This window comes from Podarcis filfolensis (genome assembly GCF_964270895.1).
Source record: "Podarcis filfolensis genome assembly, chromosome: 3".
Taxonomy (NCBI): Eukaryota; Metazoa; Chordata; class Lepidosauria; order Squamata; family Lacertidae; genus Podarcis; species Podarcis filfolensis.
In genome coordinates, this window is record NC_139606.1 from 81389118 (window position 1) to 81533296 (window position 144179).

The 144179-nt window shown below is 41.7% G+C and overlaps 1 long non-coding RNA gene across 1 annotated transcript; it reads left to right on the forward strand.

Moving 5' to 3' along the window:
* Positions 1-17581: 17581 nt before the first annotated feature.
* On the forward strand, positions 17582-110785 carry LOC310758300. Its single transcript, XR_014545685.1, has 2 exons — positions 17582-17927; positions 110523-110785. It is a non-coding gene; the product is annotated as an uncharacterized lncRNA (long non-coding RNA).
* Positions 110786-144179: the final 33394 nt, after the last annotated feature.

Consider the following 144179-nt stretch of genomic DNA (forward strand, 5'->3'; position numbering starts at 1 on the left):
TGCTGCAATCAAGCACTTAGTATTTCTGCCAGACAGAATATGTGAATGGTGAAAAGTCTGATGAGTAGTTAGAAAGGAAAGTGATAGGGGAATTATAGCTTTAAAAGCTTTTCATTATTAACTTTAGCAACCATTCCCACTCCACTGCTATAAGGCATGCATCGCTGTTACTGTTAAATCAATAGAAATAACTGGTTGAAACCAAGCAGCAATTACCAGAGTAATGGCCGTGGTGAGGAATCTCCCATGTGGCTAATTGGGCCCAGCAAGGGTCCCAGTTAGCCCTGTGTAGCTGTTTTCCCCAAACTGCACTTACCTCCTCCACACCTGATGCCATCTGTGATATCGGATGTGGGGTAGATGAAGATGTAGTCATAGAATCTGAAATATACTCGGAGTCGAGTGTGGATTTCATGCCCCAAAACGTCTAGCTATATATACATTATTTACACAATGGGCCTCGCATGATTGGCTAATTCCAGGCTACTCCTGTAGGCCAGTCAGGTTGCTGATTCACTTCATCCAGGAGCCTGATTGGCTGCTCCTGCAGGTCAATCAGGTCGCTGATTCACTTCTACCTGGAGATGGATTGGGTGGCTCCTCCAGACCAATCAGACTGCTGCATTCTGGATCCTATTGTTCTAGGATCCAGCTCAGTACATAACAGAATCAGAGAGTTGGAAGAGGCCCTGCGGGTCATATAGCTCTCCCCGCTGCCACCACAATGCAGGAATGTGCAGCTGTCCCTTAAGGCGACCAAACCTGCAATCTTAGCATTCTCATAGGTGACTGAGATAAATGTCTGTTTGCAGATGCAACTTGAATCCAAACCAGGAAAAATCTATGGCATAGCTGTCAACATCTTCCCTTTTTTGAAGGAAATTCCCTTATTCCGAATAGGATTCCTCGCAAGAAAAGGGAAAAGTTGACAGCTATGATCTATGGGGATCCAGGGCCAATGGGGGGGGGGGAGGCAAGATGGTAATTTGGCCTGGGGCCAAAGCTCAAAGGGAGCCTCAAATTTTTGAGATAATTCATTCTCACATGCTTAGCTCTAGTTAAAGCACCAAGAACATAGTGAAAGTTTTTTTCCTAGACTTAGCTAGGCCACAGTCCCTCACATTAGAAGGAAGGAAGTCAAGTTTCCTTGTTTCTTTTTTTTCCCTCTTTCCCATTTCCATCATGTAACTGACCAGGAAAGATGTCTGTGCTGGTGGCTCTGATCCCCAATAGCCGCATGGCTTTAGAAAAGCCATATTTGGTTCGGGGGGCGGAGTGACTTTGCAAATCTTCAGTTGTGGGTTTTCCCCATGCTTGTTAATTTGGAAATAATGAATGGAAGCCTAAGTACTTCCTGAAAGAGCTGTAAGGCCACAGTTTTTATAACAAAATAACATAGCATAGATAAAGCAGAAGAAAGCTGTTATAAAGTTATAATCACGGCATACAGATTTTTCCTGAGGGATATAAATGGACTGTGTAAGTAATTCTTCAAGTTCTTTACTACTGAAAGCCTCAGTTGAGCAACATTCTGGGTGGCCTACAAATCAAAATTTGCATGGAGTTTGCCAAAGTGCCAGGTCAAGTGTTTTTGAATCTCCTTTCAAGCCGCATTTCCACCAATGTGGTTTCCAGATCCTTTCCGTGAAGCAGTCATTGTCATATTTTAATCCACACATTTTTCTTCTCTGATGACTGATGTTCTGTGGAAGCAAAAAAGAAATATTTCATATCCACAGCAAAATACCTTTTCTACCGTTCTAGCAAAACAAGCCCAAACAAAGCAACACCAAGCAAAAATAAAATTTAAAAAACCTTATGGTTCAGAGCTAAATGTGCTTTCTTGGATATAGCTAGCTTCATTTCCCCTTTCCCTCCCCCTTCCAAATAAACTAAGATTAATTGCTGAAGTGTTTGTGCTTTGATTAAAAAGCTCAGTATTTTCAGAGCAGCTGCCGGCGCAAAACAGGAAAGTTCAAGGAAAGAGGGTTACATGATGTCATTGATGAGCTCTTATCAAATTCTATTGTGAATAGCATTGAATGACTAAGGAAGAAAGCTTTTTTTTTTTGTCTCCATGTGTTAGCAGCTTTAATACATGGTTAGTCTTTTCCCCCCTTTTCCTTTTTTGAAGAAAATGTAAGGTGGAGATACAGACAATGGACATGGAAACAAAAATTTGTTCTATGACTGAAGGGAAATTCAATGCCCATTTACCTGAAAACTTAACTCCCCAGTTTCTGATCCTGTAGTTATTTCCTAGTGTGTGAAACATGTATGGAATGGGGGAGAAATTAGATTCACTTTCCACAAAATGGTGAACCTACCTAACTTGTACTTTCCAAGACAATACAAGAACTGAAAGACAGCCATCCTTCAAAATTCTCACTCTTCCAAATTTAGTGATGCAGCTCTCTAACCAAACAATGTTTACAAAAATACGTATAATGCAGGGCTTGCGGAGCCTCTCCTGACTCAGCTGGAATGGAGATCTAGAGGTGGGGATCATCAGCATAGTGATCACATCTTGCTGCAGAACTTCTAGTGACAATTCTCAACATGGCTGGCATCTGTCTGCCTTGGGAGACCATTGAAGAGTGCGCCTTTGGGGATTAGGTCAAGCTGTTGAAGGTTGCAGCACCTGCTGTGGCTGTAGAGACCGATGCGGGAGAGACATGTTTTTGTGCAGGTGAAGCCATGCAGTTCTGCTGCTGCAGATGCATCATGGCGTTTTTCCTCCCTGTGCTCCTCCCAGCAGTCATTCCTCCTCTGGTCACTGCTATGGATACATAATTTGACTGCCTGTCTCCAGGCACTGTGGTTGTCTGCAAGGTATTCCCACATGGTGGGGTTGATGTTGCCAGCCTTCATGTCACATTTTCAGAGCTGGTCTGCCAATGGGTCTGGTGCCAGAAGCCAGGCTGCCCATAGAACATGTCCTTGGGGATCCTGCCATCTTCCATTCTGTGGACAAGACCAAGCCAGCATAGACATGGCTGAGGCAGGAGTGCAAACATGCTGGGAATGTGGGCTTGAGAGAGCACATCTTTGTTTGGAACATCTTTGTCCTGCCATTGGATACCCAAAATCCTCCTGATTCAGCACATGTGGAAGGCATTGAGGCATCGCTCCTGATGGTTGTAAGTTGCCCATGACCCACTCCCAAGTCATTGATGTTGCTTCCTTGCCAATATGCTTGCCCTGCTCAGCACTGATGGAAAGATCGCTGGTTATAGTGGAACCCAGATAGACAAAATTGTCTACCACCTCAGGCATGTGGTCACCATTGCTGATGCATGGTGTACTGGTGACATAGTGCCCCAGGATGTTGGTGTTTGACAGGCTGACGGTAAGGCCAGACTCCCTGCAGGCTTGGGCAAAATGGCTGAATAGTGTGTGCAGAGCTTCCTTGGAGTGTGCTGTCAAGACTACATCATCTGCAAACAACATCTCTCAGATAAGCATCCACCACACTTTTGTCAGGTTGAAGCCATAGGACAGCAACAAGGAGAGGAATAAGTCAAGCAGAGTAGGGGGTGAGAGTACAGCTACATGCTTTTGGTACAAGGAGGTGGACACTTGCCTAAGCAGGTGCAAGCAAGACATCTCAGTTTGCTTTTTGTGTGCTGTTTCATTCCCCATTCATACAGGAAATATTTTTTTATGGGGGGTTAGACTTCATTGAGTAAAGGCATTTGCATAACTTGAATTACCTTTTGGATGCAATAAAAGCAGTACAATGGCCACAAAACAATTTTGCTTTTATGCACATATTAAAAGTTAACCCTGCAGCCTTTTCCACTTCACTGGAGGTCCAACAAGCACAGTCTACAACTTTCCATTTGCCTTGAGCTTTATGATGGTGTTAATTTAACATTTAATACTTGCCTTTTGTTAGGCAATTCTCATTCACACTGGTTAAAGAGTGCTCTCAAATGGCTAATCACTTTCCAAGTTCTTGTATCATGGAAACTAGGTAACAGTTTCTTGCAAACAGCTTTCTTACAGACGAGGAAGGGTTCAGAAGGGAACGGGGCCTCAACACTGAAAGAGCTATGAAAGCTCAGTCCAGATAAGACTCAGGAATTGTCAGCAAATAGTTTCCTAGCTCAGATGGATGATAGATTGCCTGCTCTTGATGGGGTTACTCTCCCTCTGAAGGAGTCTGGGGGTACTTCTGCTTCCATTGCCGTCACTTGAGGCTCAAGGAGCCTCAGTGGCTCAGAGTGCCTTCCATCATCTTCAGCTGGTATCCCAGCTTCACTCAGCATCATGCAAAGCCATGCTTACTGACTGGCCAGCTGCAACGGGAGAAGGTTGCTGTCATCAGCAAAAGTGGCTGACCAACCAGAATTGTGGTCATCTGTGGTAGATGTCTGAGGTGACTCTGTTTCCAATATCTGCCAACAGTTACTGGCAAAAGCTGGAATTCTACTTGTTTGCAAGTGGTTCCCATCAGTGACCTGCTTCTCCAGCATTTGCTCCCTTAAAGACAACTTTACATAATCAAGTCACAAAGGAAGGCAGTCATGCTTTCAGACACATAATAATAATATTATAATAATTTATTATTTATACCCCGCCCATCTGGCTGAGTTTCCCCAGCCACTCTGAGCGGCTTCCAATAGAGTGTTAAAAACAATACAGCATTAAATATTAAAAACTTCCCTAAACAGGGCTGTGCCTTCAGATGTCTTTTAAAGATAAGATAGCTACTTATTTCCTTCACATCTGGAGGGAGGGTGTTCCACAGGGCGGGCACCACTACCAAGAAGGCCCTCTGTCTGGTTCCTTGTAACCTCACTTCTCGCAGTGAGGGAACGACCAGAAGGCCCTCGGTGCTGGATCTCAGTGTTCAGGCTGAACGCTGGGGTTGGAGACACTCCTTCAGGTATACAGGACTGAGGCCGTTTAGACATAACTGGCAACTGACCTAAGGGTAGGTCAAATTACCCTCCCCCCCCCCCCAGTTTCATCAAAATATTCTTCCCCTGAACTGCTGGGGTGAATCTCCATTCGAAGACTTTCTTGCTCCCATAGAAGCTATGCAAGCCTTGATGTGGGCAGCTTGTTACCACATCTTTCCTTGATGTGACATAATTTAAACGGGATTGTTTTTTGGTCCCTTCTTTATTGTTCATGCAGGTGAGAACAATGTCACTATTCTTTTATCTAGCTTTACATTACTCTAAATTGTTACCTCTTATGTCAGGGTAGCTCATTTCCCCAAGAAGTAGAAGTGGGTGTGACAAATCGGTGAGCAAAAGGCCACATTTTCTTAAGCTGTCTTTCCTTCTTTTCTTCCGCACAGACTTCAACACCCACACTTGGTTTCATTAATATCAGTGTTTGAGGGGGAGCGTGAGGAAGACAAACATTGTACTAAACCTAAAACTACAACTGAAAAAGGCAAGCTAATAAATAACTCAAACTTCAGAGAACTATTGAAAAGTGTATGTCTGAGATGTTACAAACTAACCACAGTTTCAGTGGAAGGGAGGCCAGAGAGTTTGGAGCATAGGCACCAGTTCCTGGGGGCTGAGGTACTTCCCCCTCCCATGTTTTCTTTTTTTAGGGAGCTGGGCCCTCTCAATGTTCAGAGGGTGTTCGTCTCCTTGTGATGTAGCGTGTGCAACTTCAGGACATCGCGTGATGTCAGGACATTGCGTCAGGCCCCTCAATCATCTTAAGGAGATGGCACCTCTGGTTTAGAGGTTCACAGTTGTTGCATCCACTTAACTGAAGAAGTGTCCACTGACTCAGAGCTTGGGTCAGATCCTCCTCTGGAGTCCCATGATTGAGGTGTGGCAAGGTACGCACGCATGTGCATCTGGGAGGAGGGATGTGTTTGTGAAAGTGTGAGGTCCCCTGGTGTTTGGAGGTGTGGCTTCTGCTTGAGGAAGTATGAAGATTAGCAGAAAATGAATGTAAAAGAAGAAGAGACTGTGAATAATTCTTTCTGAAATTAAGTGCATCAAGTTATTGATAGCAAAATATATTTTGCTCATATATATTGTGCTCATCTCTGTAGCCATCGCACTGATTTCTATGGGACTTACATTTGAATAATGGTCACCAAGCACATACATATTTTCTCACAATGAATTTGCAAAAAGGCAAAAAAGCAGTTCCAGGACAAACACTGTGAAATTAAAGGGGAAATGTTCATACACACAAAAAACACATAAAATGTCTTTGTATGTCCAAGTTCAAATTGCAATACATGTTTCCTGAACTCTTGTTTTACTTTCCTTTATAGGATTTGTGCTGCATTTATGAAAAAGGGACTAGAAAGAAATGGTGTTTTCCTTCTTCTTACACTATTACCTAAAGCAGAATACCTGTGCATCTCTTCTTAACTAGATTACGGACTAATAGGCAATATGATCATTATTACTCCAATCCACATTTTTTTAGATTAAAAAAAATAAATCATTTAGCTGCACAGAGGATTGATTGCTACAATTTCCTTACCATTTGAAATAGGACTGTTCAATGATTGTCTCACAGCTTGATGTAAGACTATCTTGAAGCAAAATAGTGCTGAAATCTCAATTAGTTCTCCTGAAAATAGGCTGTATATCAGCAGCATTTAGAAAAGAACTTGAAAGTTGGGCACAGAGATTAAATCACAGTGCCATTTGGGAATCCCAGTTATTTTACTTGCAGATGCATTTTGCTTGTAATAATTAGGCCTTCTCACAAGTACCATCTGCTCAAGATTAAAGGCCTTGCTGTTGGTAGACCACTGTATCCTTTGAGTGGAATCCAGTCAGTGTCCTGCATATTTGGATCCAGTAGCTCCACTAACAGAAGACACAATTTATTGCTCATACCCTAGGAGCTCCCACAGTTTCTGAAAATCATATCTAGAGAGTTGGGGCCCCTCCAGAGCAGGGTAGAAGGTGGTGTTGGAAGGCTGCAAGGAAAAGGGAAAATTGATGAGAGTTGGCTCCAAAATTTCTCCGATGAACATAGGGATATCATACTTAATTATTATTATTGTTACGGTATTTATATCCCACCCATCTGACTGGGTTACCCCACCCACTTTGGGTGGCTTCTGACATATATAAAACCCAGCCACATGGGCAGGGCATAAGTAATAAAATTATTATTATTATTATTATTATTATTATTATTATTACTACTACTACTACTACTACTACTACTACTATTACTATTACTATACATTTTTAAAACTTCCCTATACAGGGCTGTCTTCAGATAGGGTTGCCATATTTCAAAAAATAAAACCAGAACACTCCAAAAGTTGCTGTTTTTTAGGAAGACCCCACAATTGTTGATCTTTTCTTGACAAAAACGCCAAAGAAATGCAGTTTGACTTTTCCCTAATATCCAGGACAAAGCGCCGCCTTTCAGAATTTCCCGTGGAATTCAATTCCACCTTTGGTATCCTAGTAATGTCTGGGAAAATCCAGCCTTATGGCAGCCCTATTTCAGATGGCTTCCAAACTTGCCTATATCCTTGGTTCGGGGATCACATAACTCCATACCCTCCAACATTTCTCTGATGGAAATAGGGATGTCCTAAGGAAAAGTGGGAAATTCAGGATCAAATCAGAAAACTGGGACAAGACTATCCCTGGAAAATAGGGACACTTGGAGGGTCTGTGCTTCCCATCTCTTCTGTTAGCAGAACCTCTTCTGGATCAAAAGAGCACTGTAGGGGCAAATTGCAGGCGAGTGTTGCATCATTAGGAGCTAGTGTGATGTCATCAATATTTCAGGAAAAAGCCCAAAACAGCCTAGACTGAGCATTGCATATGAATCTATATATTCACTAGTTATGTTTTCTTTTCTTTTCTATTTTTTAAAAAGAATAGAATGTCACTTCACTGGTGACGTATGAGAAACAATATATTAACTCGGAGGATCAAAGGCTGAAACTAGCTGACGGTTTATCTTTCACAGATAAGCCGAAGGTTTGGCTTGTAGTATTGCTTTGAATTCAAAGCCATGAGAATATCCACACTAGATGCCCTCTTGTCCCAGGAATGCAGAAGCAACATTACAGCCAGTGACGTATAGGCCAGATGGGTGTGAGTAATGCACAAATCAGCCTTGTCAGCATAGTGCAGGGGTGCCCAAACTTTTTTTCATAAAGGGCCAGATTTGATGAAATGAATATGCATAAGGGCCGACCAAAGTCGTTGACCTTTTTTTAAGGATTGAAGTTGTTCAGCTTTTTTAAAGAAATAAACTACCACAGGGGCCAGATTAAACCAGCCAGCGGACCAGATTAGGCCCCCAAAACGGACATTGGACATGCCTGGCATAGTGCTACACTATAAGAGGGAGCCAGGAATCTAGAAGCAGAACACCTCCGCCCAGCTCAGACTCTGACACCCAGATGAGGAACTGAGAGGCAAGTCCCAGAGCTGGCAGCAATGGCAGAGGAAGAGGAGTGCGGGGGCAGCACATTGCCCCCAGCAGCATGATCCCTGTGGGGTGCCATCGCAGCTGCCCTTCCACCCGTACTGGCGCCACACCCCTGCAGGCGGCGTGCCACGCCCCCAGGATGCATGCCAGCCCTGATCCCGCCTGCTCTCCACCATTGGCTGGCAGAGATGTTGCACCCTGTCCATGAGGGACCATGTCCATTGCTTCACGAGAGTCTGAATAACCTTGTGGTTTGGCGTACCTCACAGCAAGTGTCACAACCCAATGTGGTTGTGGTTGTAGCCTCCACCTGGCCCTGCAGTATTCAGGGGTACCCCCTTAAGAGGATCCAGCGAGAGTTACTTCTGTCCAGAAGCCCAGGCAGGGGCTACGGCCATAGCACTCCTCAAGGTGGCAAGCCCACAAGTGGTTCCTACCTGATGTGTGACATAGGACCTCTTCGCCTCGGGGTGACCCCTGACAGGTATGTCCCAGCAGAAGAAGAGGAAAAAGAAGAAAAGGAGGAGTTTGGATTTGATATCCCGCTTTATCACTACCCGAAGGAGTCCCATAGTGCCTAACATTCTCCTTTCCCTTCCTCCCCCACAACAAACACTCTGTGAGCTGAGTGAGGCTGAGAGACTTCAGAGAAGTGTGACTAGCCCAAGGTCACCCAGCAGCTGCATGTGGAGGAGCGGAGACGCGAACCCAGTTCCCCAGATTACGAGTCTACCGCTCTTAACCACTACACCACACTGACTCTCCAGCAGGTGGGCTGGAGGTTCAGTGGTTATACCCAATGGCTTTGCCAAACCTCTACATCTGTAATTGATAAAGTTGTGGCCTGATTTGACCCAAAGCAATATTGTCCTGTGTGTTTATTTGGCAGTCGGGCCTGGTGGGGAGGGGGCGCTTGTGTCACACAAGCAGCAGGGTAGTGCCTGATAGACTTATGTTTGGCTGTGGAGCTAAATTGTGCGCAGTGTCTTGTAAACCAATCTGGAAGAATGTATTCTTCATTGCCTGAAGTGAAATGAATGTTTATATAGCAGTAATAACTTATTTTCCATAAAAGTTTATGAAAATAGCAACAAGAATTCAATTTTTATCACACGTCATTTGATTTAGGAAAATATTTTGGCTCCTGACTAATAGGGGGAAAATACAACTTTTTGCCTCTCTTATCAGCACTCAAGCCAACCTCTATTGCCAGCTGTACAAAAATATATCCAGTGCTTTATGAACCCTGAAAGAATTAAATTATCATAAATAATGAGAAAAATTGAGCCTTTACTAATTACTACCATGAAAATCTCTGGAGGAACACCCATGTAAAGAATCATGTACCTGATATTTGCTATTCGTTAATTAATATTTATTATTCACTCTTGAGTCCTCATTTATTCATGCATTTAGCAGGAGGGGAGAATGAATTAATTGTTTTTCTACAAGGTTTGGCTAGCAGGACCTCCACAGTGAGCTCCTCCTCCCAGTGTGTATGTGAGAACATTTGATGGAATCCAATCTGCTAATGGTGTACTTATACTCTTGAGTATGAATCAAGAGGTTTCTGCAGTCTTGGGGAAAGTACAAAAACCTTTAGTGGGGAAACTAAAGCTGCAATGCTAGTCAACTTTATCAAGAAAAATGTCCTGTTAAATTCAGTGGTGACAGGATCATTGGGATATCCTGAAATAAACCATGACTGTAACCCTGTCAGGAACACTCCACGTTGCAGTGTTTTGCTGTAGGCCCTGCTAGTGGGTTTCTGAATTTGAAATTAATTTCAAGCATTTGATTTGGAAAGGTACATTTCATTCTACTTAAATAGTGTTTGCTGCTAGTGGCTGGTAGGGTTGCCCAAATACAAGAGATAGAGAAATTCTGCCCCAGCTTGATTTTTGACCTCCTGTTCAGCTAGTGGACTGTGAGGGCTATTTATATTAAATTACTTATATATTGCATTTATATCCCACCCTTCCTCCTAAAGGAACCCAGAGTGGCTGGAGAAGTTGTTGAGCTCAGCCTAAGCTGCCCACTTCATATGGACAAGAAACTACAGAGGGCATAGGTGTACATCTCCTAAAACTTGAGCAAGCATGTGCGGATTGCTCTCATATAGCCACTTTACCCCACACAAGAACATGAAAATGGGCTTTGCCTACTGGATCTGCCAGCACTAACCACAAGAACAGACTTTTGCTATTGGACCCACTACAACGGGCAATAGTGAGAGAGAGAGCCAGTGTGGTGTAGTGGTTAAGAGCGGTAGACTCGTAATCTGGTGAAGTGGGTTTGTGTCTCCGCTCTTCCACATGCAGCTGCTGGGTGACCTTGGGCCAGTCACACTTCTCTGAAGTCTCTCAGCCCCACTCACCTCACAGAGTGTTTGTTGTGGGGGAGGAAGGGAAAGGAGATTGTTAGCTGCTTTGAGACTCCTTTGGGTAGTGATAAAGCGGGATATTAAATCCAAAGTCTTCTTCCTCCTGCTCTTCTTCTTCTTCTTGTGGCTGGTGGTGCGGGTGTAGCGGCAGAGCCAATCCAACACAATGGCCATACCACACTGAGCTCCCGCTGCCTTCCCGTTGCCCTCTCCCTCTCAGTAAGAGACAGTGATCTGCAGCATTGGGAAGACAGAAGAGCAATGCAGCCCTGAGCAGCCCTGTCAGCCACTACTGCAGTTGGAATCTTACGGTACACAAATCAGTTCTCTCTTGATTTTTTGCACTTCTCTGAATTTCTTGGCTCAAAAAACGTACCAGCAGGATGTGTAAAAAAAAAAGTGCATTCTGTGCACTTAATGCAATTAAGAGAAAACACATTTTATAGAAACATTATGCAATGGAATTATTGATGAGCACATGCTCAAAACTGACTAATCCGCCCCTCACTTTTTTTTTTCATTCTATATCACTTCTTATTAATAGCTCTTTTTACAGGGCACACAAAATTATGCAAAAGTCCCTTCCTTGTTCATGATGAAACTAGTTTTGTAGACAGCATTGGAAGAGGATGTAATGTGGACCCTTTTCTTTATTCAGCAACTAACCTGTGTTTTCACAGAACACGCGCTCATTTTCAGGATAGCATTCAAAGCAGAGAGGCAGCTAGCTAAGATGCTTAATTTTGCTAAATTATTGGATCCTTTCAGTGTTTGGCTGCTGGCACTTCCATCTTATTCTTTATCGCTTTCATCATCTTTCATAATGACACATTGTATAGTTGGAGGGTTTTTGTTTTTGTTTGCAAGCAGACGCTCCGCAGTAGATTGTGCCAGCTCATTTGTTGCCATGAATGCCTGTTATTTGGCCTCTCCCTTGAAAACGACTTCTTGCTCTTGAACTGCATTTTAAAATATTCAGTATTAAAATATTCTCTCCCAGTCAGGCAAATTATTTCAGACATTCAATAATCTGCTCGGTTAGCAAAGTCTTCTTCCATTTCATTTCTTATATGCGAGCTTGACCCAAGGGATAAATATTCCTAGTAGTCAGATTCTTTGTAGAGAGAGATGTTTGTTGCCGCCCCTCCTCTCTTTTTCAGTGCCACCATTTTCTCTTAAGAAAAATAGTAGAAACATCTGAAAGTGTGTTTTACTAGGAAACAAACAGGCAAATTCAGTTTCCAGGAAACTTGTCTGGATCAGTTCACAGCAATAAACTAGAGCATAGACTTAGAGAGAAATCAGAGACAACACTAGCTCACTTGTGTATGATACATTAACTTTTTACAGTTTAGATGTATGTGTCATGGACCAGGAGTCAGCTTCACCGGCTGAGCAGCAGCCTGAAGGAGCAGAAAGAGACCACCTGACTTCTCCATCCCTCCATATTTTATTTGAACAGCTGGATGCTTTAAACCAGGCTTCCCCAACCTGGTGTCCTCCTGATGTTTGTGATGTTTTTGACAGCCACAAAGCCCACCAGGTGACTTTGAGCCAGTCACAAGTATCCATAACTGCCCAAGGGGAGACTGAGGGTTGGCTGAAGATACAGGCTTGAGGGAAGCTTGTATCAGGATGGCAGCATCACAGGCCCATCCCATGACATTTGCTTCCTCTGCCCATGTTTGCTCCTTCTGTTTGTGTACAGGTCTTCCTTCCCCTTTCGTGTACACCTAAAATATACTGTGCGGCTTGGCCCTTTTTGCGTCCATCCACTCAGTATCAAGCAAAGTGAATTAGGCAATGAGAAGGTAGTTTGCTGAATGACCAAAAGTCTGGCCAATGAACTGTGCCCTTGTCGGCAACAGTTTACAGATCAGAGACACAGATCGGCTGATTAACAGTCATCACAACATGCCATGGAAACAATTGTTCACAGTAACACATTCTTGACTATGGTATCCTCCTGGAGTGGCTCTCTGGGTCAGGAGGCATAGTGATACAGTGGTTCACTCCTACCTGCCGGACCATTTCCAAAGAGTAGCATTGGGAGACTTCTACTTGGCCCCATGTTAGTCATATTGTAGGGTTCCGCAGAGTCCCATTCAATCTCCCACTCAGCAGGGGATGTATCATGAATGCCCAGGAATTGAGGGAAAGGCTGTCACTATTATTTCCACCTTGCTCTTCTGTGCATTTATCAGCGAATTTCTAAAATAAAAAGTTGGACTCTATACCTGCCTGGATATGACTCCACATCCCTTCCCATTCCTGGAAGGTTTTCTCCCAGATCAGCAGTGATTGATTATGGTTAGTTTGGTGTGATGAACTCTGTACATGAGCAGAGATTATTTGCATTTTCAGGACTGAGCCATGCATTGCAAATATGTTTTGATGTGCTCTGACTCAAATGAACATTAATTTATTGTCTGCTGGTTGGAATGTAAGTGCTATATAAGTTGTGTTGTGATGAAAACAGCAAGATTAAAAACTGCAGACCAACTAAGTCAAACACTAAACTGATCTGTAGAAAATGCAACTTGAAAAAAGAGACAAGAGCACATATTTTTGAAATCTAAGAAATCTTTAATAAAACTTAAAAAAACAAAACAAAAACCAAAGTCAAACACTGTTACCAGTCACTACTGGTCTAGAACCTAACAAGAGAATTATGCTCATTGTATCTTCTATTGTCTCAGAAACATTGTTATTTAGAAACCTTAAGAGGGTAATATATGAAGCTCCCCTAAAAAACAGAACAAAACAAAAAAGCTCAAGTGTGTGGGGTAGAGAGGTTTTTAACTATCCAGAAAATTCGTTCACAAAAGATTTATGGCTACATTAAGAATACAAAATAACTTACGGGAGAATTTGGAAACTGTTACCTCCCCTCCCACTTTATTTTAATATCACAAAGACATGTATTTCTTTGTTGATTTCAAAATCAGCTGATTAGCATTTCTAGCTAGCTGGTAATGTGAGTTCTTCAAAAACATGGTGGCATAGCACTGACAACTCTAATGAGGCAAAATAAAATTTTAAAGCGCCTGAATGCTGGGGTGGAATACTAAGCCGTATGAATGGGGGGGAAATAGCAAGAACAGAACTGCGACTTCTGAAAAGTTGCACTGTGCTTGGGAAGGGAAAAATAAATATATTAATGTGCTAACAAAGAACAAGGGATAATGCAACTGGTGACCTTAGACCTTTAGAGCATCAGAAGGGCAATAGCGGGAATAAGCAATTAAGCTACTCCCTGGAAGTGGAGGAGAAGAAATGATGTTTCCTGATTTAATCAAGATTGAGTACATCCATTATATCTGTATTTCAGTTCTGCTGACTCTTTGACTCTACTCTCTGTTTGACTGAACTTTTTAAGGATATATTACTGTACTTGTTGACAGTGTTTGGTGTATCTAGCAGAAAGGCTATGGAAATCTGACTGCTGGTTTTGGAATAGCCACCTTTGTCCATTGTGTTTATTACTGCAGATATACTCTGTTTACACAGAATGAAGTCCCACTTTTCTCCTTGGACAAGTAAGTGTGCAGAGAATGGCAGATCTTAGTGTCATTCCGGTGCTTAACCTTTAATGGTTTTATTCCATGCCTCAATAAAATATGTAGATAAAGAAAATAAACATGGAATGCTATTTTAAGAACTTACAACCGAGTTTAGACCTGGTTCACCACTTCCAGTTGTAGGGGGTGATCTCATGAATGAACAACAATGATCTTCTTCCTGTGATTCTCCTGCGCTGCTCAGGTGACCAGGAACAGCTGAGCATGGGGAAAAAGAGGCTGGACTGCGCCCCATTTTTCCTGCTGCTTGGCTGGACAGTGGGAGAGTATGTTGTGTACTGGGGAAGATTAGGCAGTGTGTCCAAAGCTGCCGAGGGGTACAGACTGCACACTTCTGAACAAGAGATTAGGAGATGTTTCTCAGTGACTATACATGCTGACTCAAAAATGTGCAAATTCCCAAGATCACCTTCAATCATTTACTATTGAATATGTTAAAGACTTATAACTAAGGGTGCAAGTCCTGAGTCCAGATCCACCAGGCTGAGTGAACAAGGATGGGGTGGAAAGAGCTCCCTGGAGCGACCTCAATGGGAGATGCCCCAGCTGAAATACCACTTCCCAGCTCAGCCAGCTAGCTCTTAGGCCAGTGTAGGCTTTGGAAAGGGGGCATTCTGGAGGATTGGTGCGAGTGGGAGTAGAGGGAAGGATAATGCTAGATCCTAAGCCCATTCCACTTGGTTGGGTGATCTGAAAATATGGCATAAGCACATTCAAGCACCACCTGCAACACCTTCTTGTGGGGGGGGGGGCTGTTACATGCTGCCCCGTGTGATGCTAGCAGCAGGAACAGGATTCCAGGACCCTGAACATGCATTCAATGGCAGTGCATGTTGAGGGGTGCGCCTGGTTGTAGCAACTGGTTGTGGCAGGTCCACTAGTTATGATGTCATTGGGCAGGGCCTCAGCAGGTATCTAGTCAACTGCAGGAGGGTTAGGAGAGCAGCAGTAGAGAGGAACAGCAAGAGTGAGCCATTGCCCTCATGGCCTGTTTTTGGGCTTCCCATATACCGTACATTTGACTGGCCACTGTGGTAAATGGATGCTGAATCAGATACACCTTTCCTCTGATCCAGCAGGGCTTCTCTTCTGTTCATATGACTGCTTGGCACGAAGTATTACATTTCCCTTTTCAGAAAGCTAACTAAATCTAGAGCCTGAAACAAAACTTTATGTTTTTAATGGCTAACAGTAAGCAATGAGTTATTTTAGCAGTGTTTCTTTGTTGTACTACTTTATATTTTAATAAGGGAAGAGACACATTGCATACCAAAGAGGACAGGGAATAAAATTTAAATCAATCCTTCAGTAAACCAATCAATCAAAATCTTCTTTGCAATGATAAATTGCTTCTACGCTACTTGTATTTTTAAGTAATCAACGCAGCACAAAGCAGACTGGCCTTGTAAATTGAATTTGCACTTGACATGTTATTCAGATCCTTATTGTATACATACCATAGGAAATAAGCACAAATGTCAATGCATGGTTTTACTGTTTATGGTGCCATGAAGGTAGACAGTCCGGAAAATGCCATGAAGGCATTTAAATATACCATTGTTTCAAAAAATTCATCAGTTCATATTAGCAGATATTTTGGATCTGATCACTAGTTTCTAAGTATTACATGCTCACTGCAATCATAAATGTCTCAGGTCATACTCTAAGAAGTAGTCTTTTTGCTAAACATTGTTGTATTATTTCTCCCATTGTTCCTGACCATTGGCCATACTGATGAGATTTGGAGGTCATCAGCATCAGGAAGGCTCCTGCTTCCTTGCCTCTCTGTATTTTGGTGGTTTATTTCCACTTCCCTGGGCTTGGTCTGGCTCTGCCAACATTTCTTCCTTCCTGACCTCCCTAAATTAGCTCTGGATATGGTGGCCTTTATTTTGTCTTAATTTAAACTGGCATAATTTAGTACCTAGAATAGCCTAGTAAGTGAGCAGAAGATTGCAGCCTAAGTTTCACTGAACACAAGGAGTATTATTATTCATTGATTCCTTTTCTATGCTGCCCTCCTTCCCATAGCAGCTTGGGACAGTGACCAACATAACAATGTAATCCACAAAATGAGAACAGTTAAAAGATACATTTATAAACCCAGAAAATACCAAGTAATATCAGATGCTGAGATATCAGTAGACACTCCTGTCTCAAAGACCTGGGTAAGCCTGCAAAATCACATGCCTTAATTTTCTTAGCAGAGAATATGCATTTGCTTTACTTTATATTCAAATATTGCCACTTTATCCCTCTACCTGTTCCAGATTTCTCTGCCTGAATTTTGATTAGCTTTATTTCATTAGTAGTCAGGTCCTACTTACTCACCTCCTGAACCAACTGAGTCGAAGGAGGAAGTCTGCAAGCTGGGCTGTTTTAACTCCAGTCTGTAAAACAGAGTTGACAACTCGTCTTTCAAATTACTTGTGGTGTATATTAAGGATCACATTCTGCTCCGTTTATTCTATTGGGATTAGTGAGCTATAAAATGAGAGTGGAATGTGACCCTGAGAATAGAAAAGGAGGTTGCCAGCTATGTTTTGGAGTCCATCCTGGCTCTGTTGTCAAGGAACAGTTCCACAACCATTCCTCTGGTGTCAGCTCATGGCAGATTAGCTCATTTGCAAAGAGTCTAGCCTTGGCCTCTGCCTGTGAGATAGTCATTAAATATAGAGTAAATACAATGTGAAATGGCTGAAGCCAGTCAAGGTATATAACAATTGCTGGCCTGAGTATTCAAAAACAGAGGTACCTACTACACAGCTGTGCTCCGAATATTGGCAGAGTTTTCAAAGAACCATCCTTCATTTGTTTTTCGTTTTTCTTTTCTTTTTTGCTTCTTATGCAAAAAAAGAAAAAGAAAAGAAGTGATATAAAAAAGAAATGAAAAGGAAAGGAAAGGAAACAAACAAACAAACAAACAATGAAATGACACAGGGAGAGGGACAACATAGCAAAACCTCTATAATACCATAAATAAATTAAAATGAAAAAGGTCATCATATATTTTCTCATGAAAGGAATGTAAAAACAAGGCCAACCTCTCAATGAATTTCTTTTCTTTATTATTAAGTATTGCATTTATCTTCCATTGACAGTTTGCAAAGTTTTCTTTAAGGACTCTCCTCCCTGCAAGAGAGGGGAGTGGTTGTGGGCGGGAGCCGAGCACCGCCCCTAGCAGGGGGCATTAGCCCCCTGCCTCCACCTCACCTGGCTGGCGCCCACGCCCCCTCGGCAGGCATCCAACCAGGTGCCTGGGAGGGGGCGTGCTTAGCAGCCTTTTGCTGCGGTGCCAGCCTCTCCCCGGCCTCATTCTTCGTCGTCTCACCGCGAGTCACCCACCCTCCACTCCCTTGAGTTAGGGCTTAGGTCATTGGCCTTGCTATGGACCTTAGGTTGGTCGCCCTGGTTGTCTAGGGGGCCTGGTAGGAGTTTTTCCATTTGGCATTAGGCTTTTTGGTTTCTTCACTTACCTCGTAGCAATCGTCACAACTTTTGTGGTATTGGTGGGTAGGTTAGGCATTGGAATAATGTGTTGTGGTGTGTCGAAGAGCTAGGTGTGGCCATCGCCTATGCCTTCAATTTAGGGGTATTCCGTTAAAGGAATCTGGCGGTCGTGTATTTCTGTCCGATGCCTGCTTGGCGGGAGGCCATGGCACGACCCCCGGTGACATCAGGGGAGAGCCTATAGTTGGATTAGCATCAACAGGCTCCACCTACTGGTGAATAAACCCATTTGCTTGAGAGATCCAATGCCTAAGCCAATACCTTTTCACTGCTGTAATCAATAAAGTTGTGGCCTTTCCTTGCCCATTAACCTTATATAACGTGTCCTTGTGTATTTCTTTCCACACTGCGGGGTCGGGTCCTCGAACCACAACCAATCAGTTATGAGAGAGGGATCATTATTTTCCCCATTTTTGTGCAGTACACAGTTTTGCCGTTGTTGGCAGTGTAGTAAACAGTCGGAACCTTCAAGGTGGGGTTCTGCAGGGCTCGGTCCTATCCCCTACATTATTTAACATCTACATGAAACCACTGACTGGGGTTATCCAGGGGTTTGGAGTCCATAGTCAGCAGTATGCTGATGACACTCAGCTCTATTTCTCCTTTACATCTGTAGGTGTGTCAGTGGAAGTGCTGAACCAGTGTCTTGCCTTGACAATGGACTGGATGAGAGCCAACAAACTGAAACTTAATCCAGATAAGACTGAGACACTGTTAGTGAGTGGTTCCCTAGACCGGATGGGTGGGAGATTGCCTGCTCTTGATGGGGTTACACTTCCTCTGAAGGATCAGGTCCGTAGCTTTGGGTTACTCCTGGCTCCTTTGCTGTCACTCCAAGGCTCAGGTAGCCTCAGTGGCCCGGAGTGCCTTCCATCAGCTTCAGCTGGTGGCCCAGATACACCTTTATCTGGACAGGGATAGCCTAACTACAGTTGTCTGTGCCCTGTAACCTCAAGCTTAGATTACTGCAATGTGTTATATGCAGAGCTGTCTCTGAAGATGGTTTGGAAACTTCAGCTGGTGCAGAATTCAGCGGCCAGGTTGCTCACTGGGACAAGACGGTTTGAGCATATTACACTGATCCTGGTCCAACTGCACTGGCTACCAATTAGTTTCTGTGCCCAATTCAAAATGCTTGTTTTGACCCATAAAGCCTTAAATGGCTTGGGACCGCAGTACCTCAAGGACCGCCTCTTTCCATATGAACCTACCCAGGCCCTGAGATCATCTTCTGAGGCCCTTCTACATGTGCCTTCTCCTCGAGAGGACTGGAGGGTGGCAGCATGAGAAAGGGTCTTCTCTGCAGTGGTTCCCCATCTGTGGAATTGTCTCCCCAGGGAAGTTCACCTGGCACCTTCATTATACACCTTTAGGCACCAGGCTTCCTAGCTCATGCAGAGGGCACACCTGAACTTTATGCTCATTGCATGTCAGCAGTTACTGAGCTAATATTTGGGGGCAGGTGTTAACTATAGGAGGTTGCCATAATGGACAACAAATGTTTTAGTTTAAAGGGATATGGCCAAGAGAGGTAAGTATGGTTTGAGGAAAGGGAAGGACTAAAGGGCCCACTTATATCCTGTGGTACAGAAACCTGGACCCAGCCCTGTTTTTATTCAAAGTAGAGTCTCCGTATAAAAACACTGCCCCCAGATTTAGTAGGAACCCATACTTCCTCATTCTCCCCCCCCCCCCCTAAAAAAGAGATGCTCTCAAACATCCATGATCAACATGATTGGGAGACATACTTTGGGAATTTCATTCACATCAAGGCAACCTTCAGTCTTGCTATAGCCTAACATTTCTGGGCAAAATATTGCTTCATGCTAAAGCTTTTAGGCAATTAACATTTTAAGGAAAGCAATCTTCCAGGAAGAGAAGTTAGGTAAATCATTCATGGGCAGTTATAAAAAAGAAATGCAAACAGATGTGATTTTATAGAAAGATGGAACTGAGAGAAATTCAGAACAGAAAATGGTGCTGCCACATTTTTGTGAAAAATAGGCCTTTCTAAAAAGAATGTGACTGAAGAATGCCTTTCGCTTGCACTTTATTGTGACCATATTATCAGCTTTTTACTACATATTTCTGAAACAATCAAGTAAAAATGCTTGGCATATTTCTTAAAAAATGTCAAGCATTTAAAGTAAATAAGGACTTTTCCCATGATGATTTTTAAGGGGGTTGTGTGTTCTGAACCCTACTGTTTTCAAATTGACTGTTTTATGGATTGCATATTTTATTGTGTTTACAATCCAACTGAAACCCAATAAAGCACACAATCACCATAAAAGAGTCAATATGAAAACAGCAGGATTCAAAAGTCCGTTTATACTGTTCATTTTGGATATATTGGGCTTTTAAGCTTTAAAAAATGTGACTATATTATTTGGCTTATTGAGGCTACAATCTTAAAAATGTTACCAATAGAATATGAAAAAAACCCCATCTTCTAAATTATTTGAAAAAAGACATCTTTGACATTTTTAAAGATTAAAAACAGAATGGGGTAGTCAACATGGCATCTTTCAGATATTATTTGTCGCTGGTGCCCATCATCCATGATCACTGGCCATACAGGCTATTTCTGATGGGATTAAGGGTCCAGAAACAACTGGATGGTAGCACATTGGTCATTGATGTAACTGAAGGTTCAAAAAGGTTTTCATTCTGGCACATTGACTAGGAGATCAATATTCTGAAATATTCATTTCGATATAGAAAAAATCAAAAGGTCAAATAGGACAGATTTACAGTTCTCTGTTTAATTGTGACCCTCTGCTTCTCACTTGAGAAGTGGGAGGTACCTCATGTTCTCCCCCCAAAAAAATAAATAAATAAATTATGTCCTTTGAGCATTTCATTGGATCATAAGAAGAACCCGATTCACTCTTTCGCCCAAATCTTTGGGATAGGTTCTGATAGCATGCACTGAGACCCACCCAATATACTTCTTACTTACATGCCTCCTTCCTTTAAACAGAGGCTGGATGGCCATCTGACATGGATACTTTAGTTGAGATTTCTGCATTGCAGGGGGTTGGACTAGATGACCATTGGGCCCCTTCCAACTCTGATTCTATGATACTTTCTTACTCATTTTCTCCCAATGTTTATTCTTTTTAATTCAATAAACTATTGGGGGGATACATATGTTTTCTTTTTTGTTATATTTATATGGTTTCTCACATTAGAGAATTGCAAACCTTAGGACTTCTAATAATTATTATTTTACAGCATTCATAGGATATCTTGCACATCATACACAAACACATTTTTGCCTTGATTTCATCCACCTTTCTCCCACCTGGGATATTCAATTCAGATCCTACCTATTTCTTCCTGACGAGATGAGTTACAGAGGCCCAAATATATTCTACTGATAATCTCAGCTGGTTTACCTGCTTCATCAATGTGATGAAGCCAGCTAAACAATGATAGAGTTCAAAGCCGAAATATATTTCCCCGTCTCTAAGTGGAATTGCTTTTCAACGAAACCCCCCATGAGACTATAGTTTCAACTGAGATGTAAATGAAAACACATTGGAAGTCTAATTACCTGGTTGGTAGGGTGGTAGTGAATGATACAAGAAAGATAATGGGGCCAATCTCTGATGGCAAAACCTCCGCAAATGAATGTCAGTCCAGTGTACGAAGCTCATCTTTACCCCATTAGTCTAAGCATAACATCAGAGTCAATAAACCTTATTCAATGAAATCTTTCCAGAAATGTTAACTCAAAGAATGAATATTCTTACCAATACGACCTGACCACATGCACTGACATATTATTAGTATGTATACTGCAGAAATTAAATGACTCAGGACTGCAATACCTCAGGGGCCATCTCTCCACATATGAACCAACCTGGACCCTGCAATCAACATCAGAGACCATTCTTTGTGTGCCCCTTCCATGAGAGGTCCAGAGGGTGGCAATATAAGAATGGGCTTTCTCTGTGGTGGCTCCCCACTTGTGGAGTGTTCTTCCCAGGTAAGCTCGCCTAGTGCCTTCATTACGTATCTTTAGGCACCAGGGTGAAAATATTTCTCTACAGTCAGGCCTTTGGCTGATTAAACATTCTGTGGCCTTTTAAATGTGTTTGTGGCAGGGGGTTCTTGGTTTGTTTTTCTTTTAGCATATATTTTGTGTTCTCATTTTGTATTTTTTATGTTGTGAACTGCCCTGTGATCTTCTAATGAAGGGCGCTATATGAATTTAACAACAACAACAACAACAACAACACAGAGTTAGTGATGGTCCAAGAACATGGCTGTTGATTTTGCAAACATATCGTCTGTAAAATGTTGTGGTTATTTTTGTTGTTGTTGTTTTTCACATCCCCTTGGTACAACACACTCCACAAATTGCAAAAAAGCACAGACCCCATCCTACCCTCTCCAATTGCTGAGACAACCAGGCTGATGTATTCTTAAACCCTAGTCCAGCGTCACATATATAAAGCGTGGCCAAATGTAGATAGGCATATGCACTTGGAGAGGTATGTCAGTAAAATGTAATGCTTCCAATGGAATGTGCATTTAGACCAGGGTACCCAACGTGGTACCTTCCCCATTTCATTGGACTTCAACCTCTATTAGCCCCAGCCAGAAAGCCCAATGGCCAGGGATGATGGGAACTGTAGGCCAACAACATCTGAAACCCATATTGGAAATTGATTTGCAGCTTTGCTTGCCCCCGGAGCCCACACGCTTCCTCTGCGCGTCTCTACTCCCTCTGGGCAGCTTCCAGCCTCAACTTAGCAGAGCGTAGCACAGCGATAGAAGCAGAAGCGATAAGCCGTGTGTACGTAATAAATCAGGCCGGACGCTCGGTGTCCTCCTTATCTTACAAATAGCTTTATTCCCGTAGAAAAACAACAGATCGTAACTTTCCCGGTGACACAGCACCCATTTCGATCCTCTCCCGGACCGGGCTAAGCTCACTCTGTGTAACAGAGTAGAACACTCCCTCTTAGTGTTCTTTGCCACGCCTCAAAGAATGTGAGACGTCACTCAGAACTTCTTAACCCTGTAAGTTCTGACTCTCTCCATAACCCATTATGCTGAGATTTGCACACACTCATACACAAGCTGTTTCAACCTGTCCACTAGAATTTGATGGCAGCAAAAGTCCTGTAATGTAGTGCTGATGAACAAGGGTGCCAAGACAGGAAGGACTGTTCTGATTGCCTCAGCAATGAGGATGCATTCCTTCACTCCTCCCATCCAGAACAAGGACAATGAAAGGGCTGTCCTTGCCCTCAGTAGTGATGTCACGTAGCCAAATCTGATTGGCTGTGTGACACTAGGAAGTCATTACTCTCACTATATGATTCTGGATGAGCTGGCAGGAGAAAAAGAAGAGTGGTGTAAGAAAAAAGGAGGAAAAGAGGAGAAGCAGAGCCTCCAGCTAGTGATGAAGAGCAGTAATTTGTTCTTAAACGTAAATTGCCCAACATGTTTTGATAACAATCTTCCTCGGAGGCACTGTGAATGAATAGCATATATAAAGGAAACATTGAGTCAAATATAATAAGCATCTACCATCAAATGGAAGATATACATGAGATGGTATTACATGAACAATTCAGAATGCATAATAAATCAACAGTCTTATATTGCCATATGCCTTGTAACATCCCTGTTTCAGAAACATGAAAGGATAAACAGAGGTAAAAAGTGAATAAAGATTTTTTAAAATAGAGATATGTCATTGCTTCCCTTTCCTACAAATGTAATGGCTTTCAAAAACAAAGTATCACAGCGGCAACAACTATAAATGCCATTGTTATTAAAAGGCCAATAGCAGAGAGAGAGAGAGAGAGAGAGAGAGAGCGCGCAAAACATTCTGAAACAGCTTAATATAAGACTTAAATGAGAAATGGGACCCTAAACAAACAGTGGTGTGATAGGCTGGCACAAAGAATCAATCAAGCATTCTGTATTCTCTCATAGATATAGGCTACATTCAGATAGCACATGATTCTGTTTTCCCCATGTTTCCTTACCAGATAATTTCCATGTTTTATGTGATTTTTTTCACCAGCGTAAAAGCCACGTCTGGAAAACTAGTGGAATCTAGCAGAAATTTAGTGCTCATTTGCATATTATTTGCTTTTTTAGCCAGGAAAATTCTGTAAGTTCTGCACTGTAATTCCTTGTAATAAAATTTTGGGCAGTATTCAGACAAACAGCAGCTCCTATAATTCTTTAGGAGGAAGCTGTGATTGTTTAAAGTAGTATCATAGTGCTTTAAATGTCATCCAGTTTATTCCATCAGCTGTTTTTCTAAAAAGCTAGCAAAGACCAGAGTAACACCAAGTCAGTGTAGTCCAATCTGAAGTGGACTAGTTGCAGGTAATGTTTACCCAGTGTGTGGAATTAACTAGTTCATTTGAACAAAGTCTCTGAACTACCCCTGAAAATATTACCCATAGTTTCAGGGTGAACTAAAGGTGAGTTAAGTTAATTTGAGGATAAAACTTGGAATGTTTTCTGCTTCCCTCTCCCCTGACCCCCAGCAGGAGGCTCAGACTCTGGTTTACCTTTAAAAACAAAAATGGAAGCTAAATCTGACATCAGTAAAGAAAGTTAGAAAGCAAAATATGGAGGCAGTTTTCTAGGACTTATTAGGCACATATGGATAGGCTGCTATTGCTGAGGACATGTGAGACATTCTTGTATCTTCCTTGCTGAAGAGCTTTATTCTCTTCAAATATGAGTAACTTGCAGGAAGATATAGCCACTGCTACTAGTGGTCACTTTGGTGCAGTTATTTTCACCAGTTTGCCATGGTTTGGGAAGGGAAGACAGGATGGGGTAGGTTCTTGCCTACTTCACACTGTTTTTTTGTGGACAGTGGTTTGTTAAACAGAATAATTGGTTCAATTAATTTGGTCATCTCACGCTAAGATTGAGAAGGGAACGGCAGAATCCGAGACCAGGGAAAAGAGACGGCGGAAGAAGATTGGAAGAAATTTAAGGACTATCTTAGGAAACATTGTAAAATTATTGAAGGTTAGAACGATGTTGATTCAGAAATTAAGTGGTTATAAGCTGTAATGATTATGTGATCAAGAAAAGAAAGGTTAAAAATTATATAGAAATTAGGGGAAGGATTTGCTGAATTGAATTAATTAGAGATTGGAATACAGAAAGGGGAGGTATGAGGAGGTCGGGAAAGTAAGTTTTATGAATATAAGGGATTGAAATTATACTTGTTGTATGTGTTTTGTATGTATTTTTACTGTTTCTGTTTTTTGTTTTTTCTATTTTATATAAACTTTTAAAACTTTAATAAATATCTTATAAAAAAAAAAAGATTGAGAAGGGAAAACAGGAAAACGGCTTGGTGATTCCCCTTAGGCAACTTTGGAGGTGGTGGGTAGCTTCTAAGGCTCACAGCTCAGGGCTAAAGGGTGCAGTGGTGTCCAAACTTTTTCAAAGAGGGTCAGATTTGATGAAGTGAAGGGCTGTGGGGGCCGACCAAAGGGCCAACCAACGTTGTTGCGCTTTTTCATGATTTTACCCCAAAGTTGTTGAGCTTTTTTTTAGGGTTGAAGTTGTATAGCTTCTTAGGATTGAGGTTTTTTTAGGATTTTACCCTATATGCTGCCACAGGGGCCGAATTAAACTGACCGGTGGGCCGGATTAGGCCTCTGAAATGGACTTTGGACATGCCTGGCCTAGAGGCAGCATACAGACCTCCTTTGGAGCCAACTTGCCTCATTCACTCTTGATTTTAGGGTCCCACGGAGGTCATGATATTTATACATCTTGGCTGGGGTAAGGGCAGGCATTATTGCTGCTCCTTCCTCCAGCAGGGGCTCACTAGTCAAAGAGTCCCAGGCATTGCCTGAGGTATAGTAGTTAACTCCTGCACTGATAGCTTTCGCTCTGAAGATTAAATATACAAGTTTCATGAAGTGGCCCTTAGTTTAAATTTATTTCTGTCCTTGTCTTCATTTCAGCCCTCAGCAACAAAGCAAATGATGCCTCGTGTTAACAGCTGCATAACTGGCACAAATGAAACAGTGTTAGCCTTCTCTAGTATGGAAATGCAATTACGGGGAAAGCTTCACCTGTTGACATCCTGCCTGTTAGACATTTGTGTGGTCCCTGATTTATGTTTGGACCCTATGCTGCAGCACAGCAGCTTGCAACATTTTAAATGCTTTTCAAGCACTGGGTTTCCCATTTCACTATGATGAAATGGAGCCTCCAACCACAAATACATTACAATGTAGTGAATATGAAGCCTAGCTAAATTAAACCTACATTTGCATTGCAAAACACAGACCCATAAAATCCATTCACAACAGTAAACAGTATAAGCATATGTTGTGCATTAATAAATTCAGAAAAATTAATGGCAAACCATGGGGAGCATTTTTCGATGCTATTCTGAAAAGATCAGTAAACAACACTTAAGACATTGATGCTACAAAATATTGCTACAAATAATTCCACAAACCACCACACAGCTGTTAATCTGCTCAATTTTGTGCCATCAAAACACCAGCAGAATTCGGTACATCTGTTCAGAGGATTCCACATGCCCCTTGAAAGAGTGACAATGCATTTGAACCACTCCATTAAACAATATTTGCCCCTTTAAAATGAGCCATAAGATCTTTAATCAATTTTTGCACAGATGTTTGATTGCAACTTCCTCATGTAACTAGTATGATTATTATTTTGGGGAGATTTTTTTTTTAAATTTCAGAGGAAAATATTATCGGTATCATTGAATGTGGATTACTCTGAGTGTATGAGGAGACAGGGAGGGTGTGAGCCTTCCTTGGTATTCTGAAGAACTTTTGATATTCCTTTCCCCCGAAGCAGTCATTGCTGCATTTGGGACAGATAAGTTGGCCAGTCTTCAGACTTCTTAATCTCATTTTTTCCCCCAGGAGTTCCTAACATTGTTCTGTTTAATAAGTAATTTGAAGTGGTGTCCTGGGCTCCTTTGGGAGGAAGGATACCATGTACATTTAATAAACAAACAAAAACTATGCATAATAGGCTAAAAATTAGCTATTGCTTCCCCCTCCGGGTTTCTCATGGTGCCAATATCATCAGAACATATTAGCCTTCATTGTGCCTTCCAGATCCCAACATCCTTTGAAATGAACTTAGCTGCAGGTATCACAAGGCAAGGTTGCTTTGAGGATTTAAGCGAGGGATATAGTTCAGAAAAAGTCAAACTCCGAATGCTCCTCTAAGCTTAGCATGAGCCATGAAACCATTGAAAGTCCATCCGGCATTAAGGCAGGAATGAATCTTCATCCAAGGTAACAATTGTGATGCCACTGAATGATGGCACACTAAAAAATTAAAGACTCTGACAACACCTGTGAATTTCTTCCTCTTCTTTGCCTAAGCATTGTTATCCTTTTAATGTTTGTGTTTTATGATAGCGGCGCATGCCTCGACGGGATCACGGTCAAACAGATGATTTGGAGAGATGCTCTCTAAGGGAGTGAGAAAACCACAGATGACATTCTGCGGGTGGAAAGTAAATTAGAAAGATTGGTTTCATTAAAAGCCTCATATGCTTTTGTGATCCATCTGTTTGCAGCCGCTCCTTCTTCCTAAGGAGACTTAACTGATCAGAGCATCACTTAAATGAATTCACAGGCAAGAAACATTTAAAATGTGTAGCAGAGCAAGAGAGCAAAACTATGGAGGGGGGAGAACTCATGGGAGGCCAAAGTTAGGCAGGGAACTAAAATGGCATCTCTTCTGCTTCTGTGCATCTTAGAGGAGAGAGCGAGAGAATTCTTCATCGCTTGCAGAACAAATGATGTATGTGTTGCAGTTTTAATTCTCTGGTGGTGTAAGTTCGGTGGAGTGATCCATGCAATGTGGGCTGCTTTTAAAACAGTGAATATAAAGAATTGATGATTCCCCAGCATTCATCAAGAGCACATTTGCCCTATCCTTTTTCCTAGACAATGCAATGGGAGTCTGTCTGCAGGTGCTGGGATGTGAGGGGTTGCTCATCCATGGGAAGAAGGCAGTGTGAGGTTTCTCTGTCACTCACTGCTGGAGCTGAGTGGGAATTTAGAGGACAATTCTCAGAACATAAGAGGAGCACACTAGATCAGGCCAAGCAGCTTCTCCAATCTTTCTCTTAGGAGCCAGCCCATCCACAGCCAATAATGATGGGGAGCAGTGGCGTAGCGTGGGGGGTGCAGGGGGGGCCGGCCGCACCGGGCGCAACATCTGGGGGTTAGGGGGCGCAAATCCACGGGTTAGGGGTGCAAATTACTTGCCTTGCCCCGGGTTCTGACAACCCACGCTATGCCACTGATGGGGAGTTCCCTTGCCCCCTCACACTCCAAAGGAGAGACCCTAAAAAAGCAACTTCCCTTGGGAGTCTCCCTCTCCCATGGGAATAATATGGACTTTAAAAGGAAATGCAAAAATTAAGCTAAATAAAGGTTTCCACTTCTTTTAAAAGGCCTTTTGTTGTTGATGAAAATGCATGTTACTACAGCTGTTGGTTGCACCTAGCGCCATTAGCCTGGCGTTTTTTGAAAGAGGGTGGCATAAAGAAAGCAAGGGTCTCATTCTAAAGTCCACAGATTTCAGTTTCCTTTTTTGAAGCTTGCCAATTTTATATCCCAACAGCTTCTGCACCCTCTTGTAATGTTCAGGCTTTGGCTTGAAAATGAGGCCCATACTGAGCAAGAGCATATCTGAATGCTTTTAGCTTTGTGGCTGGTACCACCATAATGATACATTCTCACTATTTCCTCTCAAATGGACATCATAAATGCATTATCAACTTGGTGTGCTGTTTTAAGAGCTGCCGTGTGGTAGGCAAAATAATAATAATAATTTTTTGAGCTATTTCTCCAATGGTGTCAGAACATAGGTGATACAGTAAACTGTGGTGCATTAAAATAATCAGATTTTCTTTCTTTTCTCTGAACGAGACCGAGCAGCTTCTTCCCCCCTCCCACCAGATGCACAGTGTAAATCTTCTTTTCTTCAGTGATGAGCTCCAAATTACTTCCTAGAGTCTTCAATCAAAGATGAGTCACTCAAAATGTAAATCCTCTTGAGACACTTTCCACTGCGAGAGGGGAATGACGGAGCCCAGTCCAAAGCTCGCTTCTAAAGTCTAAGGGCTTGCTGCTTCTTCTTCCCCTGCTTTCAAACTTCCATGAAAATGAGCAACAGCTCTGACAAGCCAGCAACAAACCGTTTGGAGGGAGACACAATATGCTCCAGGGATGCAATTATTTTCAAAGTTGTGACTTCTGTTCCAATAGGCACAGCATTAGCATTCACATTAACACTGTTATCACAAGACCGCCACAACTGAATGTATAGGCAAAAATGCTATGAAAATATTTTACACAGCTGGGCTTTTCCCATCACCCCCACTAAGGTGTTTTCTAATCAAAAGTTTAATTGTGTGACAAGCAGAAACTTGGAAAATAGATGATAAACCTAATTGACTGCTGTGCTGTTGGCTTTCTATTGTAATAATTCACGAAAAACAAATTTTCATTGCTACTTTGTATGGCAGGCCTCGCACCAGCAGGCAAGATCACAGAATCATCAGGCAAGATTACAGAGTCTTAGAGGGCCGACTGCAACTGAAGCTGGAACCCCGGTAGTGTTGGCGTGAGTTGTTACATTACTCAGATCCTGTGAGGACTGTGCTTGTTGCCTGTTGGGATGCGGGTGGCACTGTGGTCTAAACCACTGAGCCTCTTGGGCTTGCCAATTGGAAGGCTGGTGATTCGAATCTGCGCAACAGTGGTGAGTTCCCGTTGCTCTGTCCCAGCTACTGCCAACCTAGAAGTTCAAAAGCACACCAGTGCAAGTAGATAAATAGGTACCGCTGTGGTGAGAAGGTAAACAGCATTTCCATGCACTCTGACTTCCGTCATGGTGTTCCATTGCACCAGAAGTGGTTTAGTCATGCTGGCCACATGACTCGGAAAGCTGCCCATGGACAAACGCCGGCTGCCTCGGCCTGAAAGCAAGCTGAACGCCACAACCTTTGACTGGACCTAACCGTCCAGGGGTCCTTTACCTTATGAGGTGTATGTCTCAACCCACATACTTCCCCACCATGTATATGAACCCCAATGTCCACCCCAAGAGGAATGGAACCTTTTGTCAGGATGTGTGTTCATTTAAACTGCATGTTTGTCTTCAACCCTCGTACCAAATAAAGAACTTGTTTTATATTGTTGTTTTTGTGGTTCTAGTGTGGATTTTTGGATCTTAACATATTGTTAAATACTGTCCTGGCAACATCCAGTTTGAAGGAGAGATGATGGTTGCCACGATTTCCCAATCCTATTCTGTTCTGAGCTGCAAAATGATACAATGACCATTTCAGATCTTACACTACCATTGCAGAAAGCAATCAAAAGGCAAAATATGGTTGCATTTCATTTCCTGTGTATGTGGAATTCTTTCTGACATTACTGCTGTGCTCTGCACATCATCATGTTCAAACTGGTAGGCAGGAACTGAACCTGAAATACGATACCTTTAGACTTCAGCATTTTATTGCTTGAGTAATCACTGAATAAACCCATCAAGAGAACAGCATTCCGTGGCAGTTCATTTGACCTCTGATTACATGAAACAGAATGAACACAGCCAAAGAAAATTAATGTTTGCATCCATTTGAATACATTCTGTATAGAAAATGTTTCCATATCCAACTGACGTCAACTCCTATTTATTTTAATGGCATGGGATCAACACCTTTTAACGCTTCCTGCATAGAAGTGCTATTCATGCACACGTAAGTTCATCACTGACAGCTGGTGTGTCACAGTGGCTTAGAGAATGTATTGTAAAGCAAAAGATTGCCCGTTTCAATCTCAGCCACCATTGCATTAAGCAATCCACTATCTTTCAAACAATAACGGGGCACATGATCTCGTGGAGCCATGGCAAAATCCTCCTGACATCAGTATCACTGCCACTTACCTGGACAGGGTCAAGGCCATACAGGTGCACCACCAGAAGTACCAGTTTGTCTCTCCCCAGTGTGCCCACACAGCTCTTGCCTCACCTCTGTCCAGGTAAGCAGCAGTGATGCTGAAGTCAGGAGGTTGGATCTGCCCCACCACATCCAACACTACTGGTTTCAAACTCACCCTCTCCATCTGCAATATGGGGATAATTCTACCTGCCAAGCTTGTAGATAGTAGCATTTCTCTAACCCTTTATCTGAGTTGGTTTGTTTTTTTTTTTTATTTTCTTGGGTAAGGATTGAACAGTGGTACCTTGGGTTACATACACTTCAGGTTACATACGCTTCAGGTTACAGACTCCTCTAACCCAGAAATAGTACCTCGGGTTAAGAACTTTGCTTCAGGATGAGAACAGAAATCGTGCTCCGGGGGCACAGCAGCAGCAGGAGGCTCCATTAGCTAAAGTGGTGCTTCAGGTTAAGAACAATTTCAGGTTAAGAACGGACCTCCGGAGCGAATTAAGTACTTAACCCGAGGTACCCCTGTAGTTTGAGGAAAGTCTGATGTCAATTGTTTACATCTTCTTTATTTACTGGAACAAAGGGAGATGGCAGTGTGAAACTATTAAATTACATTCAGCAAGGAATTCAGTGCTATCACTTGTGGATTAAATTGGTGTAATGGATTTTTATCATGCTACATGTGCTAATTGGCTTATCAGTGCCACGATGGCTGCATTATCAACCCAACTGTTTTTATGAATGACCATTGTTAATAATGTAATTATCACCAACTGTAGTTTTCTGCATTAATTTCCTTCTGACCTCACTTATTATAATCTCCACATGTACACACCATGTTGTCTATATACGGCTCAGGATAACACTTTGTTCATCTGATGAAATGGATTATATTCCACAAAAGCTTCTCTCATAATAAATTTGCTTGGCTGTCAGATGCCACAAGTCTCTTTATTTTTACTGCCAAAGATTAACATGCCTACCCCTCTGGAAAGTGTTTCAGTTAGATTGACATTTTGTTTCAAAATTAGCATTTTGAAAAATATTATGGGATTTCAACAATACATTTTTCAAGACTGAACTCAGTAAGGTATAGACTCAGAGTATCGACCCTTGTCCCTAACATTCCCATTACTCCAGTAGGAAGTGACCTCCGTACAGAAGTCAAATATTGGGGCATAATTATCTAATGTTCTACCAGTGTTGCTGTCAGTACTGTGTGCAGGATAACACTGCTGTTAATGAACTGCCTGTGAATTATTTGTCCCTCAATATTGTCTGCACACCGTAACTTTAGCAATTAGATTGCTTAAGCTCATATTGAAGGTATTAATAAATCACACGTGTTTTTTAGTTAAGGATAAACCTGGATATACATTTCATTAATGAAAAGTGAGCATGCTTTTTTGGGGTTCAGAGATGTATCCTCTACATAATCAGGATCATCATGTGGATTGGGCTTCGTGGGGAAGTTGGTTAGGCCCCTGGGAGACCATCAAGATCTCATCATGCATCATAAATTCTCTCTGTGGCTCTGTGGTTAAGATGCTAACCTTAACCATTTACTTTTCTGTATCTAAAATTATTGTTGCCAGCAGCACACCCAAAATGTAGTCATTGCTTTGTAATGGCCGCATTCATACCGTATTTATTTGAGTATAATGCACCATCGAATCTAATGTGGACCTTGATTTTCGCAACATAATTTGGCCAAAAATGGTAAGCATTAGATTCAAGTAAATATGGCATTTCACTGGCATGAGATCCAGAGCCACAGCTCCTGTTGTTTCTTGCATTGTTGCTCTACGTGGCCAAGATACCTTGCTGTTGATATGCTATTGTACCATGTCTTCTTCCTTCTGTGAATATGATCCCTTTTTTCTCCCTTGAGGCCAGCTCCAAATCTTGGGGCGAGTTGCCCTTGGTTCACTTCATTGCTGACTAATCCCCAGCACTTGTTACCACTTGGGCCAACTGGAACTAGTGCTGCTGCCACCTGAATGAGGAGCTGGCGGACTTACCAGGTAGGAGCAGCACTGCAATTGGCTGGGAGCTGAGTGGCTGTTCTGCTATGAAAGTACCAGGCGGCTGCAACTGAATCTCCTAGACCATTAAAGTGTTATCACCACTGAGGGGGGGGGGTTACTACCCAGAGGGAAGTGGCTTACTCATGACAGCAGTGTCATGAGTCCTCAAGTAACTTCATTTTCAAGGCTGAGATGAATCCACATCCTGGTCCACCCTGAAGCCCATCTCCTCTGAGCATCAATATCAGCAAACTCTGATGGCTGGTCCACAGACTCCCCACGGGAATCAAGAAAGCCCTGAGTCATCCCCACAGTTGGAAACTCCATTAGCTTGAAGGAGCCAATGGCTGCAGAAAAAGGCGCCAACTTTTTAACTGGCCTGGAGTTTTAACTGGACTGGAGGTGGGTGAAACCTCCAGTCATTGACGACCTAGTCTTGCTATGAAACTCATACAGTAGTTCCAGGACCTTGCTAGGGCATCTTTAATGTTTGGTCTCAGCTTTAGGAGCACTAGATGTGGTCCTGAACCCACAGCTTTATCTCTTTCCAAGGTGCTGACTTGTTTTGCCCTGCCTCACAACCTGCCTGCTTGGCGAGCCGGCAACTTCCGACCTCTCCTTGTTTGGGCCATCCCCCCGTGCTTTGTGGTGGGCAGCCCATGGATCAATGCTGATAGGGACAGCAGCAGCTAAGCTGAAGGTCCCAGGCTACAGCTGAGTGCCAGGGGAATGGTATTTCCTGAGATGAAGGAGCAGGTGTGCATCTATGTTTGGATACAATTGCATGCCATTTTTAATCAAGATGGTGGACTCTACCTTTCAAAACTACTATGATTTCAAAATTGAACTGTTTTCTTTTTTCAGAATTCCTTAACAATGGTGGGTATCAGATTGCTAATATAATTTATAAATGCATAGTTTGTGAGCAAAAATACATTCAAAAGCATATTAAATATGATTTGTGGGGCATATTTTGATTTTTTTTAAATGCAGATGAATGTGGAAATAGAATGGAACAGACTTAAATATTAACACATTTGAAAAAGCACAAACTGAAAACAGACTGATCCATCAACATCTGCATAAAGCACATGCAGTTGCTGCCACAACCTCCTGGAGAGGCTGTTATCTATAGCTGGGCTATATGGATAGTTCTGCATTACCATACCATCTGACTTCAGTTCAAAGTAGTTGTGCAATGATTTAATTAAAGCTATATCATTTCAGCCATCATGTGATAGGTGTTTAAGTGGCCATGGCATGGTTAATAATTGCCTGTTCCCACTCTCTCACTGATGGAGACGTGGTGGCGGGGGGGACAGGACTGAAATATATTCTACATTGCATAGACCTATAGTTATTTAGTCATTGATTTTATTCTTATGGTGGGCAGCTGATATTAACAGATGCCTCCTGGCACTCTTGAGCAAAGGGTCTCTCAACGCTGTGATAAACTGCTTAGCTGAAATGAAATCCACAGGGTGCCCTTAACACAAACAGAAACCAATAAAATTACCATGGCCAACATCCGAATAGGCCCACAACCGCAGCATAGTAGTCAGAATTTATGGGAGCAAATGTTTTGACTTACAGTAAGATAGGTCTGCTCACATTGCCTTCTTCAAGGAAGCACCATAAAAGTCAGCATTTTATTTACATCTATATGAAAGTAATGTCATTTAAGGAGCAGTTTGTTAAATAGCCACAAATGGCATTTTTATTAGCCTATTTCCATTGCTCTACATCATGTAATTTTACTACTTGTTAGAGGCTCCATATTATCCTGACCCCTACGTCTCCTCTACGGTGACAGGTTTCTTTATGAAATTTCCAATCTAACTTTGATTTCTCCTGCAAATAATACCAATGCTGGCACACCTTCTGCTTTCACCTGTATATCATTCATTTCTCAGTCATTTTGTCATCTAGCTAGACCTGAAAATTGCTTTCCTGTTGAGCAATTTTTCTCTTCCTTTCTTCCTTTCTTCCCTCTTTTTTCTTTGCTTCCAAAGCTTTCACTGTTTTGGAGTCTCAACCTAGAGATTAAACATAATTTAAGTCACTGGACTCATAAACACTTTATTCTGGGATTTGTGGCTTTTTCTCATTTCTCACAGTAAGCCTTGAATCTTACTTTTTCACATTTATGTGGTCTACCATCATATATATTTCATTCCCCATTATAAATTTTATCATCTCTGCCTCCTATTTCTCCCTCTGTAACATTCCCCCCTTTCCAATTTTTTGCTTCCCTTCTTTAATATTATTTAGTATATAGCATAATAGAAACAACAGAAGTCAGAGCATTTTCATTCTGTATATGAAGACTACAGAAACACCTTAAATCTGAATTCTCTGCTGCAGGGTCTTTAAACCTGGGATGTTGTTGTTGTTGTTGTTGATGATGATGATGATGATGATGAGTCATTGCATTTATATCCCACCTTTTTCCTCCAAGGAGCTCAAGGCAGCATACATGGTTCTCCTCCTATTCGTTTAATCCCCACAACAACCCTATGAACTAGGTTTGGATTAGAGAGCCAGTGACTGGCCCAAAGTCAGCCAGTGAGCTTCATGGCAGAGTATGGATTTGAACTCTGGTCACCTAGGTCCTAATCCAACACTCCAACTACTAACCCACACTCGCTGTTCTGGGATGAAAGCCAAGCCAGCAATCACAAACTTATATGAGTTAATAAGATGGAGAGTCTGAGATGCCTGGCCCACTGTCTATTTTTGTTTGTTTGACAGATTTTGCATACCGCTTAATTGCAAATAATACCTCTAAGCAAGGGATGCGGGTGGCGCTGTGGGTTAAACCACAGAGCCTAGGACTTGCTGATCAGAAGGTCAGTGGTTCGAATCCCGGCAACGGGATGAGCTCCCATTGCTCGGTCCCTGCTCCTGCCCACCTAGCAGTTCAAAAGCACATCAAAGTGCAAGTAGATGAATAGGTATCACTCCGGCAGGAAGGTAAACGGCGTTTCCGTGCGCTGCTCTGGTTCGCCAGAAGCGGCTTAGTCATGCTGGCCACATGACCCGGAAGCTGTACGCCGGCTCCCTCGGCCAATAAAGCGAGATGAGCGCCAAAACCCCAGAGTTGGCCACGACTGGACCTAATGGTCAGGGGTCCCTTTACCTTTACCTCTAAGCAGCGTACAGATAATTGCATCCTTATTGTTCATTATGTTGGTGCAAGGTGAACCCATGGGTGTTTATGGGCTGAGTGCAGCTAAAAAGTTTCCATTGGTCTTTCTACATGAGAGAGGAGACCAGCATGATATTAGAAGGTGTAAATATGCACATTTGATTATATCTCATCAGAGGGGTGAAAGAGAGGGAGGAAGGAACTAATGTTTAAAGAAAGTGTGAACATAAAATAAATTCAGCTAGCTTGTGGAATCAGGAGCAGTAGCTGTAAGAAGAGGTAATAGCCTTATCTTTCATGAATTTCTTTCATTCAGCCATCCTCTTTTAAAGTCATCCAAGCTGGTGGCCATCACTACATCTCAGGGCAGCCAGTTTCATAATATCTAAGATAAAATATGATAGGAAAGTGGTGATTGGTAAACTTTCCATGGCTCATGTTGGATTAAACCTGCACCCACCCAGTCCACAAAGTGGCCATTTTTAACCAGGGATTGTAAAGGATTGCATGATTCCACAATGGGCCTTACTTCTGAGCAATATTTTAAGCACATGAGCTTCAAGCTGTTCCCTGTATTCATATAGTGCACCATTTCGTAAAGCAATTGTTTCAATAATTAACTCACGAAACTATGTTTTAGTTCTGTTTACATGACACTTGCCTTGGAACTTTCTCAAGATTACCTCATTTTAGGGGAGTTCAACACCACTGTGGAATTTTGAAGGAAAAAAATATTTCTGTTGATGAAACATGGCACAGGAGTGACAACTGAAACATCCATTTGTGAATATAGTTACAGCCACACATCAGAGATTGCTTTTGCTGGGAGGTTAAATGTCATCTTTTCAAATACTGGGATGTAGCCTTATTGGTTTCGATGAAGAAAACCTATTTCTTGTAAAACCATATCCAGTAAATAAGACAGTAACAGGAAATTGAAGGTGTGCATTTCTCTTAAATGTTTGTCTATGTCTTACTGAACACCTGGGATCACTTTTCACTCGCATCTAGCTTCCACTGAGTGTGACTCTTTGTCTGCCAAACATCTCTATTTGATTGAACAAATAAGCAGATTCCCTGGTAACAATCTGCATCCTCCCATTACCTCAGAGGACTTCTTTACATTGGCAAGGCAAGTCTTGAGTCCATTTCCTTTTATTCCCGTCTGCCTGTTTTTAGAGGGAGCCTAATGAAACTGTCCAATTTAACATAGTTAGGCAATACTTCAATCCTAGGTCCTCTCTACTAATTAAGAGTAACGTATATTAATAAACACTTTTGGCAGCTGACAGACAGGAGTCAATTAGATTATCGCAACCAACTTCAGTTGCTGCTTGGCTCATTATGTATAATGTACTTGGAACAAATCTTCCATTGGGCTCCTAGTATTGAAGCTGCTCTGTGAAGACCTGAAACAGAAGGAAGAAAATGGCGCAGATCTTTTAGGAGCAGGGTTACCTGTGGGCAGCAGGTTGCCCCACAAGAACCTTCCTTTGCTGCTAGAGTCCATGGAGTTTTTCAAAGAGCAAGAATGCTATGAGTTTTTTTACATGCAGGCTACCAATGGACAGCGCTCCCTCAAATGGCCATTGGACTATGTGATGGCCATTCAAGGAAGTGCTGCCTTGTTCAGGACCTATGAAGAGAGAGCCCTGTGCCCCTGTGAGCACGTGCAGGACTCTTGAAAGGTTTAAAGCAGGGGCCGGGAGCCATTTCTACAGCCTGAGAGCCACACTCTCTTCAGGGAAAGCTTTCAGAGAAACAACATTTACCTTTGTGCCATAGGCTAATTTCCACATATGTCCACTGTCTATCGTCCACCCAGCAGCAAGAGTAATTATCAGAGTTCAAAGATACGTTCAAGACAGAGATGGAGCAAGTTTGCTCATCCATTTCCGCCGTCCTCGCTAGTTTGCTGGACACTAAAAGTCAATGTCTGTGTAGGACCTGAGTTTAATCAGGTTTAAGTTGTAATCTGATTGGCAGTTTCTTGGGAGTAAGCCCCATTTATCAAATTTATTTTTGAGTCAGCACATAATCTAAGACTGTGCTGTTAGTCAAACACCACACTGCAAACTCAAAATATTTACGTGAAAGAAACACCATTAATTTCAACAAAGGTCATTTCCATTTGGCCTAAACGGCCCAAAATTTAATTTGTATTTCATTCTGTATTGAGCTATCTTCCTCTGGTATTTGCATTCTCCAAACTAAACCCCTTTAAAAGCTGCATCTTGAGTCTTAAATCAGTCATACACACTCATACCATCTGTTCCTTTTTACCAACAGGAGAAGCAGATGTGAAGCAAGCCCTATTTTGAACGTGTCACAAGTCATTTATATTCATCATCAAAGACTGAACACCTACTGAAGGTATAGGAAAATTGCCTTCCCAGGGCATGTCTTCTCTGAGTAAGTTTTCTTCCACATTTTAGCAAATTGGAGCGTTGTAAGAAGAAATTAGTGGGCTAATTAAACCTACTGAAATATTGTTTGATGAGCAATCTAATAGACGAAATGTGAGTGTTGGATATTTGATTAGGATTCATTCATGTGCGATGCTGCTTTGTTGTGTTTTCGTTGCTTTGAGGGTTCCTGAAACAAAGCCCATTTAGGACTATACAAAGAACAGCATAGTTTATTGGTGCTGTGATCATGCCATTAATTTTTCACATAAGTACTGAATATTGGATAAAAAGAAGGTGATTGAAATGGGAGGGATAGGAATGTGGCGCAAAGGATGGCAGACGTACAAAAAACAGTCAGACACACACACACTGCTGATCTAAGGATCAGACACTGCTGCAGATACCGGGGCCCTGAGCTATTTAGAGATTTATTACCAACGAGGGATGGGGGAGAAATTCAAATTACTTTGTATTTCTAGGTTTTACGCACTTTCCAAAACAATACACAAAATGAGACACAGCCATCCATCAAAATTCTCAACTCAGTTCTTCAGCCAATTAAGGAGTGCAGGAATTCATATACGGGGGCAAAGTATGCAAGTATGCATAAAGATGCGTATATTGCTATAAACTGCACACAAAATACTATAAATAACACGCAGAAATTGTATTAGGGAAAATATAAATATTAGGGAAAACATACTTTGGAAAACTGTGTATTAGGAGAAGCTTCACTCAAAAATGCTTATATTAGGAAAAACTGCTGCTGAATTTTCCTGACGACTTTTTAAACAAACAAACAAACAAACAAACAAACAAACAAACAAATGCAAGCTAATGTAGGAATGTGAAAAAGTGAACTTAAGACTGGGAACATGTCCCGGTCAGAGAAGAATGGCAAACCAAGTTGATGAGCTATGCCAAAATGGCAAAATTAACTGGGAAGCTGAGGAATCAAGATGACAAGAAATCTAAAAAAGAATGGGAAATGTTCATAATGTATAAACAAAATCATTGTAAATAGGTCAAAACATTAGCAGGATTTTAAATACACTTGTAATCAAACAAAGCAAATTATGAAGGTGAAAAAATGGAGAATTACTGATGCTCAGTTGAAAATACAATAAAAAAGGACCCATGGAGGGGATAAGGGGAAGTCGGGAGATTCAGAGTTATCTCGATATTTGGACTTTGTATTGCTTTATGTTGTATGTGTATATATTTGAAAACCAATAAAAAAGATTATAAAAAAGAAGACTGGAAACATGTGAACCTGGAGATACTGAAATGGATGGATTTGCCCATCCCTATTATAACACCATGAACTGGGCCCAATAGATTAGAGGCAGACCGTGATGTACTTTAGTAAGCAGTGTTACCTTCTGCCATGTTGCTGCCCCAGTTAATAACCTGACAGCTGTATTCTATACTAGCTACAGCTTCCAGAACATTCAGCGGTAGATCCACATACAGCGCATTGCAATAACCCAAACATTAATGTAGACATTAATTCTATGATATATCTTTCCCTTTGTTCTTCAACATGCAACCCATTCTTCCTGTGTGGTTGTTTTGATTTGGGAATCAACATCTGTTGCATTTTTATTACCTCAGTCCTTCTTGGGATGGTTTCAGTCACTTTCCCCAATTGATGGATATATAGATTTGGGTCGTAAATCTCAACCCAAGAGAAGCCATCATCTTTCCCTTCTAGAAATTATAGCTCTCTTTATTGTCTGCATCTTTTTTTAAAAAAAATACCTTCATGCCTTAGGATTAATCTCCATGCATGTTTAAAAATACCTGAAAATTTCTTTTGATCAAGTGGAAACATGCCACGTTTCATTCAAAGCACATCTGCTGTTGAAGGCAGGGTAAAGAGTTGAAAAGAGACAACACCAGTGTCTGCCTTTTACGGATTAAGGGCAGATATATCAATAACATTTCCCACCGCACACCCCCACCCCTGCCCAACTGTCACCCAACAAAGGAGTGAAGTGGAGGCAATGGTGATTAAGCAAAAATCGTAAAGAAAACAAAGTTTATCATTGAAAAACTTACATATATAATGTATATTGTATAAATTATTAGAAGAGCTACACATTATGTATTTCTTTTGACCACATACACTATTCAAACCAAAGAGTAGCCCACAAATAACACCTGCTCCCTGCAAGAATGCCAAAGTATCACACAAAATGCAAATAAATAATGTTGAATAATAATGAAAATTAGTACAACATAATATTATATACAAAGATTGATAGGGTGACACAACATATTCAGAACTACAAATGTCTTCCACCATAGTGCTTATGTCTGATTCCAACAACAATCAAGTGGCCAAACTATATATTTATCTGACAGATTTCTATACTGCCCTTCAGCAAAATCATCATCAACAGCATCATTCAGAACAGTTTACAAACTTGTGAATAATAAATATAGGATTTGTTCCAGGTTTGAGGAGGCTCTCTCTGAGTGGTTTTGCCCTCCTCCCTCTTGTTACATTGTTATTTTAAGGATTTTATGCATTCTTTATTTGATTTTGTTTTTACCTTATTATTCTGCAAAGAACAATATATAAATCATCTACAGAAAGTAAATAAATTAATTTTGTCTTGGTTGTTTCCCCCCTTCAATTGCCTTTCCCTTGGTACCCAATCTGCACCAGCGTGGTATAGTGGTTATGAGCGGTAGACTCGTAATCTGGTGAACCAGGTTCACGTCCCCGCTCCTCCACATGCAGCTGCTGGGTGACCTTGGGCTAGTCACACTTCTCTGAAGTCTCTCAGCCTCACTCACCTCACAGAGTGTTTGTTGTGGGGGGGGGGAGGGAAAGGAGATTGTTAGCCACTTTGAGACTCCTTAAGGGGAGTGAAAGGTGGGATATCAAGTCCAAACTCCTCCTCCTCCTCCTCTTCTTCTTCTTCCTCCTAAAGTGACCATGCAAGAGAGGATAGGACATGCTAAGATAGCTCCTTTACCATGCTCTCCCCTTAGCTCACTTAGCGAGGGCAAGTGGATACGTAGCAGAAGGAGCAAGTCCAGAGGACTCCAGAAATGGCCTAGGGCCATCTGGAGAAGTGTGGGACTCAGTATGTTCCCAATGATGTCAACCCATTACTCGCTTACATTTATATCCTGCCTTTCTGCCATTATGGAGCTGAAAATAGCATAGATGTGGCTTCAACACAGTCATCCATCCAAGCACTGACCAGACCCAAGTCGGCTGAGCTTCAGTGAGACAGTGCCAGCCAGACAAGGAGCCCAATTGGCTCCCTCTTGCCACACCATGAAGGAGGCACAAAGCAGGCCCACTGTGAAATGCTTCCATGAAGCTATTCTAGCTAACCTGTGACAGTGAGGATCTTCAGTAAGATGTCAGGCTCATTTGATAAACATTGCATTTTGAGGTAGAGGGAGAAGCTCTTCACATACTCTGCCAGTTCAATTCATCAAACAGATGCTGCTAATAGAACTCAGGCTGAATGGCAGGGAAGAGGATTCCAAAAATACATTTCAAAAGTTGCCCATTTTTATGCTGGGAAGTGTTTATTTATGATAGTCAAGCAGATACTTCCAAAAGTCTTGAACTGTAGTTCTGTTTTGGGGTGTGTGTGTTTTTTCTATCAGACTTGCTATTGGCAGTAGCACTGTGACTATCAGGAGTTATCACATTGATGTCTATCATTTAACCTCAAATACAGACTCCAAGAATATCATTACAATGTTGCAGAACTGGAAATACAAAATAGAGTGACTCCTAATTGTGGAAAATGGAACTCTGAAAATTGTGCTTTCCATATTCATGTCAGGTGTCAGCATTGGATTTGATATCTTTTTCTGCAGTGGGAGCTCGAGTAATTTGGATTTTCACAGCATTTATTTCACAGCTTGATTATATATTTTCTGGTACAGTTCACAATTGGACATATTTGGAGCTGGTGTCACATCAAACTGGGTCCAATGTCATGACCTATGAAAGCTAGATACAGTTAACGATTTGTGTTTCAAAATGCTTCTGAAATGGTCATAATTGTAATACTTCACATTCGGACAAAAACCAAAAGAAAGCAGAAAGAGTATTTTTGTTGTTGTTAGTATGAGTAAATTGATGCAGATTACAAAGCCTTTTCAGTAAATTACAGTCTTCACTTAAAAGGAAAACTATTCCTCTTCCTGTTAGTCTGTCAGTTAAAAACAATTCACAGCAATTTTTTCATGAGCAAGCTGTTTGCTTACAGAGAAAGAACACAGGCTGAACCCAGTTTCCTTTGTCTCATAGACAAAAGAGCATAGGGTATGAAGGTGTCCACAAACACAAGCACACACACACAATGTATGCCCACTGGCTCCACCTCCACATTGGCATATTCTCTCCCACAACCTGACACCTGCATGTTCAGCATTACCATGAAAGGGACTCTACAGTAGAGATGAATGAATCACTCTATTTCCAGTCGTAGATCCTTTTTTCTGCATTAATCTTGGGGTGTTGTTTTTGTTTAAAAAGATCCATTAAAAATCATATTTAAACATGTGTTTTATCCCAAATTGCTTGTTTTAAATACATATCTCAAGGTATGCATTTCAACCTGAATTTTGTCCTAAAATACAGGGTTTTCATACTTTCTGATTCATTTTATTGCAAAATTCAGAGAAGTGTGAAATCCAAAGCATAATTACATTTCAATCTGTGCATTAGTCCACCAGCGGCAAATTAGGTCAGTTTACTATATATAAAAAGAAAAAGTAGACCAAATGAAATTCTTCTCCATCCCTATCCTACAGTCCTATAGCCAATAGCAGGCATCATGGGAGGGGGCAGTGGTGCTTACCTGACCTCCTGACAGCTGGGTCACTTCTACTTACCAAGAAGGAAAGAAGCAGGGTGAGGCAGTAGGAAGCTCAGGAGGTGCAAATGCACCACCAGATTGTTTCTGCTGGTGCGTTGGCACTGCACTAACTTCCTTGCCTTCTCACCGCTCCCCTATAGCAGTGACAGCTGTCGAGAGATCAAGTACACGCCCACCATCCTCTATGATATATCTCTGCATACATATATGTTTCTGCGCATGATCAGGATTGCCCCAGTTTCCCCAACAGCATGGAGCAGCCCACATGCTTAATAACTCCATGCGCACAGAGTCCCTTTTAGCCCCAAGCTAAATATGTGAATGTCAGGACAAGGCCAGTGTCATAATTCTGCTACCTATAAGCATTGCATTTACCTAACTGGAGTGTATGTGTCTGTTTACCCCTACAGTCCACTTCTTGTAAGAGGTTTGCAGGCATTTCTCCATGCACGCGTTCTGTACATTGACTGTGCAGAGGGGAAGCAGGATTGTACCTGCAAATGCCACCCCCCCCCCACTTCTGCATGCTAATCATTAGTACTGAAGTGGCTGTGTGTGTGTGCTGTGTGCATACAGATTTTGCCACATATTAAGGAACTCTGATCTCTCCAGGTCTTTGCAGGCAAAAGCTCACAGCGCACCAGCTTGTATCACTTTGGTGTAAATGATAAGACTCAAACTCTGCAGAAAGCCCTGCTGTTGCCAGCAGTGGTTATAATGACACAACTTCATGATTATTAGGAGCTTCACTGATTCAATAAACTACCCTATTCCCTCTGCATCTCCAAGTAAATATTCACTTGCCCAACACCCAACATTCATTTTGATTTTTTCTTGGTGTGTCACAATAAATATTGGGGGGGCCCTCTGTAGATGTAAGCAAATGCCTCTTGTCAACAGTCTTGTTTCCAAGGGATGCACATGCTAGCTAGCTACCTTGACTGGTTAGAATATGGGGAGTTAACACTAACTTCCATATGTTTGCCATCAGTTTATGCTATCAGAAATAGAACATTTAAAATGCGAGGATATGAAAAGGTTCCTTGGGGTAGGAGACAAGGTGTTTAAAAGGAATGGGTGATCCTTAGTCATCTGTGAAGGAAGCTACAAATTCAGAGGCATTCAGAGTTATACAAAAATGAGATTATGAGACAGAGGCAGAGTGAGGTTCAGAGGTTTGTGCAAATGTGTAATTACACACATACACACAGACATGCAACAAGACTAGAATATTGCCTGGTCATTTCCAGAGGCAAAATAGTTAGGAACCCAGTGAGTTGCCTTATACCAACTCATACCATTCATCCATCTAACTCAGTATTGTTTATACTGATTGGCAGCTGTCCAGGACTTCAGACAGGGCTTTATTCCCAGCATCCCTGAAGATGCTAGAGACCTGAATCTGGGACCTTCTGGACCAGATGCTCTGCCACTGAGCTACAGTCCTTCCTTCTTGGCTTGGGTTCAATTCCTTGGGTGAAGCAATTTATTGAGACTTAGTGTCTGGTATCAGTGAAAGCCAAAAGGAGATATTAAGTTGAGAATTTTTAACTGTCACAATTTTTGATGTGAGAGTTAACAAAGAAATTAGCTTCTGTCAGCAGACTGTAACAATGGACTCTTAAACAACTGTCAAAATTCCCTCTAAAACTCTGATTTGACTCTAAAACTCTGATTTGAGAGAAATATATATTTGCTAAAAACAAAGTGAACAGGATGGAGAAGAAAATTACGAGACTGAATCAAGCTCAAGAGCAAAATAAACTCCCATCTTTTCATACTGCCTTTAACATTCCACTAGAGAGAGGCAACAACAATAAGGTAATATTAGTAGGCAAGCTGTTTGCACAGTAAAAACATGACAAGGCTTGGGACAGCACAAAATGCCACAATAAGAATACTTAAGCAAGACTGCAAGTGCAATATGAATCCATTCTCTCGATGACAACATGCCAGTGGAGTGCAAATTCATGTGCTCTCTCTCGCCCTATGCATGCAAAATCAATTCACATTACCTTTCCCAAATTTTGAAGTGATGAATGGGCAGGAATTGCATCTATAAATTACTATTTTGTTGGTATTTCTTGTTGTTTCCATTTTGGGGCTAAAAGAATTTTTGCTGCAGTTGTTTGTTGGGTTGAAATAACGACAGACAGGTAGCGAGTGTCATCTGGGAGGCATCTCTTGAGCAAGTCTCAAGGAGCCTCTTTTATTGAATGTTACAGCATTGCCACATATGTGCTTATTGCTGATTGGTTAACACAAGTACAAAGCAAAGGTTACATTTAGGCATTAATCACCAGTAGATTAAAGGGTGGGAAAGGGAACACAGAATTGGACAGGCATGAAAACCTCCTTATTAAACTTTTACTAGTGATTGATATAGCATTCATCCGTAGATGTGGTCAACTATGCATTAAGAACAAGTCAGGTACGAACTCAATGTGAACTGAACATTCTAGGAATGTTTTAGTATTAGGACGGTTTGTGCAGCATTATGTGCAGGAGCGAAGCGTGAGAGCAAGACTTCCCATCAGGCCACAGTCGTGTATTGGATCACAGCATCCAGCATCCCATCATCTCATAGCATCCAGCATCCCATCAGTTGTTACACACTTTAACAGTCTTTTATCTTCCCTTGGTATCTCTTCACCAAAAGAAGAGTGGCAGATGAAGATGATGGACTTTGCAGAACTGGCAAAACTGACAGGAAAAATACGAAACCAGCATGATCAAGTATTCCAAAAAGAATGGAGTAAATTTATATGATATCTGAAAGATCATTGTAAGCAAATAACATCACTAGCAGAGTTGTCTGAAGACTTGTAATGAGAACTTTTTCCAGCTTCCTATATTTATTTAAATTTTGAGTTATTCTGTAATGAGTGTAATTAGAATTGGAAAACATACAAATTGCAATGATATAATGGTTAATTTTGAAAACCATGAGGTGGGAGGGAAGGAAGTTGAAAGGCTCTAAGAGCCAGGGCGGTATGGTGGATAATGATGATGTGAATGTATAATATTAAATGGAAAATAAATAAAAATGATATTAAAAATATATAAATTACTATTTCACTAGTTTATTTTATTAGCTAGACGTTTTACACACAAATGTAAGCAGTGTTGTTGTTTTTTTAAAGAAGGTTTAGCTTTTAATGCTACATGTGGTCTTATGGGCCAATACCAACAGTGACATTTTATGACAATGAAATCATAATGCTACCAATGGCTACGAAGCATGATGACTATGCTCTTCCTCCATAGTTGGAGGCAATCATGCTTCTAAGTACCAGGTGCTGGAAACTGCAGGTTTGGCGAGTGCTCTTGAGCTTGAATCCTGCTTTCTGTTTTCCCACAGGCCACCGGGAGGAGGCGCATTGTGAAAACAGGATGGTGCACTAGACGAGCCCTTGGCCTGATCCCTCAGCCTCCTCTTATGTTCTTATCATATTCTCATAGGAATACAGGAAGATGCCATACGCTGATTCATCCATGGTTCATCTAGCACAGTATTGTCCACCCTGTCCCCAGGATTTCAGACCCAGCTCTGAGTAGGTGTTGGTTAGACTCACACCTATAATAGATCGGAAACTGAAGGTATAAGGGACATCATGTATGCTATCTGTATACTATGACTCTACTCTGGCCAAAGGAGATAAGACCAGGAACACCAGCCACATCAAGGAAGTTCTTGAACAACAATAGGTCACAGCAGGGCATGTGAAATCCCTTACCCCTTATAAGCACAAAAACTCAGGCTTGCTTGTTAATCTGAGCAGCTAGGACTTTGTACTGTCACTACTTCTTTTGCAGGCTATAGACTGTCGGGAGAACGCTCCGTGCTATCTGCAGCCCCCCCCCCCCGATCTCCGAGTGTCCTCCGGTGAGCATAGCTCTGGAAAAGGCATCCCCTTCTTCTCCAGGGTGCTCCAGCGACATAAACCAACTTGATTTACGCACACTAGCCTTCTCTCTTGGCACAGCAAAAGAAAGAAGCATCATAGATCTAAACTATTATTTATTTACAGAATATTTACAGACAACAGCATTATGGCGTCTTTTTTCTCCTACCCCCAGAACAAAACAGAACGACGTAAAGTAGTTTAGCTGTCCAAGGTCTGAACATCAATCCATGGCATCTGCTATTAGAAGAATCTCAGCAGTGCTAAGAAAGACCATTTCTTGAAACCTTGGAGAGCAACCACCAAGTCAGCCAGCATTTTACTAGATCAGCCTTTCCAAACTTTAGGTTCCCAGATGTCATTGGACTATAACTTCCACCACTCCTGACCATTGGCCATACTCCCTGAGGATGATGGTAGTTGTAGTCCAAAGGCTGGGAAAGGCTGATAGCTTCATTTGCTTATTGGAACATTTTTATATATGTGTATTAGGTGCACACAGACACACACACAGTGTGTTCATTCTCGAAGATTAGCTCAAATATCTGCCTGCTACATCCTGCTCTTATATTTAATCTTGAAAATGAAATCTGCATATGGAGTAATGAGACCACTTCAATAAATTATTCTCATGGAAAGGATAAATGTTATATCAGAAAGCGTGTTCTGCCTGCATCTTTTCACTTTGACCTAAGGAATATTCTCTTTCACTGTATGTTTGCAGAGTAGTCTCCTTGGGAGTTTACAAATCCTACAGCAATCCAAATAATAATAATCTCCTTTGTATAGGGGCTTTGAGAAGCTTTTCCAAGTTCAGTCTTCTAACTTACTTTTGTCTGCAATTATTCCACTTAATGTTTGGATTAAGTTTCAAACAGTGTGTCATGCTAATCTAAGAAATAATTGCAACTGGCTAGAAAGATTTCACTAGACCAAGGAATGAGAGCGTGTTTTTAATAATTAAATTCATTCACCTATTGCAATGCTCATCTGTCCTAGGGATAGACTAATTTGCTTTTCTGTGATATCTAGCTTAATTCGCCTCCACACTTTTGAACATAGGGGCATTTTTTACTTCACACACACACAGAGAGAGGGGGGGGCGGGGAGAGAGAGCTCCAAGCTAGATGGGAATGGCCATCTCCACCATTCCATTTCCAGGGATATTTGATAGATCACTCTAGGGGACAGATTACTATAGAGTTCTTACCTGCAACTAGCTATCATTGTCTTCTTGTGTGATAAGAAGAACTGAACTGCAAAGCTTGTCCAATGAATTGATAGACTGTCAACTTACTGTCAAACTTGATGCTAATTGTTAGGAGGGTGGGGTGGTTGTTTTATGTGGGCCCATTTTTGTGGACAACCACTTTTAGTGTATTTGTTTTGTTTTCATTGAGTTTCATGTTATATTTTGTATGTCCTTTCTTGTAAATGGCTTCTGGACTTTTTTTGGCAGTGTGAAACAATACATCAATCAGCACCTCCTGTCCCTAAACTGTGCCAACTGGTCATTACAGGAACAACTGTTTAGAAACTGATGCCTGGATTTTTATTTTGATTCTCCTCTTCCCTCCATTTCCCTTTCCCCTTGTGTGTCTTGTTAGCCCATGGGTAGCCTTGTTTTGTATGTAAGCTGCTCTGGGAGTCTTTTTTCTGAAGAGCAGGGTACAAATGCTCTAAAAATAAATAATACATACATTTATTTGAAATTGATGGCTCCCAGTTTGGGAATGGGAAATAAAAGATTTGTCTTTTCAGGTGTCTTGCTGTGCTGGATATTGTGGGATATTTAAAGATGCAGTCAAACCAACAATTTGTGTTTTGCTAGATAGGGATGTGATAGGAGCTGAAGTTCACAGAGTTTCTTGTAAGTTTGCTAGAGAAGACTGTGAGAAACACTCCCACTGGGCCCTGACAGAGGCAGGGCATAGCTATATATTCTCCTCCCTGCCTGGGCACACCCTCTTCCACTTTCAATCTCTTTCTGCTCTGACAGCAATGTGGCAACATCTGCTTAGTCTGAGCTCCAAGGCCAGGCACATTACCACTTTAAGTTGGCCTGAACAAAGCTGCTGTATTTGTTACTCTTCAACAAGCATTTTGAGTAAATGTTATTTTTTATATTTTACAATATGGTTTGTGTGGTTGTTATTTTATGGGGAGAAAAGGGAGAAATACCAGAAAAAAATCTAGTCTGCCTTAAAGCATCCTGAATTACTTAAACTAAAAGGCTAAAACGAGCCTAAGCTTCCTTCTAAGCTGCAAAGGAATGGCACTCTGATGAACTCACAAACCCGAGGAAGGATAATATCTAATAAATATATCCTCTCCTGGCATCTATTCACATCCCAACAGATATCTGTGAGAGAGAGCCTGTTTACGACCCATTGAGATTATCACAATTCTGGATTGCATTGCTAGAATAGAGGTAAATTTGTAGAGAAATATGTTTTGGCTGGTTCAAGTCGATACAGATCAATAAAGTTATGGTCCCACAGTTCCATTGTGTTCTTCTATGTTACACTTGTTTTAAAAATAATGGGAAGAAGCCTGGGGAATCCTACAGTGTTGAGGCAAGGGGGGGGGAAGCATCGCCAGCATGCACTTCTGTGGTTTTAGAAAACATGAGCAGGCAGGAGATGGGGAAAGCACTTTACTGAAAGCAAAAAGAGTTCAAATAGCTTATCTCCTACTAGACCACGCTCTCTGCTCCTCAGTTGGTGGATGCTTTAGGCCCACAAGAACATTTAATCATTTATTACTTTTAGCTAGCTGCCTTGAGGTGGAATGTAAAATTCTAAAGTATTTTTAAAATTAAAATAAATATAAACTCCTGTGCGTGCTTGCTTGGAAGTAAGTTCCACTGTGTGCTTAATGGTGTGTTTAGGATCACAACCTTACCTAATATCTCATGGCTCATGAGCGGTTCTTGACACACAGCCGTGCCCTCCTACACAGTTTCAAATTACTGCTGCATGCTCAGAAAAGGCTTGCCCCTTGTCTCTTTTTGAGGCAATAGCCATGTTGTAGCCTAGCTATTGCAGGGCCCATCTAGGAGCCGTTTTGCAGTGTTGGGCCATTGACACATTGTACCACAGCATCTTCGGCATAGCAGTTCTTTCAAGGCCACACTACTCAGTTCTGAATTTTCAGTTAGTACTGAGATATGTCCCCATTAAAACCAAGCTATTATCTTTAGTCGTAGCATGGATGGGGAACTGGAATTGCTTCTACCCCTGCACACCAAATTTAGCAGGTGAGTGAGACCTCCCACCTATCACCTAATGTCAGGTGAAGTCTTGCCAATTAGCTGATCATCAGCACTTCAGAAGCCCTCTTTGGTCTGACAGCAGCATTTTTACCTACCCACACCTGATGTCATATGTGACATCAGGTAATTGGGCATGACTTGACCAAAATGACCTAGCAGGCCTTAATTAGGTCCAAAAGCCAGAGGTTCCCCATCTCTAGGTTACAGCAGATAGTCTAAAATATAGTGATAATTCTTTTTTCACTTCTAGATAGCAGGCAAAGCAGCAGGAGAAGCAAGAAAAGATTCTGTTTCTAAGTGCCTACTGCAACAACAATGGCACACTAAAAAACGCACACACAAATAAGCACTAATGTTAAAAATGCGCACAAAAATATAGAACAGACCATCACTGAAGTGCAATTATTTTATTTAATTAGTTATTGTGTAATGTTAGTCCAGCACTCTCCAATAGCGATTCTAACACCCTGCTTGAAGATGCAAAACTGGGGTTCACTGGAGTCTCCTCACCTTCTGAACCAAGTGGTGATAGATCAGCCAATTTCAAATGTTTTATTATAACAGAATTTAACTTATAGTAGAATGAAATAAAAAAACTGTGTGTGTATCAGCTTTCTATTTAAAGACCTTGCCTAATCATACTCTACATGCCTTGCTTTACATCACCTTCTTTGCAAATTCTTACCTGCTTTTAGCTGTGATATGCTGTTAGTCTCATGATTCCATGTCCCCATATGCTTGAACCCTCTTGGTTTTCCCTTAATCAGTCAACATGATCATTCAACCATATACCTATATGAAAATGTGCATGCCACTTTAGTCCTACAACTGTAATCACCAGGATGTTCATTTTATTGGTCAAATAACATATAATTAAGAGGATCGTTCTTATTTTTTTCCGGGCAAAAGGATGCTTGTCTCAAATGTCAGTCTTTGTCCTGACACTATTTTGATTACAACTGATCTGATTATCCTCTCCTGCCCGCCCCCGCCCTATTTTCTTACCAAAATCAAAAGCCTCTGTATCTATATGTTGTCCACACAAGTGACATAAAGCAATTCCTATCTCTTACAGGTGCTGGAAAAAAATTCTGCCTGTCAAGTCTGTTCCTTTGCTCTTTATCAGAAACACCTAGCTAGTGTTTTATTATGTCTAGGGTAGATCCATTATTTGATGCGCCTTTCTGAGGAGATTTTCCTCAGCGAAAACTTATTTTATCACTTCTACAAGCAGCCCCTTTTCCTCTCTCTCATGAAAGAGTGCCTGATGCCCTGAATCAAGATGTGCCACAACCCACTGTAACATTTAAGTGGATATTTGCTCACTGAGTACTCTGAAAAATGAAGCATTTTTTAATTTAGTTTTTAGGTGTATTTCTGTATATATTAGGGATGTCCATTGACTCTACATCAATTCCAAATAATGAGTCAAAATGGGAGACTCTCACACTCAAAAGTCAGATCACACCTTTAACTGTGTTGAGAAGGATCAAGGTGTCTGCAAATATGCTCTATAGCTTCTGTTGCTCAAGAAGTTTTTCTCCCTGCTATATTTTATTTAAATAATAATAATAATGAAACCAAGCTGACTGGAGAAACACCGCCAACTCAAGAGAGGAGGGTTATAGAGGACACAGGATATTTCATTTTGATGAATAGGTCAAGCTTTCATCACAGTGAATTGTCTTCCCAGTACGCTACAATCACAGCTGTTAATTCACAAAGCCCTAAACAACATAGGCCAAAAGTCCCTTAAGGACCGCCTGATTCCTTATGTTCCGCCTGATTCCTTATGTCACTGGCGACTTTGATTGGAGATTTTTTTGTGGTCAGGTATTTGAAGAACAGACTCCTGTAGGCCACCTGTTGCCACTGTCAGAAGCTACCCTGGAGAGCTGCCTCTGGAGATTCCGTCCCCTGGGTGTCTTCCCTCAGCTTTTAACCTCCAGTGATCACTTTCTGCCTCTTCTTTGTCTCTTCACCCTGTGACTGACAGGTTTAAAACATTACTGTGTCTGCCCTAATATTCACTCCAATCAGACCCTTTGACCAATCTTCAGGTTCTCCCTGGAATTCTGAATACTCATTGGTCAGTAACTAAGGACCAATGATTTTGAACAGAATGTCAACTAAAGACCTAAAGCTGGCTCTTTTCCATTCTCCTGACCCATATAGAAGACATATTGTTAACTGCTGTAGTATAAAACCTTGCAGGTATGCATTCAAAACACCACTTTTGAAAGTACAACAGCTGAGTTGCTTCTTGGCAGACTATCAGCTGAACCCACAATCATAATTTTTCCTGACTTTAGCTGGAAACAAGCAAAATAGCAGCTTTTTCTTCTCTCTATTCACACAGTTAACAATTTTCATACCTAACAGTGTTCACAATGGAACAACCTCCTTACATTTAAATTTTACCTCATAAAAATCCAGTTACTTCAAAATAATGCTATGAAGCAAATCTATGGTGTGATCACACTTGAATGTGGTGTACAGTTCTGGTCGGTGAAGCTCAGAAAAGATATTGTAGAGCTGAAAAAAAGAAAATGGTAGCCAAAATGATGAACGTGTGTGTGGCACAAAACCCTCATGAGGAAAAATTACATTGGTTAGGGGTATTTTAGTTTACAAAGAGGTGGTGGAGGACATGGTAAAAGTGTGGAAATGTATGCATTGTGTGGAGAAAGTGGACGGAAAAATGGTTCCCCCCCTCTCATATCTTACCTCAATATGAAGTGGCCAAAGGTCCTGGGGTTTCCAGGTGCACTGACTGCACCCATTAGCCAGATAATGGAAACTGCAGGAGGTAAATGTATTCTTAAGGATATCACTTGGACTAATTGCTGGAAAAAGCCAGGCTGTTTTCATAGCTTCATCTCATCCTAGACAAGGATAACTACATGAAAGTGTGCATCCAAGGACAGCTATAGAAAGAAGAATATTCAGATCTGGTGAGTCACATTTTCAAGATCATTCAGTCTGATTTTCATTGCATATCCACAGCTCAAGATAAGAAGTAGGCAGAATTTGTAATCATTTTATCCTTTTATTTGTGCACAATTGTATCCTATGTTCCTCTTAGTTAATGAGCTTGATAGATTAGCTGGAAGCTGAAGTTAACAAGCTGGCATTGTCCATTTCTTCATCAAAGTCGAGTTGAATGGTGCCAGTAGCTAGAGGCTCTGTTTAATTCAATTTTGTCAAAGCAATGTCCATTGCAAGTATTTCTGCAACACACAAGCCCTGATTCTGGTTCAAAATAACCCAGAATTTGCAAATGATTCCAAGTTCCTGCTAAGATTCTGTTCTACTGTATCTCTGTGTGAAATGTCAAAAACAGCTCAATGAAAATGTCATGTGTGGTGAGCATGGCTCTTTTGGCATTTTAACAATGTTGGATCTTATTTCTTGGGAAATAACTTATGACTAGAATGATAATTCTGTGCCCAGAAGAAAATTAACCTTGGCAGGTACCAGGTAACATCTCTTATTCATGTTTTACAATGATAAGTTCATGACTTTTTAAAAAAGAAAATGACAGATGCTTCCATTAATGCTTTTCTCAATCTCAAAATATTTTTTTCTGGTTTTTATAAAATAATGATGTATATTGTGCTCTAGGCATAGTTTGGCCAGAATCGAATATACACTTCCATTATAAAAAGGTAAAGGACCCCTGACAATTAAGTCCAGTCGCAGACGACTCTGGGGTTGCGGCATTCAACTCGCTTTACAGACCGAGGGAGCCGGTGTTTGTCCACTCCGCAGACAGTTTTTCCAGGTCTTGTGGCCAGCATGACTAAGTGGCTTCTGGCAAAACCAGGACAGCACATGGAAACGCCATTTACCTTCCCACCAGAATGGTACCTATTTACCTACTTGCACTTGATGTGCTTTTGAACTGCTAGGTTGGCAGGAGCTGGGACCGAGCAATGGGAGCTCACCCCATTGTGGGGATTCAAACTGCCGACCCTCTGATCAGCAAGCCCAAGAGGCTTAGACCTGGGCTTTTTAGACTCATCTATCCATGTACTATCTGAAACCCAAGGGGCACATTGATTGCCAGAAGTGAAATGTTTTTCAGCTCTCCCACCCCACTATTTGTCTGTCCTAAATATTCCAGCACAGAGGTTCATTGGGTGAGCCTGGCAATGCCAGACTTAAGGTGGTGTGGGTGGTTTCCCCCACAAGGTGCTGAGCCAAGATGGCACAGGACAGAAGGGAAGAGGGAGTAGGGCATGAAAATAAGAAATATTTGGGGGACACCAAATTTTGTCCTTGCTCAGAGCACAATTATTACCAAAGTCCACCCTGCATTATGGGGGGGGGGGGGAGAGAGAAGAGAGAGAGAGAGAGAGAGAGAGAGAGAGAGAGGGAGAGAGAGAGAGAGATATGCCTCTCTATATGCCACTTACCCTAACCATGCATAGTTTTACATACTTCCGTCATGCCTCCCCTTACTTGCCTTTGTTCATCAACTATAAAACCCCAAAATGATGTGATCTTTCCTCATAAGGCTTCAAACCCATGATAATTTTGGTTGCCATTTTCAGAACTTTCTCCAGATCTACAATATTGCCTTCCCAAAAGCTCCCTTAGAGGGTGGAGAAGAGGGGGTTCCTCCCTCTCTTGGCTCATAGATGCTTCTGCTAGATTGAAGATCTTTCTGTCAGCAGAGTGACATAATTGGATATATTTCTTTTTTAAAAAAAAAACCTGACAAAATGAAGGAGGGACACAATTTGCTGGATTTCTAGAATTAGAATTGTAGAGTTGGAAGGGACCCTGAGTGGCATCTAGTCCAACCCCTTGCAATGGACAAGGAGTTTCAAAAAGTTGGCACCGCCACAAAAAGTCCATACTCCAAAAGATACACAAACTAAGGAACATGAGAGAGAGCTTTACCAGCTGACCTGAGGAGCAGAGAGCTATAGATGGAGGGAAGAGGCATTTCACCACATCATTTGAGAGCTTTAAAGGTTATTGGTCCCATGCAAACAGAAAGGCAGAGCAAATGACCCAAGACAGATACAGTATGCTCTTTGCAGCCCATCCTTATTAAAAAATAGCCTTACAATCAGTGTCTGTTTATAGGGTTGAAATGATAATCTTGATATTTAATGCTATCCTTATCAGTCATTCATGATACCGGGATTGTAAGTGGGTTTAATCAAAGCTGGACCCCCTTGGAAAGAACGCTTGGTCCTAATTTGATCTGGCTGTTGTACTTAATTAAATATCCTCAAAATATCACCTTTATTGAAATACTGTAATGCTTAAATTGGGTAATTAATCCATTAATCAGTTAAGGGCAAGAGAGTTAATTGACAAAAAATTTAATCATTTGGCAGCTTCAATTATTTGCAGTAGGATTATTGTAGGTAGTACATTTAAAATACTCTTTTCAGCTAAATGCATGCTGAACATGGACAGCCTTCTGCCAGTTGAAGCTTAAGGTGCAATTAGGGAAGATTTTGTATACACTTCAATCTTCTCTCCATTATTCATATCTAAGTGATTAAAACAAGCCAAAATAACCGGGGGGGGGGAGCCTGTGCTGACACCCAACAGGCTTCTCTATCGTGATTTGTGTGGGGGAAGATTATTATTAATTTAGAAGTGATGAATATTCTGTTGGGAGTTTGAATTGCCCTTCTGCTGACCTACCATGCTTTGACCAATTTCATTACTGCCCACTAACTGCCTTAGAGGAAAAGGCAATTGGAGATTTGGGGCACTGCTTCCATTGTCAGGTATCTCACCGCAGAATGAGCAAATGTAAGTAAATTAGAATGAAGGGTTACAAGTAAGATGAACTTTGAGAATGGAAACATAATCCATCCACTTAACCACCTTAATGCACAGACTAATGTTTTGCAACAGCCTCATACAAAACAAACCAAAACCCTAAATGGACATTGGATTCTGCAGCAGGTCATTCCAAAAGAGTTGAGCAAATGTTCCTTGATGAACCAGAATTTGTTCAACGTTCAATCACCTTTGATTTTTATTGGGCTCATTACTAATTAGAGCTGGAAACAAAAATTCCTATTTGACTGAGTGTCAAAGTTCTCTGCAGTATTTGAACATCCTCCTCAAAATCCCTGTTCTTGATTTCAGTTTGCTTTCTTAGGAAAATGAGTACTTTAAAAAGGAAATTCAACAACCTTGAACATGCAATTAGATTACTGTAAACACACTGTATGTGGTTCTATCCTGGTTCAGAAGATGCAGCTATTGCAAAATCCAGGTGCTGGGGTTTTTAGTGAGTTATCCTGCTTTATGCTTATTATAAAATGTTGAAAGATCTGCACTGGTTACCTATTAATTACCAATCCAAGTTCAAGCTTTTGTTGCTGGCATTTAAATCCCAAAACAACTTGAGAACAGGATCATCAACAAACTGCCTCCTGTGGTACACACTAAGCCAGTCTTTAAGATTATCCAAGGAATGATTAGAAGATTTTCACTTGATGACAATTTGGAGGTGGACCTTCTTGGTGTAGAACCCATGCTCTGGAAGACACTCCCTCAAGTGATTCAGAGAGCGTAATGACAGCTAAATGGCTTTTTAAAATGTATGTTTGGTCAGGCTTTCCTGAACTTTTTAAAAAATAAAGCTTTGTACACTGCTCATTTTTATTTGTGAGACATTGTTTTGTTTAGATCTCTTTTTGCCCACCTGTATATAAGGTGCAGCACCAACACAGATGAGGAGGCCAGGGGAGTGTCTCCATGGCCCTCAGAGTTTCTATCTCCCTCACCAGGAGAGCCCTATGAATAGAGCTTGGCTTAAGGAGCCTGCATCAGGTGATGGGCATTGAAACAGGGATTCTGCTGGTGTACCACCCATCCTATTGCCCAGAAGTCTCCCTGACTGAGATGGAAGAGGTGGTGTCAGATGTGATGGCAGGTTTCACCATCCACTGAGGCCAGCTGCACATGACCAGATCTAATATCACCATCAAACTATAAGCCTGATCTTTCAAGGAGAATGCATTCATAAAGGACTGGAGATCAGCTCCCAAACCACCAAACCACACATCCCCTTTATTGTTTGTGTTCAGGTTCGTTGGACCCCATCTAGACTATTTGTCAGCTGCAAGCCACAATTCAATTAGCCATGCCAAGCAAACAATGACTAATCAAAGTACAATAGATATTTTGAGAAGTGTCCCTAAAACAAGGGCCACAACCACCACCTAATAGGCTACTGAAACTTCAGGTCACCTGGTAGGAAAGTTTGTAATGGATAGCTTCATTGTTTGGTGTGTGAGAGGAAGGAGTAGAGGAGAAGGCAACAGTAAATATTTGTATGAACAGAAGTCAATAAATCCAACTCTTTTTAATCAGTGTTATGCTTCTACCATGTTGCGACATCTAATACTACGTCAGAATCACCATGGACATTTCAACCCAACTGTAGATTAATTATCTGATTCCTTAGCCTGAAGCTGCTGTTAGTTCTAGGACAAAGGCCTCAGGTTCTATCTCTGGCTGGCCAAGATAATGACTCCTGTGCAAAAGCTTCATGAACTCACTCTACAGAATTTCCATGATTTGTCCCTTCAGAACTGACATATAATTTCTCAGTTCACAGAGCTTTGAAGTGAATCACTTTACATTAGGGGGGCTGTGTAGCATGGAAACCCAAAGCCTACATTTTCATCGTGAGCTGAGTAAGGTGGAACACTCTATTTGCAGTTATTCTCACTTCTGACATTTTAAAAAAACACATTGAATGGATCAAGGAAATGACAGAATTCCAGGCTCATATTTTATAAGTGAGTGTCTAGCATACCAAACAGGTGTGTTGCAGGACACTGTGAGCAGAAGCAGAGTTGATTCAGATGATATCTTCCATCCATTTCTTTTAACTTTGTATTCTTCTCTCCCAACTTTTGGACTGAACATTTAAGTGACATAGGCTAGAATATATTTGAGTTATTGCACAGATTCCACTCCCCACCCCTACTGCTGCTGCCTTCGGTTCTTTTAGTGAGTAAAGTAACAGAAGGCTGTTTGATGCCAAACATTTAATAGGCCATACATGAATAGGAAGCCTTCTAATGAATAAATCTCAATAATAAAATCCCCCGTGGAGTGCCGAGGCAGATAGGTTAATTCTCTTGCTTGAATTTTAATCCTGACTATGAAAAATAAACCACCAAAGAGCGAGCAATTCTAAACAGTATATAGAAAATTAAGTTTTAAATGGGTTTCTTGTTTCTTTCAGTAATCTAATGAAATCATGGAGAACAGAAAGGGGTGTGTAAAACTCATCTTCATTCCAGCAATATTTCAAAAGAGATGATCAACTAACAGGGAAGTTTACTCAAAGACTTTTAAAATCATTTAGGGTTAGGATATAGTTCAGGTTCTGAAGGACTAGCAAAAACACTGTGATGTTCCATGGGTTTTGTCAATAGTAAAGAATTTGCCTTGCATGCAGGTGGTTCGGAGTTCGATTCCCAGCCTCTCCAGATAGGGCTGGGAAAGGCCTGTGTTTGAAACCCTTGAATGCCACTGCCAATCACTGTATACAATACCTATGGCCCAACTCTGTATAAAGGAAACATAGGTTCTTCTGTTAAGGCCACATTTTCAAACCTTTCAAGTGCCCTATTTTAAGTGGGATGTTCATGATTCTTATGAAGGCGCCCCAGGCTCTGCTTTCATCTCAAGGCACACTGATGTTGCATGGCCTGTGGGTGGGGGCTGTGGAAGTAGCTCTTGCAGGGGCAGCAGGATTGGGAAAGAGGCTTGAGAGCTCCTTCCCTTCCCCACCAACATGGTGCCCTTCTTCTCTACTACAACTCCCATCAGCCCCGGGAGAGAGGGGGGGTAGCCGACTGTTGGCACTTGCATGCACACCCAGGGTGTCCCTGTGTAGCTGCCATGGCAGGCACTCTCTAATGAGGCCTCAGGTTGCCATGGCATGAGCTGGCTTAGGTTAGTTGGAGGTGGGCAGCAGGGGGACAGGCGGCAGTGGCATGGGGCATTCATAAACTGCTTGATTTTTTTAAAAAAATCTCTAAGCAGTGTACGATATAAAAACCATATAATTAAGAAACACAGCATAAAACCAGTAAAACAATAATATGAAAGCATATAACAACAAGAATTCAAACAAATAAGATCAGGGTCTGATTTCATGATTCGAAAATAATATGTCTTTACAAGACAGATGATGTTGTAGCAGAAATAGTGGTAATGGCCAGTGTGTGTTAGCAATTTCACTCCTCTGATGCTGGAGATGAGATTGTTGTAAATCACATGCCTGTCTGGGACGAGTCTGGGAAAGGAAGACAGTCTTATTTCTTCCTCTGTGGGTACTATTATACTGTACTTTCGCTTTTATTTCTTGCTGTTTTGTTCTCTCGGAGCTGGAGAGAGCAGACACCATTATGCTTTTGTCTGTACATAGTATGTTAATAAATTGTAGGTTAGCTCTACGATGTCTCACTCTTCTTGCTGTGTTATGCCAGAAGATTAGTGTGTGTATATCATTGTGATGTATGTCGCTAGAAGCGCACTGGAAGAGAAGGGAGATGCCTTTTCCAGAGCTGCCCATACCAGAGGACTCTCAGAGTTTTGGGGGCTTGCAGGCACCCCCAGGGCGTTTTTCCAACAGTGTGTTGGGTGAGGAAAAACAAGGCAGATTATAGAATCATAGAACTGAAGAAATGGAAGGGACTCCAAGTGTCATCTTGTCCAACCTCTGCAATACAGCTAAAGAGAGAGATGGCCATCCAACCTCTGTTTAAAAACCTCCAATGAAGTAGAGCCCACCATCTTCTGAGGTAGCTGTTCGACTGTCAAGCAGCTCTTACTGACTAATCATGCAAGTGTCATTTTCTTTCTTTCTTTCTTTCTTTCTTTCTTTCTTTCTTTCTTTCTTTCTACTGTTTCCAATGTATTTACATTGTTGTGACCTTCAGGTAAAGGGCAGGTAAGAAATAAAACAACAATAATGCCCCAGAATGATTTCCATAAAAAAAATGCATCCATAACAAAATCAATAAAATATAATAAAATGCAATCAAGACATACATAATAATTCATAACAATTCCATTCTATTCAGAACTAAGCAGGAGAAAAACAGAGTCAACCACCAAAGACTTTTGAACACATAAGGGTTTTCACCAAATGGTTACCAGTTATGCTTCCAAGGGGATGGAGTTCCATTAATGAGGCCACAACAGAGAAGTCCCTCTTCTGATTCCTTACAAAACAAGCAACACTCATTGGTGGGGCCAGTATTTACAGTCACGTGATATCTGCTGTGGTTTATGTGAATTGTATCATCTATCTGTATGGGTAATTTTACAAACTCTTTGTAGATGGCCATCTGATTTGTGATTGGAAGAAAATGCAAATTCAAGTTATTTATTTTCCATTTGGGACACAAGTTGGTTAGTAGCATTTGTATGCAAGGTAAAAATATAAGATTAAAATGAAGCGTGCCTGTCTGGGTCTATTTAATTCAGGTTAGTCAGCAAAAGCTTTCTGTCAGTCATTTAGAAAAAGAAACTGTATATGCCAACAAAAGAAAGAGAGGGGAAAATAGTTGTAATATCAAAGAAAGAAAGAAAAAATGTCAAGGAAAAGGATTTGCCAAAGAAACATAGTTTGCTGGATCAAAATATTCTTACTGAGATCCATTGGCTAAGACAGTGAATCAACAGAAGTTCATTTTAATGAGAAAGCTTTCATTATAACAAGCATGTAGAGCATATCCGTCAAGCAAGCATTGGCAGAATATCTTCAGGAAACTCACAATATGCTCAACTTTTGTTAGCAGTCTTGAGTGTGACATCAAAGAAAATATCTCAGTTTCTGGCTGCAACAGCATAGCTATTTCACTTTCCCCCCTCAAAAGGAATCAGACACAACATATGCTTTGTTGTTTCAAAAATTGCCTATATGAAATGAAAGTTGGATATTTTATTGTGAAGAGAAACAACTATCAATAAAAGTGGATTGGTTTGGGGTTCTTTTTAAAAAATGAAATCAAGCGTATAGAATGGGTTTCAGAAGAACCGGTTTCATATCAGCGATGAAAACTCTCAAGGGTGATAAAGAAGCTGCTCAGAGTTTAGGTTATAAAAAAGAGCACTGAAGGCAGAACAAAGATCATGGACATATGTGTACATTTTAAAACAAGGAGGCAGGTGGTCCCCTACTCTTAAAAAAAGGCACTGGGGGAGACACCAGACTGAAATATCAGAGACTTATCCACAATTAAATGTCATTTTGAAATGCAAGACATTTAGATAACAAGTAATCATTCTAATTGCTCTTAGCATAAAAATGAAATACCAAGTTCTTCTGAGCATTAATTAGACGAATGCCACATGCTTCTATGTACAGCTGTATATACACAGCTTTGGGTGAGATGCTACGCTGGTGGCACAAAGGGACTTCACCCCCACTCTACTTTTGAGGGTCCCCAAATCCTCCAGAGCAAATTTGGGGGCTGCACTGAGTTCTGCAGGGAGGGAGGAAGGGAAAGTCCCATTTGTGGAAGCAGAAGTCCATTATGGAAGGAGGACACTGCAACTGGGCTTCACCCTTTAGCTTCCAACATTGGCCAACACTTTTAAAACCACAGGCCCCGAAACCTTAAGGACACAATGACAGAGCAGCCATGCTTCATTTAACCAATCAAGCATCAATATAATACTTTCCTTTTTATAAACTTATGAGCCCAGTATAGAGAGTTAGGGTGATGTTAGTTGTACATCACAGCCAAGCAATTTAAATCAATGCAGGGAAGTAAGTTAGGTCTATTGATTTCAATGGGTCGGCTCTGAGTATGACTTAGATGGGCATCACTTTTAGATAGAGAGTTACTAGTAGTTGAGAATCAGACATGTTTTATATAAAAATGAAATACATTACTAACTGCCAGATAAGTAGGTAAAGGATTGTAACCTTAAGGTATTAAAACAGGGCATGTATAGGATATTCCTAGTGGCTGCTGCTCCAAAAAGATGTTTCCCACAAATTCTCAATGTGATTTCTATTACAGTGAGACGCTTTGTTCTCTTATTCCAAAGTGGTGCAAAGGTTACCAGACCTGCATGGAGAATGAAGAGGAAAGGTAATGGAAATCCAAGAGATTACTTTCTCAGATTTAAGTGATATCCATTGTGAAGTACAACAAGACTTACATAAATGGAGAACAATTTTAGAGATTTCTTTTTCCAAAGCTGACAAAGCCTGAAAAAGTGGATTGATTTTTGGAAATGAAGTTAACAATGACCTGAGCATAAGATGATTAGTTAAACAAGCGTAACTCTTGTCTTCAAATACAGAATACTAAAGGGGAAAGCAGCGAGAGGAGGGTAGAAAAGGAGGGGGGAGCAATCCATTCCATCAGGGAAAATCAGTACAATTGCTTTGGAACTACTAGAAAGGAAATTCTTTCCTATCATCAGCCTTATATTTATACCAGGCATTCTAAGAAATCTTTAAGGGTATCTAAAAAGGAAGAGTGGTGAGTTATTAAGTGATTTTAAAAAAGATCTTCAGATAAGACAGAGAAAATGCTAAAAGTTTTTCAAAGAAGAAATCATAACGAGCAAATCTCATCTGAAATATAATAAGGAAGAAGCAGGAGCAAAAGAACTGTAAGAGAGAGTAAAATTGAAATGTTTTAAAATGCTAATTATCCATTTGCAGTCACTCTGAATAGCTATTCTTAAAGTGAGTTCTTCGTGTAATGGGAGTGTTCACGGTCCTTGAATGAATTGACAAATTTATTCCAAAACCTGGGAGAATATACATAGGATGCTGGGGGTTTGTGCCGTTGCACGGAAGGACTGTATAGTTAGATAAGGAGCTATAAGGATCTCCATGGAGGATTTATGTGGCTGCAATTATTACATTCCATTTCCTAAGACCTGTGTTAATGAAGACAAAGCGTTTCCCTAACTTCAGAGAGCCAATGAGATGGAACTGCAACACATGTAAGAATCCCATTGATGGGGTGTTAGAAGGATGCTTCAGGTTTTTGTTATTATACACTGATCTGTTGGTATGTTTCATGCTCATTATAACTTTCTGTATGCTTCTGATGAACATTTGATTGTTCATCTTTCAAAGGGGCTTCACACAAACCCCTGCACCCACAGAATAAATGTATAGAGGGGGTTGTGGGACCTCACAAACTAGGGCTGGTCACTGCCACCACGTACTGCCATCTTTCCCCCAACACAATAGATGCTGGAATGACTTCACTGCACAATACCAGTGTACATGGGAAGAGTTTCTGCAAATGAGGAGGCACCTTGGCTTAAGCAGAGTTCCTTACTGAGCAGAGCAGCTATGCCTGTGTTCACCTGCATGTGCACACAACTCACCCCAGTGACTGCTGAATGCATAGGAACTGGGTGAACATGGTTGTGGTGGGTGGCAATGGTGGGTGCCCCTAGCCTGAGCATCCCCAAGGCCCTCGCCATGCATTCTTTCCATGTGAACCACCCTAGTGTTTTATTACAGTAGTATCCATCTCTATCATTGTGTGTGTGCAAGTGGATGTTGTGCCATCATTGCATTTAAATTGTGAACAACTTTCAGCACAATATCTTTGTGAAAAATATGGTATATACAGTACATGCTAATAAACTGACTATGGGTACATGAGCTCACTGAATTCTGGTGCATGAGGGGGGAAGTGCTAAAGTATGTATTTAATATTTGCTGTCCTTTACCTTCACGTCCTTTTTTAAATTCAAAATTGGGCATTCTTCCCTATCTTTATTCCCTACTAGATACTAAATGAAGAACATTTATTTATGCAATATTGGCATCTATTTTTTTTCCTCTGCCTTAGTGAAAAAGATTTTTTGAGGCAGCTTACAAATAGTAAAAGAAGAAGCAAGCATTCAGACATCAAATAAACCAAAAGCCACAGCAGGAAAACTCAAGAACAAGGCACTAAAAGCTCCAGTAAGGCACTCAAGCTAGGAGTACATTAAAAGATCAGCTGGCCAAATCAAAGTGCTGAAGTACATAAAGTTTAAAATACCAACTGCAATTCTTAGCAGTTTCATTTTTCGCTAAGAATGAAAAAGCATAGAACCATTTTTAACTTGTGCTTAAAACCCATAAGAGAAACCACACAATGGCACCTACTGTGGTTGGGCGTTCAAAAGACGGGAAGTGACTGCTGAGGAGACCCAAAGGCCATTCATGCTAACTTCTGCGAGCTTGAAGAAGGGGCTTTCCAGAGGACCTCAGATCTTACTAGAGCATGTGCTATGTCAGATATCATGGTTCCAAGCCATATGGTGCTTCAAAGGTAATCCCACACTTTGAATTGAACCCAGAAATTTATAGGAAGCCAGTAAAGATCTTTTAGAATTGGTAACGCATGTCCTATCTAATATATGCTAGTCAGTGACTTGCTGCTAAGAGGTCTTCAAAGGCAGTTAATCCTGGATTCTACTGATGCAGATAGCCATGGTCTTCCTTTCAAAGGGAAGAGATAAGGAAATACATGAATGTTTCATACTAACAGCTAAGGTGAGTTGGTAAAAAGCTAATGTGATAGCTTAGAGATGGAGAACCTTTTGCTCTCTAGCTGTTGTTGGCCTACCCAGCCGCATCACAGTTGATCATGTTGGCTGAGGTGGTTGGAAGCTGGAGAACAACATCTGGAGGGCCAGAGATTCCCTATCCCTGTGGTAGATTGTTAATGGATGTAATCTGTTCTGTTTATTTGTATGCTTTTTCACCGAGTATGAAAGGCAGCAAGGATACTACACTGAATTCTAGGATATTCAGCTGTTACTAGATCATTTTTTACTACAGCTTAAGTTATGCAGACATGAATAAACAATGATGTTACAGCTTAGTAATTAAGACTGCAAACATCAATTATTCTTTAAAACTCATTTGTTCATCCCCCCCCCCAAAAAATGCTTTTATGGTGTGGCATGATAAGTAACTACACTTCACAAAATCTGATAAAACTCCTGAATGGATAAACTCTGTTTTTGTTAAGGAGCATATAGTCCATGCTTTATCTGTCCAGTGAGCACGCCAGTTTTGGTTGTGCTCTTAATAGCTTGATCCTATGTGTGTGAACACAGCAGCAGGTCCCACAGTGTTCAATGGGACTTCCTCCTAAGGAAATGAGCCTAAGATTGCACTGTAAACATTGGAGATGATGACTGTGGGGAGAACTGAAATTATATACACTACCTTTTTCTTGTGCTGGTTGAAAACAAGCCTATATTTAATGCCTCGTGCCACCTGAAGCAAGTAATTGAAGCTAAATACAGATTGCTACCTTCCTTTTATGATTCTCAACACTTTGCCAAGGAAGAAAATGTCAATTCAATACCTGCACTGTGTCACTAATCACTTCCTGCAGTTTGACTTTATCTTATGATCTACACACCTCCTGAGCTCACCCAACAGAAAATTAACCACCTTCTTACCATGTATTTTAAGATACCTGAATCATCCCACTCTTTGTTTCACTAGGTACTGCAGATTCAATCAATTAAGTAACAAAAAGTCTATTTCTCTAGCAGTACCCGCTATGAAATAATTCTGTATCTTTCAGTTTTATAAAGTAGCAGTCAAGGTACCTCAGCAGGGTACAAAGTAACGGCAGTGACTCATTGAACAACTTACTTTTTACCTATATAACAGTTTCGGGGCAGGGTGGGGGCGGGGATGAATCCAGCAAGGATAATTTCTCATTTTAGGCATCCTAAGTGTATTCCACCTTTTCTCCAAGGAATTCAGGATGGGGTACAATTGGCTCTATTTCATTTTATCGTCACAACAACTGTAAGTCACAGCCACAGCCAAGAGGTTGGTTCACCAGCTACACCCATTCTAGGAGACAAACAACATGGTCATAGGAATTCATGCCTTGATCACATCCATACTGAGTTGCTGTAATGCACCCTACAGTGGTCCAGAAGTTTCAAAATGTGACTACTGCATTATTGATAGAAACTGGTTGTTTGGAGCACAATCTACCAATTTTACAGCACTACATTGACTCCCAATGGTTTACGGGCTCAATTAATCATGGTAGGGTTGAATTTTACAGCCCAAATGGGCATCCTGGATGTAGTCTTCTGTGAACATCCAGATCTTCCTTGGAAACCTTGCTAAGCATTTCAGCTCTATCAGAAATGTGCTTCATAGTTAGTCAGGGAAGGACTAGATATTGGTTAGAAATGCTTTGCATTCCAAATGCCCCATGTTCAATCCCAGATAGGACAGGGTGGAGAACTTTATTAGACCTCCTGGACTAACTTCTGGGGGTCATGTGCCAGTGGGAAGCAGGGCCAGAGGAAAAGTGCGTGTAACATTGAATATAATTTTTACCTTTGAGCAGTAGGCCAGCTTCTACACACACTCCATTGTTCATCCAGGCAAACAAAAAGCATGATCTGAGTTTGAGGATGCAGTCAGTTCAAAATACACAAGGAAGGTGCCAACCAAGGCCTGTGATGGGTTGTGGCCTGGAGAGGGTGTGTGACCTTAGGGAGTCCTGGGAGGTTTCCCATCCCTGAGTTGGGGCATCCCTGCTCTTCTAATTAAATCTAAACATTCTTGAAATCCTGACCTGACATATGGGGAAGTTTTTGTGGTTTTTTGTGGGCACAGAAGCAATGGACAGAAAAGAAAATGAAAGCAGTTGTGTGGGTTGGTCCCAGTTGCCTGCTAGTGAGATTCAAGCCTTGATGAATCTCCATTTCGTTCAGTACCCTGTGTCTCAGGCTCCTCCTAACAGTTTAACAATTGAGATAATGTAGCATGCTTCACGGGATTGGGCTAATGATAAGGTTTCACTCAGAGTTTGAAAGAAAAGTGAAGCATCAATCAGTTCTTGGGGGCTTAACTCTCTTTTTTTATTCAGGAAAACTCCCATTGAAGTGAAAGAAAATCCTCCTATGAATTGAGTAATAATATCGCAACAGGGACCTCAAAGGGCAAACCATTGTGTCTACTAAATGAAGAGAGGACTCTAGGCGTTCACATGGAATGCAGAGCAGACAAAGACTTCAGCATTCAAAATTTTATAGAATAAGAATCTGAATCCTTTTTCCCCCCGTGTGAAATATTAATCATATCAAGATCCAGATCTGAGAGTAACAACGTTTTGCCAGGCAGGATTGCAAATGCCTTTCAAAGGCTTGGTATTGTCCCCAAAGGGGTTAGTGCTCAAACTTCTGTTGAAAGATGTGGTTTAGAGTTAGGCATTAGGAGAATATTCCAGGAGTCCATTGATCCTTGAGATAGAATGCAAAAAAAGATTACTATATCATGTACGAGTCAATATTTTAAATGAGTATCAAGCAAATCCCTCTTCAATTGCTCGGTTCCAGTTTCTGGTTTAGATGCTTAGAGGCAAAGTATCAACAAGTAGGGAAGGAGATCTATGATTAGATCACCTAACTTTAATTTTTTTTTTTTTAAAAAAAACCAACCCTTAAAAGCAGCAACTGGGGACCACAAATTGGTTTGGGACAGCAATGGTGGGATTGGACGTATACAGCTTTCCATCCTCTGTTCAGAATTGCCAGGCAGGCAGTTATTGTGCTTGTCTCTTTCACAACTAGGCTTCTAATTGCTGAGGGCAGGTATTCTATTCCTTCCTTTGAGGAGCTCAAGATGTCCTGCATGGTTATCCCTCTTCCCTATTTAGTCCCTAGAACAGGGTTTCCCAAGCTTGGGTCTCCAGGTGTTTGAATCTCTATTCTGGGCAAGGTCCACCCAGAAGATGGACCAGTCATTTTCCAACTTTGCCCTAGCCATTTAATGAACCCATCAGTCCCATGTCTTTGCCCTGTTTTTAAGCTTTTTGTATACCTCTTTGCAAAGTAATTGGCTTGCCATTTTTTAAATGAATGTCCCAATGTTGTAATCATTCTCCAGATTCATATAAAATGATGTGAGCCTTTTCAACATTGCTTCCCAATTTAGTAATCTGCTCAGAGTACATCTGCCATCTATGATGTTCTCTTTGCAATTGTTTACTAAGCGACTTTATAAAATTATATGTTTTTGAATGTTATCTCATCCCACAGCAAATAGGAGGGCAGCAGAAGTAAATATACAACTATTGCCATGTAGACTGGAGAAATATTTGACACAGCTTCCAGCTTTCAAGGTTGGATAAAATAGTTTTTAGTATACTTTATTTTAAAAAGAAGAAAGAAAGAAAACATGCTGCAGTAACTGTCCATCTCCTAACTTCCTAGTTATGTTCTCAAATACTTTCCCCAGATATTTTCATATGATAATTCTTTTTCAGGCATCTTATTTATCTGGTAATTCTTACCTCTCCTCAATTTTGTTATTTTTTGGTTGTCTAAAGAAAGGTATTCCCCAAATGTGAACATCTGAGTTTTTCTTATGGACCAACATGGCTTACTTTGCTTTGTATGTGCCTTGAAGCATACCAAATGCAGGTGTTCATGGTGGAATCTACAACCAGGTGAAGCTGATTTACCACCACTGAAGATGGACGTAGCATTTTATTTTTTTATTTGTTTGCAATGCCTTTTAATAACTAAATAATATTATACAATTGATCTGGAATTGGCTCTCTTCTTTTTTACCTAGAGCACTATCCAAAATTAATCACAGATTTTGCTGAACTATAGAACTGCCATGGTTCTCTTTACTTCTTCTCTCTGCCTACTCAAGAAAGTGTGTTTAGGACAGATCCGCATTACAAGCCAGACTTTCTTTTCTAAGAAATGGGGAGTGGCTATTTATTTTTGTCCCAGAAGCTGAGATGTGTAACCTGAGAACTGTGGCACCTGGAAAGGACTTTTTCAACCTGCAATCTCCGTTATGGAGCTGGATTTACAAGCTGACTTGACGACTAGAACATCCAGCCTAATTTTGGTACTTTTCTTGTTTGGCTGGCACCTGCCCGGGACACCAACAACTGATGCTACACCACTAGCACAAGTAGCTTCTGTTTTCTTCTCAGATTTCTTGTAACATTTATGAATGAAATTTAGTGTTGCATGCCAGCATTTCAGTAAAAAAAGAAAAGAAAAAGCCACAGTTCCATAACACAACAGTTAATACAGTGTGAAAGGAGCATTGGAAAACAGGGCAGAAGCACTAGCATTATAATCAGGCAAATGAAAGCACATCTAAATGTACACTTAGTTAAAGAGTTTGAATGCTGCATACCATGATGGCATATAGTTCTGCATGAGAAATGGAAGTGGCCTTAAAAAGCTCCACCATGTCCTTCAACCATAAACCATCTCACAATCAAATTTAGGCTGTAATCCTAACATACTGGTCCTTACATTTTTAGTCATGCTGGGTTCTGCTGGATTTGGTCTACTTTTAAGAAAACAGGTCTGTTGAGCTCAGTGGGACTGACTTCCACTCTTCAAAGTGTTTAAAAACTACATTTCTCTTGGAAATTGTGATCCCTACACTGTGCCAAAAAAGATAGCATTTTTAAAATCTGAACTGGAGGCAACTTAAATAATGACATCTGCATATGCACATGCCACAGGCAGATTAGATGAAATGCCTTATGTTCTTCAAACAGGGGAATGGTCACAAATTATTCAAAATGCCATTCTTTATTCATGTCCTTTGCATCATCTTCAAAACACAGCTAAGCTGAATATTGACACTACTTTTGGTTCTTATCTATCTAAATCTGACAGGCTCTGGATGTGAGGACTTCTCTGATTTCATGAGTTTTGCAAGTGACCTCCTCAGTGGCATTCACTGAACAAAGAAACAAAAAGGCCTGCATAAACAAGCCAGATTTATTAAAACAAGGCCTAAATTAAACAAACCAGTGCCTGCTATGGTAGAAAGCCATTTGTTGTATTCATCTGTGGTGACTAGTACTAAAATTCAGCTGAGCGACACTTTCTCAGAAAAGTGTTTTCCAGCAAATTTTACAATCTGTGACCTAGTTGTGTTGTTATATGTATTCTTCTGGTTGTTGCCTGTGGGGATTTTTTTTCCAACCTAGGCCCCATCTACACCATACATTTAGTGTAGTCGAAGCAAGAAAAGGGGGGCTACCCTTATGCTATTCATATAATCAGTTATCAGTAATCAATATATTCACATATGCTCACACATAACAGGGCTTACAGTGATATTTATAATCCATTTTGAATCAGGAAAGCTTTTGCCTAAGCTAACTGCAAACTGCTTGGAACCGCAAGTCCAGAACCGACCTTTTACCTAGTAACATCCTTGCACCCTAGAGGAAAGGGGAAGCCATGAATCGTAAGGGCTGGTACAAATCTCCCCCTCAAATCCAGGCTAAAATGGTCCACGAAACAGGAAGGGCCAAACCACAAAAACTCCCTACATGAAGCAGAATGCATAGGGGGAGGTAGCGCCAGGAGATTCCCTCCCTGAGTCTCATTTCCCTGTTCTGTCAGAACTAGGGAAAAGGTCAGATTGTGCATCATTGTGTAGAAAATGGAAAGCAGAAGTTGGGAGTGAACTCTGTGCATGGCCAGGGGCATGGCAAGAAGCGCTAATTGGTTATTTTTCGCTGGCGTTCATGACGGTCTCATGATTGTCTCATGATCTGTGATTTGCTCAGGTATATAACCTCAGGATTTGTATGCTTCGGGGTCCCAGTCTTTTGGAAAAGATTTCAACTGGGTCCATTATTGCTCAGCCATAAACCTCACCTTCTTTTTCTCCAAATTGCTGCGTCTGTCTGATCCTTGTCTCCCCCTAAGTGGGTACCACTATAAATCACGTGCTTCATAGTAACATACCACTTTAAACAGTTGTGGCTTCCGCTCCCAAAGTATCCTGGGAACTGTAGTTTGTCAAGGGTTCTGAGAGTTGTTAGGAGACTCTCATTCCTTTCACAGTTCTACAATTCCAGAGTGGTTTAACAGTCAGTCCCCCTCTCTAGGGAACCCTGAAATGTATATTGTAGGCAGGGTTCTCATTTCAAAATGAAATTCTATGAGGAAATAAATAAATTTTGAGCTCCTCCTGAATGGTTAAAATAATTTCATTATTCCACTAGAGAATATTTTGTGATATGACCTCCTTCTTTTCATGATCTACAAGTTTCAGGGACCAGTGGGATTTAAATATTTATTGATTAATATCATTTTAATATTACTGAAGAGTTTGGTTTCTAATCTTTCTAGTCCTTCTTAGTCCATTGTTTCATTCACCCACCAGCAAAAAGTTTTATGCAATATTAAATGAACTCAAATTTCTCAGCTGAGAATTCCTCCTCCCTCTCCTTCCTTCATCAGAAAATGCCCCTTTCCCATTTCACCACCCCAAATAGTGTGGGGGAATTTTGGGGCGCCAATTTCACTAAGTCCTGATTAGCCTTTGTCAACTTAACCATAGGCTGATTTCCAGGATTGTTGTGAGAATAACTGAGTTGTGACTATCACTGTACATTTTGTATACCAGCAACTGAATTATGAAACTCAGGGCGATTATAATTAAATCATCACATGCCAAAGGGTTTATCACCAGAAGACAAATGGAGATAAGCAGGGCTCAAAATGCACGGCGTTCTTACATAGACCAAGCATGAAACTAGAAATATATTTCACAGGTTGAGGCTGCAATGCTCGGCCACTTACCTGAGAGTAAGCCCCACTGAACTCAGTGGTACCTAATTCTGAAGACACATGGACAGGATTGCACTGGGAGAAACGGAGAGAAATCTGCGGTGGGGTGGGAGTCTGTTGTAGTAGGAGGCTACCACTACTGACTTTCTAGCATCTGCTGCCTGAGACAGTTGCTTCACTTTGCCTAATAGTAGGGCCAGCCCTGAATTCCATGCACACCCAGTTATGCACACCAAACTCAATGGGAGTTCTGAGTTTAGGATTGCACTGTTAGGATTGTATTTAGCTGTAGCTGAAAATGTCTATCCTTTAATCCGTAACCCCGAGGTATTATTAAATAAAGCTTCACTAACCAACCATAATAATGCATTCAAAATCTCAGTGTGTCCCACCCCCCTCTCTTGAAAATGAAATCTTAATGAATATTTGCAGCAGAAGTTCAAAGCTCTATCTACTTCTGTAACACCTCTTTCCTCTGTAAAAGGTTTTTGGTTCCTTGGCACTGAAAAAGTGGAACCATCATTTAGGTTGCAATAAATTATTGTTTATAAAAACAAAATCTCGTTATTGTTTCCCCTGATAGTGTAGCTTCGGTCTGACTAAAAACATCTTCCTTTGCAGTGCCTATCGCAGCCATTATTGCATTGCTGAGTCTTATTGGATTCATAGTCATCTGGATGAGAGTGAATGTGTGGAGAGAGGGATGAAACAAACAAAAAAATGAATTCAGCATTCCGATAAGAAGTGAACTGGAAAGGCTATTTCCTCACACAGTTGCACCACTTATTCTATTTGTTGTGACAACTTAAATTTCTCTGGAATACATTCAGATGACAGTGGAATGTGAACCTACTTTATTACACATGACAGGAAAACATCACTGAGAACAAATGATTTGAAGAGCCTTTTTGCCCTGATCTGTTGTCCCTTTCATTTACATTCTTTCTGAAGAATGCCTTTGTGGCTGACTCAGAGTGGAAAGTAACATCAATGTTAGATGCAGCATTTGGGGCAGGGAGGACACGCCTATAAGGAGTACAGGGCCTCAAGGGTGGCCAGAGTGACTGTGGGTCCTGAGAATCATGGTCAGGGTAACACCCCACCTCACCCCGAAGGATACATGAGGAAGAATGCTGGCCATGAAGGTCATGCCAGAACGCAAAATTCCACATGGATTCTGAAAGAAAGATGGACAAGCAGTTGAGAATCTACGACTCTCCAGCTTCTACATCAGGGACAGATGTTAATATGTGACCCTCCAGCAGTTGTGCAACTCCAACTTTCATCATCCCTGACCATTTGCCATGCTGTTCAAGGTTGGAGTCCTACAACAACTGAAGGACCATAGGCTAGACAAACACACACACCGTTCTGGATCATCCCTGCATCATCATCATTATTTTATTATTTATATGCTGCCCAGCTGACTGGGTTGCGCCAGCCACTCTGGGTGACTTCAATAAAACATTAAAGCATAAAAAACCTCAAACATTGAAAACCTCCCTGTACAAGGCTGCCTTTAGACGTCTTCTAAAAGTCAGATAGAAGTCCATTTCCTTGACATCTGATGGGAGGACTTTCCATGGGGCGGGTACCACTACCAAATAGGCTCTCTGCTTGGTTGCTTGTAGCCTCACTTCTTGCAGTGAGGGAACCACCAGAAGGCCCTTAAAGCTGAATCTCAGTGACTGGGCTGAATGCTGTGGGTGGAGATGCTCCTTCAGGTATACCGTATTTTTCGCTCGATAACACGCACCTGACCATAACACGCACATCGTTTTTAGAGGAGGAAAACAAGGGAAAAAACATTCTGAATGAAACAGTGGATGTATCATTTTTGTGCTTCATGCTGTGGCCACAGACATGTGATCTGATGGTGAATTTGGGGTGACCCAATGCAAAAATCCTGAGAATCCCTGTGGATCCATGCTTTGTAACCACGTTTTTGCACCATTGCAGCCCCAGGCAACAGTGGGTGTGTGATTTTGGGGGGGCCAGGCTGTAGCCATGGACATGCTATGTGCTCTGATGGTGAATTTGGGGTGACCCTATGCAAAGATCCTGAGGATCCATGTTTTGTAACCACGTTTTTGCACCATTGCAGCCCCAGGCAACAGTGGGTGCGTGATTTGGGGGGGGCAGGCTGTAGCCATGGACATGCTATGTGATCTGATGGTGAATTTGGGGTGACCCAATGCAAAGATCCTGAGGATCCATGTGGATCCATGCTTTTTAACCACGTTTTTGCACCATTGCAGCCCCAGGCAACAGTGGGTGCGTGATTTGGGGGGGGGGCAGGCTGTAGCCATGGACATGCTATGTGATCTGATGGTGAATTTGGGGTGACCCAATGCAAAGATCCTGAGGATCCATGTGGATCCATGCTTTTTAACCACATTTTAAGTGGGGAAGGAAGGAAAAATACAGAATGGACAAGGAGCACGAGAGGGGTGTGCAGAGAAGCAGCTGGCTAAGAATGCAGGAGAGGGGTATAACGGGAGGGAGGAAAGGAAGGCAAAAGTTTTCCCTCACCTACCCACCCAAGCCAGCCAGCTCGCTCTCTCTCTCTCTCTCTCTCTCTCTCTCTCTCTCTCTCTCTCTCTCTCCTCCTGCATGTTTTCAGCAGCACCGGAGCACAGAGACGACACTCTGCTTTCCCCTCTGCTTGCCTGGAGGGGAGGGGCTTTCCCTGCTCTTTGTTCCGTTTGAGCAAACACAGCAAGGAAACAGAGAAGGGTGGGCAGTAAGACCCTGAGGCAGAATGCAGGAAAGCAGCCACTTCCTCTTTTCAGGTTTCCCTTCTCCGAGACGCGCGATTTGATTTTTGCCTGATTTTTTTTGCCATTTGGCTCCAGGGACCACACATTCGCTCAATAACACGCACAGACATTTCCCCTTCCTTTTTAGGAGAAAAAAATCTGCGTGTTATAGAGGGAAAAATACGGTAATAATAATAATAATAATAATAATAATAATAATAATAACCGCTCCCTGCTTAAAACGGGGGGCACCCTTTGCGTGGACGCGTGCAGCCCCTAGATCTGGAGCGGCTCCAACAGCATAGGCTTGGCTTTGCCTTCCCTCAGGTGGGATACCTGGAGGTCTCCGCCTACCTCAGTCAGTTGTCCAATCCCACCTGGGGGAAGCGTTGCCAAGGAGACCAGGCCAGGTAGGGGAGGGATTACCTGCCCACACAATAGAGGGAGGATCTTACCTGGGAATCCTCACTTGGCTCCAGAGCTTCTCCCACCCTACCCACCCTCAGTTAATGTCTTATTTTGCAGATTAACTTTTCTTCACAGGTTTTGCAGGTTAACTTTTCTTCACAGGTATGCGGGCGCTGCTACGTTAAGGTTGCTGTTAAAGGGCCGGAAAGGAATTTCCCTGCATTGGCAGGTTTTGCCTTTCCCGTAGCAAAACGTCACAACTTTGGCGGTATCAGGCCTTGGGCGGAATCCTTTTGTCCATCTTCCTCTTTGCGGCGGCGATACCAGGGTTCCCCGTTAAAGGGGTTTCTGAAGGGAGGCTTTGACCGTACGCCGAAAGGTCGTCATTGCTCTCCCCTGCGGCGGCAGCGTAACGGGGGCAGCTATCTCTGCTTGAACATATGTTCTCCAGAGCCAGCCCATCCCCCCCCCCCACACCCTGATGCTCCCTAGGTCCCCGGCTGGGGACTGGGGAGGGAGAATGCCCAATGCCTGAGCCAAGGTCTACCCACATTTGAAATTTAATAAAGTTGTGGCCAATTTAATCCCATAGCACGTTGTCTTGAGTTGTTATTCCACATGACGGGGGGACCGCGCGGGATCTGGGGACTCCGCCTGTCCACGCAATAATAATATTTTTTTTATTTGTACCCCGCCCATCTGGCTGGGTTTCCCCAGCCACTCTGGGCGGCTTCCACAAAGACCAAAAATAAACTAAGATGTCACACATTAAAAACTTCCCTGAACAGGGCTGCCTTAAGATGTCTTCTGAATGTCAGGTAGTTGTTTATGTTTTTGACATCTGATGGGAGGGCGTTCCACAGGGCGGCAGCCACTACCTAGAAGGCCCTCTGCCTGGTTCCCTGTAGCTTTGCTTCTCGCAATGAGGGAACTGCCAGAAGGCCCTTGGCGCTGGACCTCAGCGTCCGGGCAGAACAATGGGGGGTGGAGATGCTCCTTCAGGTATACAAAGCTGAAGCCATTTAGGGCTTTAAAGGTCAACACCATCACTTTGAATTCCACTCGGGAACTTGTTGTTGTTTAGTCGTTTAGTCGTGTCCGACTCTTCGTGACCCCATGGACCAGAGCACGCCAGGCACTTCTGTCTTCCACTGCCTCCCGCAGTTTGGTCAGACTCATGTTTGTAGCTTCGAAGACACTATCCAACCATCTCGTCCTCTGTCGTCCCCTTCTCCTTGTGCCCTCCATCTTTCCCAACATCAGGTTCTTTTCCAGGGAGTCTTCTCTTCTCATGAGGTGGCCAAAGTATTGGTGCCTCAGCTTCACGATCTGTCCTTCCAGTGAGCACTCAGGGCTGATTTCCTTAAGAATGAATAGGTTTGATCTTCTTGCAGTCCATGAGACTCTCAAGAGTCTCCTCCAGCACCATAATTCAAAAGCATCAATTCTTCGACGATCAGCCTTCTTTATGGTCCAGCTCTCACTTCCATACATCACTACTGGGAAAACCATAGCTTTTACTATACGGACCTTTCTTGGCAAGGTGATGTCTCTACTCGGGAACTTACCGGGAGCCAATGCAGTGATAGGGAATCTCTGACCCTCCAGATATTTTTTCTGCTCCAGTTTCCATCAGGGTTAGTGGGAGTTCTTGTCTGTCAGCAACTCGGAAGGGTCAGGGTTTCCTCACCCTTGATCTAGACTACAGCATCAAAACAGTGAAACACTGTAGTCTTGTAAGTCATTCCTGCATCGCAGGGGGTTGGAATAGATGACCTTTGGGCTCCCTTCCAACTCTACAATTCTATGATTTCATTCTCATAGCTCTATGACAAGGCCAGCTTACTTGCTTCCCCCTCTCCATATTTTTTTCCTTTTCCTTTACATTGTAAGCCTGTGGGGTCTTATTATTTATTTATTTATTCTTTATTTTAAAAAACTGATGTTATGAAAGCTGCCCTGGGAGTATTTTCAGCTGAAGGGCAGAGTAAAAAAAAAAAAAGCTTTAAAGAAAGTAGTGGCAGGACACGTGCAGCTATCATGCATGCCTAGGGCATCACGTGAAAAACCTAAGAGAGATGCAACATTAAATTTTGGTATATAACACACACACAACATTCCGAGCGGGGGGAATCCTTATGAATGAAATAGCAAACTTTGCCACAACTTGATACAGATTTCATAGTGTCACCGGGGAGAAAATAACAACCTTAAGAGCTGGATCAATATACCAGAGGCTCCAAACATGGTGAAACATTAGTGCTGCACCTTCTCACCATGCCTTTAAATGAAAACAAAAACCAGTAGTGATTTCACTGTGTCAAAAGGGCCATGGGTATATATCTCAAAGTTAAGAATTAGAATGAAATATCGCATACCATGTTTCCTATAAAACTAATGAGAGAGATGTGTGCAAAATTAGCAAGGGGGAGGGGGAGACACTGGTTTATTTTTTTATCACTTTATCAAATAACCATTGCTTTTCTATTTGCTGCATTTCCACATATATCTGCTATGGCAAAGTGATACTTGGATTCCTAGGGGGAACTCAGAATACTTGATAAAAACCAATTTACTTTCTCGTGTTTGTTTTGCTCTTATAGTTTGAAGCTTACATTTGCAATCCCCCTTTTTAAATGTGCACATTTCAACACAACTCTTTTTTTTTTAAGGAGTGTAAAATGAAGCCGTGTTTCTCATCTGATCCACTTCACAGGACACACTGATTGTTGTGCAGGGTGACATTTTTTAATTGACATGTGCTGTGCATCTGGCTGACTCATATTATAATTTCCTTCCCATTATGTTAGATGTGGGCTGCTCTTTTCCGAGGTGACATCTGCCAGAATATCCTCTTCCTAATCTTTCTGCTCTGGTGAGATTTCTTTCAAATAATAGATTATGATGCAGAGGATGCATATGGCAAATCTGTCTGATTTCAGATAATTTCCCATTGTATTTCCCATTGGCTAGATTCTAGTTCTAGTTTTCAAAACCCAAATCACATAGGCAAGTAATTTCCAAGTGCAACTGCAAGATATTCATCAGGCAAGGCCTCTTTCCACCTGCCTTGCCCCACCCTCCAACCCTACGAGTCCTCATAAGGGAGTTGTTCCTGAAGGAAGAACTGTGAGGGGAGAGACTCTATCAGGCAAGGCCTCCTTCCACCTGCCTTGCTCTACCCTCTACCCTCTGCTTCTCAATGTGTATTGTATTATTTTATGAACTGTGTTTTGCCGTTGTTTTATTGGTTATAGTTTATATTGGTTATAGTTTGTAACTGTTGAGTGGATTTCTGTTTAACTTTTATATGTTGATATTATTATTTTATACTATTCTAATGATTGTTGAATGTTACTTTTTTGATGTAGGTTGCCTATTTTAAAGTTATGTTTTATTATCACATTTTTGTATTGCATTAGATTGTTATAAGATGTACATTTTTTGTTTCTTCAGCTTGTAAACCACCTTGAGTTTTGTAAGATAGAAAGATGGTATACAAATTAAAAACGATGATGATGATGATATCAGGCACACACATGGTGCTTATATCAGGGGTATGTAAACTATGAAAACAAATACATTCCCAACTTTAAGCTGCAACGTGAAGGGCACCCCCAGTGAAGTGAGTGTTATGGACTCCAGAGCAGTGCAACTCTGCTCCACGAGACACTCTTAACCTGAAAAAAACTAGTGATTTGCTAGCATAGCAGGGACTCTGAGAGAGTTTGGCCAGTGATTGTGGGTTATTTTCTGGCTATCCTTGCTTTGCTTGCACTGTAATAAGTACACCTACATGTTTCCTCTCTGGGCACCTTCTCTGATGCACCAGTTTTTAGCACACCAGCCCCTATTGTGAGAGTGGAAGAAAGTGACTCTTTGGGAACAGCAGTACTTACAAAATGGCTGATAAGATTGGGTGGTAGACTCCCATGTTAGTAAAAATACCTTTCCCCCTGCATGGCACAACCCTGGGCCTTTGTGCAGTATCCCACTAGCTATGTGTATTGTCTGCAGCCCATCAATGCTGTACCTCAATGCATTCAGGAGTCCCATTTGGACCTCTCCATAACAGCGCTGTCCCCAGACAAGATGCCTTCCTGATGCTGTGGACTACAGCTAGCATCAATCAACATTGCCAATAATAAGGGATGATGTGGTCCACAACTTCTGGAGAGCACAGTATTGCCTCTCCTCGTCCTCAACAATATGGGCCAGTGTGCGAAAAACTGATGCATCAGAGAAGCACTGTTCTGCTATGGCTATCATGTTGATCCCAAAGTTCATCAGCTAGTTAGTCACTCCACTGGATTCACGTATGAGGTTTGTAGGTCATTTGAACAGTAGGATTAATTGTGTGTTCCTACACACCCCTACAACCAGTGCTCTCCCCCCCCCCCCGGAGTACTCAAGGGTACGCAGTACTGGCACCTCTTCTGTTGTTGTTGCTAAAAAGTGTGGCACTTACTGCAACAACTTCATGGTGAGTACCCCCACCTATTTTTCTAGGGGAAAAACACACTGCCTGTAACACAAATGACACTTCCCAGTTTGTGTGGTATTCAGGTTTGCTGCAGATGCACCAATATTTACTACTGTGAATATAAAATGTGAATCACAATTTCAGATCTCCTGTGCACCTATGCCTGGAAATCCTGAGTAGGCTGTAACTCCTTGATACATATGCGTAAGTGTATTCAGTGCATACATTTTGTGTTTATTGAGTTCTGAGCAGTGCAACATAGTCATCTGCCTTATACTGAATCAGACTATTGGTCTATTGTCCACAATGACCGGCCGCAGGTATTTCAGAGAGGGAACATTCCCAGGTTAACTGGAAATGCTGAGGGTTCAACCTAGGACTTTCCGTATGTCATACAGATGCTCTGCCACTGAGCTATAGCTATCCCCCAGTGGATCTGTAGCAAACATGGTTGTCATGTAAAGGGGGCGCTGTGGCCTAAACCACTGAGCCTCTTGGGTTTGCTTGGGGTTGGAGGTTTAAATCGCTGCGACAGAGTGAGCTCCCATGGCTCTGCCCCAGCTCCTGCCAACCTAGCAGTTCGAAAGCACGCCAGTGCAAGTAGATAACTAGGTACCGCTGCGGCAGGAAGGTAAACAGTGTTTCTGTGCACTCTGGCTTCTGTCATGGTATTCCATTGCACCGGAAGTGGTTTAGTCATGCTGGCCACATGACCCGGAAAGCTATCTGTGGACACAAACTGACTCCCTCAGCCTGAAAAGAGCAGGGGTTGTCAACCTGGTCCCTACTGCCCACTAGTGGGCGTTTCAGGATTCTAGGTGGGCAGTAGGGGGTTCTACAGCACAAGCTGAATTCTCCTTCCATCAAGCACTGGTAGGCGGTAAGGAAATTTTACCATCAAGAAAGATGCATTAGTGGGCGGTAGGTATAAAAAGGTTGACTACCCCACCCTTAGAGAAACTCGGTATTGGTAGATAAGCTGCAAATAAAAGCTCTATATAGGCAATCTGCTACAATATGGAAGCAGGACAGCACTGACTAGCTCTATTCTCTGACATTCACATTTACAGTGAGGACATCTTCAAGGGACTTTGCATCCTCAGCTGTATATGTGGAGGCTCTCTCCTTGGAGTCATTCAGACTTTCTGCACAGAGGCCGGGGACATGGCTCATGCTCATGGTAGAATGTGTTAGCACTTCACCCGAACAGGACTAATGCTGTACCTCATATCATTTCCTCCGCCATAGCCCAGTGAATCTACACTAGAAATTCTCAGTCTGAGAATGTCTGCATGCAATCTGAGGACTTATGGCTGAACGTTGCAAATACAGGCAACACGACAGAGGAGCAAGGTTCTAGCTCCCTTGATCAATATCAAGTTAGAACTTTCTTTACAACTATTACTCTTTTCCCAAAAGATTTCACTAATAGAAACACTGGAAATAGCCTTTCCACCCTTGCCCCCATCCATCTGTTCATTTCTTTCCAGCTGTTCCTGTTCCACCAAAAGAAGCCTCTTTCGGTGGCTTCTGTTAATAGTTAATAAGAACAATGATTTAACTCACTGATTACTCTCCTCTGGCTTTTAAATGCCTGCACTGTGTTCAGAGTCAGAATAATAATTTTGAAGATGAGTATATCAGAGAGGATAGTAAAATCACAATTTGATGCAAATTGAGGTTCTGAGATTTGTATAGGTTCCAGCACTAAAGAGTAATGGTTCTTATGAGGAAATGTAATGCACATTTACACCATCTTTCATTAAGAATGGGTGCTTTTATGCAGATGTTATTGCTACAGGCAGAAGGACAAGGTGGAAGAAAGCTGCTATGCTGGAGAAAGATGCTTAAAACTACATAAAGTCTGAGATGCTTCACAGTGTGCTTTCAGACTCATGTAAGCTTCACATTATCTCAAAACAACCTCTTTCCCCCTCTCTACCCTTTCTCTCATTACCTAAGAGTCAACTTTCAGAAGATCTGAAGTTTTGAACATTGACTTCAGAATTAGTTACACATATTTTTAATATCTGTAATGTATGATTCAGCATATTAGACAAGTGGAATATATTTCCATTCATAATCATAGGAAGTTTAAACATACTCTACTCCAAGGGTGCCTCCCAGATGTTGTAGGGCTCCAAATGCCATCATCCCCACCCAGCATGGCTGTTGGTGGTGGTTGGTGGGAACTGTAGTTTATGAATGACCATAGAGCACCTCATTGTCTACCGCTGCTCTACCCAATTTTTAGTGAAAACAAAACCTGCCATTGAGCTGACACATGACTCCAGTGACACTGGGATAGCTGACAAACACTTGGGCATCGATTTTTTTATTCAAAGTGTTTAGTAAATGAAATAAGTAAAACTGAAATACTTGAATCTATTTACAATTTAAGCCTTTGGCAATTTGCACTCACTTATGATGCCCTCCATATATCATCTACTTAGGCCCACCCTTCACAGCACATTCTTCTCAAGCTACAAGCCACAAGAAGCATTGATTGAAGCTTAAAAGGGATTTCAAAATATAATTACTTATGGCACAGCAGCAAATATTTACAAGTTTCAAGTGCAATCGTAGTTCATGCAAGCTCTCACAAAATATTAATCTGAAGTGCACTCTTACATGAGGAGAGCTAGGAAGAAGCAGAAAGGAGAGAAAACCGGGGATGCTTTTTAAAAATATATATTATGTATCAGCTTTCACTGGAAACTAGACAAGTGAAGTCCACGCCATTATCCTAGGAGACAGAATGTATTTGGCAGAGTGCAACTGAGAGCTAGAGACATCAGTGGGCAGGTTCCCTGTAAGTGACAATCAAGCAAAGTACTGCAGATGCAGTATTTTGTTTTTCCACATAGGGATGGTGAATGGTAACTATATACTTACTGTATATAGAAGAAAGTAAAGGGGTGCACTCAGGACACTTGGGTCTTTGGACTCCAGCTTGAGACTTGTTTCTTGGTCATGATGATGCATAGATGGTAGAGAATGGACGTTGAATTGATCACATTCCAATTTCTCAGCGAGCTAATCTTTTTTGCCCAATACCAGGATGTATTCCTTTTCTTCATTTGCACAGAATCACGGTAGACACGGAAGCCCTATTCACAAGGTGTCCATGTATAACCATGTCATATTTCAGTCTCAATAACACAAGGACCACGGGCCCTGCCTGCCCATATCACTGCTTTGCACATGGATGTCTGCAAATGAATGCCTATGCATGCTCAGTTTTAGGCATAAATACATTCCACATATGTGGAGTGTCTCCCTGTGTTGAGCTAAAATTGATTTAGCAGTCCAGTGCTATTATTGTAGAAAAAGAGGTGCCAGAACTCACAAGAACACCTCCCTTGTTCTCTTGTAACGGCTATGATGCCCACCTGAGAGGTGCTGGAAGTGAGTTTCAGTTCCTGCTGAGAGAAAGCCCTTCTTTTTCAGTGTCAAAGAGGTGGGCTCAGTAGTATGTTGACTTCTGAGGAGGGGCTAGTGACGGCCCCTCATTCTTCCTTATCCAAATGTTCAATCAATCCATGGATAATTCAAGGACAAGGCTGTTACTGAATTTTCCTGCATGAAGTGTTGGTCTTATTTTCAAAAGGTCCCTTTCTTGAGGTTTCCTTGAATCAGACAAAGAAGTATTTTTCCAACAGCAGAACAAAATTCAGACGAATAATATTTCTGTCAATTAGGGCATCATTTCCAGAGCATCAGCGATCATCAAGACACCCTAACCCTTCAATAATACCTGCTGGTTCCAAAAAGCACAAAAACGCAAGGCATTCTATTAAAAGTAAGGTGTTTCTATCCTGAAAAGGACATCCCTCTGACTGTTAGCATTCCTTTCTTAAGGCTTCGCCATCTATCATTCATTGCTGCATGGTGCAAGTGTTCAACTCCCAAGCTGTGATCTTTCTAAGAGGAGGGAAGGAAGAGAATTTAGTTCATGCACGCTAAGGCATTTCCAGAAACACAGATCTATTTCCCAGAGCAGCAAAGGCACTACAACGAAAACTCAGCAAGAAGCATACGCCTTTGGCTTCCCATTGTAAATGATAATGTTTTTCAAAGGTTAAGAACATGTCAAACCATACAGTATTCTTTGCTGAGCTGAAAAGGCTATTCCTCCATTTTGTCTTGTCCCCCTACCGCTTTCCAAACTACAATTAGTGTGCCTGAAGTGAAGGCACACATATCCCACTTTTATACCGGTAGATAAAAGTATTTCCTGTTGTAAAACACAGCATGCTTGCTTTGATCTTGATAGATGAAGAGATGGAACATGAAAGAGGGAGCACTTAGCTCTTATCCAGAAATCCCAAAAAAAGCTGAGAAAGGAAAAGGAATTTGGGCCTAACTTGAATATGGGCAGAGTTGCCCATTTATTTTTTAGTTTCCTCATGTGACTTTTGTTTTCCAGACTGGAAAGCCATCACTACTATAAGAGAGCTTTGCCACAAAAGGATCTGACTTGCCTAATCCTGTTCCTGAAATCAAAGAGTTGCTTCTGGTGAATGGAAGATGTTTCTTGCGACATTCCCTACTGTGACACTACCTTGTAATATGTCTTGCGAGCTGCATTCACAGCGGTTTCTCTGACTCCTTACACACTTTTAGCGATGTCGTTCCACAAGAACTCCTACTAAAAGCAGCAAGTGACACACTGTGCAAAGCACCCCATAGTGTGATTACTGAATTTAAAAGCTGAGAGTCAGAGGTTCATGTTTTGAGCAGGTATGATTCAAGGTAATGAAGACATATATGGGAATTCACACACAGGAGATTATAACAGTGGATATGAAGACTGGTTCCCTGAAGCCTCATGATCTTTTCCACAAGAGGCCTACAACTCCTGAGCCTGTTAATGTCAAATCTTCCTTTTTCCTGGAATAGCACCATCATGATTAAAGTTAGACTGAAAGGAGCTTTTGCCTGGAGACCCACTGAAGAGTTTGTGTTTTGCTGAACAAGCTTCAGACTTTATTACATCCTCTCAGCTAGGACTGGAGGTGTATGCTGTTTGTGAGTGCCCTCCATCTTGTCTTCTCAGCCAGGACTGCATGGGAGAGGTCACTGTACTATTATTGGATGCATGTGTTCAAGTACCCAGAGATTATTTACCAAGTGTAGTCACATCTTTTTCTTTTGACTGTAGTATTTCTCTCTCTTGCACTGCTGCTATATGTATTTGCTATATTTGCATATGCTTACTGGGCAGCTTGCTGATTATAGCTGTATTGATTCCACGGATATTCATTCTACTCTGGATTGTATATATTACTTAGGGGGTTTACACATGTGTGGGGTATAAATAGTAAAATTATCATTATGGAATGGGATGTCCCTATTTTCATCGGAGAAATGTTGGAGGGTATGGAATAATAGTCAGAAGACCACAACATTTAAAATACAAACAAACCCCAAACATAGCATCTGAATGGGGCCAAAGACAGCACTGAGATACAGAACAACATGCATTTCTTGCATTTCTCATGAACCAGCTTAAGTTTGGGCCTTTCTATACTTAACACTCACAGTGTTATAGCTCCTGGCCTTGGAGTGCTTCTTATGGCTTAACGGTATCCAAACTATTGGTAAAAATATATTCTGCAGATGCTCATGTGCCCCAAGCCTCATGCCTGCCTAAGAAGCCTTTTATTTCAATTCCACACCTCAGGATGGTGATGGTTATAGAAAATTGAGGAACTGAGGAAAGTAATGTTCCAGATTTTTAGGGGGTGGAACAGAGCAGGAGGTAGGAAGACTGGGATGGTTACTAGTAAATCCTGGGGTGGACTCCTGAACAAAATAACATCTGGGAACACCATGTAGCACTAGTGGAACTTACACCCAAATAAATGTATCTGGAATGACAGTGCCAGCCTGACCTACATCCACATTTTTTTTCTCCTCACTAAACATATAAAAGTCTCTATATGTGTGAAAGAGACTTATAATGTGATTATAGTGTTGTGAGTTCAGTATGGTGGCGGGTTTGGCCTTCCCTCAGCCCATTCTAATTCCTGGATCCAGCAAGGGTTAAACTCTAATGGCGGATTCAGTTGTTGAAATGTTGTTGTTGTTTAGTTGTTTATCGTGTCCGACTCTTCGTGACCCCATGGACCAGCGCACGCCGGGCACTCCTGTCTTCCACTGCCTCCCGCAGCTTGGTCAAACTCATTTCGTAGCTTCGAGAACACTGTCCAACCATCTTGTCCTCTGTCGTCCCCTTCTCCTTGTGCCCTCCATCTTTCCCAACATCAGGGTCTTTTCCAGGGAGTCTTCTCTTCTCATGAGGTGGCCAAAGTATTGGAGCCTCAGCTTCAGGATCTGTCCTTCCGGTGAGCACTCAGGGCTGATTCCTTAAGAATGGATAGGTTTGATTTTCTTGCAGTCCATGGGAAATAGCCAGGCTTGTTGTTGAAATAGCTGGGTTAATTGGCGAACTAATGGCCCTCTATGTATGTGGAAAGAAGTCATAAGGAAACCACAGCCTCCACTGTCCCTCATTCTGAAGAAAACTAACCCTGGGAACACCTGGAGTTTTACAACACTTGGAGACTGGAGTGGCATGCAACACTATTATACAGAATCTCATTTGCTCTAGCTTCCTCTGGCTTCCAGCAGATCAGGAATACATGCAGGGGTGTGAAAGAGTTTAAGAACTCTCTCGCAACTTTGCATGATACTGTAATTGTACGCTCAGAAAAAAGACCACATTTACAGGTGCATAAGTTAGTGGTGTGGTGTGTGTTTGTAGAGGAAATATTAAAATGGTAATTTGAATGTTAACATGCCATTCTGAGGAAGATTGCGATGTGGGTTATTTCCTTATGTGGTATAAATGGGAGAGCATCCTAGCTCTCATCTTTCTTTTCATGTAATTTCTTTTTCCTGTCACCTGTAGGGCTCATTTGCTTTTAAATGACTGCTTGGAGTTTGTTGCTACAAACTTAATAAAGAATCTAAACAAAACCAAGATTCTTTCCGAGGGACTACAAAGCCAGCTACTCATTTTTAAGGCCTTTCAGTGCTGGGACAACTATGATCATATCTGGGCAAAATAGGAAAAAAAGGGGGGTGGATATCCTCTTCATAGAGGAGACTTTTCACCTAGTGACATGTACATTAAAGGCAATCTAATAAATAACAACAACAACAACAACAACAATAAACCATATGAGTCTGATGGGTTCCCATCACACATACTTGCAGGTTGGACCTATACGGACATCTGAAGCTGCCTTAAGCCATATCAGACCATTGGTCTATCTAACTCAACATTGTCTACACTCAATGGCAGCTGAGTGTTCTACGATTGAGCTACGGTCTCTCCCCAATTTGAGCCAAAAAAGTAGCTGTCACCTTAAATCTCATACCTACTCTGGATCACTTAATTCCTTGTCAGCCTTAGCGCCATCCAGGCATGCATTCATCCAATTTTTGGATGTGTAAGGGAGAGGGGAGGTGCCACACTAGGTGGCTCCTCTTCCTGAGCCTTCTGAGCACCAGACATTATCTCAAGCCACTAGTCAAGAAGGAGGAAAAGGTTTGTATCCCAACTTGGTAGTGGATGGTGTGGTGAGGCTGCGTCACTCACCTGACCTTCTTCTAGCTGAACTGTTGTTGCATACCAGGACAGGGGGGTGGGGGTGGGGAGGGGCAAAAGCGTGGTGCAGTGTAAATATGCTGATCCAGCACACCTGTGGGTGTGGGTTTGGTTGGATTTGCAATCAGCCCCCAATAAACCTATATATGAGGAAAACTTAGATCTTCCCACAGTTGTAGAACATATTTTTCTGGGGACCACTGGGAGTCCTGCTCCATTCTGATGAATCAATCGGTGCTTCTCTGCAACTGATTCAGTACAATGGATCTCGCCCTGGAGGAGTTTCCAGAAATGGTTCTCACCCCCTTGTCTCCTTCATGTCTCCTTAATGCTTCACAAATATTTTTGACCCTGAAAGAGAATATTAAATGCCTCCTCGTCCTTAATATATGACTCAAGCTAAATGACTGCTGTGATTTTGGGATTTGGGACCACTATGAAGCACAACCATTTACTCAACTCTGTGATATCACCGTAGTTAAATATAACCTTGCTAATTTACAGTGTTCTTGCTATACATTAATAGCTCCTGGGAGAATGAAGTCTTTAAGCTTCACCTGGCACAGCTTTCAGTACACAAATTTCTCAGCCAACAATTGTTACTTACAAAATATATGGGTGTTTTGCTTATAGGTGCTTAATCTTCTCCATTGCATCACGGGGTTCCTTCACTGGATCAGAAGTTTTCGACAGGCAAAAGGAGCCCTTTCATTGGTAGGAGGCAAGGTCTGGATCCAATCTATTAGATTACATCAAATGATTCTCTTAGTTAATAGCCGCATGCAAACAAACAAACAAACAAACAAACAAACAAACAAATTCAGCCGTTCATACAGCAGTTGCCTTTGACTATTCTGTTGTGTTTCTGATGCAAAATTGACTGAGAAAACCAACCAATAAAGCCGAGATTAAATTACTGTGCTCTCTAACAAACTGTCAATCTGATTTCCACCATGGTGAAATAATCAATTAATACTCAAGTGCAGAACAGTTAAAAACAGCTCATTGTTTGCACAGATGGATAAGGACGCACATTGAAAGCAAATAATTAACATTTGTAATGAGCAAACAGAAAAGCCAAAATGGTGAGCAGATGGAGGAACTAAAGCGATTCTGTGCACAATATTTATTTACAAATTTATTAGTCACTTTTTGGCTGAAAAAAACACTCCTACTAAGAAGAAAAATGCATTTTAAATATCACTAAAAAGCCAATATAAAATACCACATTATAAACAATTATGTACCAGATAAAAAGCAAGACAGTACATAAAATGAACAATCGCCAGTATCAGTAAAAGCAGTGTCAGAACTTAGGAAATATTTTGCAGTTTAAAAGCCCTAAACAACTTGGAACCCAAGTGATTGAAGGCGTGCCTCTCCCTGTCTCACCCCATTCACAGGTTAAGGTCATTGGCCTAACATCATCTCCAAAAGCCTCCACTATTGGAGATGAGGCTTGTGACAAGAAGGGACACTGCTTTGGGGACAGGGTAGGTAGCTACTGAATGCCCCCATCCCCATCCAACTCCACCAGAAGTGGATCTGGCAAAAAAATGTGCTATCTTTCTGCTAGCATCTTACATATTTTAAACTATATGGTTTGAATCAAAAGATAAATTAACTTAAGGAAGTTCATAGGAGGAAACTTCCCCATCCTCTCTTCTCCTGTGCATCTTCTGCACCCCTCAAAATGTAGTGGGACTTTAAGTGATTCCTGCCTCACCCAGAAGGTCCCCTGGCCCCATTGTTCATTACGTTCCTCACCCCAGAGAAGTTTTCCTTCTTTTTCTTTACTTATCTTAGGAGCCAACTCTCTAATACGTTTGTTTTTACCTGCTGCTTTATTTTTGTATTACTCTTGTCATTTTTAAAAAAAATCTCTGTAAACTGTCTTGAAATCATTTGATAAAAGGTGGCATCTATCCATGCTTTGAAATAAATAAATACATACATACATCTGAAAAGATATCCTACGCTGAACAACAGAAGGAGAAAGTGGCTCGGTGTATTTGTTTAAACAAGTGCACTTGCGTTGTGCATTTACTGTTAAATCATTTGCTAATTTCAGTCTTCAGGTATAGAACTTCACAGTTCTTATATTCGTTAGTTCTCTCAAAATCTCCGTGAATTTGGCCATTTATCATGCCCCCTGGGTGGGGATTGAGTTGTACAAAATAAAATGCTAAGATTTCACATTTGTTTGCAGCAAATATATTCCCCTGGGACTCAGCTACATTGGCAAAGAAAAAGCGCTTTATGTGCGTTGTTTATGCATTATAACACTGTGACACCAGATGGGGCTGTGGAGTTCCATTTTTGCTAACCCGATTTTTTACAACGCATTTAACTGAAATGCTTCTTTGATGTGTCTACCAGCCCCGGTCCTCCTTGTTGTGTAAATAGTATCAGTGTCAATGTCCCTTTTGTTAGTGGAGAACACATTGTACTGTTGCATTGTTGATGGCCACGGATGGCTTGGGATGTGAAGCCCCGTCCTTCACAAGAGGCTCACCATTTGTAACTTCCTCTCATGTTATTGGTCACATCATCTGTTCCCCTTGCTGTATGTTGCCTGCACTCCTCAGCATCCAAAGAAGTAGAAGTCTATGAAAGCTTATGGTTGATTCATAAATTTAGTCCTACAGGTGACAGTGGATTCAGTGAATGCGCCTTTCAGTTCCCGTCAAAGTAACTCCAGGTGTCACGTTATTATGTTATGTATGCTTGTTGATTTATGGCAGATGGACCTGGAAGGCAGCCTTGGAAAGAGATAAGTGATCAAACAGCAGCCACCATAAATTTTTACTCCGTTCCATCTCGACTTGTTTTCAGCCTACATTTCTGTTCCCTAGGAAGCTTATGAAACCAGCAAAGTTACGATTTTTTTTTCTTTCCTTCACCTTTGTGCTGCAGGGTGAAAGCTCTAATGTCTGGGATTGTGTGTGGAAAGATAAAGATTATATCAGCCTCCCTGCACTGATGCAGTAAAGTTATACAGCATACTTAATTTACCTCTCAGGACAGCATTATATTTTGTACAAATGAAAAGTTTACGATAGGTAAACAGTAGCCCAGGCAGGCACCAATATTTTTTGGTGACCGCAGTGTCTGCTGAGAGTGGAAGACAGCATTGTTTTCTTGGCCTGTACGTCTAAATGGCATTCCCTGCTGTGTGAAAACGAAAGTTATTACAGCCTCTTTGTGAGCATAACTTGAGTTATCTTGATCTTTCTATCTAGATTTTCTTCACAAAAATACACACAAACCTTAGGCTGTTTTGATCAGATCATGTTACCATGTGTTCTTGTCTACACATAGTAATAAATAAAAATAAAAATAATTTTATCATTTATACCCCACCCATCTGGCTGGGTTTTCCAACAGAACACTAAAAACAGAATAAAACTTCGAACATTGAAAACTTCCCTAAACAGGGCTGCCTTCAGATGTCTTCTAAACGTCAGATAGTTGTTTATTTCCTTGGCATTTGATGGGAGGGCGTTCCACAGGGCAGACGCCACCACTGGGAAAGCCCTCTGCCTGGTTCCCTGTAACCTCACTTCTCATAGGGAGGGAACCACCAGAAGGCCCTTGGCACTGGACCTCAGTGTCCGGGTTGGATGATGGGGGTGGAGACGCTCCTTCAGGTATACTGGGCCAAGGCCATTTTGGGCTTTCAAGGTCAGCACCAACACTCTGAATTGTACTCGGAAACGTATACAAACATACACACATACACTTGTGTGACACATATTGGGACCTTTAATCTATAGTCACAGTGTGCTGTAGCCAGGGCTGGCCCACCCATGAGGTGGAATGAAGCAGCTGCCCCGCCATCTTTGCCACTAGTGGAGAAGCCGTACTGACCTCGGTGCCTATTTCTAGCATCGTCTTATCGAAATCTTGCAAGGTCTCACTGACAAAATGAAATCCCTTTGAACTGAGGTAAGACTCAAAATGGCAGAGGCAAATTGGGCAACTGGCTACATCACCAGCATTTGCTTTAAACGTAAGGGCAGATGTTACGTGAGGGTTAACAATCTTGTGCATCTAGAATTTCCCCCACAATATCACCTCAACCTCATAACCTGTAGAGTATCGGCCTCCAGGAAAGGCAAACTGCATTCCTTTAAGTGCTGAGAAGTCTCTGCTCTTGCCAGTTCAAATGGATCAGGCTGACATGTTAATGATCACTCTGGTTCATCGGGCATGCTGATACAAGATGATAACCAGACAAGGGCAAATCTTTCGAGTCTTGCTATCTAGTAGCAGCCCTGCTTGAGGGAAACGATTAATCACTCGGGTAACAAGCTTGCCAGCCTTGACCTCAACGCCGCCTGTCATCCTGCCTTGCTTCAGTAACAGTCCAGAAGTCAGAGGAAATGCATATGTACCAGTGACGTCAAATGTTTCGTGACTCCGACTTTCCTAATTTTTTTATTAATCACAGGCAATAAAGAAGGCTCTGGCTACCTTACCTGTAACCGTCTGCCCTTCTCAGCAACCATGTAGTTAATACCAGATGCCAGAATAGCTCCTAAAAATTGATGGATGGCAATAACCAACAGGATAATAAAATACATTTAAGTACCACTGAAGACACCATAATGACAGTAAAGCACTTTGTGTGCCAATACATCTGTTCTTCCTCTTCACAGAGCTTGGAGAGTGTGAACAAATTGATCTTGATAGCTGGGAAATTAATTTCCCTTCTTCTGGGTCTTTCTATATTTAAGTTTCATTTCAATATGAAATCACTGTGATTTTTAGAAAGGAATGTTTAATTTAAGTGGGAATGTGAAACAGAAAAGCAGATACCATTCCTACATTATAGTGAAACAGTTTTGAGATACAGCAATAAAAAAGGTTGCCATCTTATGAATTGTCTCATACATAGTCTACATAACTAGGTGCATTTCAGATCTTCAGTCATTAGACTCATATGATGCAGTTCTCGCTGAGTGGTAACAGTCCTGACTACATGTGCGAGAGATCACATCCTTTAATGATCCACCAATATTTTTGCATATTATTATTAATACGCCACCCATCTGGCTGGTTTCCCCCAGCCACTCTGGGCGGCTTACATTGCATAAAAAAATGTAAAACATTAGATATTAAATTTTTCCCAATACAGGGTTGTCTTCAGATACCTTCTGTTGATTTGAACTGTATTTTGATAATCTAACTACTTGTTTTTAAAGCCTGTTGATCTTAGCAGTATTATGAATATTTAATACTATTTTATGTAAACCAAAAGGTGGGTTAATTAATTATTGAACAGTATCTAAATCTTGTTAAATAAAATAAAATAAAATAAACTGTGAAGAGCTGGCCTAACCTTGCCTCTAACCATCAAGACTGTTTGAACTCAATTATATCATGTAGAATCTAGGTAATGTCCCACAGTTTCTACTTTTCTGAAGAGTTATTTCCCCCGAAATCCCTGGCTGATTTAAAACTTAGGCCAATTTCTTCTTGAATCTAAAGCGCTCTCTCTCTCTCACACACACACACACACACAAAATCTCAGACATGCCTGGAGCCTTAAAACTGCTTTTCTACTTACAGGATTTATGAGTTTTGACCCCTCCCTCCTTTCCCCCCACTTAGGCCATAAAGTGATGACAGCTCAGTGACAACAGGGAGCAGATCTGCCTCCTTGTTACTGACCTTAAAAAAAACTAGCAACAAATAACGAAGTGGCAGGATGCAACAATGCTGTACAAATCTCTGCAGGAAGGCCCTCAGTGCCGTGGGTATTAGTGCGTCAAGGTCAATTGTCAATCCCATAAAAGTCCAAGCTATATTAATATCCTCCTGCTTCCAAGCTCCTTTCGGGAGGACTCTGCACAAACACCACTGCAGAAAAGTCCTTATTAAACTGGGGGGAAAGGAGACAAAATTATTATTGCCCACACTTCTTATTTTCTTGGAAATATGTGGAGTTTTTACGTATAATATATGTTTATATAAAGTGTGACTGATAAGTAAGGCATAGGCACACAGTTGAGAGCCCCCTAGTACAGTAGCCCTGTGACACTTTCTAATTTTAGGATTTGATTTTCTTGCTGAAGTTTCTGGGAGACAATAAACCACATTTGGAAGGTTTGCCTAGCAAAGTGACGTTGAATGATTTACACCAGACAACACATTTCCTAAAAGATACATAGGAGGTTAGAGGGTTCTGCATTTGTGCAGAGAGAAAAATTCAGACTGGCAAATAGATAGGTTTAAGAAAAATATGCATGAAAAGGGGGTAGAGGGTTTAGTAGACCATCAGCTAAAGATGTGGACCCTCAAAACTAAACTAAATACAGTCGTACCTTGGATCCCAAACGCCTTGGTACTCGGCAATTTTGGCTCCCGAACACCGCAAATCCGGAAGTGAGTGTTCCGGTTTGCGAACGTTCTTTGGAACCCAAATGTCTGACAGGGTTTCCATGGCTTCCTATTGGCTGCAGGAGCTTCCTGCAACCTATCAGAAGCCGCACATTGGTTTCCGAATGTTTTGGAAGTCAAACGGACTTCCAGAACAGGTTCTGTTTGACTTCTAAGGTACAACTGTATTAAGCTACATCAAAGGAGTATAGTGTCTGAGTCACAAGAAGTAAGAGTACCAATCTATTTTGTGTCCCCACCTACTCCCAGATCTCACCAGGATTACTGTGTCCAGAAGAATATTGATAAACTGGAATGTGTCTAGAGAAGGACAACAAAACTGGAGATAAAGTCCAGAGTATCAAGTCCTATGAGAAAAGGATGAAGGAGCCTGTATCTTTAGTTTGAAGAAGAGACAAGAGGTGATGTGATAGTCATGTTCAAGTATTTGATGGAGCACTTTTGTTTTCTGTTGCTCCAAAGTATAGGACCTAAACCAATGTGGTAATATTAGAAGAAAAGGTATTTTGACTGAACATTAGAATTTTCTGTTGGTGCAAGCTGTTTTGACACTAGAACAGATTGGCTCAGAATGTGGCAGTTTGAGTTTCTCTTTGAATTAGAGGTTTTTAACCAAAGGCTTGATGGCTATCTACCAGGGATGCTGTAGTATCCCTTTTCCTTTTTGCACCAACAGGGAGTTGGTCTAGGTGATGTTTTAGGTCTTTACAACTTTAATTCTTTCTTTTTCAAATATATGAATCACATCACATGATCTTCTTTGTCCGTTTGGTCATGCTACTTATGTGCCAAAATCAGCCCCATTCTCTCTCTGTCCAGCTGGCCCTTTCTCCTAGAGCTACTCTTTCACATCATTCATGGTGGAATGTGTTGGAGGGGAACAACTTTAATGTTCTGATTTAAGGTTACCATCAGATTGGACTGAGATTTCCATCATGGGAATAGGGCACAGCCTTGTTGTTGTTTTGAAGGAGATGAAGACATAACATGAATAGTGGTTATTATGCAGAAGTATCAGTTTGGTCTGGAGCCTACCTAGAGTAGTGCATAAACCATTGTACCAGACATTTGAAGCATATAGAAGTTGGGGAACAGATTTTGCATTAAAGACTGGTGGAACACAAGTTTGCTCATCCCCACCTTGTGACAGGTAGTCTGCCAGTGGCAATTCCAGGACTTTGTGTGATAAAACAACAGCCTTAACTCCTGGAAGCATTTGATCTGCTCTAGATTTTTTTAAAAAACAACAACCCACACATATATTCATCAAAATGCTCACCAATTTTTCTACCCACAATGAACATAAAGAACGGGGTGGGGGGGATTTTCACTCAGACCTTGTGCCTATATGTTCTTTCTTTTTTCATTTTAACTTGAGTTCTGCACTATGAATGCAAACATTTTATGGACTATTTATCACCACACCCCCATAAATCAAAAGGCACACTTTCTAGTTGTAGACTTTTAATTTGGTTTGGGGTTTTGTTTTGCTTGTTTATTCAACAGTAATCAAATTCTACCCTCTTGGTTTTCACTCAGTTCAACCCCACTTAATTTTTGAGCTCAAACAAGCTAATAAGGTCAGCTACATTTATCGCCCCAGATGAGTTTTTGAGTACCTGTTTGCACCTGGCAATATTTTTCCTTTAGACCTTTGTGTTGATGGCAGTAAAAGGGTTTCTTTCCAGAACCTTGGACAATATTTCATTTACATTTCAATATGTGCTTAAAAGCCACTTAAACTGTAATTTAATTTTCTGCAGAACAGGAAAGTGGACATAAAAAAGCTAAAATACATTTAAAGCATAGTACAGCACTTTAATTGCTAGTATTTTGTGCGCCATATAATTTTTATAAACTAGATATGCCAAAGGTGAGGGGGGTATGGCAAATTGCCATTTCAAAAATCCATATTGAGTGGACCCTATAACTTTATTTCCTATAGTTATTTATTACACTGTTTTTTAAAAAATGAATTTTCTGTATTGGTGAATTTTTTATCTAAAATATAGTAATCTCAAACACCTTTTCTCTTTTTCTCCCCCCCCCCACCGTGCTTCTCTCCTTGCATTTTCTTTGGGTGTTTAACAGTTCCCTGGGGGCAAGACCAATTATTTATGACATACTTCTCTGTGTAAGATTTAGCTGGAAAAAAACCTGTTCCTATGGAAACTGATGTTTTCAAACAGGATTGTACCAACTTCAAAACAATAGTGCTGCATACACAAAAGAGAATGCAGCTTTTATAAGCCAGCATATTCTAATGACTTTCATAACCAAACTAAAAGTGAAAGACTGAAGTGAACAAAATGAGGTCTATTTTGTGGCACAATCAAATGGGCTTTTCAGTTGTCACCTGAGAAATGAACAGAGAAGTTTAGAAATCCCAGTGGTTATAAAAAATGTCCAGCCTCATGCTTCAGCAAAACTTCAAAATACAGCTTGCAAAAGGCATCAATAAAAATATGTACTTTCAAATGCAAGGTGGGATTTTAAAAAAAGAAGACAGCAGATGTGTTAATTGCTCTTACAGAATTTTGAGCACTCTTCTGTGGAAACATCTGAAATCTGAGTAACACGTCGAGCAGGCAAACTCTGTGAGAATTTATGGCGCAGAGAAAAAGATAGGAGAGGCCTTGTCCTCCCCTGAAGCAACTCTTTCATCTCTATTGTATCGTGAAGAAGAGATCACACCAAGGACTCATAACCAACAGGCAACCTCTCACAATAGACTTAGAGAGAAAATCCATGCACCGGAAGTCCCGCTGACAACTGTCAAACTGAAACTGAAAGTACAATGCCCGAGAGCTGAACTCAGACACACTGATGGAAGGCATGAAGGTCCAGCATGCTTTGGAATGGATGGATCAGTCTACTTCTGTTCTATGCCAATATGTGTTAATTTGTATGTCCACACCATTCCATTCCATTTCCCCATCAATCCATGCAAAAACATTTATTTAACTACATATTTTATTAAAAAAATATGTATTTAAATACTTGACCAATTTATTGGACATGGGACCCATTCATCCACAGTGCCTCCATCTCACCAGGGTTCAAGGTCATCTTAAGTTCCATCATCCATCCCATCCAGTCATGTTATGGAGAAATAGAGCTGTCATCAGTGTGCTGATGGCACCTTGCCTCCAAACTCCACATGAGCATTCCCATGGCTTCATGTCAATATGAAATAGCATTGGAGGACACCCATAGTATAACTGCCTGGTGTCTGAAAAGCACTCTCCCAGTGCTACTTTCTGGGCTTGGCCCCTAGGTAGACCTAGAACCACTGTAACACAGTTCCCCCAACTCACATTCCATGGAGTTGGTTCAGGAGCATACCATGGCCAATGGTGTTGAAAGAAGACATCGAGAAGCAGGAGTAAGACCACACTTTTCCTGTCCCACTGTCTGTCAAGGTAATCCATCAGGGCAACAAAGGCTGACTCAGTCCCATGGACAGGCCTGAGTCCAGATTGAAATGGATCTGAATAATCTGTGTCATCCAAAAATAAATGCAGCTACTCCACCACAACTCTCTCCATCACCTTCCTTAAGAATAGGGCATTTTTGACTATTCCAGTGCAAGGGATTCAAGGCTGGTTTCTTAGGGAGTGGTCACATCACTGCTTCTTTCAAGGCAGCAGGTCAACCCCTCATACATTTAAGTGTTAACCATACTTCAGACCCAACTAGTCAAACTCTGCTAGATTTAAGAAGTGATTTAAGTGGGGCATAGCCACCAGCACCTTATCCACATCAGCTGCCTGTTAAGTTGAAACATATCACTGACTCTGGTATTAGGTACTTTATCTGGAACTGCAACAAATGCATAGTGAAAGTCATTCCAAAGTTGATAGACCTTATCTTCAAAGTGTGTAGAAAGCTGGCCACAGAAGGTCCTCAAATGATTCAGAGGCCTCTTCCCCACAGAGGTCCCCTCCAGACCACCTGAAATAACTCTGCTGGTTGGCTACTAGAAGATGCAATGCAAGCTGCAAAAATTGACCTTCACAGTTCACTTTGCCACATGGCAGGCACGATTATATGGGCTAATCAGTGTTCAGTCGGCTTTCGTGTGAGACTTCCACCACTTATGGTCCTGCTTGCTTCATAGCCCAAAGCTCCCCAGAATGCCATGGAATATCATTACGAAAATGGGAACACATCTTTCGGTACACTAAAATATTTCCATTCAAACACTGGTGTTTCTCTTCAGCTTATTAGTGTGCCATTCTGTTTAAACAAGAATTAGGCCAGCCCAGTAACAATTTTAACTTTGTAGTTTAACTGCAAGAAAATTTATTGTAGATGCTAATTATTCTGTCACAATTTCTATGTTATTTTCAATTCCCATTGTGTATCAGAACACGAAAGGAAGAAATTAGGTGTTACAATAAAGGACATTTGCCTTCATGGGGAGCAATTGAAAAGAAAAGAACAAACTTCTTTGATTTTCTTTTAGACAGTGCTGGCTTTCTCCAGGGGACAATACAGGTAGCTGATGAGTAAATGATGGCATAGTAAATGTCAACTGAAATTTCATGCCTTTAATCATGAGAAATTGCAGGATCCTGAACTTGTAATCATTACTGTGAATGATATTTCATTTCTTCATCTTTGGCTTTACAGAATAAATTGGTGCAGTTTTCTTAGCATTATGGTAATTCCTTTTCTTCATCGTCTGCCAAGTTCTTATGGGGTATTACATTCTCCTCTTCCAGGATTCTAGAATAAAATACTGTTCCATAATTTACCTTCATTATAAAGGGAAATCAACATCCTTGATGAGAAGTTGAACATAAGTTTCCTCTTCATGGAAATTCCATCAGGTAAAGTGTGGGTGGAAACCAGTCTGTTAGTTCCTCCTGGTTTTACAACTTTTATACCATTTCTCTTGATATCAGAGGCTTCTGAAGTTGTCTTTCTTCTAATGTCTTCCCAGATTTTCGGATTCTATATTATTTGGTCTTGTTTTTGTACAACAAGGGTGAGAAACCTGCTGCTCTCCAGAGATTACTGGACCACATCTCCCACCATCCTTGATCATTGGACTTCATCGTTCTAGACTCTGAAGTATGGACTGCTGCACTGTATTATGAGGGTGCATATGTTTACTGTTTGTTCATTTGGTGTTATAGCAAGGCAGCATGGCATATGTTGGGTTGGGCAAGTTCCTTCTCTGAGGGACTTCCTGTGGCCCATTGAGCAGAGCCTGTGATTAGCAAGGAGTGTGGTCCCCCCCCCCCCCATATCCGCAGACAGACAGTCTGGAAGCTTTTTTTTAATTCAAGGTGGAACTGAATGAGATAAGGAAAATCTTAGTAAACCCGGCAAACAAAGGGCTGCTACTCAAGAGTACGATTCTTCCAAGATCCTGGTGAACTGAGGTACTGTTGAGTGCATGGAACCTGGATGGTGTTTTAATTTGCTTTATTTGCTCCAAAGGGTATATACAAATTTTCTGTAACTTTAGAATTGCATTTCCCCTCTCAAAAACTACACTCACACACAAACACACCTGGTGTGGTCTCTTCTTATTTTAATACCCTTACACTTAGAACACCCTTACCCTTAGAAGCTATAATACTATGCTACCTTAAGAGGCTTCAAGGAGTCTAATTGATAAGGGGCTGCCTTGTGAAAATAATTAACCCCTTTTATGGTGGTGACAGTGGGGGGGGTGGGCCGAGCAGTGGGATACACCCCTCAGAAACTATTGGACCAAAGATGATTGGGAGATTGCTGTCACGAGTCCAGCAACAACTGGAGAACCACAAATTCCCATTCTCTGCTGAACAAGCCCTGATTTGGAATTGTATTGAGAGAGGGATATGGTTGCTCATGTAGATGCCCTTAAGAAAGAAAGAGGCAGACCAGTTCTCAGTACAGCTCCATGCAGAGATTGGTTCATTGATCTGCAGATATACATTCCATACATGCATGTCTCCAAGGCAAAATGAGTAGATTCACTCAAAAACATGAAGTGAGCCAGAAACCTCCCAATCCTTAGATACTGTTCTTTAGTATATAGATACTATATCTTCAAAGGAGAACTAAGACTTCCTTGATAGTAAGTACCACACTTGATATCACTTGGTCTTTTTACCAGTGCCCATCTGTGGTATCATGAGCAAAGCTGCTTTGGCCAAGGAGGTCTCATGTTAATGTTAGACTTCACAGAATGTGAAGGTGGCTTCAGGGGGCCCTTTCCTTTCCTGTGTTAAGTTTTGCTTGCTGGGAGCTGGGTGGTCACAGGGAGCAGTTGGTCACTGGTTGATGTCTATTATATCTATAGGTGTGCTGGCCAGGCAGAGTCTCTGGTTGCCTGGATAAACTGCATTCTCACAGGGACTGTATCCTTGCAGAGGCTGGGAGATCATTTTCAGGTCTCTGCTAAGCTGGTGTCAGTCTGCTCCTGGCAAGCTTTCAGACAGTCTACTCTGTGCCATGATTCGAGAATTCAGAAGCGGGGCAAGAGGTTGAGAACTGATTGGAAGCAACCAAGATGTTCCAACAAGTTTCTCCACCCCTCCCATCAGCTTTTAAAGACATAGAGTAGTGCACTCACTCTCAAGGCCCCTCATACCTTCTTGGAACATCAAGATTGTGCATGCATGCTCCATTGAGATGGGTGAGTCTGCTCCCATGTGCAAAGCCAGCACCTGGTTCTAGGTGACAAGACTGAGACTTCTATTCATTCGCTGCTACCTCCTATTCAGTCTCCCACCCCAGCTGATCAAAGTGCTCCCCAGACCCCCAGACTGACTGAGAGCCAGTGTGGTGTAGTGGTTAAGAGCGGTAGACTTGTAATCTGGGGAACCAGGTTTGATTCCCCGTTCCTCCACATGCAGCTGCTGGGTGACCTTGGGCCAGTCACACTTCTCTGAAGTCTCTCAGCCCCACTCACCTCACAGAGTGTTTGTTGTGGGGGAGGAAGGGAAAGGAGATTGTGAGCCGCTTTGAGACTCCTTTGTGTAGTGATAAAGCGGGATATCAAATTCAAACTCTTCTTCTTCTTCTTCTTGGCTGATGCTACCTGCTCCTCCTGCTCCCCCTTCCAAAGGGACTGAAGTCAGGATGGAAAGGGGAGATCCTGTCTCCTCCAACCCAGATTCCCACAGCTCACCCCCTGTTTATTCCTCCGCCATCAGAGGCTGCCATGCCCAATTCTGACAGTGCCACAGGACTCATGACACATACACCTTAAAGTCTATTTTTGTACACAAGTTATAAAAATGTAACAATGGAGATTAGTTGTTATGCATGCTTTGTAATTATATTTTAGTTTAGTTTTTATTTTTAAACAGGGTTCTCTATCAAAACTCTCCCCATATGAATTTGGTTGACAAGACCTGTCATAGCCCTTATGGACAATGCAGTGAGAATCAATTAATTTATTTGCAAGGGGTATTTTTCAAACAAAATCTCCAAGTAATAGTCGTTCTTTTATTAAGTGCCTCTGTGGAGCCAAACAGAGCAAAGCAATAAGATAGCTATATGTGGAGAGACGCTCCATTAGCTTTATTACTTTTAACTTGCAGAATTCAGACATTTGGTCTCCCCTGACAAGAACTGTGATTCACCTGCTGGGCTGCATACTGTGTCCAAAACATGGTGTGAGAAAAACAATCAGGTAGGCTATAATTCTGACTCTGCTGAGAGTTCAGCAGAAGAGGAAACGCAGAGAGGAAGTCAAATGATATGCCCAACTTCTAAATATTTGAGAGCATGAAAGTAGGCAAAAGAAGAGAGAATGGACAGAACTGCTAAGGCCAAAGATGAAAAGTCCAGAACAAAACTTAAAGGAGAAACACTTTGAGAACAATTTTAAAACCCATGCCAGATAATACTTTCATTAGGACCAGTGAAAATGTCACTACTTACACCCCATCTGCACTATAAAATTAAAGCAGTATCATATCATAACTTCTCCCAAAGAATCCTGGGAATAATAGTTTATTAAGAGTGCTGAGGGTTATTTGGAGACCCCTATTTCCCTCATAGAGTCACAGTCTCCGCACAACTCTCAGGAGCCTTAACAAACCACAGTTGCCAGGATTATTTGGGGCATGACATGGCTATTTAAAGTGGTATGATGGTGCGCTAAATGTATAGTGCAGATGGGACCTTAGTGAGTAAGGTTTGGAGATCCCCAGAACTCTATATCAGGTTTCATGTTGATGCGGGGGGGGGGGAGTAAAGAAGAATATGAGCCAATAGATGGATCAATGATCTAACTCAATATAAGGCAGATTTTTATGTTCCTGACGCCTCTTCTCTATAGTTGTTCCACAACAACTGGTATTCAGAGTCAAATAGGATGTGTCCCCAAACTGATTCTTGAGCTATCATTGGTTTACTGCTCTCCATGGTGAAAACTGTCATTTATTCCTACCCTCTGCTTCCTGCCTTACTGAGAGAGCTTTTATTCATAGAAACAGCCCCCCTTACTGAACCCTGGATGAACCACATGTAAGCTCTCTGACAAAGGGATTTTGATGGTGTATGGTCTTTAAGAGAAAATAAAACTGAAAAGTGCAATCTGCCCAGCTTTACTTCAGGCAGGTTGAGGGGACTGAGGTGTATGTATTCTTTATTTAATGTGATATGCATCAAGTGGAATATGGAATAAGTGCTACATGAAAGGATGACATAATTCCTTGTGGTAAAATGTGTTCTCTCATCCTAGTATAGCATTTAACCTTCCTTTCGGTCATAAAAGGGAAACCCACAGGTGGATTTTAATTTTATTTCTTATGGCTCTGAACCATCATATAGACTCTGAACATAACACTCACCTCACAGCGTTTGGAGCTAATTTGCTATGTGTCTCGTATACAGATGACCTGTTAACTCACGTGATTTCCACCTCAGAAATATTTGTCATGGTTGGTGTTCTATCCTACTTCTTTTGTTAAGTGTAATGTTTGCATTACGTTCAAACAGGGAATAACTGAGGAAATTATTGTCTGTAGCTTGTCTGGTGGCCTGAGATTATCTTGCAGAGATAACCTAGTCCTATTTTTCTCTCTGGTTGTCTCTCCACAGAAGGAGGAAGTCATGTCTGCCCAAGCGAAACACCCATCTTAGTTAAAAGCAGACATTTGGAAAACAGAATGCAAAAAATAATAATAAAAAAAAATCCAATTCAATACCGTCTATGTCTGACAGACTATCTTACCAAAATGCTGTTTTTAAAAAAGATTCCTTCTGGGGGAAATGTCACGCATCACACAAGAGTGAAGAGCCACCTTGACACGTATACACCAGCCAGATCACTGTGATCATCTGGAGAAGTCTGTCCCCACCCCACCATATCCCACTGTTACACAGAGTTATAATAAAATAACTTCAGTGGGTCTACTCTGAATGAACCTTAGCTGAATACAAACCCTTGTACTCATTTAGTGTCTTCTTGGTCACTCTGTAGAAGCTTAAAGCCTTTCTGCTTTCCCCGCGGCTGTTAAACCTGATTAACAGCAATCAAGCTAAACTACAGCGAAACGTCAAGATTATAATTTTAAAGTGAGAAGGGCTAAAAGTGCAAATTGAACTCTGCAGCAGAACACATTGCAGCTGTAATCTCTGGAAGACCAGAGGATAGAAAAAAAGTTTTAAACTGAAGTCTGATCCATGCTTCAGTCGGTCAGATTGCTGTGTTTCCAGATGAGCCTAAGTGCTCTTAACGCTTCTTGGCCTCTTCCAGCTTCAGCCCTAAGCATTCCATCATGCTGCATTGTCTGGTTCAGCCGAATAGTCTTGGGACTGCAAGCCCTTTTGTACAACAGAGTGGTTCCCACAGGTTTGTATTTAGGGGTGGTTTACAAGAGTGTTGTGGTAATGAAGCAGCACCAAATGCCAAGATAAAGGTAAGGAGACAGATGTGTTAATCACCTGGATGAGTGTGAAGGATGGGGGGAGTAGGATATTACTACTACAGTGGTACCTCGGTTGTCGAATGTAATCCATTCCAGAAGACCATTCCACTTTCAAAATATTTGACAACCGAGGCCCAAAGGGTGGTTGGCAAAGTCAATGGAGGGGGGGGAAACGCAGCATAAGCCGTTCGACTTCCAAGGCAAGTTTGAAATCGGAAGCAATTACTTCTGGGTTTTCGGCGTTCGGGTTCCGAAACATTCAGCTTCCAAGACACTCGTAAACCAAGGTACCACGGTACTACTAATAGATGAAATGTGATCAATATACTGCCTGACCTCATGTTATGTCCACTTCATGTTACATTTTTCAGGTTGCGTTCTGCAGTGACTCGGAAGTACCAGAAAGGGTTACTTCCAGGTTTCGCAACTCGAGCATGCGCAGTAGCGCTAAATTGCACTTCACACATGCACACAAGTGCCAAATCACACTGCGCACATGTTCAGATATGGCGCTTCAGGTTGCAGGCTTTTCACATTGCAAACGGGACTCCGGAACGGATCCCGTTCACAACTGGAGGTACTACTGTATAATCAGTGTTTACATATTAGATGCAGAATTCTTGATACGTCTTGTTGGCAAATGAAGAAACCAACGGGAAGAACAACAAAGGCAACTATAGTCTTTGGTCTTGCTGTAGACAAACGGGCGGATCTATCCCCCTGGAAGAAATGTGTGTTAATCAGAATGTGTCGTGCAAGCTTAATGGAATGAAAGACCACGCAACATAAACACAATGATTGAAGTTATGTATTAAAAATATATTGTGTCTGCAAATTGCCACACTGATTATAACTCCATTTTTTGTTATTTGTCAAGCTACATGAATTGGGGCAATAATAAGAATGACAAATTAGTATTCACTTATTTGTGCCACAGAGACTTTAATGTCTGAACTAATTGCATTGTAATTTAGGATGCTAATGAGTACACAATAATTAATGGCTTACTTTAATGCCTTGTTGCATTGTTGATGTCAGCGAGGCACGACTTGGAAGCGTCTGTTGTGGAGAACGGAAGGTTCAACCTGCTGAGACTATTCCAGACCCCCAATTTTCAACGGGGCTTGTATGGGGAAAATATTTGTTGGATTGTACCTAACTGCTTCATAGTGCATGTACAGAGCTCATTTTATGGTTAGCTGTCCTTAATAACTTGGCTGGAGTAATTTTTAAAAAGTATAAAATTCTGTTTTAATTATTGTGAACCATCTAACATATGGGTAAGTTCTAAATCCTGGCTAATGCACTCATTTTTATAGAATCATACAGTTTGAAGGGACCCCCAAAGGTCATCAAATCCAATCCCCCGCTATGCAGGAATCTCAACTGAAGCATTCATGAAAGATAGCCACCCAACCTTTTCCTAACTATTTAAATTTTCTTTCCTCTTGTAATCTTTTTCTCAAAATACCATGATGAGTGGGAAGGACAATTTCATCTGAACAGAAGAAACGCAGCTGTCAGTATGCTTCCTGATTGCTAGGAATATTGCTAGGAACTCAGTAGGATCCAAAAGTACTGGAAATGGATAAAAACTAATGAATGGTTTTGTTACAGTGACGTCATCATCTAACCTTGTATGATTACAGGTGAGTTAGTACGTGTATGTAGAGCTGTGCTCTGAAAGCTAAGGCCAGGTGGGAAACCTGTGGTTCTCCAGATGCTGTTAGACTCCAGGTCCAATCAGTTCCAGACAGCATGGCCAATAGTCAAGGAAAATGAGAGTTTTAAGCCAGGAACATCTGGAAACTCCCCCATTACTGCTTTAGGCCAAGCAGCAAAGTGTCAGGGCTACCGTGTCAGGTCATCATGCTAAAGGAAGCAGTTAAGAGGCTGAAACAGGGCATTCCCACTGCTGGTTTGCGAAGTGGTGCACATAGATCATCAGCCACAGTCCATAGCTATCCTATATTAATCCAGTTGTTTCTTGAGAAACACGGTGTTTTGATGCATTTCCCCCCCCCAAAAAAAACCATATTTGATTGAAAAAAGAACAAACTAGGTACATTTTAAGTTAGTAATGTGTTGTCAAGGAGCTGTCAGGTGAGCCCAGGTCATCCACAGGGCAGGAAAGCATGGGAGGCACAGAATGCAATTAGCTTTTATTAACAGAAAAGAACAACACAGCAGAGTCCTCTGGCTTGTCTTCATCCAGCTGAAACATTGCTGAAACTGACACTGGCCCCACCCACCCTCTAGCTTCTCGCTCTGGATCTCTCCCAAGCAGACTCCCTTGTGTCAAGGGGGTGGGCTCCTCCTCTGGGCCTGTCTAGCCCATTGCTCATCAACATGCAGGGCCCTCCTCAAGTGGGATGTCAGAGGGGGAGGAGAGACAGCAGAACTGGGGGTGCCCTGCTGTTTGGTAGCAAGGGCAAGCTCTGACTCCTCTCTGTCCAAATCTGCGCTCGCACTGTGACTCTCAGCCTCCAACCCTGTCCTGCTTCTAGCACCTCCCAGCTCATCCATTCCCCAGACTGCTCTTCTATGTCCCAGAACCACAATACGGAATCTAAGATCGTCTTCTGTGTCCTCTTGGATGGGTGCCCCCCCCACTCTGTAGAATTAGGCACGATAAGAAAGCAAAATGAATGAGCACAATAAAATAGAAAGTACAGCTTTGCATTTACTTCAATAAAGTGAGATTAAACCATGGGCGTCACTAGGAATGGACTCCTCCCCTGCCCCAAATCATGTATTTATTTTAATGCACACAGATACACACTGGTGCGGAATTCAGCCATTTGTTGTTTAATCATGTCCGACTCTTCGTGACCCCATGGACCAGAGCACGCCAGGCACTCCTGTCTTCCACTGCCTCCTGCAGTTTGGTCAAACTCATGCTGGTAGCTTCGAGAACACTGTCCAACAATTCAGCCATAGGGGTTTCTTATTTGGTTTAGAGATCTACTGTATTATTGTCCAATGGAATCTGTATGTCTTTGTAGTGCCTTGTGCTACTGAATGAACAAATAAAGCAACTTGTTAGAAGTTAGTTGCTGAAATGGGAATCGAGGGCACCATGCTTTCAGTGGTTCAGTTCCTAGTCAGTTCCAGAAGGTGGCACCAGGGGACTGCTGCTCTGGACCATGGCAATTACACTATGGGGTTCTTCAGAGTTGTGCTCTCTTCTGTGTGATTTTAACATTAGGAACATGGGAAGCTGACTTAGATTGAGTCAGACCATTGGTCCATATAGCTTACTGAATGGCAGTGGCTCTCCAGGGTTTCAGACAGGGGACATTCCAAGGTGGAGATGCCAGGAATTGAACCTGCATGCAAAAAAAGATGCTGTACCACTGAGCTATGGCCCTTTCCCATTGACATGAAGCCACTGAGTGGATTTATACAGAGATGCTACCAGTTTCCTGATAATAACAGCTCTTCTCATTTCCAGCAGACTTGAGTAAAGTGTTGAACGGGTGCCTCTAAGAGTTTTTGATTAACTAGATGAGAGCTAATAAACTGTACCAAAATTATTAGTGCAGTTCTGAAAGTTTCAATCCACCATCTTGATTCAAAATTATGTCCAATTTTAGCCAAGCGCAGACAAAATCCTGCTGACGGAAGCTAGCATTCAAAATTTGATTAAAATCAGTGCAGTTTTGAAAGGTTCAGCCTGCTATCTTGATTCAAAATGGCATCCAGTCAGAGAGGAAAACCTGTCATTAATCTCAGGAGTGATCATGCAAAATACAGTTACAACATCTGAAGTTAACAATATTGTGGCAAACAAACAAAACAACTTTCCAAAATATAAAGTAGAGAAAAGAAATTGCATTTCTTAGGTCATGAGTGGAGGCTGCAGAATTTGGAAAACCATGGGTAAAAAAAATCTGGGGTTGAGGGTGTGATAAGCAGAACCTGATGAAGCCATAGGTGGGCCATTAACAACAACAACAACAAAAAGTTTTCCACTCTGATTCTGATTGGTTTTCCAACCTTGATAACAGTTAACTTGTCAGAATACCCCAGAGCTCTTCCCAGAGGACCACTGAAAATGTTTGGCTACAAAATGGTTCATTTGCAAAATCTCTCAGAGCAAAAACAATTATCCATTAGCGGCTAGATCAAAATCTATTTAACCCAAGAGATTTGCATTTACCAGTGAAGGAATCTTCTGGGGGAACTGTGAAGATTTACTGTCTTATTACAGGAATAAGTAGCTTTAATTTGCTGTGGAGGTTCTCAATTTGAGCTTTGTTTATGGCTGCGAGGGAGAAATATGTATCAGTGCAAAGATATTTAATGACTTGCCTTAATTTCTGTTAGTTTGGTCAGTTTTCCTGTGGGCTCACTTTTCAAGCTGATGGGATAATATTATGTCAGGTTTATTGCTGTCCTCTACTGAGAATCTCTGCCTTGCTTTTTTCATTAACACTGTTCACTGAGGGGCCAAGAGAAGCAACATCATTTGATTGGGGTCTGTCATTTTTCTCCTTATGAAGGTTTTCAAGTTTTGTAAGGTCCCCCCCGGCTCCAAAACTGCCTGGTTCCCACCGCCCACCAGATCACTCTTCATTTTCCTGGGAGATGTGATCTGACTTGTCCAATCTCTAATCCCCACTTCTATGTCATTCCACAATGTGTTATGTTTTATTCCTTCATTATCCCTTAACATGATTTCAGTTGATTTTTTTCAGCTAGGAATGTTGCATTTCTTTTTTTCAAAAGACACCAACAGTTTGATGGCATAGGTTACCAGAGGACTCTTGAAATGTTCCTTTTAAACAATTACAATGTTTAAAACATGATCAGAAGCTGTGTGACTGTGCTTTCATACTCTAGAATCTTATGAAGCAGCAGTGAATGGCAGGATTACACACAACACCTGTTCTATGACATGTTCAGCATAATACATTAAGGGTATAGCAGGATCTGCCCGCTGACTATACCCCTGGACAGTGATCTATTCAAAGACCAAGGCCTGACAGTTGCAAATTTGGCATTAATATAGGGTAGAGCAATCTGAACCCTGGCTGCTGATTGGCAGAACTACCGGTGCATCTTCAGCACCGCTGTACAGGTTGGTCAGGGAAGATCACTGGTGCTGGAGCTACCACAGCAATTGGGCCTGATACCATCATTCCATGGCAGGGAAACTGGGTCAGGATCTCCCAGATCTCAGGTCAGCTTAGTCCAGGGGTCAGCAAACTTTTTCAGTAGCGGGCCGGTCCACTGTCCCTCAGACCTTGTGGGGGGCCAGACTATATTTTGAAAAAAATAATAATGAACGAATTCCTATGCCCCACAAATAACCCAGAGATGCATTTTAAATAAAAGGACACATTCTACTCATGTAAAAACACACTGATTCCCAGACCGTCCGCGGGCTGGATGTAGAAGGCGATTGAGCCAGTTCCGGGCCCCGGGCCCTAGTTTGCCTACCAATGGCTTAGTCCCTTCCATGCTCTGCCCCTGGAGCACCCTGTTCTGGGGTCTTCTGCTAGACTCTTGTTGGCATGCACCTCACTGGTGGCACCTCACCCACCCACATGTTCAGCAGGTGGAAGGGAAGCGCCATACTAACAGTTGGAGGCCAGCTTACCTGCCAGTTGGCTGGAGGGACACATCCATACACACCCCAACCTGGTATGTTGAAGGGGTGGGTCCCTCTGAAAAAGCTCTCTGGTGTTGTGTTCTGTGGTGAAGCAAGGCAATGACCCGCTGGGCTATAAGGTAAGGTGGAACAAAGTTCAGGCAGGATACTAGGCAAGGACAGGCGGGTCAGGGCACAGGCTCAGGCTGTGCTCTGAGCAACACAGAACCTTGACAATGCTCATAACAAAATAAGAACAGCCTGTTGGATCAGGCCAATGGCCTATCTAGTCCAGCAAGGACTCTCCTCCCTGAAAGAGAGGGGAGTGGTTGTGGGCGGGAGCCCGAGCACCGCCCAGCAGGGGGCGTTGCCCCCTGCCTCCAGCTCACCTGGCTGGCGCTCACGCCCCCCCGATGGCCACCCAACCAGGTGCCATGGAGGGGGCGTGTTCAGCAGCCTTTTTGCTGCAGTGCTAGCCTCTCCCTGGCCTCATTCCTCATCTCAATTGGCGCCGCAACCACGGCTGCGCACCTGGGGTTACCGGCGGACAGGATCAAAGAGATGGGCCGGTGGAAATCCAATGCTTATAAGTCTTATATTCGCTAGTATGCGACCTGCCGCTTTACCCTACTTACCCGCCTTTTCTTTCCTGTCTTTTACCCCTAGTTATGCTCAGAAGAAGCGCGTGGATTTGAGGCCACAGTATAGTTCATTGGGCCCGCGTACGAGCGGTGAGCTGTGGCCTTGCATCCAATCTTGGCCTTCCACATGGTGTTCGAGTTTCCTGGTTATCGAGAAGAGGCATGCGTTGGGAGAAAGTAGCCAAGTTCGGCCCTCCCGACATCCTTGTGATTCATTTGGGGGAGAATGACCTCGTTAACAGAAGGAGAGTGGACTTGTTGTGGAGCATAAAAAGAGACTTGAATGCATTTGCAGCCTTATGTCCCAGAACGACGGTGTTCTGGTCCTCCTTCCTGAAAAGAACTGTTTGGCGCGGTGCGCAAAGCTGTATGGCCATTGAAAGAACCAGGAAACTCGTAAACCGGGCGGTAGCCCGTTGGGGTGCGCTTTATGTATGGCCAAGTCATTTATCATGACCATATCCGGATCGGCGACCAAGCTTTATACTGGAATGACGGTGTCCACCTATCGGATTTGGGGAACGACATTTGGTTAGCTAGTGTCATCAGAAGCATCTGGGATTGGTTGCAGCTTTGAGGGTATTGGCGGCGAGCCTTTGGCTCGGGTGGCGGTTAGGCACTGGAATAATGTGTTGTGTGTCGAAGTGCTAGGTGTGGCCATCGCCTATGCCTTCAATTTTTAGGGGTATTCCGTTAAAGGAATCTGGCGGTCGTGTATTCTGTCCGATGCCTGCTTGGCGGGAGGCCATGGCACGACCCTCGGTGACAGCAGGGGTGAGCCTATAGTTGGATTAGCATCAACAGGCTCCACCTACTGGTGAATAAACCCACTTGTTTCGATCCAATGCCTAAGCCAATACCTTTTCATTGCTGTAACCAATAAAGTTGTGGCCTTTTCTAGCCCATCAACCTTATATCACTTGTCCTTGTGTCTTCATTTCACTTCGCGGGGGTCGGGTCCTCGAACCACAAGGACTCTCCTCCCTGAAAGAGAGGGGAGTGGTTGTGGGCGGGAGCCCGAGCACCGCCCAGCAGGGGGCGTTGCCCCCTGCCTCCAGCTCACCTGGCTGGCGCTCACGCCCCCCCGATGGCCACCCAACCAGGTGCCATGGAGGGGGCGTGTTCAGCAGCCTTTTTGCTGCAGTGCCAGCCTCTCCCTGGCCTCATTCCTCATCTCATCGTCGTCCCATCGCGAGTCACCCACCCTCCACTCCCTTTTAGTTAGGGCTTAGGTCATTGGCCTTGCTATGGACCTTAGGTTGGTCGCCCTGGTTGCCCGGGGGGCCTGGTAGGAGTTTTTCCATTTGGCATTAGGCTTTTTGGTTTTTTCGCCTACCTCGTAGCAATCGTCACAACTTTTGTGGTATTGGTGGGTAGGTTAGGCATTGGAATAATGTGTTGTGTGTCGAAGTGCTAGGTGTGGCCATCGCCTATGCCTTCAATTTTTAGGGGTATTCCGTTAAAGGAACCTGGCGGTCGTGTATTCTGTCCGATGCCTGCTTGGCGGGAGGCCATGGCACGACCCTCGGTGACAGCAGGGGTGAGCCTATAGTTGGATTAGCATCAACAGGCTCCACCTACTGGTGAATAAACCCACTTGTTTCGATCCAATGCCTAAGCCAATACCTTTTCATTGCTGTGACCAATAAAGTTGTGGCCTTTTCTAGCCCATCAACCTTATATCACTTGTCCTTGTGTCTTCATTTCACTTCGCGGGGGTCGGGTCCTCGAACCACAACATTGGATAGGGCCTACCATATAGATCCAATTACAGAAATCGTGTTCTCCCTAAAAGAGGGCACATGTTTCGGCTCCTTCAGATGGAGGATGAATGACGCCCTGTTTAGAAACCAGGAGGTGATTAAGAAGGCCCAAAAAACATTGAGAGACTACTTTGAGATAAATTTAAACACTACGGTGGAAAAAAGAACAGTCTGGGACGCAGGCAAAGCGGTCATGCGAGGGTTTTTGATTCAACAGAATGCAATAAAGAAGAGAACTCAAAATGAGAAAAAAGATAAAATTTTGGAAAAAATAAAAGAAGGAGAGAAAAGATTAAGAGCGAAACCAAAATCCCAAGAGATTCTGAGAGAAATTAAGTTATATCAAGTACAATATATGAGAATGATAAATCAGGAAGTGGAATGGAAAATTAAACAGATGAGACAAAAGTCTTTTGAATCGGCTAACAAATGTGGGAAACTGCTTGCATGGCAGATGAAGAAAAGACAGAAATTAAATACCATAACAAATTTGGAAGTAAATGGAATGATTATACAGAATCCATTGGAAATTAGAAACTGCTTCCAGAGATTTTTCAAACAACTTTATACACAAGGGCCACAGAAAGAGGTCGAATTAGACCAATTTCTGAGGAAAAACGGATTACAAAAAATCTCTCAAGAAAAGAGGATAATGTTGAGTGACAAAATTACAGAACAGGAAGTGGAGGGTGCCATTCGGAACATGCAGTTGGGCAAATCTCCAGGACCAGACGGCTTAACCTCCAAATACTATAGAGTTTTGAAAGATTGGTTAATTCGACCACTAATGGAGGTATGCAATGAGATACTAGAGGGGAAAAAGGCGCCGGAGTCGTGGCAGGAAGCTTATATTACACTTATACCAAAAACTGAGTCTGAAAAGACGCAACTTAAGAACTACCGCCCCATATCCCTTCTTAATGTGGATTACAAAATATTTGCGGACATTTTGGCAAATAGATTAAAGAAAGTACTACTGGAAGAGATTCATAAGGACCAAGCGGGCTTTCTCCCGGGTAGACACTTGTCGGACAATACAAGGAACATAATCAACATCTTGGAGAAGTTGCAAGTGAATATAAACACCAAAGCAGTTTTAATCTTTATAGATGCGGAGAAAGCCTTTGACAACATCTCTTGGAGTTTTATGAAGAAAAATCTTCAGGGGATGGGGGTGGGTCAAGGGTTTGAAAATGATATAAGTGCAATTTACTCAGAACAAAAGGCTAAATTAATTGTGAATAATATGGTGACAGAGGGATTTAAGATAGAGAAAGGTACACGACAAGGCTGCCCAATTTCCCCATTGTTATTCATCACAGTCCTGGAGGTATTATTGAACATGATTAGAAGGGACCGTTTGATAAAAGGCATTCAGGTCGGAGCTAAGCAATATAAATTGAAAGCTTTTGCAGATGACTTAGTTTTAACATTACAGGAGCCAGAATCTAGTTCGAAAAGAGTTTTGGAAGTGATCCAAGAATTTGGGCAGATGGCTGGTTTTAAGCTGAATAAATCTAAAACAAAAGTTCTTGAGAAAAATTTAACACCGATTGAGAAAGACAGGTTTCAGAAGGAGACAGGCCTAACAATAGTAAAGAAGGTTAAATATTTGGGGGTTAACATGACTGCTAAGAATCTAAACTTGTTTAAAGATAACTATGAGAAATGTTGGCTAGAAGTGAAGAAAGATCTAGAGATATGGTCAAACTTGAAGCTTTCCTTGTTGGGAAGAATTGCGGCTATAAAGATGAATGTATTGCCAAGGATGTTATTTTTGTTTCAATCTTTGCAAATTGTGGACAAGATGGACTGTTTCAAGAAGTGGCAGAAGGATATTTCTAGATTTGTCTGGCAGGGCAAGAAGCCTAGAATAAAATTTAAAATACTAACCGATGTAAGAGAAAGAGGTGGTTTCGCCCTGCCAGACCTGAAACTCTATTATGAATCGGCCGCATTTTGCTGGCTGAAAGAATGGCTGCTTCTTGAAAACACAGACATTTTGGATTTAGAAGGTTTTAATAATGTCTTTGGGTGGCATGCATATCTGTGGTACGACAAGGTCAAAGCTCATAAAGCATTTAAAAATCATATTTTCAGGAAAGCATTGTTTAATGTCTGGTCAAGATATAAAGACTTATTGGAGAACAAAACCCCAAGGTGGTTGTCACCAATGGAGGCAAAGGCACTTAAAAAGTCCAATATGGAGGCCAAATGGCCGAAATATTGGGAAATACTGGAACAAGAAGGAGATAAATTGAAATTGCAGAGTTTTGAGAAATTAAAAGATAAGGTGCGAGATTGGCTGCACTATTTTCAAATAAGAGAAGCCTATAACATGGATAAAAAAATAGGTTTCCAGGTGGAAAAATCAAAATTGGAAACTGAGTTGTTAGAACCCAAAACTAAAATACTTTCAAGAATGTATAACTTGCTGCTAAAATGGAATACGCAGGATGAAACAGTTAAATCTGCTATGATTAAATGGGCACAAGATGTTGGTCATAACATCATGTTTGCTGACTGGGAACGGTTGTGGACCACAGGTATGAAATTTACGGCATGTAATGCCCTAAGAGAGAATATTATGAAAATGATATACAGGTGGTACATGACGCCAGTCAAGCTTGCAAAAATCTACCATTTGCCTGACAATAAATGTTGGAAGTGTAAAGAAAGTGAAGGAACATTTTTTCACCTTTGGTGGACATGCCCAAAGATTAAGGCTTTCTGGGAGATGATATATAACGAAATGAAAAAAATCTTCAGATATACATTCCTTAAGAAGCCAGAGGCCTTTCTCTTGGGCATGGTGGGCCAATTGGTGCCAAAGAAAGATAGAAATTTCTTTATGTATGCAACAACAGCAGCAAGAATTCTCATCGCAAAGTATTGGAAGACACAAGAGCTACCGACCCTGGAAGAATGGCAGATGAAGCTGATAGACTATATGGAATTGGCGGAAATGACTGACAGAATCCGAGACCTGGGAGAAGAGTTGGTGGAAGAAGACTGGAAGAAATTCAAAGACTATCTTCAGAAATATTATAAAATTAATGAGTGTTAAAAATGTGCTTGGATGGGTAATAAGTGGTAATTAGTGATAAAAGTTATTAAGATTATGCAAAAAAGGTATTGATAATTGGTTGAAAAATAGGGATACAGTATATGTTATGGTACAAAGTTTAAACATTTGATAAAGGGTAAGAATTTGCTGAATTAAATATTTGAATGGGAATACAAAAAGGGGAAGGTGCGAGGAGGTCAAGAACATAAGCATATGAAATTGAGGTTATTGGAAAAATGGAATGGTTTTATTTTTTTCTTTGTTTAAATGTAATTTTTCTTAATTAGTTGTGTTTTTTTTCTGTATTTTCTGTTTTTTTTCCTCTTTTGTGTGTTTCTTTTTTCTGTAATTTATGGTTTTTTATTCTGTGAATTTCTATTTTTCTTTTTTGTAAAACTTTAATAAAAATCTTTTTAAAAAATAAAAATAAAAGAGGGCACATGTTGTGGGTGGGTAAGGTTGGTCAGCCACAACACCCGATTGGTAGGTCCCTCGATGTTGGGTTCAATCTGGCCAATGGGGTGCAGTCCAAACAGATCGAGGGACCTATTTATGCCCATGCACATGACCCAGAGCTTCCTCTTTTGGCGCGTGCATTGATGCCCACCTCTCCCTAGTTTTAGGGTTTGTTGCGCTTGACCTTGCTATGCCGTCGTGTGTCGTCTGTCGTTGGGACAGGAGCACGGCAGGAATTTTCCCCACTTGGCTTGTTGGCTGTTGCCATTTGGGTTTCACCTGCCGCGTAGCAAATCGTCACAACTTGTAAGGTTGCAGATAGGCACTGGTTCAGGTGATAGAGATGGGAGAATGCTCTCGCCATCCCTATGTGAAGGGTATTCCGTTAAAGGAATCCAGGGACTCAAATGGTTTGGTCAAGCCCTGAGCGGGGGTTGTGCCCGTGCCTGAGTCCAGGGAGACATCTGGGTGGCAGACATAGTCTGTTCTCGGCTTTCCGCCTATCCAGGTGTTCACCCTTGACTGACCTATACTGGTGCCCTTGGTCAGCGCTACCTGCAAAGGTGCAGGCAGCTAGTCGAACCAGAGCCTGTGCAACCAGTCACTTTCTGTGATCAATAAAGTTGTGGCCTAAATTCTGCCAAAAACCAAACTAAAATTTGAGTCAAGTGTGAATTTATTTAGGGGGGAGGTCTCAGGGTCTGAACACGCAAAGCGGCTTCCATTTAGCTACCATAACATATCCTTCAGGCTGCTTTTGAAAGTCTGAAAGGCTACTTTTTGCTTGATATGTAAGAGATAATCAAAATGCAAGCATTTCCCCCCAACTATATTGCCTCAGAAAAAACTGGAATGAACCTCTCATGATAATAAAAAACCCTCATGTTTGGAATGGATTTTTTTTTTAAAGATAGTGTTCTTAGTCCTGGCATTTTAATGTCCCTTGTCAGGCAAAAAGGTTAATGGCTGGCTGATGTTTTCTTAATGGAGCAAAGGGCTAGAAAACAAATATTTTTTTCTGAATGGGAAAACCCATTAGTGCCTGGAGAAGGCGACTCACTTTCTCCGCCATTCTTCCACCCCAGGCTAAGGACAGGCCTTTACATATGTGTGAGGGGAACAATAAATGTGGAACTCAGGAGGTCAGGCCATTCGTCCTTCGCACTCAGTACAGCCCATGTTGACTGGCAGTGGCTCTCCAAGGTTTCAGAATGAGGATAGTGCTTTTGGTACAGAGTTAGAATGAAATGGTGAGACAGAAGCAGAGACAGAGAGCTTTTGAGGGGATAGTACCTCTGAGGATTTGATGTGGAGCAGTGGGTTTACAACCTGCATGCTTATGCTGCCTGCCTGTCTCTATATAGTGCATTTTTGTTATGGTTTCGTATTGGGAGTACTTTGCATATTATTTTAATAGAGAAGCAGGCTTTAACTATTACATCTAATCTAATCTCTAGATTTGTAAATAAACCCAATATTACAAAGATGCCCTAAGTCTTCAGTGGTTTCCCTCCTCCAATAGAAATAGCATTCTCACCACAAGGGGATGTGTGAAATGTGAAGCAATGACCACAACTGCACCATATATTTGAGTCACTAGCATACTACTTTAACAGTTATGGCTTCTTCCAAAGCTTCCTGGGAGCTGTAGTTTCTTAAGGGTGCCAAGGGTAGTTAGGTGACCCTTATTTCCCTCACAGAGCTACAATTCCCAGAGTTCCCTGGGAAGAAGAATGGATTGTTAAATTGCTCTGGGATGTGTGGCTCTGTGAGAGGAATAGGGGTCTCCTAAAAAAACTGCCAATCTAATAATGCTAATCTGTGGTGCCACGACACCACCTGCAATGCTTTATACAGTTCTGGTCACCTCAACTCAAAAAGGATGTTGCAGAACTGTGAAAGGTTCACAAAAGGGCATGCAAAATAATCAAGGCGATGAAAAAACTCACTTGTGAGGAAAGGTAACATTTGGGGCTTTTTACTTTGGAGAAAATGTGAGTAAGAGGCACATGGTAGAAGTGTACTTCTTAAGAGTAAGACAACATGCCATGGAATGCACAATGTTAAGAATACAAGATAGAAATACTGATAATCGGCTATTACAAAGACCAAAAATCATAGATGTAGACTAAAGACACTGAGTCGAAATGGAAATATGCAGGACATTTGACAAGAGGTGCTTTAGGAATAAAGCAGTTTTTAATAGGCTATGACTGAACTCATTTAAATGTGCACAAATAACAGCAAATTTAACAGGATTTCATTGATTAACACAAATATTATATTAAATGAATTGCTGGGGGGGATTTAACAAAACAAACCCTGGACAGATTCTTGATGATAAGCATTGTTACTTACAGTCAAATTATACCTGCAGGAATAGATCAAACCTCTGTAAATGCTTCCCCCCACCCCCCCGTTTCTGTTTGCCGGATGTGGGAAAGTGATTCATTTCAGAAATGGATGGATAATTTCCTAAATGGAGTCTTGGACAGCACCTGCTGGTATATCAAAGAAAGCTGAGTGGCAGCAAAAGAAGAATAATCTCTAAGCAACAGTTATTATCTAGTGGAATTATTGTAGGCAAAAATAATGGAATTTTAAAACAAGTGATTTCAAACCATCAGGGAACATCCTCACACCATAACCGGAGGGAATTTAATAAGCATTTTCAGGACATAGCTGGACTCTGCTATATGTTAACTGAAATATTGTTACCCATCTCTCTCTTGGCTGTTGTGAGATTATTGCATTTAGGTAAGATTAGCTAAATGGCAATTTGCGTGACCATTTAACACACATGTAACTATTTAAAAATGTTGGCTGCTGGTCAGACTGTTAGAATGTGGGATTTTCCATATCATTTAAGCCAAGTTGGGTAGAACATGCCTGTGACCCTCCAGATTTTGCTAGACTTCCATCATCATCACCCATTGACTAGGCTCACTGGGTCTGGGTGAGACTTCAGAGTCGACCACAACCTCTGTAAGGCCACAGCTCCCCCCCCCCCACTGATTTAGCTGGTGCAGTAAGGTATATTTGCTACAATCATAATTGTGGCAGCATTCTGAATAACCAAAATGTGCCCAGTAAAACAATGAGCATTTTTTAAAAACGTTTGCTTGTATTTGTTTTAAATTTGATATATCCTGAGTTCACTTACATGGCAAAGGGTACGTTAGAAAAGGAATGGGGTGGCTAAATAAATAAAGGTAGAATGTGTCGTTTACCTTTGAAAATTTGAAGTGAACTTCAATGAAAGCGCATTGATACAGTTGAGCTAATAACTTCCCAATAGAATAATTTTGGCTTCAATTTGTGTGTGTGAGGGGGGCAGAGGCAAGTAAAATTATTTGCCCTCATACGTGTATTTTGCGAGTTTTAAGAAGAGTATTCATCAAATTGTGTGTGGGGGGGTGCCAAGGCAACTCCTTTCTTTGGGCATTTGCAACACACTGTTCATACCACAAGGCCGCTCATATGAGGAATATAAGTAGTGAAAGGTCATGTGTGAATCAGACACAATGCTCATGGTGCCTTGAAAAGATTGACAAATTGGATATATTACTTAATTCTTTTCTCTTGAAACCTTTATTGTTTTTTAAAAAAGTGAACATAAATATCATGTAAACATAATATAACCGTCAATAAAGCTCAGATAAAAGGAGTAAAATTTTAAAAGCAGATACATGTAATTAAATTACATGCCCGGGTAGGCTGGCTGAAATAAAGTTTTCAGCAGGAGTCTAAACCAACATAGCAAGGGTGCTTACCCAACATTGATAGGCAGGGAATTCCAAAGTGCAAATAGTGCCACACTAAAATATCAGCTTCACACATATAAACATGGAGGATTTGCCAGTGTTAAAAGGGAATATTACTTTATGTTTACTTTAATTTACTTTACTTTATATATTTATCCTTGGGACGCGGGTGGCGCTGTGGGTTAAACCACAGAGCTTAGGACTTGCTGATCAGAAGGTCATTGGTTCGAATCCCCGCAACGGGGTGAGTGCCCGTTGCTCAGTCCCTGCTCCTGCCAACCTAGCAGTTCGAAAGCACGTCAAAGTGCAAGTAGATAAATAGGTACCACTCCAGTGGGAAGGTAAACGGCGTTTCCGTGCGCTGCTCTGGTTCGCCAGAAGCAGCTTAGTCATGCTGGCCACATGACCCGGAAGCTGTATGCCAGCTCCCTCGGCCAATAAAGCGAGATGAGCGCCACAACCCCAGAGTCGGTCACGACTGGACCTAATGGTCAGGGGTCCCTTTACCTTTACCTTTATATATTTATCCTTACGGATCTCAGGTTGCAGTATCTGGCACTCCCTTATTTTGATCTCACAAAAACTCTATAGGTTACACGGAAGGAGAGATTTTCAAGGGGTAAGCGGTGGGCAGAAGAAGCCAGCATCCTTTCTCTGCAAATTGCCCCCTTCTGGTGCTGCTTTGCTGCCATGATGCTGCAGCCAAGGTTTCCAAGCATCAGTTGACCACCGAATATATGCTCCCAGCCAGAATGTTAGCACCTGGATTTTGAGCAGCTATCAAGTGCTGCTGAATAGACAACCCATCATGCCACATCTCTGAAAGTGACGATGCAAGAAAGCAAGTAAATTTCACCACTTACCATTTTGCTCAGCCTGCCAAAATCAGTAGGGCTGCATAAGAGTATTATACGGAGTATAATGAAAAGCAAATCATTGAAAGCTGCTCTCCCTTCATTTCCTCCTTTCTGCCCACTGCTGAATGGGCTCCTATAACCTGCCGGTTTCATTTCAGCTTGCAGTGGAAGAAAGAAAGAAATATGCATGGCTTTTAGATTCCAAAGAAATACACCTAGGGACTGTGGGAAGGGATTCAATTCTGTTCACAATTAAAGGTGAACCTACCTAATTCACACTTTTCAAAACAATATGCGGACCAAAACACAGCAGTTCTTCCAAATGGCCACCTCTCTGAATTCTGCAGCACAGTTCTCCAACCAAGTAACATATACAAACATGCATATGCTAGAGTAAAGTGTGCATGCAAATGCACATATTAGTGAAAACAACTTATGAAATGCATTATATTAAGGTAACTTGCTTTGCAAAAATGTGCATGCTAGTCAAAACGGCATGCAAAAAAATGTGTATTAATACATGTCAAAAAGCTGGTGGATTCTCACGAGGACTTAAAAAGGAAGAGAAATGCAGACCGCTGTGGAAATGTGGGAAACTAAACCTAAGACTGGACAAATGAGAAACAGAGGAACCACAATTTATAGATTGGCTCCTCTGTAAATGCAACTTACATCATGTTTGGAACAGCTGTTTTTGAGAAGAGGGCTTCTAAACTTGCTTTGAAGACTGAGCTGAGTGTGCAGTCAGATAGGGTAGCATTGTTCCTATATTTCTACATAGGAAGCTGCCTTAAACCATTGGTCCATCTTACTCAATACTGTCTGCACTGACTGGCAGCTGCTCTCTAAGGTTTCAGGCAGGGATCTCTCCCAGAGCTACCTAGAGATGACAGTAACCAAATCTGGACCCTCTGCATGCAAAGCATGCTATGCCCGTTGCCTAACTGATAATTCTTCCCCCACACAATTCATAATGCTTTGTCCTACCATGTAAGCCACTGAAATGGCCATATGCTACATGGAGGTGTGTGGGGGGGAATCATGGATCGGTCCTACCCACAACATAAGAAGTACCCCGTTGATCAAGCCAAAGACCCATCTACCCAGCATCCTGTTTTTGCAGTGGCCAACCAGATGCTTGTACTACTGAACATTAGCACACCTTGATGAGGAGACTGAAACAATAGCATGGAAGTCTCTTCCTGTGTGAACTTTGCTTGAAAGAAAGTCTCGTGAAAGGAGACTGTATTGGTGCACAAAAATGAGGACATCTAGCGAATTAAGGTATGTACTTCCTTTGGATATGCAATGATAAAAAGAGATTTGGACAGGTTTAAAACAGATTTCCCATTGCCACTTTCTCTGAGATTATATGGATAAGAAGGAAGCCAAGAAAAATAGTAGAGATGGGAAAGCATAAAGGAGTTAAGCCGAGGCTTGATGAATACCTGAATATTCAGCATGTAGGGCTGTTGTTGAAATAAAAAGGAGGCAAGGCACTTATATCTGTTCCTTTAGACTCTGAATCTTGCTGCTTTATTTACACTGAAGGCAATGCCTTCCCTTTCTCTTTTTAGATCTAGCACACAACAGCATATTTTTGTTTTCAAAACTACAGAGAGACGATAGCAGCATTTTATAGCATTCCCCCCCCCAAAAAAAATCTATTTTGCAATCTGTGTATGTCGTTTGTATGGAGGTGGATCAAAGCTACTGCTGTGTGCAACTTATGGTGCTGAACAGAATGTTTTGGTTCTGTCTGGCTCCCTTTCAGCTTTTATTTATTGAACTGTACTTCACAGTCATCTCTCTCTTATCCTGCTTTCTTCCCTGTTACGTGATTCTTTTATCAGCAAACCACTAGTGGTGTACATCCACTTCGAGCAAAGCCCAAATCCAGAATCAAAGTGAGACACTACCTGACCTTGTCTGAAGCAAAAGGGAGCCTCTATGATGAGCACTAGCTTGCAGTATAAGGGATATAAATTATAGGTCAGTATGTAAGGTCTATGGGCTGGACCCACACAATCCTTTCAATCTGAAGCCTGACCAGCCTGAATTGAGTATAAACTAAGCTGCCAGATTCGTTATGTGTTGACTCACACCATATGCTGAAAATGTCATAGAGTAAGGCTGAGTATACACCATACATTTAAAGCACATGACTTCCCCTGAAGAATTCTGGGAACTGCAGTTTGTTGAAGGTGCAGGGAACTGTATCTTGGTGGATGATAAACTACAGTTTCCAGGATTTTGGGAGAAGCCATGTGTTTTAAATGTGCTTTAAATGTGGGTGCAATCAAGTGCAAAAACACTATGAGTTTAGAGAATTCAGTCACAATTTCTCCTTCCCCCTTCTCTTCCCATGACTTTGAAAACAAATAATAGACATATATATATATATATATACACACACACACACACACACACACACACACACATATATATATATATACACACACACACACATTGTCCAGTAGCACCTTAGAGACCAACTAAGTTTGTTCTGGGTATAAGCTTTCATGTGCATGCACACTTCTTCAGGTACCTGAAGAATATATCTGAAGAAGTGTGCATGCACACGAAAGCTTATAGCCATAACAAACTTAGTTGGTCTCTAAGATGCTACTGGACATTTCCCCCCCCCCATATATATATATTTCAACTGTGTCAGACCAACACAGCTACCTACCTGAAAATAATAGACTGTGTGATAAAATCCTTGCTCATTTATGGAGCTCATCAAGCTATCTTGGGCCACAAACCTTCTCTTAACCTGGGTGACATGGACGCCGTTAGGCAGCTGAATGCGCATGCATACTTTGTCTGTTTCCCTCCCTCCCACCTGCCCTCCTCTGTATGGCCTCAGGCTCTGACAACCCACGCTATGCCACTGTGTAGGGGGGGAGGTATTTCTGCTGAGCATATCAAGTACAGTCTTAGCCAGCATGCTTTTCATATAGATTCTCAGTATATACGGAAACTTAAACTTCCATTGATATGAGTGCGAAGGTTGGATTAGTTGGGTTTTGACATTGTTCCAGTTCTTCAGTTTTACAGTCCCTAGATAAAGAATCCCTACATGCACCATGGATATTAAGCACGGAGTGAGCAATGTGTTGCGCAAAAGTCTTTTGGAATAGATGGCTTAAATTCACAATGCCTTTTGTGAGAAATCTATTTTGAAATAGCTCGTTTTAAAATGTGTAAGGTCTGATGAATGTTACATTCCCTTTAGACTGGAGCTTTAAACTTTCCTTTTCATTGGGGATAAAAAAGTAATTACTGTACGTAGCCTGGTGCCAGGCAATTCTGTGGATGGAACAGGCACTCACTTCCAACATTCTTTTAGAAACAAATGTTTTTGGGTACCAACTTGAGTCTGACAATACATTTATTTAAATTTTCTGCTTTGCAGTATCTGGGTATTACCTTTAAATTTCTGTATTAACTTTGGACTCAGGGTGTCTTCATAACACCTTAAGAACGTTAAAAGTAATGCACCATTTGCCCCTCTGCGTTATTGCGACCCTTCATTAACCCTATCCTAACTTTAAACACATGAGTGTAGATCCAGCCCAGGGTTCAAATCCACACTCAGCCACGAAGTTCACTGGGTAATCTCGAGCCAGCTACTGCCTCTCATCTGAACCTACCTCACAGGGTTGCTGTGGGGAGAACAATCTATGCCACCTTGAGCTCCTTGGAGAAAAAGGTGGGATATAAAGGCAATAAATAAATAATAATAAATACATGTAAGTCGAAAAGATCCACAGCAAGGTTCAAGAGCCTGTGCTGTACTCAAAATTAAATTGTCCCCCACAAAGGAGTGCATTTTAAGATCATAGGTGCCAACTCCCTGGGGCCCGGGATGCCCATGAACCCACAAAATTCCCCATAAAGGGGCCAAAACCCACAAATTTTGGTGCCAGAGCCCTAGGCACCCATGACCGCGGAGCCAAGCTGGCAGCCCTCTTTAAGATGGTTTGTTGTGGTTTCATTTTTAATAACCAGAGAGAGAGAGGGAGAGGTTTTTCTGAGAAGCTTGAAGCAGAAGACTTGCCCCCCTCCCCATTGTATCTTCCTTTGCCTGTTAGGCTCCTTGGATCTCACTTCTAGGTCATTGTTGTTTTGGCATAGACAGCTCTTTCTCTGTTCTTCCAAGCTCAGTAAGAATTGTCATCATTATTCTTCCACTCTTCAAAGAACTCCCGGCAGCATAAATAGCCTCTTCCTGCTTATCCTCACAGCTTTAGCTAGAGCGACAGTGATTGGCCCAAGGTCACCCAATAAGCTTTGTGGCTGAGAAGAGATTTGAATATGGAGCTGTCAGTCATTCTAAAATTACTGAAGATGCCTAGAAGGCTCTTTTGTACTAAACTGGCGGTATGTTATATGAGTAAAAATATTAAGAAAATGAAATTAAAATTGAGCTTTGGGCCACAGTTCCTTGGGACATTTCCTATACCATCCCCATTGAAAAACATAGAGAGGATGCACATTCCCTTTTATTTCAATGAGCCTTGCTTACGAAACCTTCCCAGGAGATTGCATCCTTTAGCAATAAAGCTTTGGAGCAATTGAAGAATGCCATTCTCAGCCCTTGCAGAAAATGCTAACTTAACAATCTGCTCATTTACTCTGACTCCGCATCTTTATTGCAATTGCGTCATTGCTGGAATCATTCGGAGAGCACCTTATGCTGACGGGAATCATTAAGGAATGGAAAGGAAAATGTACTTATTTCAGTTTCTATTTCACGCAGCTCAAAGGGTATAATTTGCTCTCAAGGAGGTTCTGAACAACAACCCTCCACTTTGAGATTTAAATCTTACAACATTTGCTGCCTGGATTCTATCTGTACTTGGTGTGCCCAAACTCCCATCTTAAGACCAAAATGTACATTGATGAGTTTTGCTGTGGGGTTGTTGTTGTTTTTAATGCATTAAAATGGAGGTTGAAAGTCTTGGGATCTAAATCAGGGCCTCCAGGACTCTGGCCAAACAGGTTCTCAGGTTCCATCCCTTGCTTAGCCTCACAGACAAGATGGGAGAGCTGTGCAAGTGCCTGCGTTTTTGTTAGTGAACACACAGAATCCAAGTATGTGTGGCACTAAACATGTCACTTTTAAGTTGCATTTTTAAAAAAAACACACACAACCACAGTAGGTAGAAGGGGAAGGTGATCAGAACTGGGGTCGCAGCATATGGGAAGGAAGGTTTATACTTTCCTCACCTGCTGTGGTCCTGATGTACGTTCCTCCAACACCTCTCTGAAGCTGCTATTAGTCCTAAGAAGGCAGTTCCCATTGATGCCAATAGGAGCTTCCTTCGAATAACAGCTGCAGTGTGGAGGGAGCATTGGAGGGGCAACTTATGTCACAGCCCCAGTGGGGGGATAAGGTAGCCATTTATACATTGCTCTTCCCCCTTCAAAGAAAAGTGGAAATACAGTACCCAAAAGGGGGCCACACATTTGTATAAGGCTTGCATTTACTAATTTATATGGATAAGTGCAAATAGGGAACCAGGCAGAGGGCCTTCTCGGTAGTGGTGCCCACCCTGCAGAACGCGTTCCCATCAGATGTTAAGGAAATAAATGACTATCTGACTTTTAAAAGACATCTGTTTAGGGAAGCTTTTAATGTTTGATGTTTTATCGTGTTTTTAATATTCTGTTGGGAGCCGCCCAGAGTGACTGGGGAAACCCAGCCAGATGGGCAGAGTATAAATAATAAATTTATTATTATTATTATTATTATTATTATTATTATTATTATTATTATTGGTGGTTGTCTGTTACACATATCCATCCTAGCAAGCAGGGAAGGTCCGATCACTTTCAAAGCCATGCAAAAGCATAATATCTACCGTTAGCACAGATAATATGTACATTATTCAAAGGACTGTAGCTACCTGCCTTCCAGGAATACAGAGATACACAGCAGATATGGCATTATCTTTCTGGGATCACCTTCAGCCAGTGTAACAGCATCCAGCCTGAGCCACAGTGTATATCTTGAAATCTTGCAAATGCTTCTGCCAGCACAAGTAGACCTAGGGAAGATTATCCCTGTACCAATTTTGTTCCATGCTATCATCTTTCGTGAAGATGACAATGTACTGTGCCACCCCCCCCCTCCCTGAAACCAAGATAAATATAAGAAAACCTAATATGGTTCAGTGGACAGAGTAGATAACAGCCACACCTGGGAGAATTTGACCAAATCCCTTTCCTCTCCTGAGCACGTTAGGCAAGTCAACAAAAACAGCTTTGGGAAAGTAATAGGAGCATGTGAAAACATTCTTGCGGCCCAGTTAAAGAGGGGATGGCAACCATCACTTTACCATCACTTTCCTAAGGCAGTCAAAGGGTATAAAATTCAGGCTCTGCACTGGATTCAGCCAAGTCCTGAGCCAAATAAGGCACTTTCACAGGGACTTGTATGTTGGAGTCAGGCACAAACTGATCGGGTTGGAAGGCCCAGAGCAATCCATGAGTGTCAAAGGGTAAGGCATCAAATAAGGTAAAGGTAAACGTAAAGGACCCCTGGATGGTTAAGTCTAGTCAAAGGTGAATATGGGGTTGCGGCGCTCATCTCGCTTTTAGGCCGAGGGAGCCAGTCGTGTGGCCAGCATGACTAAACCACTACTGGTGCACGGAGGACCATGACGAGTGCCAGAGCGCACAGAAACGCCATTTACCTTCCCACCACAGCGGTACCTATTTATCTACTTGCACTGGTGTGCTTTTGAACTGCTAGGTTGGCAGGAGCTGGGACAGAGCAACGGGAGCTCACCCCGTCGCTGGGATTCGAACTGCCGAGCTTCTGATCAGCAAGCCCAAGAGACTCAGTGGTTTAGAAGGCTGGCATAGAATGGGGAAACTCTGTGAAAAAGGCCCTGTCAGGAGAAGACAGGAGTCTGCAATCTAACTCTCTTTCCTGCAGGGTGCAGATTGCTCCTGCAAAGGAGCACCCACAGGATTATCCCCACTTGCTCTTGGCCGGGGGAAAGAGAAGTGTTTGCTTCCCCTGCCCCTTCTCAGATGTATGTTGAACCATAATTAAGCCCCACTCTCCAAACTACAGATCTAGGGCAGAGTGGATGGTCAGCAGATTAGTCCAGAGTGAGACACCCTGATTCAGGACTCCTGGGCAAATGGGCAAATGGGCATAAACTATCCTTTTCTTCTTACAAATTTCATGGCACAAAAGAGATTAACATTACAATTTGCTTGATAAGATGAATTTGAAAACTTTTTTTCAAAAAAGGAGTTTCAAAATGTTACCAGGCAATTGATTTGTTAATTAGAAGCACATAAAAGTAGCAGTAGTCCAGCAGATTTTTTTAAAAAATATATATATATTTATTTCACCTGATTTATCTACTTCTTAATAAAAACAAACCTCTAAACCTTACTGGAAGCTGTACAGCCAGAGCTTTCCACATCCAAATAGGTTATATCCAATGCAATTCAGCTGAGTTATTTAAATTTCATAAAGTGGAATTGGTAATTTTGTGCAATCTAATATTAAAACCAATCCTATCACATTATTTTCGTTTTTCATATATCCAGCAATAGCAGTTTGGTGAATACTTAAAAGCTTGCATTTATGGATTATTGATTCTTTCAGATGATTTTGTCCTTGAATTTCAAACTGGTGAATCTCCATGTACAGTACTGAAAAGCATTCTATCAAATTTTGAAACAAATATAGAACATAAGGTACATAAAACCATAAGGCATGTTAATGTATATACCAAATGTATAGACTCCAGTGTAAAGTGGGTATCGAAAGGTGCAAATGAGATTTTGTGGACTCTTAGTATGGTGTTAAAGGTGCTTTTTCTCACACATCTGTCTGAAAAATTGAATGTAACAATCGCAAATGCTCTTTGTTCCAAAAGGTGAGCACTTTACTGTGCTATTAAGATATGAAATAAGTAACTTCAAATTACATACTCTAACAAGCTTTGGAGTACCACAAATATATGCTTTGGTATTGTATATTATATTTGTAATTTGGAAAGAAAACATTCTGATAGCAGATATTCACAGCTCAACGATATGAATGAGGCTAAGGCTAGCTCCAAATTGTTTGAAGCATGCAGCCACCAAAGTCATTGTGACCTAGATGCCTGTCTCTCTAGGGATGTCATAAAAATGTCTCTGTCTCAGGAGCCCAGCCATTCAGAGGGCAAGCAGATGAAAGAACTGCTTGTCTGAAAAGGGCACTGAGCTGTGCTTCAGTCCTGCAGCGGTTCATCTATTCAGAGGACTCTGCTGCTTTAGGAGGCTGTGGCTTGAGGGGAAAACTGGGGGAAGCTAAGAACAAGGGCAGGGAATGCTGCCTGACTAATCCTGCCACCCTATGGACACCAGGCCCCAAGTGTCTGAAAGACTGCCTCCTTCCCCACAAACCTTCCCATATGCTGAAACCGGCAGAGGGGGACCTCTCAGGAGTCACTCCACCAGTTTAATACAAAGTAATAGAAAACGATGCTCTCTGGAAAAGGTGGAAGAAATGACATGTGTACCAAATGTGTCTAACATAAGTCCTCACATACAGGTGTCTGAAGACACCTAACTGTGAGCACAGTTATTGATAATTATTCACTCAGTGGTCTAACTCACCTGGACACATGGTCAGCTGTGGGTCATGGAACAGGCTCTCCACGCTAGTTTGTTCTAAATAAGCATTTTTCTTTTCCACTTGAAGTCATGGGGTACAGTCATACCTCGGGTTACAGACGCTTCAGGTTGCGGTTTTTTTGGTTGCAGACCACCGAAACCTGGAAGTACCAGAACGGCTTACTTCCAGGTTTCAGCGGTCGCACATGCGCAGAAGCACTAAATCATGCTTTGCGCATGCGCAGACGCACCGCACATGTGCAAATGCACCGCTGCAGGTTGCGGACGCTGCAGGTTGTGAATATGCATCCCGCACGGATCACGTTCGCAACCTGAGCGTCCACTGTATTTATTTATCAGATGGTTATTGGGCAGGTTAGAGCAATATATTCATACAAGTAAAAACAAGTAAAAGACATAAATCAGTTTATTATTCTTATTCTTATTCTTCTTATTCATATTCTTATTAATGTAAAACAATTTAAAACCAAAGCAGTGCCATATTGATTAAATAAAATAGAAAATGTATAACACACACACACACACACACACACACACACACACACACACACTGAACCTGCAAAGCCAGGGTAAAGAGGTGCATTTTCAACATGTGATGGAAGCTATAGAATGAAGATGCATCTCTGTGGGGATGGAAGAACACCTTAGACAAGTGTTGGCTGGGTCCAAGGAAGGGTCTGTTATGGCTTTGCCCAAAAGCAATACATTGGACAATGGGAAGAAGAAGATAATTGGGTTTTCTAGATTACGTCCAGTGAACTCACCTTGCTATTGCAAAGACTTCTGCTTGTGCACTGGAATTTTTCCTCCCACATATCCCTCCATTTGTTTCCCCAAATTTGTTCCAGGGGTTCCCACAACCCCCCAGAGCAGCTTTATTTTGAGGGAAAGTTCTGTTGTTCAAACAGAAATCCTTGCCCAAGTGAAATGACTTCACTAGATCCATCCCACTGTCGGAGGGCCAGAGAAGGCAACCAATATGTGATTGACTATGGTCAGGTATTCCTATGTATTCATCACAGTTCGCTTCTAAAATGTGATTAATTCTGTATTTATACTACTTTATGAAACATTTGAGGCAGGAATAAAGGACTTCTCATCTAATTGTGTCTTATTCACACAGCGAATTGCTTTTAATTTTAAATATGGTTATTACCTGCACAAGGATATTTAAATGCCCGAGTAATAGGCACAGATCTCCACATAGGTTAGAAAATTAATTCATTATTAGATTAGAAGCTTTAATTAAATGTAGGTTTTATTCATATGGTACAGGTGGATAGCATGATATAAGAAGTATGCAAGGCTGTTGGACCCAGCAGTAAAAGGACTGGGATTCTATTCACTTTTCTGTTGTCATCCACTTAAAAGCTTGACAAAGTGGAGAATCTTGGATCAGAACTGGTAAATGCTGGATTCGCATCCATTGTCAGAGCCTTCGAAGTGGCCAATGCTTGGTAGACTTTTCCTTATGAATGCAATGCATTTGGACACTGTGATGGGGGTGGCTTTGCAACATTGATTCAATGATGCGTTCCTGTCTCTTCGTGTTCCATGAGAGTAGCTTCTGAAGGAAGGCCTTTTCAAAAACAGACCACTTTAGTTAGAGCATACAAATGCATCACAATGGCTGTGAGCAAGTAAATAAAAGTTGAATTAATTTAATATAAATGTCAGGGAACATAGCCCTGAGGCAAAACTTTTATCTTCAACTGGAAAATGGAACCACTTTGTAAATATCTTTTAATAGTGCCCTTTGGGTACTCACTGATCCATTCACAAGGTCACATCTCTCTGTTTTCTGTTTAATGATGCACTGTATGTATTTGTTAATTTTTGTTTTCTGTCTCTAAGGCACAAAACGTATCATATCCGAGAGTCCTTTGATTCCCCCCATTGCTTCATGAATCCTAACAGGCCCTTAAGCAAATGCGGTACACTTGGTCGCGTGGTTAAATTGTACCCTTGTTCTGAAACCAAGACAATTGTCCTGATTGTGTGTGTTCTGTGCTTACTGGCTTATGGGATCGGAACAAAGAGTTGCGTAAATAAATTGAACTTCTTAGAAGGTTTTTAAAAGAAGGCATTTAATCAGTACAGTTGAACTGATTGTGTTATTGGTCATTTCTAATGACCTTCCCATTTCCTAACACATGGCTACAGTAGATCTCCTGCGGGGGGAAATGCCCTCATTATATTCTGGAAAATAAAGTCAATGATTCTTGAAATGAGTGCCTGAATACACTCTAATGAAATGCTATTCTTTGAGAAAAACATTTGATCTTCCTGGGAAGAGGGATTGGTTGTTAAGCCACGTTGGGAACAGTAGCTCCATGAGGGGAACAGGGGTCTCCTGACAACTTCAGCGCCCTTAACAAACTGCGGTGCCCATAATTCTTTGGGGGAAGCTATGGTTGCTTAAAGAGTTATTGGACTGCTTTAAATGCATAGTGCAGATGGGACCTTATGAATTTCAGTAGGTGTTAGACTTAAGTTTTAAATACCATGCAAGCTTAAAAGAAAATGACAATGATAGTCACTGTGTTTGCAAGGGATTCTTGAGGATTCTGTTGAAGATTTATCCTGTGTGATGTACATTCCATTCTGTAGGAACAAAAAAAATCCTTGTTGCCTTGCAGTTTTAGCTGCTTTCAAATCAGATGGGTTGCTTAAGTAAGTGAGAAGGTGTCTGTTTCCAGAATGAAGAAATATATTTCCATATTAGGTGTGACAGATGTCTGCTGAAGTGGCTACATTTTCCAAGTGTCCCCAGGAGCACTATCTAAACATCCCAGAGCTCAACTTTCTACTTTGCTGCAGAAGGTGACAAGATAATTGTGCAAGAGCACTTGCTCCATGACAGAACTATAAATTCGGAACTCTCTGTTGACCTAGAAATGAAGTAGTGCCAAGTGTGGCTTTTCATGGTCAGGATCCAAAGTACCCTGGAACAAGTTCTGTGACTTCCATCGAGCTTTAGTTTCTCTCTCTCTCAAAAAGCAGCTTTGTATCCCTCATGGCAAAATGTTTTTGGAGTTGATGGGAGTTCCAAATTCTTCTCTCTCTCTCTCTCTTTTTTTGTGATAGCCTTGAGTCCAGCAGTTCAAAGGAGGATCACTAGTTTAACTAAGCTAGTGTGAATGCTTTCTCATAAGCCTGTGGTTCCCACTCCAGAACATGCTTTTAGATGAATGCATTAATTAAACTTTCAATTAAGACCTTATTTCCCACAACTGCTAACTGATATAGATAATTACTGCAGCTATATTGGAATTCAGGGTACTATTTGGAGATAATCTATTGATTCAGCAATATGTCCAGCTGATACTTGTGAAGTCTAAAATGCTACATGGGGGGGGGGATGTCTCTCAAAAACGCTCCAGATCATCCAATGTTCAAGATGTAAGACTTCAACATAAATTTATGGCATTCATTGTCATGGGATTTGATAATGGCCACTGACATAGATGCCTTTTTAAGAGAGTAGATAAAGAAATGTACAAAAAATAAATCTGTCCTTAGCTATTAACCTTAATACATGGACAACAAGATTGCTGATGGAGACTTGTGCAATGCTGTACATGGGGCTAAAAGTGCGGCCCCACAACCTGAGCGTTGCTCCACATCAAAATAATGCACTGCTGGTTTTCTTTCTACTATGTGGTACAAAACTCTTTACCCCTGCCTAGAAAAGCACTTTCAAAATTGTCAGCCAAAATTACCAAGGTCCTGGAGCAACAACCGGTAAGGAAAAGCTGCAACATTTGGGACATTTTAGTTTTGAAAAAACGCTATCATCTTCTGCTGGGGCTTGGGTCTTAGGTGAGGCAAATCCCTGAGCAACTCCTTGTGGCTCCTGACAGGTGAGTTTCAGAAGATGTTCCCTTGGCAAAGGTTTAGAGTCCTCAGAAGCCTTTAAAAACCGGTCTGGGCTTTACCTTTCAGGGGTTCCAGCCTCTGGGAGCCTATCTGCAATTGCATGCTCCTGCAATGGTGGTGGAGAAGGAGCAAGAACAGCTGCAAAGAAAATCATTCTCAGACGGTATAGAAGGGAGTGTGGAGGGCGCCTCCTTGAATGAGATGACTGCTGTACCATCCAAATCAGAGTCCTCCCAGGCCAACACTGGGACAGGCATGATGTCTTCAAGTAAGTGGAATCATGCTAGCGGTATATAAAATTATGAATAGGCTGGAGAAAGTGAATAGACAGATGTTTCCCCGTCTTCTAACAATACTAGAATCTAGAGGAGATGAATGGATAGACCAAAGGAAGTACTTTTTCCACACAGCACATGGTTAAACCATGCAATTCACTACCACAAAATGTAGTGATGGCCAACAACTTGGATGGCTTTAAAGGTGGATTAGATGAACTCATAGACCATAAGTCTATCAATGGGTACTCTTCATGACAGCTATATCTTAGCTCCAGCATCAGAGGTAGTATACCTCTGAATTCTAGTGGCTGGGGTTCATGAAAGAGTGAGATTGGGCTACTGTCCTCCTTGTGGGCTTTTGACAGCCATCTGTTTGACCGTTTTGAGAACAGAATGATGGACTAGATAGACCTTTGGTCTGGTCCAGCAGGGGTCTTCATATATTCACTTTGCCCCCACTTTGCCCCATCTTGCCCATCTTTTTTTTCTGGTGCTGCCACTAGCACCTGTACAGAAACTATGAAGTGTAGTTTGTACAAAATAGGAGCACCTTTGTTCCAGGAAGTTGGTGACAGGGCAAAGAGGGGCATTTGGAGAGCTGGAAAAAGTAACAAGAGCATCAGCTTCAGCAGTGTCTCCAAGTACAACCCAAGATTCAGCCTTTGTTAGCAGAAATCTGACACCGATAAATTTCACACTAAAATTAACATCTTGCTATGTTCAGAAATGGGCCATGCTTCTTTTAACTAATACTTCATCTTGGATCATTTTTGGCTGAAAGACTACAACCTGGAAGCCAGAGAGCGATAATAAATCTCTCCCAATGGCCCTGCAAATGGCATCTTTGCCAACTCAGAATCATAAATAAATGTTATGCAGTACAACGTCAAGCTAGAATGGACACCTTTTAGGAAAAGGAAGTGTATAAGCAGAGAGAGAGAGAAACCACATTGTCTCTTGCTATAAATTGTTTGTATGCAGGGGCATCATAACTCTGATTCGGACACCCTGTATCTGTCAACTATTCAAAAAGTGTTAGAATGGGAAACTAACAAGTAAGCAAGCAAGTCCAGTTTCTTGCAATGGCCAAATGTCCTAGACTGAACCATTCCTGTAATGTGCCCCAACTCAATGGTCTCTGTAAACCTTCCTGGGAGGGGATTCCAAAGCAACTTTTGGGGAGGAATAGAATCATAATCATAGAATCATAAAATTGTAGAGTTGGAAGGGGCCACGAGTTGGAAGGTCCCTGTAATTTATGGTACCTGTAATGCATGAATCTTTTGCCCACCATTGCACTACAGTAATAATTCAATCAGCACAATCATTTTGGCTTGTCAGACAGAGCAACCCCCCTCTCTTCCCCACACATGTTGTTCCAGAGGTTCTCCCAACTGGTGCTTTCTTTTGTCTGTCCTTAACCTTCCAACATTCAGCCTCATTTGATGGCCCTGAGTTCTAGTGTTGTAGTATTAAATGTTGTTCTTTGCTAAGCTCAGTGCGCAGTAACCTGAATAGTCTTTCCATCCATATCCGGAAGAATGGATCTGAACCAAAATGTACAGAACTATGTCCCCTGTGGAGAAAACTGACTGAAGCAAAAGGAAGATTTGAGTGCTGAAGGAGAGTTTTCCAGGCATCATGGTTTGTCCATGAGACTCGAAGTTTGTCCTTCTATTTCCACTTCTCCATGAAGAAATTAAATCTCAGAATTTGTGAGCTGGAAGGAAACATGCCTGCACAATGCCAGTTGTTTCTGAAATGATTAGATTGCTTTGTCCTATTTGAATTTGTTTGATATGTTTTGTAATGAATTGTTTTTCAGATACAATGCTGTATGCTGCTATTTATTTGATATGAACTCCTCTGGGCATAGCCCACTGTAGAAAAGCAGCCTTTTAATAAACTAAACTTCATGCTGCAACTGCTACTAAATCCAATGAGGAAGAGAGAGAGTTTTCTGGCCAGGAAGCTAGCTATAGAACATAAAAGGGTATAGATCTTCCTTGAACCCTCTCCCTGCTCTTAAGGTACAGGACGGGGTGGGGAACCTGTCACCGTCGAAATGTTACTGGACTTCTTCAGCTCCCATGATCTCTAACCATTGACCATGCTGGATGGGGGTGGGAGTAGGGAACCCAACAATGCCCTCCTCAGATGTCCTTTTCATTGTGTAATTATGATAATTTTGCTTATGATGCTATTGGGGCAATCATACACAGTTCAACTTTCAATACTATTTTTGCTCATTGTGCAAAGGATTGGGGGAAATCATACTACTTCATTCCCAGTTAGTTTATATCTTGTAACTTTCTGCTCTGCTCCTGCAACTTTTCATACAACAAATGCTGGGGGAAGCATTGTCCCACTTTTGTTGCATTATAGCCCCTCCAGACAGGAAGATGGTGGCATCATTGGAAAACTATTGCAGAACAACTAATAAAGCAGACTGAGTCCGCTACTTATGCACTATTATTGTGCCAAGAACATGTTGCAGCATACAGTCAAAATAAAACCTCAGTCTAGAGGGGCTCAACATCTGGAGGGAGACATATTAGCCACCCAAGGCATAGGATGAAACATCCCACATATGTTGGAAACATCAGTATCAGGCCTACACAGCAGCAGGCGGAAATGGCCTATCAAGTTATGACTATGATCCACACATTGTTAGGGCAAACTAAGCACTTCCTCTGGATGCTTGGCATACTGGCTCCACTCCCAGCAATTTTTTCAAGGCTAGAAGAATGTGTGACTCTGCAGTGGTTGCCCAGCAACCTCATTACTTCACTGCCTACCAGGATGGAGAGGAATACAGTGGGACCTTGGGTTACAGACGCTTCAGGTTACAGACTCTGCTAAACCACAAATAATACCTCAGGTTAAGAACTTTGCCCCAGGATGAGAACACAAACCGCACAGTGACAGTGCAGCGGCAGTGGGAGGCCCCATTAGCTAAAGTGGTACCTCAGGTTAAGAACAGTTTCAGGTTAAGAATGGACTTCCAGAACAAATTAAGTTCTTAACCTGAGGTACTACTGTATGCCAGGAGAAGAAGTTAGAGACATGTAAAGTAGAAGAAGGGAAGGATTCCCCCCGTAGCTGTGGGTGCAAAGTGATCACAAGTCAGGCAGTGTTTGGAGCCAAGTGGTAGAAGAAGAGATAGCAGCCTTCTCTGGTGCCTTTTGCTATGGTGGCCAGATGAAAAAGAGGACACGACTTCTTCACCTTCAATAGTTGCGTAGAAGGAAATGCAGCAGGTTTAGTTTGACCTACAAGAAGGGATTCCCCAAAAGTCCAACAAAAACAGAATTGCTGGAATTGCTGGTGTTTGCTAATTCATACTATGTCTGGAATGGAAATCAATCCAGCAAATACAATTGGCAATTGCTGTTGTTGCTGCTTCCAGACCACAAATGATACGTAAATTATTACGTCGTCCCCATTTGTACCATATTTCCTATGCATTGAAATGAATGGGGTGAAAAAACAAATGGACAATGTTATTTACAGAAGAAATTACATAATTTTGCCACAGCAGTCACCAAGACCAATAATGTAGCATTGCACACATGGGTGCAACAAACACAGGGTGGAAGAAACAATGGCACCTTCTTACATCGCTAGTTATAAGCTACAGTTGCTTAAATTCCCTCTCCTACAGAACTATTAAAGGTGCCCAAGTTCTGCCCTCCTTTCTCCCTGGCCAGCCTACCATCTGTGGTGTGTCTGATGCCTATAGATATATGTAATAATATATATATATATATTTAAAAATTAATACCTACAAAGTTATCTGCATCATTTATTCCATAGATTTCTAAGTAGCAATTATGTTTGGATTTGCCTAACCACCACTACCTCCTGGGTGATTGCAGTGTATCCATCTTGCTTTAAAGAAAAGGAACCTCTTTGGTCACCCACTTCACCATCCTGCAAAAGGACCATAACTCAGCGGGAAGTAGGACCACCACTCTGTACATGTTTTGTATGCAGAAGGTCCGAGGTTCAAATCCTGATATTTCCAGATAGGGCTGGGAAAGACTGAAACCCCAGAGAGCTGCTTGCTGTCTCTGTAGACAATACTGAAGCAGATGGGCCAATGGTGTGAGTTGGTTCTATACTCCTAATTACAAACCATTTGAATTTAAACTGTGTTTTTAGTTAATAATAATAATAATAATAATAATAATAATAATAATAATAATATTGCAGGGGGCTTCAATGCAAAGACTCGTGCTGAAATGGTTTGTGGCTCGGGCAGAAAGCATATCAAAGCCCACAATGATTTTGCCGGAGAGGTAAATCCTAAGAATTCTCCTTTAGAATTCAATATCGTTTTTCCTTGCAACAAATCAATATCGCAAACACCTTTTGGTCTTAGGGTAATCCCATCTTTTGTAAATTTTGTGTGCAACATCTGATTATAAAGAAAATCCATAACCTAGCACGATGCCTTGGAGTGTGGAAGCCAAACATAGACTGCATCCACTTGGAAAACAGTCAGCTAGCCACCCTGATGGTGCTGAACAGAATAATTCAGTGTCTCCTGTCCCCTTGGGTATGCATCTGCCATTGTACTCTCAATGAAGTTGCTAAAAGTCTGACACTTGATTTAGTTTGTATTTCAGCTGATCCTCCATTTGTCCCTTTCCATCTCTTCCCATCTCTCAGCTTCCCTCACCCAAATTACTATTCAAACGTCAATGCAGCGCCTGCATCTTTCAGCTTCAGCTTTGCTCGCTCGCTGCATCTGCTGCCCTTTGATTTATGTGTTGAGCATTCAGGCCTTCGGGCTTCACAAATAGTGAATTTATTTCCTGCGTATTCAAAGATTGGCCATTTGGTTAAAATGCACTCCTAACGCTGCAGAGAATCCAAAACAAATGAGCTGGGCTTCAGATAATGTCTATCACGCTCCAAAAAAACCAAGGTAGCAAAATTGCCTCGGCTTGTTAAAATATTAACCATGTAATGGGGCTCCAGCTGCTTCCGCTTAGACTTCATTTGCTCTGAAAGCCAGTGTCTATTTCAAGGGTAACAGAAGTTATTATGATAAAGTATTGTATGCATATGTAATTACACATATAATGATGATATATGGAGTAACTTCAAATGGAATTGTGGCTCATTTTAGGTCAATGCCAAAACTTCCATTCTGGCTTTGCCAGTGCTTTCTTCATGATAGATGAAAGATAAATCACATTTCAAACGAGATTAAAGCATTCACTGGCAGTAAGATGATTCAGACGGTGTGGTGTGTGGGTAGGTGTGTTTAAAAAGAGCAAATAGTTTTACTGCTTCAAGCCAGAGAAACTGGATAGTTTCTTCAAAAGAGAAGAGCTCGCCGTGAAAATAACCTGGCAGCATATCTTTCTTCATTACTATGGTTTAAAAATCTCAATCTTCATTTCTTGAGCTGGTACATCATCACAAATATCATTACTGCCTGGGCTGCAAAACATGCAGTACTTATCAGGCCAGAATATCTGGATGTGTTTGGCTTGGTGGGTCATAAACTACAGAGGCCTGACTTAAAGGAAGCTGTCATGAGGGTGGGGGGAACTGAAAATTTGCAGAATTAGAAGCCTGTTTATAATGAGGTGGCGGGGTTTTAATATCAGTAAAATAATCTTGTCAAACAACACAAAAATCAGAAAGGAGCCTGTCAGTGTGGTGACAATTATCTCATGTACAGTGGTACCTCAGGTTACATACGCTTCAGGTTACATACGCCTCTAACCCAGAAATAGTGCTTCAGGTTAAGAACTTTGCTTCAGGATAAGTACAGAAATCGGGCTCTGGTGGCGCAGCGGCAGCAGGAGGCCCCATTAGCTAGAGTTGTGCTTCAGGTTAAGAACAGTTTCGGGTTAAGAACGGACCTCCGGAACGAATTAAGTACTTAACCTGAGGTACCACTGTAAGGCTATTTTCACTGTTCATCACAAAGAAATTAGCAACACAAGAGCCTTAAACTTGGCTTGGTAACGTGTGGACTGCACTAGCTGCGAAAGGAAAGGAGATGAAATAAAAGAAAGATTCACAGTGCTGTTCTTGGCATGAACACTGAGTTTAAAGGGAGTGGCTCCAAGTAAGTGTGTATAGAATTGCAGCCTTCATTACTGAGAAGTATCTACATAATGTTTTGATTCTAGCAATCTGTAAACAACATTCCTCTAGCTAGTAAGCATTACTATAGACTTCATTATTCCCTGGCAGTTGTGGCTGATTAAAAGCAAAATGTTATTTACAATGAGCCTGCACTTTAACTACTCTAACTTAATAAGTAAAACTTTCTTTATTACACAGTATTAAACAGAGCTTTTAAAAGGCACACTCAGAATGACAGCAAGCAGCATAAGTAGCAGCTAAGGATCCTTGAAAATCACAATGGAACATGGATACTCCAACAGCAAGCTGATAAAGAAGGAAAGCAAGAATAAATAATGGTATTTTAAATGAAGTTTGGGGGAATTAAAAAAAATCCACAAAAGGCAGGATGGAATGGATCTATGTCTGAGCATATGTGAAACTGATACGGAATAGGAATAAACTGATCAATTCCTAGACTTTTTGTGTATCTCACCACCAGCCAGGTGGATATGCTGGGCAGGAACTTCTTTCTGATAAAACTCACTTTGTGTAATTCCTTGCCCTGGAATATCCAGCTGGATTCCTCCTTACGTGGGCCCAGTCTTCGGGAGAAGGTACTGTAAATTCAGTGTGCCTTTGATCTGGGCAATAAATTACTATATGGAAATTTATCAATGTTGCATTTGCAATAAAAAGGTATATCTGTTTGGTTTCTACGATTGTTTTACTGCCAGCTTCCTTGAAGACAGAAGTGGCTCACCAAGTGCAACAGAGCCAATAGGTGGGTCACAGTTGTTTACCAGAAATGGGAGGTAAGAAAGAGCAGTCAGGGTGATGTGGTGCAAATGCACAGCAAGAGCCCCAATTTAGCTTTGTTTACCCTGGCTCATCCTCCTCACCCTCTTCTTCTTCTTCCTCCTCCTCCTCCACATAATGCTATTATTGTTAAGTTGTGGGTGAACATATCAGACGACACAGCAATTCTTCAAACAGCTCTTGTTTATTCACAGGCCAGAACAGAACTGAACTGAAGGGTTCAGCCAGCCTGCTTATATAGAGCTCCAGTACAACGCAATTGTAACAACTTTCTGTAACTATCCAATCACTGAACGTCACTTTCAATCCCTTATTTGCATATGTGGACCTGAGTGAAAACTATCTACAGTATCCCCCTGCTGGCCCAGGGTGAGAACTTCAGTACATAACACCTATCTTTGCTGCCAAGCTCTCTAGCCGATCAGAGCCATTTTGAATTCTTAATGAAATGTGCCTCAATGTCAGCTCACTGCAGAAAGTGGAAGTAGTTGAATCGAATCGGATACTTATCCATATAAACTTCACAAGGCATCTGAGCGCTTTTACTGATTTAGGCCTGAGTTTTTGTTTCACCAAAATCACTCATTTTTAAGGCAGCAGATTGCTGGGTATGAAACATTTGTACAAATGCAGTCTTATTTAGATACATATACATGTAAGAAAAGAAAACTCCTCTGGCTATGTTACAACTTATTCAGAGCGCTGAAAGTCATGTCGGTTTGAGACATCGTAATATTCATAGCTAAAGAATAATCAAACACCTGCAGAGAGCATTATTTGCTTCAAACAGGTAGGTTAATGCATCCCTCACAATAGTCTGCAAGTGAATCTGGATTGCAGAATGAGGTGTGTGAACTGCTGAGCCTAGCTCATAAGTCAGGCTTCTTCTTTACATTTACTGACATTTATATTTACATCTCTCGATGCATCAGATCTCTGCAGATGCTGGACTCCACTGGATGTGCCCTTGCATCCAGCAAGAGAGATGTGTTTACCTTCTGGACCAGAGTGCTCCTATCAAAATAGATAGAAAGTATTCTACATCACAAGTCTCAGATCAAGTAAGTCAAGTAAGGAGAGGTCAGGGGTGTAAGGACGTAGCAGTTTCCTTTCCATCCCATCCTGTGTTCATTGCAACCAGTGCTGTGTCCGTTCCATTACAGTTCAGCTTCTGCTAAAACCAACAATATTCAACTTGCTATCTGCTATGGCTGAAATAACATAATTAATTTGAATGCATTTCAATGGAAGTGAAATATCAAAAGCAATGCAGAACGTAATCATTTATTAAACATTTTCAGACCGAAGAACAATTATAGTGAAGGCCACCCCTGTTTGCTTGTGTGATGTCCATTCTTTACTTCAGAAAAACATGCAAATTGTGGCAATTTCTGCTCCTGTTTCCATTTACAATGGAATTCTTCAATCCTTGGGAGTGGGAAATCAAAACATATTCCTGGCTAGATCTGCGGTGAGATCAGTAGAGCTCAGGCAAGGACAGCAATGTGAATGTGGATGGTCATAGAGATGTACACTTGCATCCACACAGCCTGTGTAGATTTTCCAGGCAGATCTCTCTTGCTTAATCCAGGCACATATTTGATTAAACCTTTCTGCTATATATGTTAAAGGCTACCGTATCCTGCATGCTTTGTGCTAAAGGTTACTGAGCATTAGCTGAGTAGGTCTGGTCTTTCAGTAAAAGGAGCTGACATGTAACTGGTTGAGCTCCAGGCAAACAACATTGTTAGTGATTCATTAACACTGTCTGGTACTTGAGGAACTGTCTGGACAGATGTCCTTCTAACAGGGCAACTGAGAAATGTGATTTTGTCAGTGCTCTGAGGAAGTACATTCCTCTGCTCAAACAGAAACCAGATTCAGCTGTGCCAAAACCTGCCCTCCACTTTCTTGCAAGTTTTCTTCCCACAGAAAGAGGTGTGCATTTTTCTGCCTCATTTGCAGGATATTTTAGAATTTCTTTATGATTCTGCTGCAGGGCTAAGCTTACCTTATCACTGTCAGATGGCCAAAGGTGTTGTGTGGGTGTGAGAGCTTTCTTTCCATTAAATATTTCTCCAGTGCTTCTTTGCAAAACTAGCAATTGTGGAAGGAACAGGATGCATGGGGATGTCTTCTCGCAAAGTACAGCAAATAGTGACTTGCCATCGCCATTTTCCTGCCCATTTATGTAAGACAATAAGAACATAAGGAGAGACTTGCTTGATTGAGTGGTAGCTGTCACAATGGCCAACCAGAATCGTGTGGAAATCTCGTGCGCACCATTTGTGATTCCCAGCAACTAATATACAAAGGTATATTGCCTCCAAAGTGGAGGTAGAACATAACTATCATGGCCTGTAGCCACCGATAGCCCTGTCCTCCATAAATTTCCCTAATCTTCTTTTAAATTCATCCAGATGTTATACCGTTTCTCTCCTCCAAAGCAGCCCCAGCCATTTGTATACTTTGGTGGGCAAAATATCATTTTGAAACACTTCAGAAGAAACTGATTTTCTTTTCCTGTTGAAATGCCTTCACGAAAGGGAATAATGTTTGCAGATAAGAGGATCCTCTTTAGTTACCCTCTCGCCCTCTGCTCCATCTGTCTTGCATCCTGAACTGACTCCTACACACCACATGTTTTATTATCTTTGTTCTCTCACATTCGGCTTCCGTTAGAGTTCGGTTCAATTAAGAGCAGCAAGCCATTTCGTTTTGGTTTCATTGTGCCATAAATTTAAAATATAATCTCTCTGAAAGAGTGGGAGGAATTACCTCGGAGAAACATGAGCAGATACATCAGATGTGTAAAATACTGTTGATTTTTCACTATGGTGTAAAATATTTCCACCCTGGGCTGCTTTGGGAGAAAGGCCAGGATCTAAATTAAATGATTTAAAGTGTTCAGAATAATTTTATAAGGCTGAGATTTGCTGGGTCAGACATCTGGCCCATTCTCATCTGTCCTTTGTCTACCTCTCATCTTGGGCAGGGATCTTTCTTGAGCCCAGGACCTCATGTAGTGCATGAGGAATAGACTTTCCTCCACCCAGGATGCTCTCATTTGGTTCTAACAAAAGAATATAAATTTCCTCTTAATAGAATATTCCAGATAATAGAACAAACATTATTGATCAGCATATTGCAAGGTAGTTCTGCAGAGGGTACAAACTAAGCAGGGACTGCACTGAGTAAAAAAGCACTACTTTGAGCTGGTTCTACTCATTTGAATGACACTCTGTGTAAATTACAGGTTTTGCAAAGTAAAAATTTATTTGTTTCACATGGAGAATAGCAACCTTTCTCAAAGGCAAAAATACTAGATTATTAATTGATTAATTCACATACTACTTACATACCATATAACATTTGGTTAGCATTCAGTGGCCACTGAGCATGCTCAGTCTTCACTGAACTGCTTTTTTCTTCTTCTAATACTTTTTACTTTTGCAGCTTCGTAGTTTCCCTGAGATTGCTGAAAACTTCCCCTTCTGCATGGATTGTGCGTTTTTGGCTACATAATGATCCACACCTGGAGGATATTTGCTCTTAGTATTTAGATAAGACTGACGACTGTGATTAGTGCAATATTCAGAGCTGCTGGTAAAGTTCTTTGATGAAGTAATTACAATGTTTTGTACTCCCCTTACGGTAAAAATCTCTCAGATATGGAAATAATATTGGGAATTTTATCTTGTTTACAGGATGGAGTCTCTTCTAGACCATTTTCCCCTGGATGCCTCTTTGGACAACCAAATAGCCAGGTTTATAACTTGCTAGTGGTAGCGGGTGGGGTGGCGGCAGCACTGACCTGACATCTGGTCAGTTGCATTGCTGCTGCTTATGAAGAGGAGAGGGCAGAGGAACAAGGCAGTGGTGATGATGTGGTGCAATTGCACCTGCAGAGCCCATTGAGTGCTCCTGCCAATGTGTTAGCACTGCAGCAAGCTTACCACCATCTCTTGCTCCCAGTAAGTAGGAGCAATGAGGCCAACCAGAGGTCACACCATGCCACCTAATATTGCTTGCCATATCCCCCCACCAACTAACCTGGGAACCAGTTTTGACTTGCTGCTTTGGCACACATTATAGCAGGAGTATAATATCAGTCATGTACAGTGGTACCTCGAGTTACAAACGCCTCAGGTTACAAATGCTTCAGGTTACAAACTCCGCTAACCTGGAAAAGTTGAGAACTTTGCCCCAGGATGAGAATGGAAATCGTGTGCCGGTGGCGCAGCACCAGCAAGAGGCCCCGTTAGCAAAAGCATGCCTCTAGTTAAGAACAGTTTCAGGTTAAGAACGGACCTCCAGAACGAATTAAGTTTGTAACTAGAGGTACCACTGTATTTACTTCAGTGTATTGAGCAAAGGACATTAGTGTAGCAGGAATAATACCTTTCTCCCCAGTTTGCCCTGAGTCTGCTTACTTGCGTGTCTGCTGGCTGAATTTTCCCTGAAAATTTACCTTCTCAGAGAAGCAAATCTTGCCACCTTCATTTTACCATATCTCTGTGATTTCAACCAGGAAGAAGCCCTCAGCCCTTTCTCTTTTCCCTGTATTTCCAAGGCTTGGTATATTTATTAGGAAGTGGTTTAAGTCTTCCTCAGGTTGAATCCCAAACGCAGTTTTAAAAGAAATCTTGCATTTAAATAAAGAGGGCCAAATTTATCAGT